This window comes from Mirounga leonina, unplaced genomic scaffold (genome assembly GCF_011800145.1).
Source record: "Mirounga leonina isolate KUSES-001 unplaced genomic scaffold, KU_Mleo_1.0 Mir_152, whole genome shotgun sequence".
Classification (NCBI taxonomy): Eukaryota; Metazoa; Chordata; class Mammalia; order Carnivora; family Phocidae; genus Mirounga; species Mirounga leonina.
Window position 1 is genome coordinate 21,431,797 of NW_023270380.1, and position 129,277 is coordinate 21,561,073.

At 54.6% G+C, this 129,277-nt stretch overlaps 1 protein-coding gene across 2 annotated transcripts; it reads right to left on the reverse strand.

Annotated features, from left to right (window-relative positions):
* Positions 1–16,435: 16,435 nt before the first annotated feature.
* Positions 16,436–105,791, reverse strand: ITPKB (inositol-trisphosphate 3-kinase B). 2 transcript variants are annotated; one of them, XM_035008707.1, is made up of 8 exons: positions 105,499–105,791; positions 102,055–104,170; positions 29,967–30,066; positions 28,527–28,740; positions 24,721–24,925; positions 23,382–23,483; positions 21,804–21,875; positions 19,375–19,590 (listed from the first exon to the last, which is right to left on the reverse strand). In XM_035008707.1, exons 2-8 carry the CDS (start codon positions 103,960–103,962, stop codon positions 19,375–19,377), a joined length of 2,817 nt encoding a protein of 938 aa, XP_034864598.1. In that variant the 5' UTR covers positions 103,963–104,170; positions 105,499–105,791. The 2 variants fall into 2 exon arrangements, with proteins under 2 accessions (XP_034864597.1, XP_034864598.1); XM_035008706.1 differs by lacking the exon at positions 105,499–105,791 and having other exon boundaries at positions 16,436–19,590; positions 102,055–103,962.
* Positions 105,792–129,277: the final 23,486 nt, after the last annotated feature.

The window sequence follows — 129,277 nt, forward strand, 5'->3', positions numbered from 1 at the left end:
GGATGCACATGTCCCCAGCCCGGTGTGGAAAGGCCTGCCGTGCCTTCCTGGGGATGGACCCCTGAAAGTCTCTCCTGGGCCCGCGCTCCCTTACTGTAGCCTACCCTTCACCCACCCCCCTCCTCGCCGCTGAAATCTCTGGGCCTGGGTGTGTTTTGACCTTTGTTTCCCTAGAAGGCAGCCAGCGACTCCATCCCTGGGCGAAACGGCTAGAATTGACAGGTGTTCATACACAGAATCTTCAGTGCAGGTGTGAGCGAGCACAGGCCAGCAGCCTTTCACATTATACTGAACGCCACTCCTGGTCAGTAGTCCTCCTAAAATCCTTGGGGCCGGACGGGTCTCCAAATTCGGAAAATGTGGATTTGAGACAGAATAAGACCCATGTACCGTGCATTTCCTAACACGCCCGCAATCTGGAGCACCTCCCAACCATTGAGTGCATGACTGTTTTTGCAGAGAATCCTGTGAAAAGTCAGACTAATTGGGATCAATAAAAACCATAAATAGCCTCACCTTGCTTGGTTCAGGTCAGATCTTGGCCTAAATAAGTTATGGAAGAAAACTTAGCATTCAAGGGCTTTTGGGGATTGAGAATTGCAAAAGAAAAAAAATTGTGTGGGGTGGCAGACTTTTATCTGAAAAATCCCTCTTGCCAGTGAGGCCCTGGGGATCCCGCTATTGTTACACAGGGATTCCTCCTGTTGCCAACATCTGGAGGCTGTCCTTGTCGTCCACGTCATGTGGACGTGGGGTCGCGGAGGGAAGCCATCCTGCCCCAGGTCCCTTCCTCACCTCCTATCCCTCATCTAAGCCGGTGACGCTTCAGGGCACCTGCTCGGTGCGTGATTGTTCGGGAGTTGGATCCTGGTGGGGGAGGAACTCACAGGAGGTGTTGGGGCCACTGTGGGTCAGGGATTGCTCTGAAATGAAGAGAAAGGCGATCCAAAGTCATGGTGGACATCTACCGTCTGTTTTCATTTGCTTCCTAACATGGGAATTGCTAAACTGTGGGACTGGCCCAAAGCTGTTTGCAACCCCACTGGGCTCCCCGAGGGAGCTCTTCCTGTCTGTCAGAGACTCAGAATGTGGCCTCTTCCCCATGGCTGGATGGGTGTGCTTGGGGAGCCTGCAGCTGGACAGGCCCCCTTGCTCCCCGAGCCCAGTCACCTCACCCGCTGGGCTTTCTGATTATTGTCCTGCCAGGGAAGTGGGCCTTGGGCTCCCTGTGGATTGGGCAGCTCTCGGCACCCATGGAGAAACAATCCCCTGCCCCACTCCCCGATCCTGCCCCCCTTCCCTCCTGATCCCAGCCTGGTGTCTGCTGCTTCTCTCGTGTTTGGAATCCTGTGCGTTTTTAAGGTGTGGGACCAGCTTTGGTTTTATCCAGAAAGCCAGAAGCTTTTGGTGTGTGAAGACGGCATCCTATGGGCCGAGAAGACAGCAGCAGGTGGCTCCTGGCTGCGCCCCGGGAGGCTGCATCAGAGAAGGGAGCCACCCCTATAGCCAGGCCAGAGCAGCTCGGGCTGAGGGCTGGGCCGGGCCCTTCACCCCACACGCCCAGAGGGATGCCCGGCCTCGGGCACAGCCCCCATCAGTGGGAGCCGAGGATCTTGCTTTCCTGGCTCGGGCTGGGGTGGCTGCTGAGGGGGAGAGAAGAGACAGCAATTTGTGCAGCATGTTTGGTGGTGATCCAGACACAGGTGGGGGTTTCTTGAGTGAACCCCGGCACAGGATGGCTCATACAGGGGTTTGTGGGCTCAGAAGGACAGTTCCACCTCGGCCCCTGAGGCTCCCCTCGGCCCCAGCTGCTTCCAAACTTGAGAGGACGTCAGCCTCTGGAGGAAGCCCTTCCCGCGTAGCTGATGTGTGCGAGGAATGGGGGCACCCCGGTCCTCTGAACCCCCAGTCTGTGAGGATGGCCGTGCGGAGGAGCAGCTCGAGACAGCGACTTTCTCCATGAGACTATGGCCCAAGCGTCACCGGCTTAGATGAGGGATAGGAGGTGAGGAAGGGACCTGGGGCAGGATGGCTTCCCTCCGCGACCCCACGTCCACATGACGTGGACGACAAGGACAGCCTCCAGATGTTCGGTCCTTGCTTGCTAGGCTCGGTGTGGTGCATCTGACCCGCGGTGACCCTTACCAACAATCCTGGCAGGGGGGCCGTGAGTTTGCGGACCTTCCAGGTGTCAGGACTGAGGCGCCGGCAGAGCAAGGCCCCGAACACCGTGGCGTAGCTGACACGGCCTGCAGCGAAGTCTTGCAGCCGAGGGGAAGGGGTCTTGGGGGTTAGAGGGTTCTCTGGACCTCCTTGCCTGTGCAGAAGTAGCAGGTGACGGGAAGGGGTCTTGGGGGGCTGGCTCCACCACATGCCGTCCTGGGCGGCCCTCCAACCTGCAGCCCGGAGCGGGCAGGGGACCTGCTCCAGGCCCCCGACCCCCCACTTCCCAGAGGCTTGGCTGGGGCTTGGGCCTCATGCAGACGTCACGAGGCCCAAGCCACAGTGAGGAGCACATGAACTCTAGAAGGTCGAGGAAGCCACACGGTCAGAATTTCCCCCGGAAAGACCTAGACCTAAGAAAGAAAAGCCAAACACTGAGCCCCCAGGCCCAAGAGAATGCCTTCCGAAGGCCTGACTCTGGAGGAGGACGCGAGGGGTCCACTGAGGTGGTCCTCCTGCGCCAGCCCAGCTCTTTAAAATCCCCCCAAAAGATCTACAATTTTTTGGGGGGTGAACCCCATCCTCACGCAGATGGGGTGAGTTTGCAAGGGTCACTTGGGTGTGGGCCTGGCCCCAGCCGCTGGGCCTAGGGCCTGAGCCAGCGTGGGGCCCCATCCTGCTCCCGGGGCCCGGAGGCATTCACGACCCTGGATGTTTTTCTCTGGTTGGTGATGCTGACCACTTCGGCATTGTGGAAATGGCTTGGGGATGTATAATCTAAATGTTAGTCCCCAGTCTGTGGTCACAGGCCCTTGTTGACCCCTCTTGCTGGTTTGTTTGGAGGGCTTTCAACAGAGGGATTGGAGGCTTAGAGCACCCCCAGCTGCACTGACCCTTCCTGGAGACCGTGACCTCGCAGGGGGTGGGGGAGCCGTGTGAGCTGCTCCTCACGAACCTGCTCGAGGCTGAAGGGAGCCAGGGTGCCACCTTCTCAGTGGCCCCCCTGTGCTGCCATTAGGCAGTTTTCCCAAGCGGGGCTCCGTGTTCCACAGTTGTGCATCCAGCAAGCACTCAGCGGGCACCGATGCACCTGAGGGGGGCTCCCAGAGAGCAGCACCCTGGCCGCCGCGGCACAGCACCTGCCCTTCCTGCCCGCACAGGTGGAACAGCAAGGCGAGCAGAGGCAGGAGGGGCGCTTCTCCCCGCGGAGGAGGCCGCTGCGTGTGGCCAGGAGGCCACGAGGCCAGGCAGCCATGAGGCCAGGCTGTGGGAAGGGGGACTGGGGGCCTCCCGAGCAGGTGGGCGCTGGTCGGGGTCCGCGTTTTTCACCTTTTGGGCTCTGAGAGCTTCAGAATGTCTGTGGGATCACGGAGGCATGAAAGCCGGGCCAGACTCGCGAATCTGCTCTAATCCCTGTGCTGATGCGTGGGGAAACCCGTGCCGCAAACACTGGGGCGAGTTCAAGCCTCAGTGCTGTTTGTCTCTCCTCCCGTCTTGTGCTTCAGTTGGACCATCCGTAGGCGGGGCAGGAGGGACTGGGAAGCTGATGCCGGTCCCATTTCTGTCAGAGCAGAGGCCTTGGAGGACAGGCCCAGGGCGCTGCAGCCGCGCTCCTGTGTGGGCCTCATGGACTTGGCACGCAGGGACTCTTTCTAGTGACAGACATGGGCGCTCTCTCCCCTCCTGATCCAGTCACATGGGAGGCTGATGACAGGGCTGTCCTTGTAGGTGTCCTGAGTTTCCTGTACAAGTTGTCTCTTTAGGTTTAGTCCCCAGTCCTTCTCCCTGCCTGCCTGGATTTGCCAACATGCCAGCCATCCCCAGACCAGGTCACTGGCACCCTAGGCCGGCAGAAGCACAGACACATGCACACTCTCTCACACACGCATGTGCACACACGCCCCCCCCCCCCCCCCCGCCACATGCTCACAGCCCCTCCAGCTGCTGGGTGAGGGCAGGTCTCAGGATTGAGACCTTAACATCTGCAGAGAGGCCCTCACACTGCCTGGGAGCCATCCCTCCAGCGTGCGCCCTGGCAGGCGGCACTTGTCCTTGTCACCCCACCCAGGGCCCAGACACACACAGTTCCCTTGATCCGAAGGGCCCCTGGGCCAGGAGCACTTCCTACCGGGGTCCATGGCTCCACACCCCCGGCCACCAAACCTGGCTGGCCTTCTGTGGGAGGGATGACATGGGTCTCCCAGAGAGGAGGGGACCGTGAGCCCTTTCTGGGCTCTTCTGGGGCTACAGTCATCCCCACCATCCCCCCCGTCCCCCGGCCCCAGGATGAGAAGCAGTGAGGAGAGAAGGGGGCAGAGGTCACGCCCACCCTGCTTTCTGGGTGAGCACCTGGCCGGGTGTCCCAGCCAGGGAGGTGGCGTGGTCGCCGTAAGTGGCTGGGGCACCCCGTGGACACACTTGGTGGGCCCTTTGCACGGGCTAAAGTACACATGCCGTTGTAAATGGTGCCAAATCTTTGAAAACAACGTACATAAAAACAACACTGATTCTGTGCATATTAGCTGAATTTATATTTGGATGAGTGTTGTGCTGTGATTTGTAGTTTTTGATATGTGAGCGACTTTGTTTGGGTCTGTCTTCCTCCCCTTAAAGGAATCGCTGTCCATTTCTGTTGTTCTCTGCTGAGACCCTCTCCCCGACCTCTCAGGGCTTCCTCAATTTACTTCTGCCCAGATCCTCGGGGGCCACCCCCCCACCCCCAGCCACTTCCCCTGTGATCCTAGCCAGCCAAGGGGGTCTCCAGCCCAAGCCAGTGACTGGAGCCTTCTTTGGTTCCACGAGAGGAAGAAATTCTCCAGCTGGGGACCTAGGGAAGCTTCTAGACTTGCCGCCTGGGGCCCAGGCCGGCCTGCGGCTTGGCCTTCCCCGCACCTTCAGGACCGAGCCCCCAGCAATCTCGCCCGCCCCCGCTGCTGCCCGGGTCCCCAGGGCCCCTGGAGGCAGGGTCCCAACCTCCCCAGCGCCCCGCCAGCTTCGGAAGTCCCAGCTCAAGCACCGTTGCTGTCCGTGTAATGGGAAGCAGTGCGCATGACTGTCAAATCCTGTGTACATATCTCCATGTACATATTTATATATTCCGATTATAAATATGCAAAGCATGGCATCTCTTTGGCATTCCAAGTTTGTGTTTTTTTAAATCCTGAAAATACGGCTTTAGAAACTTTTTCTTCCTTTCCCTCTTTTCTATGTAATAAACATATTTCTATGTAATAAAAATAAAGGTCACTCATGTGACCTTTCTGGTGGCTTCTCAAACCCCTGTGTGCTCTCGTTTTTCCAACTGGCCGGATCCCGACTCGCACCCTCTTTCCGTGACCTCTGCTCATGCGGTGGTCTTAGCACGAAGGCTATCCTTCCCCAGGGCAGGCCCGGCCCTCCTTCAGACCCTCACCTCCCGCCCCCCTTGTCCTGGGGACCCCCGTGTTCGGCGATCGGATCCCTCTGCAAGTGGGAATCTGCCCACCAAGTCGGGCATTGGGCCCCCACCAGGTTTAGCAGGAACGCGGGGCAGGTGAGACTCATCTGCTCGCCCGTGGACCGGCTGATGAGGGGAACGTGTGGAAGTGTTAGGACGTGGTTAGGAGGACTTGTAACGAGGCGCTGGTTGAGCTGACGGGAGCTGGGAGGAAGTGCAGGGCTCGGTCCACAAGCTCTGCGGGCCCAGCTGGAATTTGCTAACGGGGTGAGGACCCAAAGAGCTTGTGGAATCCGTGGCCAAAGACAGTAGATAGACCAGATGGACACGTGGAAGTTCAGAGAGCTCCTGACAGGCAGAGGTAATGCAACCAGATGAAATCTGTGAGCTGAAGCTAACAGCTCGAGGAGACAGCTGCCCTGGGCCGTGGTAGCGCCCCACGCTCTCCCTCACGCCCGCAAGTCAGGGGCTCCAGGCCGCGTTCTAGAAGGCTCTATCTGCAGAGCGGCAGTCAGCGCTCGATGACCCAAGGCACACCCTGGGACCTTTCTTGATCCAAAGACTTATTGTGCTCAGATCATGCTCTCTGCCAGAGAAAGCTTTCCGCAGGCTGTGCGGCCTCAGAGGGGCCCCCTTCTGGGGGTAGGGGAGGAAGTCGGGCTGCATGAGGAAGTCGGGCTCCCTAGGATTCCCCCGCACCCCCAGACCCCAGACTGGCCATGGTCTTCAGAGGTGACTCTCCAGCCAGGTCGCTGAGGGACTTCACCCGCGGTGACATAAGCCAGGAATTACCGAGGAGAAGAGGGGGCCCCACAGAAAGAGGAGACAGTGCAAGCGTTGCTGGTGTGAATGGGGTCCGCGTTCGCGGCTCAGGGGCAGCAGGGTATCCCGAGCCCAGGGGAACTCGAGACAGGGCCTGTGATGGGCCTGCAGGCCTGAATGGCCCCTGGGGGAGGGCCTCCTCCTCCCACCCACTGGGTTCAGGCCCCCCAGAAGGGCTCTGGCTCTGTGGGGAGTTATGGGACGAGGAGGGTCCCATGCTCTTAGCAGGAGCCTGCAGCTGTCTTTCCAGTCAGAGCCGTGGGTATTTTCATGTCCACCCAAAATAGCTATGTTTAAAAAAACAAAACAAAAACTCTAGAAAGCAAAGAAACTTTTAAAACTGGGAATGTCATTGGTGGAGGAAATAAGCACTTCCAGAACACTTAGAAGCTGTCCACATCTCCTGAGGTTCCGGGCCAGGAGGGGAGCCCAAAAGTCAGGACTCGCCCTCGCCGTTGGCTTCTGGGGAAGCTCGAAACACGTCCAGGATCTTTTGAAGAAGCTGAGGTGGAGATGAATGGATTTTATCACCAAGAAACCAGTGTTGCTGCTTTGAGCATCAGGGGTCCCCAGAGTCTGCACCTGCTCTCACTCCCCCCATTCAAATCCTCCCTGGTTCCCCAGGCCTAGCTCAGGAACGGCATCCCCCAGGGTGAGACAGACTGATCTTGCTTGCTCTGCCCTCCACTCCTCTGTTCCAGGGGCCAGTTGTGCCCCTCATATAACCCATGCTGTGTTGGGGGGAGGCTGCCCGTCCCTGGACTTATCCCATCCCAGCCCGGCCAATAGCTTGTCCCTCTCACTGAACTAGCCTGCAAAAATCAAGGTCTTTCCTGAGGTCTTTGGGATCTCTCCTCTTCGCTCCTGAGGCTGTAGTTTATAAGCCTCAGGTTCCTGCCTCGTGGATACAGGAGGCCAGACAAGACACAGTGGCAGAAGAGAAGGTCTCGTCCTGCCTCCCCGAGGCCAGTCCTAGCCTTGCCTCTACCACCAGGAGCGGTCCGCAAACTGGTTCAAAGTGACCTTCTCTCGCTAATCACAAAAAGCCCTAAAGTGATATTTGCTCCAGGGAGTGTCCTCGGAGTCTCTGTCTTTACTGACATGGACTCGGTCTTTGCACAGGACAAACACACCCACACTGGCGTGCACCAGGCCTGGGCACACGCGCATGTGCTCTCCACAGGTGACCAGCGATGGATTTGGCACTTAGACATTGTAAGTTTTCATCCCCAGCCCAGCCTCCCACCTTCCCGCTTCACCTGTCCCCTCCTGTAATGGGGCACAGTATTTAAAGAAAAAATTTTAGGGGGGGCCCGGCTGGCTCAGTCAGTGGAGGGTGCGGCTCTTGGTCTTGGGGTCATGAGTTCGAGCCCCACGTTGGGCGTAGAGATGCCTTAAAAATAAACAAAACTTTAATAAAAAAATAAAGAAAAATTACATGCATGCACAACGATGCCAATTAAAACTTTTTTTTTCCATTTAAAAAGGTCCCGAGAAGGTTAACATACATGTATAAATCCTTTCTTTTCCCATCAACCCGACGGCAAGTGTGGATGCCCCAGGCAGGTGCGGGGCCAGCCAGGACACCTCGAGCATGCTGGGAGTCGTTACCTGGTTAGAACATGAGAAACTGGAGGTGGAAGTCCCAGAACTGAGACCAAGCATCTCCTCTTTGAGCCCCTGCAGAAACCGAACCCCGAGGTTGGCATCGAAAAATCCTTGGGGATTTTCCACCATCCTGGACCCTCGGGGGTGTCCTGCCGCCCAGCCCTGCTGGGTTACCCACCAAGCAAGGACGATGGCCCAAGTCTCTTCACAGAGGGAACCAGGGTTGTCAGCCACAAAACGCTCCCCCAGATGGTGCCAGGTCCTAGAATAGTTTTATTTCCGTCGTTCCACCTGGCCCCGCTCCAGGATCACTTCATTACACAGGGAAGATGGAGTTAGGAGTGGTCAATTGCTGATGAACACACTTGCCCCCTTCTACCGAAAATGGAAACTCTTTTCTGCAGAGAGTCCTCTCTGTACCTACTGTAGAAACAGGATTTGTTTCCATTGGCTTCCTGCCCGTCTGAAGTGTTGGTTACTTAGCCATGCAAATAAGCAGGAGCCAACAGGCCTATGGGCTCAAAGAATTTTAGCTCTCGGAGAAGCCAGCCAGACAGAAAGAGAGCAAACACTTGGAAGATGAACAGCCAAGCCTCAGGAAGGGCTGATGGAATATTGGAGGCTTGACAGGGTTTCCAAAGTGTCTTGAAATTTCAGTGAAAGCATTTCACGTACCAGCTCTGCCCTGGCTTCCTTGTGAGACCCAAGGGGCGTTGTTCAATGTGGCCCCACGGGGCTTCAGGTCGTTTGGGGGCAAGGTTGGCAGCCGTACCTGAGCTACACCTTGCAGAGATGGAGAGCGCGGTGTGCCAGGCTTCACTGTTGCCGTGGCCTCTGGGTCACCAGGCTGCAAAGGCTTCCCAGGGCCTGGAGCCGTGGAAATTGGGGTGGCCTGCACCGTGGAGGGGGCCTGCCCTGAGCGTGGAGTCGGAGTCCATCTCGGAGTCCATCTTAGAGTCCATCTCAGAGTCTCTCTCCAGCCGACAGGAGTCTGGTTTGACACTGGTGGAGAAGGGGACACCCTCCAGCTCAAGACTCGCCACCCCAGATTGCTTCCAGATTCACTTCCTGCCAATTATGCGGCCTCTCTATCCTCCTCAAGACCCAGGCAGCCCGCCTGGTTTTGCAGACTTCGATGCAGTGAACTTGACTACATTAGTAAATGTATCTTTTCAGCACAGTAGCCATCTATATTCATTAAAACATTTTGGAAGATAGAAAAAAGTAGTTGAAATAAAAGCATACTTGTTGACTGAAAATTACTTTCTAGGGGCACCTGGGGGGCTCAGTTGGTTAAGTATCTGCCTTCAGCTCAGGTCATGATCCCAGGGTCCTGGGATCGAGCCCCGCATCGGGCTCCCTGCTCTGCGGGAAGCCTGTTTCTCCCTCTCTCCAGCTTGTGCTCTCTCTCTCTCTCATAAATAAATAAAATCTTTAAAAAAATGAAAATTACTTTCTAAATAGACAGCGGCTCTTCTGAGGAACCACAAAATCTCAAGGGCATGGTGCCCAACCTTTCTACCTTTTCCGCCGTCTCCCAGGTAAAGGGTCACAAATTTCCGTGTAACACCCCCAAGACCGGGACTCACCACCTTATTCCTCTGCGGGTCGCGAAGAACTCTCAGAGACATGTTGGCTGGGCCATCCCCTACTTTTCTGCAACTTCTACCTGTCAGTCCCTGCGGATCTCTCCAGGACCCAGGATGGAGGATAACACAGGGGTGTGGGAAATGCCCTCCGTCCTCCGCAGGACAATGGCCCCCATCTGCCATCCACCTCCCCTTCCCTACTGCACAGAAAACACCTGTGGCCCTTTCCACCACCACTCAGGAGACCTGGCTGCCAGGCATGCTCTGTTCTGATTGAGGAATCCCAGCGCACACGTTTTGGTTGTCGAGGAGTGCGTGTGTGCGTGTGTGTGTGGAGGGGGTGCAGCGTGGGGCACACGCTGGGGATGAGGAAGGGGCCTGCGAGCTGGCTGAGCAGGAGCGTGGGAGGAAATGGGGAGAACACTGGAGTGGCCGGGATCCCACTCCTTGCTTGTACCCGCCCAGAGTCCTGAATCTGAAAGCGTGCCCGTGGAGAATGTTTGGAATACACAGAGAAGGATAATGAAGGAAAAAAGAAAGGGCTCGCTGGACGCTGAAGTCGGCTTCTGTCACCAGATGGGATACTGTGAGCACTGTCCCACTTGGACTCCCGGGGACTTGCTCTGGAACGCCAGGCCGCATATCTGCCGTCCCCAACACCCCCGTGGGGGTGTCCCCTCTAACCGGGCAGCAGGTGGGAACCAAGCCCCTCCTGCCACCACCCCCCCCCCCCGCCCACAGCTGCTCAGACCCGGTGTCCCCAGGGATCCTCCCACCCCCACACAGCCACAGCCACCTCAGAGGGGTGCCCACAAACCCCTTTCACACCTCTATAGCCCACGGCCTGACCTCACTGCTCCTCTGGCCGAGCCTCCTCACTTGGTCTCACCCTCCCCCAAGCCACCAGCCGCCAGCGGGACCCCCCCCAACATGCCACCTCCTCATGCCCTGGTGGGAGAGCCTTTGAAGATAGCTGCACGCCCCACCCTGGCGCCCTGGGGGTCCCTGCCCACCCTGCCAGCCCCACCCCCAGCGGGGCCCCACATGGAGCCACCTTGGGCCACCTTGGGCCACTGCAGACCCCGCGTCCTCCAGGTGCCTCAGCGGCATCTCATGTATTCCCTCCACCCCCCAGCCCTTCTGGATAATTCTGGATAAATTGACCTTGGGGGGCACTTCCTCTGCAAAGCCTCTCTGAAGTGGCCTTGTCCCTCTCCGGGGTTAGGCGCCCTGCCCTGCCCCCCCACCCAGGACCCCCAGCCCTCTCACCTGTCCGCCTCCACGCCATGCCTTACACCTGGGGTCTGGTCCCGCCGGCAGCGCGACCTTGCTCACATTTCCTAATTTACACCGCACAGGTAATGACACGCACAGCATGCACCCGCGCTGGTCGCGGCGCCAGTTAGGAGGTATGGTATGTGCACTGCTCAGCACCCACCCTAGCGCTTGGCTGTCGGGGCTCTGACGACATTGCGGCGGCCGCTGTGTCCCAGCAGGACAAAGACGCAGCAGGCTGGGGGGAGCCAGGAAGGCCAGGGACCTCTGTCTGCCCTGGGGCATTTCTGGGGGCCCGGACCAGCCCGCCCAGCGACCTGTCGGTGAAGGAGCTCCCGCACTTCCTCCTTTCCTCCTGGGGGGCTGTCCTGCGCATGACTGTCCAGAAGGGGGCACTGTCCCCCATGGCCGCACCAGCAGCCTCCGTGGGCAGCGATCCCGACTCACTCCTGCATGCACGTGTGCTCAGCAGGCGTGACTGAAGTCAGGCACTTGTTTTCCACTGAAGTAAAACAGGCCTGCTGCCGCCAGCAAATTGTCCCAGTGAGACACTGTTTGCCCATGATTTGCAGAAACTTTTTTTTTTTTTTTAAAGATTTTATTTATTTATTTGAGAGAGAGAATGAGATAGAGAGCATGAGCGGGGGGAGGGTCAGAGGGAGAAGCAAACTCCCCGCTGAGCAGGGAGCCCGATGCGGGACTCGATCCTGGGACTCCAGGATCATGACCTGAGCCGAAGGCAGTCGCTTAACCAACTGAGCCACCCAGGCGCCCTGCAGAAACTATTTCTAAAATAACCCAAATACGTGTCGCCACATTGAAAACCACAGAACTCAGCGACGCCCTCCCCCAACCCCAACCCACACCCCAAAACCGCTTCACTCATTCACAAGTTTGGAAGGTATGGGATGGAACGTGGAGCTGGAAACAGCGGTGTTAGCACACAGCAGGGGCAGGGGCTGCCTTGTGTGCCCCCCAATTTCACATGCCGAAGCCCGAGCCCCTGGCAGGACTGTGTCTGGAGCAGAGCTGGCAAGGTGAGGGTGTAGCAGTGTGCCCCACTCAGACGTGAGGGCCCTGCGTGAGCAGCCGCGGCAGAGCTCGCCCCGGCCCCGCGAGGTCAGTGCGCGGCCCGGAAGGGCCCCCCCCAGGCACCAACCTGCCAGACCCTGATCTTGGACGTCCAGCCTCCGGGACTGTGAGAAAATAAATTTCTGCTGGGGGAAGCGCTTCCTGTTCTCATATTTTTATTGTGAGTATTATATCAGGCTAGTTTTTTTCTTGTTGAAAAAAACCCGAAACTGTAAGCCCTCACACCCAGCTGAGGTGTGAAGTCTCTCTTCTCACTGAAGTTCCGGCCCCCGCCTCCCTGCTCAGGCCTGTGTGCTCGGTGCACTAAATGTCTGTCGCAGCAAAGGTAGACAGGACGCGCACACGTGCCTTGGTGTTTGCGAGAACAGGATGCATTTTCTATCTTTCTCTGGAAGGACGTGTGAGCCGGCCCGGGAACTGGCAGTCTGGGGGGGGGGCGTCGGGGGCAATAATGACTGTGGCTCTGCGTGCCAAGGGTCTCTAGCAGGAGGAAGGCTGCGGGGGCTATGCTTGCTTGCAGGGTCACCTGGAGCCTAGAACAGACAGCGCCTCCCAGAGAGCTCCTGAGCCAGGCCCCGCCCCCAGCCCAACTCCCGCGGGCTGGCAGGATTCCAGGTCCTGCCTGTTGGTGGTGGGGGCCAGAGCCAAAGCCTGGGCTCTGCAGCTCAGCTCTCACCCCCACCCCACCCCCCCCGCTCCCCAGAGAGGGCCATGCTTGGGATCAACATCTCCAGGGCCTCGTCAGGTTTCTAGTCCCCAAAACTGGAACTCATGGCTTGACCACAGGCCGTCCCCAAAATTCTGTAATGCAGCCACATGCCCGGACCAACCCTGCCACTTGGTCGGTGGGCTCAGTTGTGCAGGGTCGTGGAAAGAGCTTGAGTCTATTGCTTACCAGCTGTGTGATCTTAAATAAGTTACTCACCCTCTCTGTGCCTCTGCTTTCTCATGTGCAAAACGGGGTTAACAAAGCTCCTCTCTCAGAGATTTTATAAAGATTGGACTAACAGTCGTGACTCACTTAGCATGGTGCCAGGCAGGGAGTCATTCTTTCTATGGCTGCAGTCGGCATGAGGTGGGGATTGGAGGACTTTCCCATAAAGGGACAGGTAGTGAGTATTTAGGCCTTGCGGCCACGGGATGACTAGGGTACCTACTCAGCTCTGGCCTTGTGGTGCGAAAGCAGCTGTAGACAGTACATAAATAAATGGGCATGGTTGTTTCCAATAAAGACTTATTTACAAAAATAGGTGGGCTGTAGTTCTAAGATGATGCCTTTCAGAAGGCTGGATCCTTAAGGGAGGGAAAAAGGGGAACAAGCGGCCAGGCTGGCCTCCGATGACAGAGATGCCCTTTGCAGTGAGGGGGTTTGGGCGCATTCCCCTACCGGGAAGGGCTACAACAAACCAAGGATTCTTAAGCCAGACCCATCCACCACCTGGGGATCTATCCAGGGGCTTTGGTGGGGGAAAGGGGGGTGTCCAGGAATCCCTGAATTCCTATATAAATTTGTGCATATATTTTTCTGGGAAAAGGGTTCATCGCTTCCTTTAAATTATCGAAGGCATCTGTGATCCCCAAAAGGTGAGAAACCACCCTGTTGAGTCAAGCAACTCCCCAGACTTCAGTGAAGATGCTCAGTGACCTTGGGGCCCTAGCTGATGTGGGAAGAAGAGGCACCAGGGCTCGCCAGGCCTGCCACTGCTCAGAGGCAGGCTTGGGTCTCCTGGTCCCTCCCCCCACCACCAAAGCAGGCTTCCCACCAACTGCAGGTTCTCAAGCTCGTTCTGGGAGGCTTTCCTACGGGCCCCTGGTCTGAAGACAGCCCAAGCACTCCCCAGCCAACCCTCTGCAGACCCACAGGGAGCTTCCTTGTTTCCAGTTTCTCTCCCCTCCCCAGACTTGGCAGGTTGATGGGACCCCAGTGTCCTGCTCAATAGGGTAAGGGGGTGAGACCCTCAGAGAAATGCAAGGCACAGAATGGAGGACTGGCCAGCTGGTGGGGGTAGAATGGGCACTGCCCTCTGGTGTTTACTGGGAAAGTCTGGTCCACCTTGGTTCCCAGAGCACCCCAGACCGGAGCAGCCCAGCAACGGCCCATGCTGCCCCCATGGTCTGGGCCAGGCTGCTGCTGACCCACACGGGCACCCAAGAAGGCTGACAGTGCTGCCCACCAAAGTCGATGCCCTGAGGACAGGATGGCCAATGGGAGGCAGAGCTGGGGGCACTTGTACTTGCACTCCTAGCCCTGCTCCCCCAGGACCAACCCCGGACTGGCTTCTGGGCCTCTCCGAAGACGTCCCATGAGACGGGAGAGCAGCTCACACTTGCTGACCCTGCCCCTCGCCTTGTCCCAGCCTTGCTCCACATGCCCCCCCATGCCAGGCCCCCCGGGATCGCTCTCCCCAAAAAAGGCCAGCTTTTACCTGGTTTCTAGGGAACCCAGGCCAAGCCAGTTGGTGCCAAAAGCGACCTGGAAAAGCAATAGGGTGACTGACCACCTGAGATGCCACCACGGCCCTCTGCTGACGGAGTCCAGTTTTGGCCCAAGTCCCCATCACAGTGGGCCCAGTGGGTCCACAGAGCTGTCTGTGGTTGGTGCCCTGGTTCCCAGGAGCAGCACTAGGATGTGTTTACCTGCACCTGACGGGGCACTCACCTTCGATCCTCACCCGAAGAGTAGAGACTCACACTTCCCAGGGATTTCCAGCCGGGCCAGGCCTGGTGAGAACCACCACCACAGAGGGAGAGGCGCCCCTGCCCACCTTGCTGGAGTGCCTCTCCCTACCCCCGCCCTGACCGGGGCTGTGGCGGGACTGTGGGCAACGGACCCGGAGCTCTCTCTGGTTTGCATGCTGATTCCGTCTTCAGGGCAGGGCCAACGGGTAGCCCTGGCTATGGGAGTTTGTCCGAAGCAGGCAGAAAGACCCAAGACTCCATTAAGTGAGCCAGAGGACAACTCTTCCCCCCCCACAGGGGATACCCATGTGCCCTGGTGGTGCCCGGGCTCCCCTAAGCCCCTCCGCCACAGCCTGGGGTCTTTTCTCCAGGGCTGGATCTCTGGGGGATGTGTGGGGTCTGCTCCAGGTTGGCAGGAGGAGGGGTGCAGAAGCTGAGGAGGCCCGGATGCTCCCAGTTCCACTGATGACCCCGCTGGAGAAACCCCGGGCCGCGAAGTCCTGGCTCAGGAGGAGCCGTGGGCCTGGGACACAGGTGTGGGGGGGGGTTTCATGGGTTGGGAGTGGGGGATGATCACCAAGCCCTGGGGGGCCACAGAGGAGACAGTTGTGAGTAGAAGGGGGACTGGCGCTCACGCCTTCCAGCAACTGTTTGCTGGGTGCTCTGCTGGCAATGAGAAGGTCTAGTAAGACCTGGAGGAGGGACGGCCCCAGGGGGCGCAAGACCCAGGAGCCAGGGAGCCCACGCCAACTGTGAGTCGTTCTTCTGCCGAAGGAAGGGCATCCATGCACCCAACTGCCATTATCACTGACGGTGCTCGGTGGGGACCCGTCAGCAGACACTGGCTAAGCACCTGTCCTGGGCCTGGCCCTGCGAGATGCTGAAGAAACACCAGTTCACAGGGGCAAGCCCCCGCCTTCAGGGTGACATCCCACTGGTGTGGACAGAGTCTAAATCCCGTGGGTGGCTGCAACACCGAGAAGGTATGGGTGGGACCATCACTGTGGGAGACAGTGGCTGGGGCATCTCGCTTTTGCCTGGGGTCCTCACCCCACTCCAAGGGGCCAACAGTGGAGCCAAGACTGTACTTCCGTTCAGGTTCTCCAGGAAGCTACCTGGAGGGGAGGTTTATTTCCTACTGCTTCGTGAGAGCGCATGGCCCCCTCGATCAGAAGCGATGGACAAGGCCAGGGAGCGCAGAGTCCCGTGCGGAGAGCCTGGGACCCAGGGCCAAGACAGGACAGGCTCTCTGTCCACAGATGTTCCCTGGAGAGGAGGAAGACAGAATCGGGTCTGCAACCAGGCAAAGTCTGGATCTGAATCTCTGCTCCCCATTTATTGCCCAGGTCCTGTTGTTTGGCCTCAGTTTCCACCTCTGTAAAACGCAGACTTCAGAGCCCTGTTCGTGGAGGTGATCAGGAATCAAAGGGGGCCACAGAGGCAAGCAGCCAGCCCCTCACCTTGCACAGAGCTAAGCTCCATGTGCAATGGCCTCCCGGTGCCCCCCCCCAGCCCGCGGGATGGGGGACAAGCACTTCTTCATGGCCATTCTGCACCCTTAAACAACTATGTAAAGGTTTTGTGGACAAGGTTAAACAGACTGGATTTGAAGACTGTTTTAAATCCTTTGCAGATCGAAATGTTATCCAGTCTGAGCCTGGCGTCCCCAGAACGATCCTCCAGTTTCCAAAGAATGCCACCACCACCACCCACCCACCCTGAGGCGCTTCTCCAGGACTTGGGGTGGCAAGGACCGCACTGCAGCCGGCACTGTGGTCTTTCGGGCCTTTATTCAGAAGGTACAGAGCGGCGCGGTCTGGCAGGCACTGTGCGGGGGCGTGGTTTGTAACAGTTGTTTACTCCAAGGTGTCGCAGAGAAAGGGGTGCAGAAGGAAAGAGAACCCTCTGGGGAGTTGAAGAAGGCACTGGCTGGGGGGGGGGGCGTGAATCCCCCGCCTCTTCCCAGGCTGGTGGCCTGGGTTATATACACACGGGGGCAGGGTGTGGACTGGATGCAGGCAAACTCAAAGCTAGATACAGCGAACAGGGGAAAGAGTCCATCTGGGGGGGGGGGGGGTGTGTGCAGTGCTGTGTCCGGGCTCTTTCCCCCAAGTGGGAAAAGAAGTTCAGAAAGAAGGCACAGCTTTAAAGGACAAACAGAATCCAGCCTCCCAGTCTTAGTGTTTTGTGCAATTAAAAAAACTGGAAAAAATAAATATAACTTAAAAACTTCTTACACGACACTAAAGGCAAGAGAAACCTTCCTCAAATACGTGAAGCATGCTACTCACCGAGAACCCCCTGGGGGCCGGCAAGGACCAGGCAGGAAGGCTGTCCGTGCACCTGTGCGCACACGGCTTGGCTCACCCTCCCGGCCCCCGCGCGGCCAGGACCCAAGGCATCCCTGTGGGGACTGGGGCTGGGCAGGCAAGGGTTCTGAGAAATTCCACTCAGGATCCATCTACCCCTCTAGAAGGAGGCGGCAGGGAATGGGGGAGAACAGTTAGCGAGTAAATACAGAACCCCAACCCCTAAGGAAGAGAATAACCCTACGAAGATACCGCTTCATACCACTGTCACAGACAGAACGGGACCCAAAGAAACCCATTGCCAATGAGGCAGCACGGACTTCCTCTGACAAACATATCACTTGCACTTCAGCCCATCGTTTGCAAACCATCGGTGCCTGTTTAAAGTGCTTGGAAATTTTGTTCTCTTAAGTAGATCAAGCTGGTCACCTGCACTTTTTGTTTGGAGCAATCATTTGCTTTAGCAAACTTTCTTGGTAGATAGAGAGATGACGATTTCTGGCCAGCCCACAGTGCTGGAATCTTGAATCTCAATGTCAGAATTTAAGTCCCTCCCCCAGGCCCCTTCCGAGCCACAAGTCACTCCAGCTCCGGAAGGAGACCCAGAGCTGCCTTTGGTGCTCCTGCCTTCAGAGGTCACATGCTGTCACGAGGCCTCTCTCGCTCAGCTGGGCGGGGGCGTGACCTTTAGCAAACCCCCCACAGGAGCTCACCACTGTTTTTGAACAAGAGCCAGGAAGTTTAAAAGTGATTTCCTTTTAAAAAAAATCTGTACTTAAACATCCTCATGTGTCCCACCCTCTGCCCCCACCGTTACCCCGCCCGAAAGGGGAAATGCTGGTGTCGTGTGGGGAGGTCGGAGGTCCCCCAGAGGCTCTGGGGCAGCAGCCCAGGAAACCTCTGGACTGGTCCCTCCAGGCGCACACACCTGGGTGCACACGTCTCCACCGTGTCCCTGAAACAGCTCCCAGCAGAGAAACTGGCCCCAGCACCTGCTGCCTGGTCAGAGCTCAATTCCGCACCCCCCCCCCACCGCCCGTACCTGCACGGACAAAGGAGGGCACCTGGGGGACACAGCTCCGCATGGCCAGAGAGCTGAGTGCTTTGTTCTTAAAGTCTGGCCAATTTTACATTCTTCTCCATAACAGAGACGTAATTTGCTTGAAAATTAAAACACAGCTTAATGGCTTCCCCAGCCATCTTTAGGCAACCTGGAGACTCCAGGGAGAGATGCCTGGAGCACCCCCTCCCCATTCCTGGCACCCACCACCTACCCTGGGAACTGCCCACACATTTGGGAAATGTGGGTCTAAGCCCTTCAGGCACTAAGAGTTACTTTAGGGGGGAGATGAGGCCAGTAAGCCAGAAACCTGCTTAGCACTGCCCTGAAGCCCACCCCAAACCTTCTGGGGACCTGACCTCATGAAAGAAGCCCAGGGGGGTGGGGGTGGTGGGGGGTGAAGGGATGTATGGGATCTGTCCTCTGTAGGTTCCGTCTTCTTTCTCCGGGGCTGGCTATGCCCCGGCCCACCCCACCCGGTGCTCCCAACCTCGGCACTGCAAGGCGGGTGGCTGGAGGCACAAATGGCTCTGGGGGGTTGGAGGGACATCCCTGGAAGCTCAGGTGTGCAGAGTGTCCTCTGAATTCAGAGGGTGAGCATCAGGGAAGAGCACAGCTCCTGCCTGCCCCCTCCTGCAAAGGCCTAGGTCAGAGAGCACAGCCAGTCAACTCTAGCATCTCCGAACTCCCAGGTCTGGCCCAAAGCTGGAGGGTTTCAATACCAGATGGGTGGGAGCCCTGTGTTAACAGGCCACCACCGTCTGGGGGCGCCCCTGGACTGCTAAAGGCCAACATGCAGTTCCCAGTGGCTTGGTACCCCAACTACCAGAAGCCTGCAGCCAGGCACCTGCTGAAGCCAGGGTTCTTACAACCCCCCCCACTGCAGCCCCCCAGCCTGTGTGCTGAGCTGGGCAGCTCACTGACCGCACCGGCCACCAGGGGGCAGCAGGCCCCCACAGGAAGCCCGAGCGGAGGCTGGAGCTGGCTGCTGGGTTAGGAGCCCACCAGGTGGCACCTGAGCCTGCTTCCAGACCTAAACCCAACAGAGCTGCCCTATAGGCCGCTGAGCCCTGGTCTGGGCATTCCTCTTCTGCTCGGAGATCCTACGGATAGACAGAAGTGGAGACCCCAGCTTCAAGCCCTTCATGAGGAAAGTCACCAGAAAATCTCCCCTCTGCTCTTTGAAATCTCCATCTCGTTTCTACAAAGTGTCTTGTAGTGCAGTTCAGGAGGGTCAGTTCTGGGGCTCGCACTTCTCTAGACACGAAGAGAAAAGGAAGGAGAAAAAAGGAAGCACAGGGGGAGGAAGGGAGGGTGTGGCGAGGCAGGCACAGGGGGGCCTCAGGCGAGCGGGGCGCCCTGGCACATTTCTGTCAGGATGTCGATGAGGTTGTTCAGGCCCGAGAGGTAGCCGTCCTCCCGGTTCCCCTCCTGCCAAGGCACGTTGTGCTGCAGGGTCTGGCCCTCGGGCAGGGGCGTGGTTTTTCCGAAGTCGATCATCCACACCTTGGCCTGCTCCTTCTGGTCATGGATGAAAAGGAGTGAGCTGCCGATGACCTGGGGGAAGAGGGGGGTGAGTGGGGGACTGGGGAAGGCAGCACCGGAGCCCCCACAGCCCACCCCACCACAGCCGGAGTGTACCCAGGGCATGCCCGCCCGGGATGGGGGGCGTGAAGCCCAGAGCTCAAAGCTCCATCCTGTATGGCAAAGCCCACCCAGGGTGGCTGACCAGGGGGCAGAGGATGCCGGCCACCAGGACAGCCACTGCCTTCCGTGTGGGCAGCGGCACGGAGGACATCTAGGATGGCAGACCCCCACCCCCCAGCTCTGGCCTGCACACTTTCCACTATTTCAGACTACCACTAAACCCTGGGCCTCACCGTGCCCCTCCTTCACCCTGATGGACCTGCCCAAATGCACACACAGGCCCCCCACCCAAGAGGGTGGCAGGGAGGGCCAGACCACCCCCATTCCAGCAGCACAACCCAGGCAAAGCCTGCGCAGACAGGCCCGGCAGGGCCTCTGGGGCTGGTCCCTGCTTACGCCCCTGCTCCAAGGACCACGGGCGCCAAGGAGCCCTCCCCCACTCCGGGCCAGCTCAGAGCAATTGCACGGAGTAAGGTGCTCTCCCAAATATGAACACATCCCCCAAGCCCTCCCCTAGAGGTCACTGTGTGGGACTGGAGAAAATAAGGGGGTACGGGGAGAGGGTGTGAGGTCCTTATAGCTCCCAGGGCCCCAGGCAGGACAGGGAAGAGCTCCTGGAAATGCTGAACCCAGAGAGGAGCTTCCTCTTCCCAGATGGAAAATGGCAGAAGCCCCAGCTCTTTCTAGACTGAAGCTTTCAAATGAGACTCCAGAAGGAGTAAAGCAAAAACAATCTTCCAGAAATAACAGCAAAGGTGCAGAAGAAGAAAAGGCATATGTTCGAGACAAAGCCTGGGCTGCTGACCGGGGGCGGTGCGGTCCATGGGGCAGGTCCTGGGGCTCTGAGGCCCACGGACGGCCTGTGCCCTCTGGAGCATGCAGGCAGGCTGGGGGGGGGGGGGGTGGGGAAGGGAGGCTCCAGCAGGCTGCACAAAGACCTTTTATTGAGCTGGGAATCCAGACGCCCTGGGTGGGGCGGAGGGCTTGCACACCCTAGGCCTCAGTGTGGAGGAGGAGAGGAAAGGGCATCCTGGGAATGGCTAGGCCAGGGGCAGCGCTCAGGGCAGAGCCCGCCCCGTCTGCCCTCTGGGCACCACAGTCCCCCCTCACGGGCAGTCCTATCCAGGCAGCTGTCAGAGCCACCCCGTGGGACAGGTGCATCCTTGACCAAGGGACCAGTTAGGGATAAAATCCCAGGGCAAGCCAGGCTGTGTGCCCAGAGGCGGGGCCAGCCGTGTCACCTGCTCAAAGATGCCGTGAGGCCTAGCAGGGCCTGGCCCACCCCCCTCTGGGGAAGCTCCCTCTGCCTGGGGTCCTGGGACCACCCGTTTCTTGTTCCTCCTGCTGCCCTCACTGCCCCCTCTGTGTGCCGGGCTCAGGCTCAGGCTCCCTCCGTACAAGAGCCCGAGAGGGGCTGCTTTCTGGAAGGAGCTGCAAGCCTGCAGGGAGCACAGGATCCCTGCTTCACGTGCACCTGGCCACGGCAGTACCGTTTCTGGTAGTAGTATGCAGGGGTGTGCGCACGTATACACATGTGCACGCATGCTCCAGGGGCTGGGGGCCCTGGACTCTCTGACATCAGGATCCTACCGACCCCCCAGGGAAACTGCTGACAATTCCCAAACCTCTCTCGGGTGTCTGGGTTGCCTGCCCGCTGCCCCTGCAGACAAACAGGTGCAAAAGCAGGAACAGGTGGAACGTTCTAGCCCTGCTCCAAGAGTGGTGCCTAAGACGGGCCAGCCCCTTCAGAAGGTCTTGGGTGGTGATGGGTAGCTCTGCCCTAATACCCAGAAGCATGTGGGACAGAAGCTTCAGCTGCTGGGAGGGGGAGGGAGGAGTGGGATGAGGATGACCACAGCGCTCAGGCAGGACAGCCTGCGTGGTCATTCCAGGGAGCCTGGTGCAGACGCGTGCCGACGAGGCTCCTGCTGGCAGCGAGGGGCCTGATCCCGGGCGGGCTGCCTCTGGCTGCATGGTCCAAAAAGTGCCCCTCAGGCTTCCAAAACAAGCAGGTCTGGAAGTGTGGGAGGCGCGCTCACCACTCAGGTGCGCAGGCCTGAAGATCATGGCTGACCCCACAGAGCAAGGCTCTCTGCCCCAGAGAAGGAAAGCCTGGTATCTACCTCATGGCATTTGAAGAAGGGAGAAACTTCTAGGGTGGCACGAATGTCTTTCAGCCGGTCCCGGTAGGCGATCTGGGAACAGAAAATAGCCAGAGTTTTTTTTTTGTTTTTTTTTTTTTTAAGATTTTATTTATTTATTTGAGAAAGAATGAGAGAGAGAGAGCGAGAGCATGTACACATGAGAAGGGGGAGGGTCAGAAGGAGAAGCAGACTTCCTGCTGAGCAGGGAGCCCGATGCGGGACTTGATCCTGACACTCCAGGATCATGACCTTAGCCAAAGGCAGTCGCTTAAAAATGGCCAGAGTTTTAAACACTTGGGGGTGGGGTGGCTTTTAAGCCCCGCGTGGCCCACTAACATCGCTGGGTATCAGAGCGCAAGAGACTTTACACCCTGAGGTTTTATTTCAACCTCCAGAACCAGGCGAGGCGGGCAGCTGGGCTCCTGGGGCCACGCTTCATCCACACCCCCCACCCCCACACAGCCATGCAGCCCCTCCGAGCTCTCACACGAGGGTGAACTTTATTCCGGAACACCAGCAGTGTGCCTCCGAAACAGCCTGGTTGCCATGGTGTCTTCCAGAATACAAACCTCCATGCCCCTGACCTTCCAAAGGACAGAGGAAGTGGGGAAGCCACAAAGATCTCGGCCAGCGGCCTCTCCACAGAGCCCTCGGACAGGGATAGAGCTGCGCGGGCTCCCGGGGTGCCTGCTGTCCCCAGGGACCATGGGGAAGCCCGGTGCACGCAGGCTGCCACGGTCCCTCAATGCCCTTCTGCAGAACGTCGTGGCCCGGGGCTTGGCACCACGTGCTCTGGGGTGGGCACCATGAAGGAGCACGTGACCCAGAAAACAGAGGGCTCGGGCCGTGGAAGAGCTTGGGGGTGCACCCCATGCCCGAAGCCTCCTTGCCAAGGGCTCAGGGAAGCCTACCCAGCCTGCAAAGGAGGGAGGGAGATCCAGCCAGCGAGGAGTCTGCTCAGAGAAAAGGCTGTACGTGTCCACCCCTGCTCAGAAGGAGCCTATCCCCAGGGGCTCCCAGGGCCCATGTCCCCAGTGTGTCTGGGTCTGTCGCAGGGTGCCTTTCCCTAGGGGTACGGATACTCAGCACACCCTACCTCTGCCTGGAGGATCGAGGTCCTGACCGCAGAGGTCAGAGCCATCTGTCCAGCCTGTCTACTAGTGCAGTGGCCTGCGCATGAGATCCAGTTTGTGCTTTCCTAGCTGTGTCCTGGACCTCAGTTCCTCACCTGTCAAGTGCGGACAAGAACGTCTCCCTGCCCCAGTGGGCTCCCTGGGGATTTGCAGCGAGGCTATAGTGACAGCAATCCTCTCATGGGAGGGAACCGTCTCGGCACCGTGAGGGGACGGCAAGGCAGAGAGTGAGCCCACCAAGTGCCCCCATCTACCCTCGGATGGGGCTGGTGACCAAGTCACCTTCCTCTGCACCTGCCCAGTGGAAGTTTGGGGCCAGCGTGGGCACCGCGGCCCAGCTCGGTCTAGGGCTGGGCAAGCCTGGGGGCGCAATGGTGGTCCCTGTGCAGCTGGCCCCTTCTGGTGGGGGTTGGGGGTGACTCACCAGGATGTTGTGGTTCCCCTTAGTGAACTCTCTGAAGGCCTCGGTGACCTGCTCCCTCGTTTTGGTCTTCTTGAAGTCTCGGTTCACGGAACCGTCTTCTTTCTGAGAAGGAGAACACCCGTCCAGGAGGGGTCAGCAGAGGGCCTGGGGACCGGCGGGGCGCTCACCGACCCAGCAGCCCAAGGAAGCCAGGCAGCTCGGGGGGGACCGTGGAAGCGTCATGGTCCCCATGTGCAGGACAAGGAGGCAGGTGCGTGCACCATCCCAGGGAGGCTAGTCAGGTGGCAGCGCAGAAGGTCAGGGGAGGCCTGGGGGTGTGGAGCCCAGGAACGGAAGAGCGGGGCTGTGGGCAGCAGGGGCCGAAGGCTTCCCCCGGGGCCTGGCCTCGGAACCCGAGTGCCCAGGGGACACTGCTGCTGTCCAGACAGAAGAGAGGGGCCCCCTACCCCAAGGTCAGCTAGGTTCCCTTTGTAACGTAACATCTTTTATCATAGGTTCCCTGGAGACCAAGATATAATATTGCCTGCCCATCTCTTCCCTGGCCCACCTGGTGCAAGAGATTGCTCCAACTTCTTAATCTGGCACTATGTCTGTTCCAGGCTGTTCCAGGGAAGCACATGGAGCTTAGCTCCCCCAGGAGGAGCTCTGTTCTTGGGGACAAAGGGTGAGTGAAGATGGCTCCATCAGGAGCCACCAAACTTGGGTCTGTGCGCCATCAGGCCGGAGGCTAGTTAACGCAATGTGCTTGCCTCTGAAAGGTTAAGCAGGATGCTGGGGTGGAGGGACAGCCAGGTGGACAGCCCATCTCGGGGTGGGGGACCCTTTCCTGGAGCAGGGAAGGGGAGAAGCAGGTGAAGTGTTGGGGGAGGACGCTGGCCAGACAGTGAACAGAGGCGAGAACATGCAGCTGGAGAAGGAGAGGTAAGGAAATGGGGGATTGTTTCAAACAGATAAGGAGAGGAAAAGGAGCATTACAGGGAAGGGGACGAGCATGAAATTTACAGCCAGTCTGAGGGCTGGATACACAAAAATAAAAAAAAATGCTGGTTTCAGAGGACAGGGGAAGGTGAATGGCCTTCTCAGCCCAGAGCTCGAAAAGCAGCGGTGCCCAGGGGACTCTCTGCAGGGGTGCCCTGCCTTCAGCCCACTGGCAAGCTGGGGGCTCCCAGCCGTCCAACCCCGATGCAAGGGCTGGGCGGTGGGGCCCAGAGTGGGTTGAGGATAGAAACCCAACAACACTGCAAAGACCAGGGTCTGCGCGTCCATGACCCCATGGGTGAATGTCAGAGCCTCCATCCCTTCCTCAGCTGGGAGCTGGCAGCCCGTGGACCTGGCCCACCTTGATGCCCTCGATCCTGAACCCGAGGGTGGCGGTGGAGCTGATGGTCTCCCTCCACTGCATGTACCGAGGCTTGGTCACAGCCCGCTGGGCCTTCTCCTCCTCAGTCGGGGCGTCAGGGTCTACCTCAATCATCTTCTGGTACATGTCCTTGCGGAGGCTGGGTTTCTTCCGGGCCTTGGTAAGCTCCTCCTCCAGGTAGGTCCTGTGTGGGAACAGGGGTGATGAGGACCACTGGCTGCACCACAGCTCCAGCCTTGCCCGAGGGCTGTACTCAGCTTAGCCAAGGCATGCTCACCCGGGATGGGCACACACTCCGCTCAGGCTGCAGAGAACAGGGCCACCTTGCGGATGGGGTACCCCACACCAGCATCACTGAGGAGGCCTGGCAGAGCCCAGGAGTCTCCCTTCCAGGAAGAGGCTCTCTCAGGAGAGGACATCTTGAGTACAAAGGCCAGGACCAGAAAGTGGCCTCTGAAGAGGCCACAGTGGGGGAAGGGGAAACCCATGACTGGAAGAGGGAGCCTGGGTGTCCCATGGCCACTGTTGTATTGCCCATGGGCCGGCTCAGCCTGCCTTGCCCAGCCCGTGCCTCCTCACAGCGGAGCCTCCAGCCCGAAGGGCCTGAGAAAGCGCGGCCAACGCTTGCTCACTGCCTGCCCTCCACATGAGCCAGCTGGGCCTGCTGGCTGACCTGGCAGGGGTCCCCCGGAAACTGGCGGGGTAACAGGAGCAGGGACAGACCGGCTGACTCCCTTGCCCCCATCGTCAGACTGAGGTGGGGAACCCACCCCTGCTGCACACACAGGCGAACGCAAACGCCCCCCTGCTCCCCAATCAAACCCCCGCTCCCCTGCCCCCGGCTCCATGGCTGCCTGCAAGCCTTCCTGAAACAGCAATCACAGCGCTGAGCTGCAACGGAGGAAAGTTCTCGGCGTGGGCCCCTCGTGGGTGGGGGCTGCCCACACGGTGGGCAGCTGTGACGGCGGCCGGCCCCCCCCCCCCCCCCGCCCGGGGGTCGTCCCGGGGCCTCCCTTGCCACTGCGCATCACACCAGCTCCAAGCTGCTGCGCTGGGACCCAGAACTGACTGCACGTCAACTCCTGAGCTCTTCCAAGGACAAGTTTTCAGAAACCATTGTATCAAACGTAAGAAAAGACCAAATCCTTGGGTGTGAACACCGGCCTGGTCACTCAGAGCCTTCCGTTGTACTCGTGCGCAACCCCCTGCACGCACGCGCACACAGCTCTCCCTCGCACGCACGCGCACACCCCCCACGCACGCGCGCACGCGCACGCCCCCACACCGCTGGGCCTGCAGAGCCTGGTCGGCGATGGGGGAGGGGCGGTGACACGTCGAGGCGCGTCCAGCGGGCCTGTGCGTGCGTTCTGCGTGGCAGGGGCGGCCTGGCCATCCCCAGTGCTCCGGAGGGTGCTGTGGGGGCCTGCGGGGTGGGTGGGTGGCTCGACTTCTGCAAAGAGCTTTTACTAGCTCTTTAAACAGGAAACGGGCCTCAGCTTCCAGTCCCTTCTGACCGGGGCTTTCTCTAAAGCTGGCCCGCGATCCCTCCGGGGGGAGTAGCCCACCCTCTGGCAGAGGAAACGGTCAGCAGCCGGACAGTGGGGCCCGAGCTCCCTGACGCCGGCCCTGGAGGAACACGACACCTCCAAGTACCACAGGGGCACATCTAAGAAAACTCCCCAGGGCCACGTGAGCCTGTGTCCAAGCAGCACCCCGGTCCCACGAGGCCCCTGGCTTAGGACACTACCGGTGCCCGTGCCACCTGGGCCAACGCTAGATTTGCTGATCAGCCTGCCCTCTTCTTCCCTGAGACAAGTCTCCACCCCTCATGCCCTGGACTCGGGCCTCCCCCTTCTGGCAAGCACAGGCCACACTCCAGGCATGGCCACCGACTGCTGGTCTTAGGGGAGGTTGTGAGATCAAGCATTCTGGATGGACGGAGCTGGGGAGGCAGTGCAGTCCCCGCAGGGGCACAGGACCCTAAGGAGCCCCCTTGGGGCCTGGTCTGCAGGGCCTGGTCCAGACAAGGCTGGCTGGCCTGTCAGCCCAGCACGGCCCTGCTGGGTCCCTCCCCTGTGGCATCTGTGACCCCTACTTGGACTGGGCCGTGACCTCTGCCTTGGGGTGGCAGGAATGCAGAGGAGCCCATCCCTGGCATGGTGAAGCAGAGAGAACCTGGGGCGAGACCCCTTCTGGGGAGACCCACCCCTCCCCTCCACGCGGACTCCGGGCCCGGCCCACACCTGGGCTAAAACTGTTCTAGCCTCGAGGGTCACTCTGGGTCTCTCCCGAGAGCACCAGGGGGACAGAGCTGCAGGACCCAGCCTCAAGTGGAGGGGGCGCCTGCCCCCAGCAGCTTCCCGGGGAACAGACAGGCACACGGGGCAGCCTTTCAGGACCCACTAGCCACACGTTCTTCCCTCAGGCTGTACTTTTTTTGGCCACGGTCAGAGTGAACACTCATCAGAATATTTATGTGTCTTCCCTTGAGAGGGCCCATCCTGGTATACCCTGGGAGGGCCTTCCAGGGACAGAAATAACACTCTGGGGAAGAGCAGTGGCAAAGTGGTGGCTGGAAGGACATTCTGTTTCCTCTCGGTGGGCCGGAGTGGTGAGGGCCTTGGACAGAGGGAGGGAGGGGGTCAGGGACACACAATAGCCGAGTGGGACCGTATCTCCCCATCCCTTGGTCCCTTCCTGGGGACAACACAGAGGGGATGCAGCCCGCGGGCCTGACTTAATGACAATCCCAGGAGGGGTGAGGGAAGGGAAACCGGCCTTCTCCCCCAGCCTCCATCTCTGTCACACACAGACACACAGACACACCCTTCTCTCTCATTCTCCTCTCTTAAGAAAGAAATCTGCTTACACCACCCAAAGCAAACACAGGCCCCAGCTCGGAGCTGCTTCCCAGGGCCCGGTCTTCCCGGCGAGCCGCGGGTCGGACGGAGGAGCCCGGCGTCTGCCTGTCCAGGCTGGGCCCCTGCAGCCGGTGGCTCCCCAAGGTGAGCGTGGCTCCCGGACACCACGTGGCCACAGCCCTGCCTGCAGGAGAGAAGGAGCTGCTCGGGGACCCCTGGGACCTAATGGTCCAAGTTTGAGAGGGATGAGAACACCACGCAGCCAAGACAGGGCCCAGGGTGGTACAGGCGGCGGGGTTTCGGCTCCTCTCGGCTCGGCGCACCACCCTGTCTCCTCCTCGCCGCTCTTCCTTCTCCTTCCCTCCCCAGTCCTCTCCTGGCTTATCTCCCTGGGCAGACACCAGGGGTTGGACCCGATTCCAAGCACAGGCCCACGCAGCCCCTTGTGGCCTCTATGCCTTACTCAGGGCCCCGGAGCACCCCATGTCCGCCAAGGGAGCAGCTCCTGGGCTCTCCCTCCCCTCAAAGGGCAGACCCAAGTCTCTGTTGGCAAACCAGCACGTTCCACTAATGGGCTCTCCCTTCCCATGGGTGGGGGCACAGGGGGCACTGAGAAGGGCCTCTACCCCTGCCTCCCTGTGTGGCCACCCCCTTGCTACTCCAAGCAATCCCCCCCTGTCCAGAAAGGCAGTTCTCTGTGCCCTCCCCAGGGAGGCTCAGCACGGACCCAGGCCCTGTTTCCGGCCCCACAGGTATTGGCTCCAGAGAGGGGAGGAGGCTGTCAGGGGCAAAGCAGGGTCCCGTCCCCTCTGCACGTCATGTAACAGGACCGGGGTGGGAGGGGGTCCCAGTGGTCCCCCTGGACCCCCAAGCCTCCCCCATACACACTGGACTTCGGGGCGGCCTCTGTGGGGCCTGGCTCACCTAACGCCCATCTTGCAGTCCATCACGCAGGGAGAGTCAAAGGCGGCCAGCAGGTCGTCCATCTGGTTGTAGCGCTCCCCGTCCTTCACCACGTCCCCGTGGTAGGCGGGTACAAAGGGCTTCAGCACGTCGGCCATCAGCCGGTCCAGGCAGCGCTGCTCAGACTCACAGTGCTTCTTCAGGATCCTGCCGTTGGCTGCTGCCTTGAAGCTCCCTGCAGGGCAAGGCGGAGGCGGCCTTTGGTCCCTCTCTGGGGCCCGCCCTGCGCTGACCCCCCCCCCTCCACAGCCCCCTCGGGAAGTCTCCCGGGGGGTGCCCCCCAGGTCCCCGCTTGTGGACCAAGCACTTTAGGGGGAGTGGATGCAGGTCCCGGTGTCCAGGCACGCTCACAGGCTGGTTCCCCGGCTTCCCCGACCACAGGCTCCTTGTCTGAAGGGAGAAGGCCTCCAGTGCTCATGGCTGGAGGGCCTGTGCTGTCCTACTGGTATTACCGTTACCACCCCCAGCCCATCGTCCGTCCTGCTTCTCAGGTGTTGAAGGTGCCTCCAGTCTCCGGACAGGAGTCCTGGTAGGGCCGGCTTCAGTTTCAGGACAGGGACACTGGCTGAGAAGCGGGGGTCTGAGGCATAGCTCACCCGAGCACTGCTCCAGTCACACCTCCAGGAAAATATCTATTTAGGAAGGTGTCCGTCCAAGCACCTCGGGCTGGGCCCAGGTTTCGGAAATATAGAGGAAATGTCAGACCCCGTGCTGGTCTGCGGTCATGAAGGTCAAGTCTGGGGCAGCCACCGAGACCTCCGCAGAGGACGATGCTCACCAAAGGGCCCCCACATGTGGACTGGCCGGCTCTCGGGCTCTGGCGTGACACGTCCCTCCACCCCTGTGGCTGGTGGGCACCCTGGCCACCTGCACCTAGGACCTTCCTTGGCTTGTGGGGTGACCTGCCTGCCTCTTCCCCCCCCCACCTACAGGGTCCTTTGGGACAGAGACCACGTTTCCAAGAATGTGGTGACCCCCAAAACCATGGTGATGCGGGGATAGAGTGGGCGCTCAGTGAAGCGCTGGGCGTGGCCCCTTTGTCCCAGCTGACCCATGGTGGGCTAGAGGCAGGACTGATGACGGCACAAGTTTTATTGGGCTCAGCGGAAGAGAGGCAGAGGGGGAGAGAAAGATCGAATGTGACAGAGACGGGGGGGGGCGGCGTGTGTGTGTTTGAGGAAGGGGTGGCACGGACCCTAGAGGGGGCAGCTGTGCTCAGGGCAATGCTGAGGCCACATAGGCATGTCTGGCTGAGACTGCAGACCCCGGGGTCTCAGAGAAGCTGTTCCAGATGCTCCCATCCCCAGGAGCATCCAGGGCCAGGCCCGCCCCGCCCGCGTGCTGGGTGCCTCCCGAGAGAGCCGGTGGTCTGGCGGGAAGGTTGGGGGTGGGGTTCAGTACCTGCATGTCCTGCCAGCTGGATCCAGGGGTACTTCTTCTTGAAGGACATGACAAAGGGAGACCAGTGAACCATGTTTTTTATTTTCCTCCATGATTTGCTCTAGAAACAAGAAACAAAAAACTCTCCATTAGAAAGAGAACGAGTACTTTCCCGTTAGGATAAATTCAAAGCAAGGTAACTCTGTGCCGGTGGCCCCAGGATGAGAAGCGCCACGCCCATGGGGCAGGGGCCCTTGGCGGCTCCGAGGTCCTCACCCTCTGTCATCTACATGGCGGACGTACTGTCAGAGGGAGCTCGGCAAAACCCTGTTGCTGAGCAGAGCGCCCAGATGCAAGGGGACCTTCAGGGCGAGGGTGTGACAGGTGCAGCGTGGAAGCGGGAGGGCACGTGTCTCCAGTCCAGTGCGGACCCCACCCCATGCCACCGCCCCACCAGGGAACGACTAAACCCACCCTGCATCCCTGCTACATGCCCCTCTGGGGCCTCAGTTTCCTCCTCTGCCCAGTGAGGGAGGGACAGCTGGTCCACCAGGCTCCTAGCACGGCGGGACCCTCAAGCGTTCTGGGAAATGACCCCGGTGTCCCAACAGCACTGGCCCCTCAGAGGCAGATAAGAGAGGGCCGGTGTCCCCTCACGCTGTACCTGTGGGTGTGGTGGCAGAGGTATTTCTTGCCTGCAAGGGGCTTGAAGAGAGACTTTGCAGGGAGTTCCTGGGGAGAGCACCCTCCACCCCACAGCTGGGGTGCACTCGGGGTGAGCGGGCCTGCAGTTCCCTCCTCTTCAATGTACTTCTCCTTAGGGAGTTTCTCAAGTAAGACCTGTGAGTGCATGCACACGTGTGTGAGTGTGCATATGTGTGCGTGTGTGCATGTGCAGGTGCGCAGGAGGGGCTCCTTGCGCAGAAAGAACTGACATTGACTTAGCACCTTACTTTGGTTCCGCAAGAAGCATGCAGGGCCGTCACTGTCCCGTCCATGGGTAGAACGTGACCCTCAGAAGTCAGCGATGAATGAAGCTGGCACGCAAACCTCCATCCCATATGACTACCTTACAAAAATCCTCTTCTCCCCCAGCAGTACATGTTTCTCCAGAAACACACATCCCCACGTTAACTTTAGGACAGAATCAGAGACGGAGCGGGGAAGACCACGTGCCCCCAACACAGGCGTCCCTGGAGGTGGGTGGGAGCCCGCCCTGAGCAGCGAGCGGGTCCCTGGCCAGCAAAACCACAGCGCGAACCCACAGGGCTCCGGGGCTCCGCGCTGGGGGAAGGAGAAGCTAGCCCCTCTGCACAGGGGCAGGGGGCGGGGAGGAGGGGTCCCACCTCCACTGGGGGGGGCCTGTAGACGCAGCAGCTCCTTGTTCCCTGCCCACAGCTGTGTTCCCCAAGGACACAGGCCGCATCCTTGCAGAGGCTGCTGGCGCCCAAGGTGGATTCAAGGTTAAATCAGTCGCCCCAGGTTTTCGTTCTCTTCGCTGAGACTCAGCTGCTTCTGTCATCAGGCTTTCAAGTGAAAATCTGTTTAAGGAGAGGAATTCCTCCCTACTGAACCTGGCAGTCTTTCTCACTGTGCCAGAAACGCTCACCCCGCCACCAAGACCTAGTCTGTTCTTACGCCAGGCCATGTGACAAAAGGGCCGGGCCTCTACTAGCAAGGTTGTTTTTCTAGATCATTCTGACGGAGATCACCAAAGAAGCCTAAGGAAGGCCGAGGCGTGACTTATCTCAGCACCCAGAAGGCCACACAAACAGCGCAGGGCATGGGGGGGGGGGGCAACAGCGGAAAAACCTCATTATAGGAGAGGAGCCGGCAGTGGTCTGACGGCCCCACGGGGAAGACGTCAAGGTCGGTACGGAGGCAGAGCGCACAGCCGGCCACCACCCAGCACAGCTCACAGGGGATGAAGGTGCCACAGGTGCAGCGTGGAAGCAGGATGGCACGTGTCCCCAGTCCAGCCTGGACCCCACCCCGTGCCACCGGCCCACCAGGGAACGACTAAACCCACCCTGCACCCCCGCTTCATGCTCCTCTGGGGCCTCAGTTTCCTCCTCTGCTCAGTGAGGGAGGGACAGCTGGTCCACCAGGCTCTTGAACAGTTGGACCCTCAGGGCCAGCATCACCCGGCTGCACAATGTATCTGTAGATGCAGTGGTGACACATGACCCAGGGAGGACAGGTCCTACGGCCAGGGAGGGATGTGCCAAGATGGGTGTGTGCTGGGAAGGAAGGTCTTCGTGGAGGCTGTGCCGGACAGAGGCAGGGTGCCGACAAACTTGGGGGAGAAGACTATTGCAGGCCTCTGGGACGGAGCCTCGGCCTGGGTCCTGAACTGCTGGGTCCAGCAGGGGCTGAGGGTGAGCAGGCGAGGCCAGCTCTGGAGGCTGGGCCGGGAAGCTTGGAGCAGGGCAGTGTGACGATGAGGGGAGGCAGGTGGACCTGGCTCCGTCCCCTCCTTGCTGACCACCCTTGGATGAGCTCATGACCTTCCTCGTGGACCCCCCTTACCTGTAAGATGGGACCAGCACACGGGTTCCCCTGATAGCAGGAGCAAAAGCCACTCCACGAGGATGGGGTGTGTGTGGGAGTGTTGGAGCTGAAAGGAGAGGGGTGCTCGGGGTGGGTCGCCGACAGTTCAAGCTGAGCTTTTCTGCTCAGCTTCCCTTCCCAACACGAGGAAGCATGCCTTTCACATGAAAAAGGCCAAGGCCACGAGAGTCCTCCCACAGCAAGGCTGCCTCGGGCGGTCGAGGATGGTGGAACATTCTTGTCTGTGGGTTTGCATGCCTGGGGGCACCGAAGTGGTGCCGAATGTGGCCACCAACACTAACAGGAGAAAGCATATCCAGATCATGGTCGGGCCCAGGAAAGGAGGGTGCAGGGCCACCGCTCACCAGCCCACAGCAGCGGAGGCACGTGGGAATGTGGGGGGGATGGCAGAGAATCAGCCCCCCCACCCCAGGGAGGTTTCTTCAAGGCGGGTCCCCTGGGCAGTCAGGACGGGAGGCTGGCAGCCGCTCTGCTCAGGGGGAGTCTTCAGAGCGCTCCTTTAGCAGAAGAGTCCAGAGCCTTCGGCAGACGCACCGTGGCTGGCCACCCAAACCCCAGGTATGTCCCATGTGGGCGCTGGGCCCTGCCACTTGCAGCCTAGCTACCAGATAACGCCAGGCTCTGCACCAGTCAGATCTGACCTTGGCTGGAGTGCGGCACTTGGGATGTTGTTGGGAGCACTTCAAGGGAAAGGAAAGAACCATGGAACGGCCTGCCTGCCAAGCAGGTGCGGAGCCACAGGGCAGACTTTCACCTCCACTCTGTGCTGCGTGGGAGAGCCTCCTGCAGTGAGGTTTTCCAGGTAGCGGTGCAGGTTTACAGAGTGTGATGAGACCCCATGACACAAATCCCTCGCTGACAAGCCCCCGGGGTTCAATCAGCACTATCTGGGTTTTGCTCTGTTTCCCACGTGCAGGGGACCTGCTGCACGCCTGACCTCGCCCCGTGAGCGGTGGGGTTTCACTCTATACTCCGGCTGCATGGGGTGATTCAGAAGGAAAGGTCCCAAAACCAGCAGGACGGGGGAGGTGAGCGGCCTGGAGATGCCTGATGCTTGGAAATTGTTCCAGGAGGTTCCATCCCCTGGCACCTGACTGCACAGGAGTGGAAACAGTCAGCACATGGAGAGATGTGTAGGGGGAGAAAAAAGACCTGAAAACAGACCCCTACCCTCTTCGTGCCTGAGCCTGGCCCAGCCCAGACGAGCCTTCCCCACCACAGCCCACCTGCCCGTCCCAGCAGCTCAGACTTTGCCCGCCCTACATCACCGGCCTGCAGGAACCGAGATGTCTGGCCTCACAGCAGATGCGAACCTGCTAGAGGCCGGCGCCTACATGGGCGCCTCCGAGCGGACAGGCTGCCGTGGCCCCAGAAGGGCCCAGGGCGGAAATGGTCCCCTGGCCAGTGGGGCCACAGGGCCCAGGCCGAGCACAAGAGAGGCAGCCTGGCTAGCATCTGATGCTGTGTGTTTTTCTAAACTGGATTCCAAGCCTCCCTGTGAGGCTCGTGGCTTCCGGGAAAACGCCATCCTCTCGTTGCTCCCCCCCCCATGTCCCACTCATGCTGCAGGGGACACTGCCTCCAACAGATGAGAGGGCCGACTGGGATCGCCTCAGAGTCTGGCCTTCGTCTTCCATAAAACAGACAAGAAGGATGCAGCGGGGAGAGGAGAACGAGGACGAGGAGTAGGGACCCAGAGCTGGGCTGGGGGAGGAGGAGCCAACCCACCCCCACAGGACCAGCGACATGACATATGGGATTCCTTGTCCAAAACTCCGTAAGACTGTCCACACGGGGATGGCAGAGGCTGAAGCAAGCGTGGGGTCCCTGCGAGGCGAGGGCGCTCTGTGGCCACAGAGCATTCCCACCAGGGAAGCCGGCCCCGCCTCCTGCGGGGGATAAGTGCCCAGCCGGTCAGTGGGAGCAGGTGACCTTCTGGGTCCCAACCTGCTCGCCCTCTGCCGATGACCATGGGCCGCTCTTCAGCACTGGGGGGGCAGGGAGGGCTCCAGCACGGGTGGCCTGAGACTCTCCTTGGGGGGCTCCCAGCAGCACCCCCGGAAAGGTCCGGCAGGAGGGGTGAGGACGGTTACCCATCAGCACTCCTCTCCTTGCACACACAGCATCATGCCTGTTCTTTGGGTCTGGCCTCGCTCCGTCCCCCCTGGGGGCCTCCTTCTCGTGCACTGAGAGGAGAGTGGTCCCCACAGGGGTGTCTGAGCCCAGTGCCCAGCCTTCCCCACAGGAGCTGCCCAGGGTCGGGGCCCTCTGGGGCCTGCCCCTCGTAGCCAACAAAACTGGGGTGGGGTGGGGAGAAAAGGGAGTGATGTTGAAGTGACATCAGGCAGCTGCCCCCACCCCCACATGGAATTATGAACAGCAGTTCACTAAACACGTACTCTCCCAGGCCGGTGAGATCCTGCAGGCGACCCGGGCCCCACACACCTCTCCCCACCCACCCTCAGACGCCTGCAAGGGTGTCTGGTCTCTGCCCTCAGGAATTCCCCCCAAGAATGGCTGCAGAGAACTCAGCTAACCCCACAAAGCTCGGAGCCCCCGTGCCCTGGAAGCCCTCCCTCTGGGTGATTCCGCAGGGCCCTGGGCATGCCTGCACACCAGTTCTTATCTGAACAAGTGTGAGCCTCCTGAGAGCCAGGCCCCCAGCCCCACCACGGGGGTCCCCGAGAGGCCACCCTGGTCAGCCCGGCCTGCAGCTGAGCCAGGCCCCACACGGTTCAGGAGGAGGGAGACCAAATCCAACTGGGTCTGCCCCTTGGGACGTGGTCAGAGCCCCCCGGGGCCAGCTGAGGTTTCCAGGCCTCGGCAGTGAGCAGGCCTTTGACCTTGTGCCCTCTGCCCCCCTCAGTGTTCTCATCTGTACAGTGGGCTCGAGAACGTGACACGCGCCCTGCCCACCCCACAGGGCTGTGGGGAGAACCGAGGAGGGAAGAATACAGATGGGCAGGTGCTCTGTTCATGGTCACAGGACAGGAGAACCTCAGGTGTTCATTTGCTTTTACTTCTGTATATATATTTTTTTCTTTTGGTAATAGAAATAGTTTTCACCTCCAAGGCACAGCAGACGGGCAAGAATCCAGCTGGGCGCTTCCAGAGGGTCAAGTCATCACCAGGGGGCAAGAAGATGAGTAACTGTGTAATTCATTGCTCGTGATGCTTCCCTTTGGGTGCTCTCAGCCGCTGGGAGCCCGCGGGGCAGCTCCAGACGTCCCCGCGCTCCGGGCCTCAGGGATAGCCAGAGCCAGCCAGGCCCAGGCGCTGACACCAGGTTCTGGGTCAGAGGATCAGTAAAGTTGCCCAGAGGAGAACAGTCTCCCAAATCACCCCATTTCACATATGTGGAAGTCTGCCAGGCGCCCCCGAAGAGCAGCACTTGGGGGTAAAGAGTGAGATTGCTGAGCACATTTCATTTTATAATAAAAAGCAGTTTTATAGACTTTTCTTAACCTTTTCCCACCAAACTGGTTCCCCCAATTTTCTTCTCTTTCCTCCAGTGCTTCCCTTTTTATCGAAACAGTTTGACAGTTGGCTGACTTTTCTTTTTAGATAATTACACAGAATCTCCATTTGTTTTTTGTTTGAGTATAAGAGATGAGGAGAAATCTCTAAGATGTCCGAAAAGGGGAATCTTCTTTGGACCCCGTTACTCTCCAAAACAACACTGCCGGGAGGCCGGGCTTTGCGGCACACGTGCGTGTGCAGGTGTGTTAAGTGAGTGGCTATAACCCGGCGTGTGGGGGAAAGTGGCGGAGAAACTTCATGTTACATGGCAAAGATAGTGCCAGGCATATTACTAAGCTTTCAGGCCGTCCTCCCTCACCACACTGACACAACCCTGTCTGTTCTGCACATGAGGACACGTATTCAGAGAGGTTAAGTAACTTGCCCAAGGTCACACAGTTTCCTGGTTCCCGCCATTTAATTCTGAGGATTTTGTTCTGTTTCAGCCAACAGGCTAACCAGGCCCCGTCTTCTCTGCCTGTTCTGGGGCTATCGGCTGCTCCCCTCCCCCAGTTAAAACATAGCCTCAGATCAACAGCAAGGGCTTTGTCCCAAGAGCGACCTCTCAGATGGGGGAGACCTGCTCTGCCTAGTTCCCGGCACCGCCTCCCTGACGCACACTTAGGGAAGGCACGCTTCACAAGCCCTGAGATGGGGGGCAAGACACCCCCTGCCCAGGGAAGGCCCACTCTGCCTCAGTGCCTTTGCTCTGCTCTTGCAAAAGTCTGAGCGAAAGTCACCGAGGTGTCCATGTTTGGAAGAATGCTTTTTTTATTCCTTCTTCTTCGGGTCTCTCTGAAAAAGCAGTTAGGGTTTCCCGGGTGATCCTTCCCTCCTGCGCTGGGGCAAAATCTGCACTTCTCCCAGGCTGGGCCAAAATCTGCGCTTCTCCCAGGCTGGGCCGGCCAACTTTGTTCATTGTATTCGTCCTGGCCCAGCTTCCCGAGCTGGCAGCTGGGCATGCCCAGGCAGGTAGGCACCCCTGGCTCGAGAGCTCCCTCCTGCAGCCCTGCTTAGAAACCTGGCGGGGTGACCCAAGCGAGAGCTGCCCCGCCCCCAGCGCTGAGCTGTGTGCTTGGGGCGTTGGGGGAGGGGGAGGGAAGAGGGCCTTTCAAAACCAAGACCCCAAGGATCGGAAAAATTAAGCCCAAGGACTTGGCAGGGCAGGTAGCTCTGGCTAAAAATAAGAGTCTGGGCTTTAAGACCAACCATCTTTCCCCTCTTTAACAAACAAGAAAATTCCCCCATAAACCAAACGCAAAAACACTTTTGCAAAAAGACCCAAGGAATGTTCTTTTTTATTCCCGCCTCCTCACGTGATGTTCCCCTGGCCCCATGGCTGGGCGGGGGTGGGGGGGTGGGGGGGGCGGCGGCAGCAGGCGGGTCAGAACACCTTCAGCGGAGGTTATGGCCGGGCACAGGTTTTCTACCTGTCCTTCAGAGAAGCCACCAATGCAGGGTGGGGTGGCTGAAGTAACCCCCGGTCTGGATCGGCAGCTGGCCTGGGGCCGGAGAGCAAGGATGGGCAGTCCTCTCTTGCCCCCGAGGCCACCACCTCGGCCACTGCAGGCGTGAGAGGTGGGACCCAGCCCGGGGTTCTCGGGGTGAGGGCTGCCGAGCGCCAGCTCTGGGGTGGAGGACCTGGTCAGGACCTATATCTCCTGCTCCACAGTGGGCACTCCCGATGCAAGCTCAGCCCCGTTGACCCTGTGTGAGGGGGGCCACCCCGGCCAGCCAATGCCTTCCAGCGCATTCTGGCCAAAGCCAGAACCCTGAAGGGCTGCCCAGCTCTGCTCCCCCGGTGAGCTGCCTCCTTCCTGCAGCAATGAGAGGCCCACTTTCTAGACCCGGATTGGCACACTGGGGTCCTCATTCAGAGAGACTCCCCCTCGGCCAACATCCAGATCTCAGCTGGGGGGGCTGCCCTGACCCAGCTGGCGAGTGCCCCCCACCACCCCCAGGAGGGAGCCAGTCCCAGAGGCCTTTCCGCCCCCACGCCCACACTCTGGCTCTTGGGGCCTCTCCCATCCTCACCCATCCGGCAGCCGGCCCCCTCCTTGTCCCACACCCGCCCCACACCTGCCCCATCCCAGGTCTCTGCCGACGCAGCTGCACATGCTCTGCCTTCCGTCCTCCCCTCTGCTGATCTGCGTCCTACCTATCCCCGCAGCCGATCCCGCAGGAAGCTGTGAGCTGGCCCTACTTCTCCACGGAGCTGCTTAGACCATTCCAGCCCCACGTTCTGGAAGCCCAGGAGAGGGTACAAGTGCCTCCTGACTCTGCGTAGCGTGCTGTGTCTGCCAGCAGAGGGTGAGCTCCTGGGGGGCTGGGCCTAGCGCTGCTGTGTGCCCCCCAGCTGCACACACGGTGGATTACAGCACCCCCGGCTGGCTGACTGACGGAGGGGGGGGCTTGTGGGGGAAGCCTCACAGGCCCAGCACACAGCAAGGGCTCGGGCCCTGCCACATCGCACTTCCTACAAGACAAAATACACCTAAGCCGGCACACGCTTCCTTAGATTCACCTGCTGGGACCTGGATTTTTCCAGAAACATCTCCAGGGAGGAGGGGCATCCTTGCGGGAACTTCCCGCTCCGTCTGCCTGGGGTTCCCTACACCCGCCATGGCTCCTGGGCAGCTGGGAGCCTGGCTGGCCCTGGACCCCAGGGGTCTTCGCACACTCACAAGTGAGGGTTTGGAGGACCACCCCCCCCAGCTCAGATCAGTCAACCAGCAAAGAAAGCTCTTCTCATAGTGCATATTCCAGACCCACCCTCCTCCCCAATTCCTAGCTTCACACGAGCTGGCATCCAAGGGACCTGCAATCTTGCCAACCCAGCCTTTGTTTGGCTAGCCAGGGACGGAGGTATCCTTCACTCAAAATGGAAATGTTCCTAACACTCCCTACCAGGCGGGGCCCACAAATGCTCCATCTCAGGTCTGGAAGGTCACTAACTTGGCTCCTCCTTCCTCCTCCCTCCTGGGCTTCATCCTCTCAAGAACTAAAAATAATGGAGGACTAGAGGAAACACAGAGGGGTGGGGGAAACGGGGGAGGGAGGGGGAAGGACACACAGAGGGAGACAGAGAGGGAGGGAGGGAGGTGCTCTGCACGCACAGAGGCCTAGTGTACCTCTCACACCAGGAGCCAGGGGGCCTCTAGGCTGCAGGACCAACAATAGGAGGAAACCGGGAGAGGCCGGGCTGGCGGAAGGGCCCTGGGCTGGGGGAGGGCAGCCTCCAGCAGCTGACCTCCCGGTGGACAAAGCGCACAGGACAGAAGAGCTCAGCTTTTCCTCTGGGAAAGGGCACCCGGGGCTCTGCCCAGCTGAGGGGGGGGGACCCCTGAGACACGCACCAGGGCCCTTCCCCCGCTTCGCCTCACCCACCCTTCCCCAGAGACCTTATTTTCACTTTGGTAAAATGCAAAGAAACAAAGCCCCGTTACAGAGGGTGGAAATTTACTGAAGGTCCTCACTGGTCAGCCAGACGCTTGGCAAGGAAGGGCGGGGCTACACAGCACCCCCCCCACCTGGTGCCCCCCTTGCCCCACGCACCTGCTCCTGCTTCCTCCCTGGCCTGGGGGTGCTGCAGGCCCTCAACCCCTCCTCCTCAGCCCCCTGAGACTAAGGGAAGGCCATGCAGGCAGTGCGGTGGGGCCGAAAGCACGCGCACTGAGCTGGTAACATAATAAGCAGCTAACAGTATTGAGTACGAGAGCCAGACGCAGAGCTCGGTAAGCATCACGTGTGTAGGACACCAGCGCCTCAACCCACCACACAGGGACTCCCGTTCTCCTCGGTTACAGGTGGGGACACAGAGGCACGGAAGGTTAGACCGTCTGTCCCAGGTTCGACAGCTGGTAAGTGGCAAAGGCAGGATCTGAACCCAAGCAGTTTGGCTCCAGGGTCAAGCCCTTCATCAGTCTGCCAGGCTGCCCCATTATCACTGGTGGCATGTGACCTTCCAGCTAGATCAAGCCAGGTTGAAATGCTGGTATTCCTGGCTGGCGGGATCAGACGAGTCAGCAGCCTCTCTGAGCTCCAGCCTCCAGCCCATCTGCAGAATGGGAATACGTATTACCTGTCCTGCAGGCTTGTTTTCAGGATGGAAGTCTCCGCACGCAGCGCCGGCTAGCAGACACAAGCATCCAGTCACGTGAGGACGGCACACCTCCCATGGGTGTCTGGCCTCTGAGCCCCAGAGCGGGGGCGCCTCTTTGGGGGATGAAGCAATGGCAGGGGCTCTGTGTTGGCTCAGCAGATGTGAGCCGCACGGCCGAGTCACCTCCTCCTCTATAGAGCCCCAGTGCGGGCCTTCGGATCCCTCCTCACCAGAGGGACGTGCAGAGGATGAAGGCCGCAGCTGGCAGAAAGTGGGTGCCCACCAAGGTCCCATTCCTCGCCTGGAAATGAACCCTGGAGGAGCTTGGAGCTTGCCTTCCACAGTCTTTCTGGAAGTCCAGAAGGCCAAGGAGATGCTTTTATGAAGCCTGGTGCTGAAGACAGCAGGTGAGAGGCGGCCTGGCCTTTGAGCCACCAGCCTGTGCCCCCAGCAGATGCTCCCCTCCCCCCCAGCCCTCCCCTAGGGACCTAGGGTCTGAAAGAAGTCACTCTGCTCCTTCCCAAAGGCTCCACCGAGCAACAGGGCCCGGCTGCGCAACTTTGTCCCACACGGGAGCATGACATTTAGATTGCCAGGAAAATGTAGGGAGGTTTTCTGCAAAATGTTGAGGAATCTACAGTGTCATTGTCTGCCCTGCAGTTCTCAGAAACACAGCCCTGCTACCGACACAGAGTCCTCCTGGGTTAGCACTCTCACACTCCTGGTTATTTCTCTGACGATACCTTAAGATTGAAACTCTTTGGGTTGTAAATCAGAAAGCCTAAGGACACCACTGGGCAGAACAGAAGCCTTCCTCAACCTCTAGCTTGCTAAAAGTTGACCTCTCTGGGGACGCCTGGGTGGCTCAGTCGGGGAAGCATCTGCCTTCGACTCAGGTCATGATCCTGGAGTCCTGGGATCGAGTCCCACATCAGGCTCCCTGCTCAGCGGGGAGCCTGATTCTCCCTCTCCCACCCCCCCTGCTTGTGCTCTCTCACTCTCTCTCAAATAAATACATAAAATCTTTAAAAGTTGACCTCTTTGGGCCAAGAATGTTCACGGACACAATATTGCCTTCTAAGTAGCTTCTGAGAATGCAGAAAGTGCTCATAAGAGATTTGCTAAGGGGCTTAGTCCAGGCTAACTCCGAAGCCAGAATTTGGGGAACTCCCACGTAAGGATTTCTGAGACGGAAAGTTTTCAGGAAGAGCGTGAATGCCACATGAGAACTTACATGCAGTAGTATCAAATATTTGAGCTTTATTTAGGAAGTCTAATCAAGATGTGTTGGTGCAGTTCATATTTCTGAAAGATCCCACTGATTTGCCTGTGGCTAAGCGGCGGCGAGCAAATAGGAACGCAGGCTTGCAGACACGGGCAGCAGCTCATTTCCAAAGAAGCGCCCGCAGCCGTGCCTGGCGGAGGCTAGCGCGGGGCGGCTCGCGGCCCTGGATCCCACCCCGGGTCACCCAGCCTCCCTCTCCGTCCTGAGCCCGTCAGGACAGAGCCGTTCTCAGCAAAGCGGCCATGCACCTGTTCACGCATAGGCCACCGCTGGCACAGGAAACGGGCTGCCAAAAAGACACAGCAGCGAACCCCCAAGTATGAGCCAGACTCGTCGGCTCTCAGAACACGCTGTCCCCCAGATCATCTCGACGTCTGTGTCGGTACGTGTGATTTTCATAAACAGACTGACTCATCGCCCTTCCCCACGCGTCTCTGTCAACTGGGCCCCAAGTGCTTACTCAGCACTTTCCCCTGCAGCCCGAGCCTGTGGGGAGGCAGGCAGTCCACGGGCCTCCCAGTGCCAGAGAAGTCTGCCTTCTCCCTCGGCGTCACAGAGTAGCGGGCCAACAACCCGACGTTCCTCGCAGCCTGAGCCACACCGCAGTCCCCCGTCGGTGGCCTGCACGGCCTACAGAAAGCTTCTGGTTCTCTCAGACTCCTCTTGCCTCCTACTGACTCACGGGCAAGAAAACACGATTTCGGAGACCTGAGTGGGTTATCTGAAACATGTATTCTGGAAGGCCAGAGGCTGAGGACTGGGCTCCATGGAAGTCCCTCCCGCCAAGGACTTTGACCCTGAATCCGGGGAGCTAGAGAGGCGCTTGGAGGATGGGGCTGCTCTGGCCACAGGCAAGAGGTGGGAGCTGAGCAAGCGCAGAGAGCAGCCCCTTTGTGACCCGCACCTGCCACCCGCCGGGCGCCACATGCATCCTGGAGGAAGTCAGAGCAAGTGGCCGCCACAAGGGATGAGGTGGGCAAGCTGTCCTCCTGGGCGATCGCGAGCCGCCAGGAAGGACTCTGTCCCATGCAGAGGGACTGTGGAGTCTCACTGTGGCTACAGCCCTCTGGCAGGCTCAGCCCCTCCGAGGCCACTGGGGATGGCCCACATTTAGGACCTGTGACATCGCTTCTAGGGAACAGAACCAGCTGGCTGACTTATTCCCCTTAATTTTCAAGGCTATTAATAAGGCACATCTGTCTCTGAGTGAAGTCACTAAGGAAAAATCCAACCGAAGAAAATACTTTCAAGCGGTCGTCATTTCAATTTTGGGAAAAGGAAGCAAGGCAATAAACCACCACAGAACCCTAGAATTCAGGGTGACCCAGGAGGAGAATGGAAAGTATGTGCCCTGGGAATGTGGGAGTGTGGGCGGCTGGGCTATGTACGTAGGTCTTGGCCAGTGGGACATGAGTGGACCAGCACCTTTGCAAGCTCTTTCCTCCTCGCCTCCGCAGGCCAGGTCCTCTCCTTCCCCCGCAGGTTCCCCCTCAACCCTCTGTCAGACCCAGAGTAGAGCCACTTAGCAATAAGTGACCAGATGATGTGGGCCAGTCCAGCTAGTAGTCAGCTGACTTATTTTCTGTGGCTACAATTTTTTTTTTTTCTAAATTAGTCGCTGACACGTACAAATGAGGACATTTCACACAAAAGCCCAGATCTCCAACTGTCTTTGCGATCCGTGGCCCACCCTCCTGGGAGGCGTCCATCTACGGGCTGGAGCTGAGAGGACACCTTGAGATGGGTCCCCAGGCCCTGTTCCCACATTAGCACCTGCCCAGAGCCTGACAGCATGTGAGTCGACTCCCTGGATTTAAAGACAAAGAGGAAGGAGAGGAGCTGGTCAAGTGAGTGTGGACCGACTTGTCACCTATTTTGCTGAGCTTCTGTCCATCTGCACATGGAGAGGAAAATGCACAGCCCTGCCCACGCCTCAGACCGTAGGGAGGATGACGCTGGAAAACAAGGGGATGCTCTGAACACTGACTGTACCATATTCAAGTAGGACACTGGCCATTCGGGGCTAAGGGAGAAAAGAAAATGCCCGCGGGAAGCTGGCCTCTCTGGTTAGAGGAGTAGCTGGGGAGAGGCGAGCAGGCAGCGGAAGCCCACAACATGGCTCGGTGGTCACCGAAGGGAGCTGAAATAGAAGCTGGGACTTCTGAGCCACCCAAGCATGCTGCCATGGCTGGGACCCCATTGTCGGCTCGCCAGAGAACTGGAACAACACTGAGTCACGGCTGAACAGCGCGGGCCCTCACCGGCCTCTGCCCCCATCATTAGAGCAGAATTTAGAATGGGGCACCTGCCACTTGGGGCTGCCAGCTGTGGCCCGGCCTGGGACAGGAGACACGACGGCATCGAGGTGGGCCAGGAGGAAGCCCAGCATTACATCTTGGCCATAAAACTCAACACTCAACGCCGGGGGCAAACCGGAGGGTCCCGTGCCTCCGAGTAGTCACAGCCCGGCGGCCAACTACATGGTGGCTGTTGACCCACGCTCCCAGGAAGCCCCTCTGCACTTCAGCCTCGACAGCTCTCTAGAATGTGAATCTCAGCATGCCAACTCCAGGCCCCCCCCACCTTTGCTGGCGGGGCGCCTAGGGGACTCAGTCGATGAAGCGTCTGCCTCCGGCTCAGGTCGTGATCCCGGGGTCCTGGGACTGAGCCCCGCGTCGGGCTCCCTGCTCAGCGGCAGAGTCTGCTTCTCAACCTCTGCCTGCCTCTCTCACTCTCGGTTTCTCATGAATAAGTAAATAAAAAACTAAAAAACAAACAAACAACAAAAACCTTTGCTGGCTTCAGGATAAAGACCAGACTCCTTCAGATGATCCCCAAGCGCTCTCACCTGCTCCCCCCAGGCAGCCCCCATGCTGAAGAAAAACTAGCCTGTTTGTCGAGACACGTCATGCTGCTTGATGCTTCTGAGCCTTCTGTGCTATTTGCTCGGGCAGAGACACCTCACCTAACCTACCCAGAGAACTCGTCTTCATCCTTCAAAACCCCACTCAGGCATCACCTCCTCCTTGCACTCTCCTCAGACCTCATGTCCCTTAGCTCAGTGCAGGAGCAAAGGGACCATGTCTCCCCTCATGGCACCTGTGCCCCAGGCCTCGAATGTCCATGTGCTGCCCGGTTCAGAGCATATTCACGTGACTGGGTTGTACCTCAGTGTCCCCTCCACTGGAGTGAACCTGCCTTCAGAGCAGCAAACGGCTCGTCCACCCTGAATCCCTCAGCCCCAGTGTGCTGCTTTCAGGAATGCCTGGTACCTAAACGGCTGGGAGTCCCCCAAGACTCAGCCTGGTTGGGAAAGCCAAAGAGGAGCCTCGCCGGAACCCCCAGCCCCAACCCTGGAGTTTGGCTTACGGCTGGGGGAGTGGGGAGGGTGTTCCAGAGCCAGGGAAGGAAGCCTCACACGAGCCCGGAGGTCAAGAACTCGAGGCAGCAGCCTCCAAGGGCCAGCACCTCAGGAAAAGAGGCAAATGGGGAGAGCCCGGAGCCAGGACCCAGGTAGGGAACCCTGGGCTGCCTCCCTCAGGACACCCACACCTTTTGATACCGAGGCCGGCCCTGGCTGCACATGACACTGGCCAGGGCGGCTTTCTCCTGCAGACTTATTAGGGTACGGCTGCCGGGCGGGGGGGACGCTTGGGCACACGAAGAAGACAGAGCCCCCAAAGGCACCTGGGGGGGGTACTCTGCACATCAGAGCAAGAAGCAGCTGCAGTTCACACCCCTGTCCACCCAGACCACAGCTCAGCAGACAAGCCTCATGTCTCCCCACACCTAGGTTCACGGTGGCCCCACAAACAGGCCACCTCCAGTGCTGCTGTGCCCTCTCCCTGCCCCAGGCCCCCAACCCCCTGCCCTTTTCTGATGGAAGCAGCCCCCTGGGCTCTCTCCTGAAACCCCAAATCTGGTAGCTCTGCTGCCTCTTTCCCCCTCCTCTTGCACTTTGCTGGCTAGGATGATTTGTACCCATTCAAATCCCACAATGTGTACGGTACGGGGTTCAATGCTGTGTCCTGGGGAGCCACAGTCCATTAAAGAGGATAAGCATGGAGCTGAATAACTATAAAAGAGGGTCAGAACCATCAGTGACCTTATAGAGGCCCAGATACCAGGCCACGGGGAGTTAGTTTCTTTGGGAGACAGGAACAAAATTAAGTCAAGCAATTAAGAGGGCAAATAATAATGAAATGGATCAGCTTTCTGTTATCACCAGGAGCCAGCAATTGTGGATGAACACATGCCCACCTGCCTTTGCTCCCGACCTCCGAGCCTCCTGTCTGATTCTATACACCTGCTGCACGAACGGTTTCATTTTATTAATATATGTAAGTTTCAAATTCCCGGCTGTGTTAGCTATCCTTTTTTTTTTTTTTTTTTTAAGATTTTATTTATTTGAGAGCGAGAATGAGAGAGAGAGAGAGAGCATGAGAGGGGGAGGGTCAGAGGGAGAAGCAGACTCCCCGCTGGGAGCAGGGAGCGCGATGCGGGACTTGATCCTGGGACTCCAGGATCATGACTTGAGCCGAAGGCAGTCGCTTAACCAACTGAGCCACCCAGGTGCCCTGTGTTAGCTATCCTTAATACACACTGCACCCCACCACCCAGAAGGTCCTTCAGAAGCTCTCAGGTGTAAAGTCAGACCCCCAGACAAGACGCACACGGAAACTCCGTGCTTTGGGGCACATTCACAGGATTCAGAATCTGAGGCGGGGCCCCACTCAGCACGGTTTGCATCCCTGAGTCCTGTCCTGAACTTCCAGAGCAGGTGAGAAATAAACGGTGGGAATGCAGAAAACAGACTGGGGCTCCCTCCTTCCACCCTGTTGTTCGAGGAGACCCCTTGCAGTTTTAGTGATGTTTTAAATTTCTCAGCAGCAGAGACGTTTAATCAATCCCAGAGAAAAAGAGTTAAGGACAGTATGACAGTTTCCGGATTTACTGAGAAAGGGGAAATTTGTGACTTTCTGCCAGGTTCATCTTTATGTTTAAGATTTTTTCTATTTGTATTTCTCCTGCTTCAGTGGAAAGAAACTATTCAAAATTAAAATTAGTAAGAATTGGTCTGCAGCCAGCTATAAAGGAAGGCAGTCTGACAAACCTGGCTCTCCACCGACCATGAACTGGCAGAGGAGATCAGGTCTTAGGAAGTCTGACAAATGTATACGAGACTCAAAAAGAAATTATAACGTTGTTATTTATTACAACCACAGACCCATATAGAAGTGTGATTTCTCCCTTTCCCCTAAACATGCATTAATGTATTTAACAAGTATTAGACCAGGTGATGTAGAAGTGTAGAATCACCATATCATACGCCTGAAAATAATATAACACTGTACGTTAACTACACTGGAATTATAATAAAATTCAATTAAAAAAAAACAAGTACTAAATCCATTACTACCCTGCCCCCACACACAGTTTTTTGGTTTTTGTTTTTTTTACCAACGTGATCATATACACAAAATTCAACAGTAGACAATTTCACTGTCTGCAACTCTCTTCTGGCCATTTTCATTGTTTTATTTCTTGATTATTGCTGAAAATGATTCTGTCATCCAGGAGAGAAGAGTGTTAGAAAAATCCACGCCAAGTGCCAGATATGCTGCATAATACCACTGGTTCAGTGTCCTGACGACGTGTCAGGTGGAGAACAGAAGGTGAGGTTTTCAGAAAGGAAAACCCAGCCAATTTCTCCCAAGCAGACTGCTGGTCTAAAGTCCTGGGGCCACAGTCTCTAGCTAAATGGGCAGACACGAAGGAGGACAGTACCAGAGCTTTCTCGGACTATCTAAAATGTAAAACTTCTAAGGATCAAAGGCAAAGAAATCCCCCAAACCAAAGTAAAAGTCAAATAAACTGGAGAAAGTATTTTACAAAATTTATTACTGTAGAAGGGTCGATACATCTTGTACATGAAGAACTCAAACACAAGGGTGAAAAAAAACCCCTCAGATGCCAAGAGATAAACTTGGCAACACATACATAGTGAAAACAACAATGTGCTCTTTCCCTATGAAATTAGCAAGAAACCAGAAAAATAGCAACACAAGCGCTTGGGGGAGGAGGACACGCTTGGAGGAGGAGGACACACAGGAACGCACCAATATGCGGGGCTGGAAGCGCCCTAAATGCACAGGACCCTCAGGAGGAAGCAGCCCAGGGGTATGTGTCAAAGGCTGTCAAAATGTCTGAAGCTTCCATTAGCTATTCTACTCTGGAAATCTACTTAAGGAACTATGGAAAAAGTTACAAGCACCAAGATGTTAACGATGCCATTGTTTATTTCACAATAGCATTGAAAATAGCCTGACGCCTAACAATAGAGGAATGATCAAGTAAATCAGGGGCACATCCTTGGGACTGATCATTAAGTCCTAAGCGTTAGAAAGACACATGGAAAAGTTTGTATAATATTCTGTGAGGGGAGGGGTGGGTAGAAGGGGAGGAAGGAGGAGAGGCTATAAAACACATACATAGTTAATTTTTTTTAAGATTTTATTTTTAAAAGTCATCTCGACACCCAACAAGGGGCTTGAACTCACAGCCCTGAGACCAAGAGTCGCACGCTCCACCGACTGAGCCGGCCAGGCACCCCTACACGTACATGCTTTAAAAGGCTCGGTGGAAACACACCAATTTATAAAAACAGCTACATTAGTATGCATTTCTGCATACTACGTTTATACTGACTTTGACAAAACTATTTGGCCTCTTGCTCTGATTTTTTTAGCTATTTTTTAAATCGCACTATACTGCACATATAGTGGGTAAGCACTTTCAAATCCTTTTTGAATTAAGATGGAATACACATTCACCGATTAATTAGTAATTGACAGAATCGTTATGTTATGATGTTAGGGTTGCGATGATATGGACTCTACACCTATGATGTCAGGGTTGCGATGATATGCACCCTACACCGTCTTTATTTCCAAAACGTCTATAATATGGCTAGTTTGCTTTATATGATTTACGAAATACACAGATCACCAAAAAACCAGGTAACGTGGACAAATTGCTGCCCCCTCCAAATGCCCCTTTGTGCAGGTTCCATGAGGTCAGGGCTGGACACTGTTCCCGGAATGGAAGCCCACAGAATTCTAGGACCCCAGGAACCTGAGCGGAGGGCCACTAGATAACAAACAGCTAGAATCATCCGGTGACGGCCCTCCCGCTGTTCAGATAGCACCTGCAGGATCCGGAGGGGTGAACGGAACGTGCAGAACCCTCCCACTGAGAAGGGCAGGGCCGGTGGGATTCATCCTTGTCCCCTCGCTGCAAACACGGGGCCCAAGGAAGAGCTCAGTAAATGCCTCCACTAAGGGATCGCTGCCCTCCCTCACTGCCGGACAGACACACAGTGAAGTCCCTGACGGTCCTCCGTGGAGGGAGGCAGACGCAGACAAACATGGTCCATCTGCCCAACATGTGGGCAGCAAGCGTTCCGACAAGCCTCAGCTCTTCCCCATTAGGGGATTTTTCCGAACCCTCTGCATGGATGCAAGTCTCTGCGAAGCCTCTGGAGCCTCTAGACACAGCCATAGGGCGACATGTAAGGCACTCGTGTACGTGAGACGTGGCATATATTTCGAATCTCTTGTCCTTTCAGCTCCATTATCTCTATCTGCACAAAGTAGGAAGCAAGACAAGCCTGTGTGCAATTTTGATTTCCAACTCGGCCAGAGTTGCAGGGAGCTGCGGCTTCGTCTGCCCAGAGGGCTCTGCCAGGTGGGCTCAGAGACCTGCTCTCCTATTGTTCTGTTTAATGATGCGTACAGGTGAGGCACAGACACAAAGAGAGGCTTTACTTCCCTTTCTGGATCAGTCACGATGTCAGGTGGAGGACAGAAGGTGAGGCTTCAGGAAAGGAAAACCCAGCCAATCTCCCGAACCGACTGCTGGGCTAATGTCCTGGGGCCACAGTCTCTAGGTAAATGGGCAGAAGAGAGGGAGCAGAGAGTCGGAGCTGGGATCCCCACGTGTGCCTCCAGCTCCAATGCCCCACCCCCAGCTCAGCGGCCATCCCAAAGCCAGGGGTTCTAAGTTCCAGGCCAGAAGAAGTTTGTCATGCTAGAATTCCATGCTTTCGAAGGCTCTGAGCGACACTGGGGGGTTCAAAAGTTCTTGTGACCCAAACCAGCCCTTACAAATAAGGTTTTAAAGTGGTCAGGTATTTTTTAAAATATCTAAAATCAACAGCCTCTCTTATGACTTTTTTACTGCACCCCCCTTGCTTTCAGTTTCTTTAGAATCCCTGTTTGCTTCCTTCTCCTCATTACCTGACCACCAAGTCCCCGCTCTGCTCCCCTTGCCACCTCCAGAAAATCCACCGCGGTGTCTCCTGTAGGTCACACCTGGGGACCCACCGCATCTGCAACTCAGCTGTTCACCCACATGCCTCTGGCCCACCCCGTGGCCCCCCCACCCTGAATGACTCGGTAGTCCGACTAAATTGACTCCAACCCAGATGCCCCCCAAAATAAAGCAGCAGGATAACAAAGCACCTCGGTGAAAACTGCATCTGCCCCTGTTTCCAGAGGCACTGCAGGGTACCCTGAAAACTCTAAACTGGAGGGAAAGGAGCCTGGTCCTTCAGAATCGTGTGCGTGTGTGTGCACGCACGCTTAAAGACAAGAGAAAAAAAAGAAACCCAGTGAGATGCTCAGAAGGGAATGCTCTGCTGTAACTGGTGTTTACCATGTTCCACTGGGTGCTGAGGAGGAAGTGGTTACTATAACCCCGGGGGGGGGGAAATACTTGCTTGAAACAGGAAAATGGAACTCTTACAATTTTCCACTAGCAGCGTGCAAGAGGCCACCACACTTGGAAACCCTTGCACAAACACTGCCCAGAGCCGAGTGCCCAAGACTCGGCGCTATTGCCCCAAAACCCTCAAGCACAGAGCAGGACCTTGACACAGCTCCGCTCTTTCCCAGAGACATCTTGGCTCTTGGAAAAATGCTCAGCGTTGTTTCCCTTACCCTGAGCCAATGGAGAGGCTGGGAGGGAGCCCCTGGGAGCTCAGGGTAGGAGGAAGGAAGGGTCAGAAGACCCAGGCTATAGTCCCAGCCCGGCCATTTACAAGCTGTGGAAATTACTCAACCTTCCTGCTTCTGGGTTTCTACTTCCTCTCTATGAGCCGGTGATATTATTAACTGCTCTGCTCACATCCTCCGTTGTTGTGAGGCTCATACGGAGGAATAAGGCATAAAGTCGGGGGTTCGCTGGAAACCCTAAGGCGCATGCAAATGCAGGTTGCTACTACCGAACGTTCAAGCCTTCAGAAAGCTTTCTGGAGGGCTGACCTCTGGCTCTCGGCTCAGCCCTCAGCTGCATCTCGGCTGGACTACTACCCCAACTCAGCCTGCTGGGCCTTCTTCATAATTCTGCCCACAGTTCTGCAGAATGGCAAATATCCGACAGAGTGTGCTCAGTGGAGTGTAAGCACGACCAGCTAGCAGCAGGGAGAATCAGTGACACGGGCCCCCCGCTCCCACATGTGCTCCAATCCAAACACCAAGCCTTCCCCCTCAATGACTAATTTGCCTGCTCGGAGGGTCAGGCCAGCTCTAGTTCTGACTCATAGTTTCCATTTATTAAAATGAACATCTGGCTGCCACCGCGATGCCTTTTGTACACAGGCTTCTAGCTCTCGTTCACCTGCGAGGCAACCTAATGTCCAAGGCAACGGGGACTGCATAATCACGGCCACCTGGCGCTCCATCCCTGGCCCCTGGCCCCACGTGACCTTTGAGTAGGCCGTGAGCCCTTCCCAGACCTTGGCTTCTTCATCTGTAAAACGGGAATGACAAGACGGGCCCTGCCTGGCTGCCAAGGTGATTGTCACAACCACAGGCGAGGTCCAAGGGCCGGGTATCTCGCAAAAGTGCCTTGAGAATCACCCCGGAACCTGGAGGTGTTTTATATTTTAATCCATTCCCGGATGGAGGTCCGACCTTGATCTAAGAAGACTTTAAGCTAGCCGCCCAGAGGCATTTTTAAACAATGTCTGAAGTTTATCCAAGCGAGTCACAAAAACAAGACCTTAAAGTGCTAAGTAGGCTTTTAGACTTTTTTTTTAAATAGGGAAACTTTAATTCTTCCACTTTTCTTCTTTCACTCATTTCTGCTTTAGAGCCTCGAAAAGGACGGATCTAAGCGTATTGTGTTGCCTTTTAGGTAGAGCTAAATGTGGTCTCGCAAGTCCTCTCTGTCCCCACTTCTTTGCCCGGAGCACCTCAGCAGCTCCTTGGCCAAACCTGCAAACCCCGGCCCCCCGGGGCCTGTTTGGAAGCCCAGAGCTCTGTTTTCCTAAGGTCTTGAGGCCAAAGGCATCCCCATCATCCTTCCAGGAGGGTGTTACCCTCGGGGAGGGAGAGCAGGAGTTTCCAGGACACACAAAAGCTTATTCTGCTCACAAAGGATATTTACCAAGTCAGTCCCACAAACGTTTGCCAGGATTCCTGGCACAAGAGAGAACTGGGACGGCCTTCTGATTCACTGCCTGGCAGATCTACCCCTGTCTATTATTAGCACCCCAGGCAAGATGCCACTGGGCTGGGGAGAGACCTTTGTGTCAAGGTAGAGAAGGCAGGAAGAGGTGTGTGTGCAGGAGAGAAGCAGGAGGAGCTGTCTGAGGTTTCCTCCAGAGAGGGAAAAAGGCGGGGGAGAGAGAGAGGGGTGGGGCTTCAAGTAGTCACTCCTTCCTTCTCTAACCTCATTTGAACTTCAGACAAGCTCCGCCCCAGGATCAGAAACCCTGGAACTCAGCCCCACGCTGGCCGTGCCTCAAGGAGGCCCAGGCGTGCTCCCACTGTCCCTTCTGGGCCCTGATGGTCACACAGCCTCGCACCTGCCCACCCGGCTGGGCTGTAGGCCATGCCCGACTCTGCGGGATGGAGGAGCCCAGAGAAACACAGCAGAACGCTGGAGAAGCCCCTCCATCCATGGCAAAATCCAACTTACCGCAGCCCTAAATGCACATATGTGCCCCCACATTACTACCGCCCTTTACAGAGCACCTGCTACATACGCCGCCCTCTCTCCTTCACAAAAGGGGGTTATCGTCCTGGAGTTACAGACGCGAAAACCATCTTGGGGCGGCTCAACTGCCCAGGCTGATGGTGATTAAGAGGAGAGGATGATTTGCGTCACCTGCGTACATCTCCTCAAGCACTATCTAGACCAGGCATGTACAGGCATTACTTGAACACTTTGAAAAAACATCAAATGAAAAAATTAAAAAAAAAAAAAGATGTGCTGGCAGTCAGGGGGTGGGTGTCTGTTTTTAAACAAATTGGTCCACTTCTACTCCTGTCCAAAGATTATTTAGCTAACATTCTTCATATGAAAAATCTTGCAAAAGAACCAATACCCAATCACCGTTATTAAGCATGACAAATGACCGCTGGAAAACAAAACTGAACAACATAAAATGAAAACCTGCCGCTGCGCAGACGTAGGACTGCGCATAGACACCAACCGAGTGTTGCAAGACCTCAGACTCCCGCCCAAGAGGGCAGAAAGTACGAGCCGTGGGCGGACGCCACAGGGGAGGGGCCGAGCCTCCGTGGGAAGCCAGCTAGCCGGGTCTCCTGGTTGACCTCAGGCGGGCTTGTCGGTGTCCCATCCATTTCCCCATCTGTAAAATGAGATTGGGACACTGTGAGATCGCATCAGATGCTCTCTAGGTGTTCCTTTTGTTAAAATGAGTATCTGTCCCAGTCAGAGAGAAAAAGGATGAATTGTCTATTCCAAAAGGAGCCAGGCTGGGCTAATAAGGCTTTGGTCAGGTTTTCACGTGGTCTCGACAACCATGCTCACAGTGGACTTACTCCAAGCTGCTCTCCAGAAGGAGGTTTCCTGTGTGACCAGTGAGGTCTCCCAGGAAGTGACAACAGAGGAGTCAGTCTTCCCAGCAAGAGCCAGACGGCAGGCTCAGAGTGGATGCTGGAGAGACGGACATCCCAGGGGGCAGGTCCCAGGGGAGGTGCTACTGACAGACCCAGAGGGACGCCAGCAGAAGGCTCAGGGGCTAGCCGAGGCCCCGGGCCAACTTCTTCGGGGATCCCTCCATGTGTCCCAAAGAACTGGGTGCCTCTCCAAGACAGAGCCCTCTGACTCTCCATGCATTGACTTGCTGGTGTCTCCTTCCAACGGGGGCGGGGGGGGGGGGGGCGAGGGGGGGGGGGGGGCAGGGGGAGGGGGGGCAGCGTCTATTTAAAATTTTACAAGATGTGGCTTTGTTTCCATTTGTAAAAAGAGATTAGATTGTACCAAAATTCCAAAGAAAACTGTCCCTTTGTAATGTTACCTCTCCCCTTCTCTGCCTTGCTTATTATTAAGTCTCCAACCGAAAGGGCTGTCCTATTCAGTGCTCCTGGAGTTTGGGGAAGAGCCTGACTTTGGGGAAAAGCCTGGGTTCTTCTGGGTCCCAGGTCTGCAGCTACTTCCGCACCCCTAGCAAGTCATGCCACTTCTGAGCATCAGTCCACAAAATGGAAGGATTAACCACATAAGCTCACAAATAATGGCTGGCCCTGAAATTCCATGGTTTGGGATAGTCTCAAAAAAAGCTGAATTGTGGGAACTGACCCACGTTCAGATTTGGCTTCCCTTTTGAAGTGGTTTTTAGGGAGAAAGTGGATCAGAGGATGGAGACTTTCTTCCTTATCAGAATGACACAAAAGAGTATACTAAAAATTGCATTTTGACAACATGAAAATTTTTTTCAGTGCTTAGAAAAAATGTCTAACAGGGGGACTATAGGTTGATTTTCACTTCTTTACGGTTTTCTGGATTTATCCAATTATCTACAGTGGACCTACAAGGTGTGTTGAACAATCTCACAAATTATTGTGTAAAATTATATTTTGCTGGGGAGAGGCTGAAGAAGAGAAGCTGACTTCTGAAATCCTTGTCTTCACCGGTATCAAGCGTTCGCGCTCCCACCGGAGGAGGGTTCATCGAAGCGATGCCGGAGGCGGAGAAGAGGACATTCGGGAACCCCCAGACCCTGGTGCTTCCCACTGAGCTAGACACCTGGGCCCCGCGTCTGCGCCTGGGACCTGCTGACGGGCACCAACCACCTCCCGGCCTACGCAGGTCGCTGGAGGCGCGGGGACCCGCCCCTGGGGCCGCATTCCCAAGAGTGACGGCGGAGAGCCCTGCCCTCCGCCTTTCACGGGAGCGGGGCGGGGCGAGGCGAAGCACGAGGGGCGTGGCAGAGCGCAGGAAGGTGGGAAGAAGCGGGAGAGCGGGGGGCGTGGCGGAGCGTGGCGGAAGGCGGGGCCCACTTCAGCGCGACCCCGGAGAGAGCGCCCAGCTTCTAGAAATTTAAGTGGCATTTCTTGAGATTTGAGAGGCAGCATCGGAGTTCTAAATCCCTTTTGGCAGAGGTGCAGCCGAGCCCCGGCAGGAGGAACAAAAACTCTCCCCGTAAGAGACAGATGATTTTAGGGTCCTTGTCCAGGAACACAGGTGAACGCGTTACTGCAGACTGGACTTTACCATGAGCCACTGTGCTAAGTTACCCACGATTCTTTGGCGTTAAAAGGAAGGAAAATCTCATACCTTGGGGCGGGAGGAAAAAGGGGGCCCAGGCCCCTGAGCAAGGGCATTGGCAAAGAAGTCGGCATCCGTGCTAGGAATTTCTCCGGGAACAGGCTCAGCTTGGTTGAGATGCAGTCAAGCCCAAGAGGCAGGTGGAGGTAACTACTGTCGAAGAGGCATTTTTAATGCCTTCTCTCACCTGAGGATTCACGCTGCCCCCTTACCTTGAAACTCACTGGGCACCACAGCTAGCCTGTCTGTGGGAGAAACTGGGAGAAACGAGAGGGAAAACGTTGCACCTCATGCTGGGTGTATGTGAATGCAAGACCTCACCCCACCCGCAAAACACACACACACACACACACACACCCCTGCCAGTAGGCTAAGTGGGCACGTTCCTCCATAGCCCCAAGAAAAAGTCCCCAAATAGAAAGTGGTCAGACTAGGACTAAAGTTCTTGTACCAGCCACCAGAATTTGCCCAGGATGGCAGGATGATTCATGCCCTGGCAGCTTTGCAGCTGAGCACCTTGGTCAGAAAATTGACCGTCTGCCTCCTCTCCCCGTGTCAGACCCAGGGGTCTAGTGAGAAGGTCTCAGCCCCATGGGCTGTTGCCGGTTCCCCAGGAGAAGCCAGATGGCTTTCTTCCCAGCCTGAGGATCAGGCTCAGGCCTAGACTGGTGCTTCTGCTGTTCAGGGGCATTCCTTCATCCACCATGGGGTTGGCTAGCGAGTTTGCCCTTGCAGAGCATCTTGAAAATGGGGCAGGGAAGGAAGGGGAAAAAATTCACATTGTGTCGGATGCACACAGTGTGCCTGGCACCGTGCCAGAGCTTGTATCTGTGCTCAGTGCTCACAGCCACGTTGGCAAGAGCGCAGAGTTGAAGTGTAGAAACTGATAAATCTGCAGCGAAGATCCAACCAAGGTCTCTGCCAGATGTCAGGCAGCCTCCTCGCAACTGCCTGCACCACGGGGAAGAACTCCTCCATCAGGGTGAAAGATTTGATTTAAAAAAATTATGCAGTCTTTTCTTTTAAAACCCAATTTGCATATCTTTGCATCCTGCAGATTTGGATCCGTGCTTTGTCCTTTCCCACCTGCAACACTTAAATGCCGTAACCCAGGCACTGAAAAAGGGAGTGAGAGCAGGGCTATTAGCGGACCATCTTTTGGCAGGGCTGCAGAACACAGCTCTCCATGATACCTCACTCCCCCCTTCAAAACAACTGTCTCTTCTCTAGCCTCTGTCTCCCAGGCCCAGGCTGGGAGTTCAGATGCCGCGTGGAAGCTCACGGGAAGACCACCATTAAATAAGAAGTCATTGCAGAGCTATCTGGAAACAGTTTGTAGCCAGATAGGCAGGCCCCCCAGAAGGCTGGCTGAGGGATCCCAGGCAGGGATCCACCTTCACTATTCAAAGGAGCAACAGGAGAACCACCAGCTAGTGGCTGGCGGGTGCGCACAGCGGTCCGTAACCTTGGCTACACATGAGCATCACCTGTGGGCTTTATGACCCCGTTCCCTGGGTCCCGCTCTCAGAGATTCGGACTTAACTGGTGGGGACTGCAGCCCGGTATAGGACTGGTGAAGGCCCCAACGTTTCCAACCTTCCCAAGTTCCCACATGTTTCCTAGGGGAGAACCACTGGGCTGGTGTTTGGTCACAGTGGCCCAAAAGAACTAGGAAAAAGTGAGTAACATTCAGCAAGCCACGTGGGGTTCTTGAGAACAGAGAAAGCCCAGGGGGACTTCTGTTAATCGGCAGTGACAGGCAAGGTGGCAAGGGAGAGCAAAGGTTTTGGAGCCAAGGAAGCAGAAGTTTGAATCCCGGCTCCAGCACTTTGCCCAGTGTGTGACTGAGGCGAAGCCACTGAAAGCTTCGGAGCCTTACTTTCCTCATCTGTAAAATGGGGGTAATAAGACATCCCTCACGGGATGTATTAAGAACTAGCCATCCCAGGACCCTGCCCGGCACATACTATGTCCTCAATGGATGATGCCCAGGACTGTGAACAACTGAATGTACTGGGGTTTAGCCTGGTTTGTTCTTGAAGAGAAGGGAAGCTGTGGGCTGACCATGCCCTTCGGAGGGGACCCTGAGAGGGAGTGTCACACTTCCTGGCGGGGGGGGGGGGCTGTGCAGCAAACAACGAGAAGCCAAACGTGGTGTGGGTGACGGGCAGGGCAGGCCCTCAGCCTGCACAGCGCTCCAGATGTCGTTCCCCACCCCCAGTCCCCTCTCCACATCCAAGTTCAGCCTCTGGAGGAGGTGCACACTTAGAGGGAGAGTCTAAGTGCATCTGGCCGCAGCTCTGCCTCCCAAGGTGGGTGGCAATTAGACAGAATTGTGTCACCCCAAGCAGCTCTGCCCAAGACAGGTCTGTCCACCCCGGGACCCATGCCCACTCTCTCCCTCCCACTTTGCCCTGAGATGCTCTGGGGGCAGCCAGGCCCCAGAGGGGCAGCCACCACACGGTGGCCCGTCACCTGTTCCCGATGAGCACGGGCAAACCTGGTGGCAAAGCTAGAGCTTGGGAATCTGTGACAGGTATCCCAAGGCAGACAGGACGAGGGAATCCCAACTCCGGAACAAGAGCTCCCCATTCGCCCTCCGAGCAGCCCAGCACAAAAGACCCTGCTGCCAACGCGTGGCTATCTCTCCTTTTCCTTTCTCTCTGTTCTCCCTTCACAGCAGTAGACTTGGTGGAGCTGCCTTACATACATTGTTCTCATGATGCTCAGAACAGCCCAGTGAGGCAGGTGACGGCAGGGTGGGGGTGGGGGGCGAGATGTCCCAACTCACCAATAAGAACACAGAGGCTCAGCAGATCTCCTGACTTGCTCAGGGTCACAGAATCCCTCAGAAGCAAAACCAGGACTTGAATCCCTGTCTGCATGCCAAGAACCCATTGCTCTTCACCATGCCACAGCCCCTTGCCCTCTGCCCATTTCCCCCTTGCTCGCTGTGGGAGCATACTGGGAACTGGGGGGATTGAGGGAGAGGTGGCTGGCTGGATTCTCAGTTCTAAAACTGTGCACTTGGGTCACACATCATTCCCTCTTTACTATGCCTCTCGCTTATCCTCATTGGAGAAATGGCAGAGCCACCTGCCCAAGGCCAGGGTGAAGGAGGACTACAATCCAACCACCAAGCACCTTACAAAGTCTATGCCCCAGAGGGCAGCTTTAATCTTAGCAACGTTCTTGCTGGAGGGCTTATACGTCACTGGTCCAAAGTGGAAAATGTTTAATTCCAGCCAAAGAAGGCGCGGGTATCCTGCTGATACCCTGGGGCATGCCCCATACTGACAAACCATCTGGCTTTCTGGGTCTCCAGGAAATTTCCAACACAAATAATAAACGAACCAGGAGAAAGGTAGCCAGCCCTCACCCTTGGCACAAAGTACTGATGCCGGGGTTCTTAGGAACAGAACCAAGGAGAAGGAGGAAGCAGCAGCATTCAGTGTTTCCCAGGAAGGGAACGAGGAAGAAGGACAGCATCCCCCCCGCAAAGAAATGGCGAGAGAAAGTCCTGCTCATCTGTTGCCAGGCGCTCTGCAGCTGGCCTGCCTGGCACGACGCTCCCAGGAGGGGGTGAGCCCCAGCCAGGGAGCGGAGCAGCCGGCCTGGAGACCCCCATGTCCTCTCTCCAAAGTCTGCATGGATGGCCTGCATTTGGAGTCACAAAGCAGCCCACCAGCCAGTGAGCAGGGGAGGGGAGGACAAAGGGGAGCTATTTTTTGTTTATTTTTTTAACGTGAGAAGGGTGACCACCGATTCAATCCATACAAACCCGAAACCATTCCTGTCCCAGAACCAGGATCTCTACGAGCCCACCTCGGGCAGAAAGTCCTGTCCACCACAGAGGAAGCTGGAAGCTCTCCTCCCCAGGGAGACAAGCGAATGCGTGAGGATGTCAGGCCTTATGCTCTTAAAAGGACATTGCCATAGGGCATTTCTTGTGTTCTTCGTGGAGCATCCAGAAGGCGGGCATGGACCCAGAGATAAGAAGACCCAGGCACAGTGACAGGATCAGAGTCCAGAGGCATTGGGGCCCTGTGCTGCCCATCAGGGCACCCCGCATCTGGCGCTCCAACCCCCCACTCGCGGAGGTGGGTGCTGATACGCTGCTGGAAGATGGGACTCAGCATCAGTCCTTAAAGGGGAACAGCGTCTTGAGAGAGGCGCCCCCAAGTCCCTGTCCTCAGTGATTACCTCTCTATGCCTGGATTTGTCAATGCCACTTTCAAAACCGGAAGTGTCTCCTTGTCAACCACAGGACGTTTTCGTTTCCCAAGAGTGCAGCCCTCCAAAGCCCAGCTCGTACTGTGCTCCACATTTAGGAGGCTCAGTTCCTCACCCCCTCCCCGCCGATCCCCTATGTCTCATCCCACTCACCATTTCCCAGTCCCGCCACATTGTCTCGGCTTTGGGCTGTGGGGTCTTTCCACTTGGAATCTTGTTTCCCTGCCTGTCCAGCCACAGGAGTCCAAGTCCACACCGCACACCTGGCTCAACTGTCCCAGCTTCTGGGATAGCTGCTGGGGAGACTCCTGGCTCGCCCAGGGCAGAAATCACCCCTCCCTGGCTGAGCCATGCCGCCCTGCCCCTGCCGCTCCTGGGCCCCACAATCTGATTGCACAGCTCCCCAACCAGCTATACCATGCACGGCAGGTCCTTGGGGCTCACTCGGCTGGAATGTCCAGCATGTGCAAAGTGTTTAGCTCAGTGTCTGTAAAATGAAACAACGAAAAGTCCAAACACACAGTAGAAGCTAAAAAAAAAAAAATCCCCTTCTGGTCATGAGGCTCCAGATTTGGGGGAGTGAAGGGCTTGCTTCTGAGTGCAAGGAGCATGGGGGGCTGGCAGGCAGCACGGGGGACAAGGTTCCCCCCGGGAGCAGATGAACATGGGGTGATGGGGGGCTGAGGACGGTGTGGGCAGCAGGTGAAGAGTGGGAAGAGGATGAAGACGCACCAGCTCCCGATGAGCGAGGCTGCTGCTTCGGGGTGAGGGAACAGCCCAGCTGGCATGCTCCAGGAGGCCCACGAGCACAGCTCACCAGAGAACTTCTTGAGAACCCAAGGGAAAGCCAGGCCAGCAGGCGTCCCGACCGGTTTTGTCTGCTGGGACAGGGAGGCAGTGGAGGCAGGCAGCCAGCTCCCAGAAGCATCTGCCCGGGGGTCAACAGCAGGGCTCTGCCGGCTGAAGAAGGTCTCCAATTCTCCAGCCTCCTAGACGGCCTAATTTCATCTCTGGGCACCACTGGTATTGACTGGAAAGGGGGTCATGGTTAGTTATCAAGGGAAGGAGAAAATCCCTTCAGGTTCACAGAGACACGGTTACTGGACTCGGGTCCCCTAGAGCATCTCCTAGCTGGGGATCCACTTCGGGCTCTGGGGAACTGGGGACAGATTCTAAAGGCTCAGCCCATCCAAGCCTCCGTCAGCTTGGTGGGGAAACACAAAGCTCCCGCACGGCCCTCCTTACTCTCCGAGAAGCCCGAACCTCCTCCAGCCTGCGGTGTGACGTGCCCTCCGCCCCAGCACAGACCTATGCCGGCATTAAGCCTCATTACACCCATGGGCCAGGGAACTCTCCAAACCTCCCCAGCACTAAAAGGCTATCTCCAGGGCGTGCGCCTCCTCTCTAAGCAGCATTCCCTTTTGAAATGTGGTAGGTAGCTCCGCACAGTGTGGAGGAGGCCATCCCAAAGGGCCTGGGTATGTGTCCAGCCTGCCCGAGGCTTGTGCGGGGTGTGCCGGCGGCGGGTGTACATGCTGACGCCTGTCTGCCGTGTGCCAGGACAAGGGCCCCCTGGAGCGGCCAGCCGCAGGTGGGGGTGCTGGAGTGCGAACCTGCGGGAGCAGGAAGGCTTGGGTGCAAAAAGGAACGACCCAAAAAAAGAATCTCTCCATAGCATCATTTACACTTGGGCTGAAATAAGCTCAGTGTGGAGCAAGGCGCACTCTGGTCAAGAAGAGAAGGCAGAAACTAGGGCAGAGTGCTGCCACATATTTGGGCCATGGGCTACAGAACCATGAGCTATCTGCGAAGAAAGCTCGTTTGGAGCCATGAGCATACGGCTCCCGTCCTTGGATGAAAACAAGACATCTCACCCCCTGCCCACATGGGGCTGCCCAAAGTGGGCGGAAAAGAGGGGGCAGGAGGGCCCGGGGTCTCCTCGGCCTCAAGCCCGTCACTCCCAACTGCCCGGTTTCTGTTCTCCAGCTTGGGCCCCAGCCTGGGGAGCAGACTGCCTGGAACGCCTGGAACAGCTTTCTGCATGGAAGCCACTGGCACACGAGTGAGCTCAGAGTTTCCTGAAGCTGCAGCCCCAGCGGATCCATGCACCCAGGGGCCTGGCCTGGCACAGAGACGCTGTGGGGCCTGGACAGCACGATAGTTGCTCTTCAGCTTCAAGGGCCCCTTGAGTGTGGCCCTCTGCTCAAGGCAACGCAGGCTGAGGTCAAAAGACACGGTCCCGGGGCGCCTGGGTGGCTCAGTCGTTAAGCGTCTTCCTTCAGCTCAGGTCATGATTCCAGGGTCCAGGGATCGAGCCCCGCATCGGGCTCCCTGCTCCGCGGGAAGCCTGCTTCTCCCTCTCCCATTCCCCCTGCTTGTATTCCCTCTCTCGCTGTGTCTCTCTCTGTCAAATTAATAAATAAAACCTTAAAAAAAAAAAAAAAAGACACGGTCCCCGCACCAACCCGGGGCACTCACCAACTCCCACAGGCATCTGGGGAGGGGGGAGAGCCAATCCCATAAACCAGGCATCTGCCAGGACCAGCAGGGTAGTTTCTGCAACAACCTTTCCCCCTCATGTAACAAGAAACACCAGAAAGCCCCAAACCCCCTAAGCTTTCCTTAGGATAACAGACCTAAAGTGGAGGCCAATACCAAGTCTGGCCCAAGTCCAAGGCCAGGAAGGAAAACCATGGGCTCAGTGCTTCAGAGAGTCTTAACCCTTCTGACAGCGCCAAGCAGTGAATCGGAGCCCCCTGGAATGGCAGATCGGGCCAGTGATGTCACTATAACAAAGATCCCTGCAGCCCTTGGGGGGGGGTCCCAGGCAAGAATGGCCCCCTATCAGTGACAGGTGCAGTGCTGTACAGAGCTACTCCCGGAGACCCCAGGCTCTGCCAGCCCAGTCCCATCTGCTTGGGGTCCCCTGTAAGACAAAGAGAAGAGTCCCCCCGCACCCGCTTTTGCTATATTTGACATTAGATGGTAATAAGCCACAAGGTGAAGAGAGGAAAGGGGGCTCTGTCCTGAGCAACCCAGTGCTAATGAAGCCCCCCACGTGGGCAGGCTGCCACGGGGCCACGTGGGCCACAGAGCTGGTGCCATGTTCCCTGTGCTGCAGCAGCTGGTCCAGCCCAGGCTGGAGCTTTTATGCCGGAACATCTCCTGTGCCTTAGCACCTGATGTTCAGAAACCCACCCACGAGCCTCGCCCCTGTCCTTCTCTCTGCCTGAGCCACAGACTACCCATGGAGGCTGATGATCCATGGGTCCAAGCACAGACACATGCCCTTGGGTGGGCTGGGGATGGGGTCGGGAGGGAATGGTTTGAACGTGCTTCACTCCTGCAAGCAACCATGCAATCCCCCCCTCCCCAAGTCCTCCCTAGTTCACGGATGTGCTCGTGACCCCAAGTTTGCGCTCCCACCTCCTCCGACTCAATGAAAACAGCCCTCTCCAAGCAGAGAGGTTTAGCTCTATGAAGATTCCTAAAGCCATCGGGATAGGTTTTCTTGCCAAAACATCTGGCTACTGGCCTGTTTTGAAAGTTCCAACCAATAATCTTTTAAAAAACACAGCCAAGGAGGCAACGACCAAAAAAGTAATGGAGCCAATATGAGGTTTCTGTTTTCCAAACAAGCCAGAGTCTACCCATCTGAATAAATAATAGTTTCCTCAAAGCGGTCCCCTTTGTGGAGTCCTGCCCTCAGTCCATGGAGCTGTGTTTGCTCAAAACATTTTTGCAAAGTCCTGTAGAATAGCCTCTGGTTGACACAGAGCGTTGAGCATAATGTTCCTAAGCATTCAACTGGCAGCCCTACTGTGTGCCTGGTTCCGTTTAGGCCCTGGGGGTCCTGGAGGTCAATGGAACGCGGTCTTTCCCCGCAATGGGCTCGGGATAGAGAAGGGAGGAGGAACACTGGATTTTTTGAACACACACCAACCAGGCTGACAGCTTTCGCTGTGCTGCCTTTAATACGCACACACACGAGTCCTCTTCAACGCAGAGGCTGAGATGGAGAGAGGCTTACTTAGCCAGAGTCACCCAACCTGGAAATGACAGAGCTGGAGCTGGCCCCAGGCTGCCAGCCCCGGGCCGCCCTCCCGCCACTGATCGGCTCAGGGAAGCTCCGTCCGCGTTGGGACCCAGGGCAGGAGCTTGCCACGTGTCTGTCCAACTCCGAGTCTGGCCTCTAAGCACCTCCTGTTTACCCTTTTGTCAAGAGCCTTTCGCAAGCCAGGTGGTAGGAAGAGCTTCTCCAGATATGAAACAGGCCTCTTCTGCCCTGTTTACATCAACTTCGACAGACAGGCACTCAAACGTATCCGCACATACCTCACTTAGTCATACAGGGGACCGTCCGCCATACTGGCTTCTTACAAGAGTTGAAAGGTAGGAACAGCCCAAGTGTCCACGAATGAAGGAAGGGGTGAACAGAGGTGGCGCATCTACATCACGTTATATTACTCAGCCTCGAAGAGGAAGGAAGCGTGACACCTGCTGTACCATGGATGGACCTTGAGGACTTTGTGCTAAAAGGCATAAAAATAGATGCTGTATGATCCCCCCTGTAGGAGGCACGTCGAGTCAGTCACAGAGACAGGAAGTAGAATGGTGGTTCTCGGTAGGGGAGGAGCAGGGGAGCCCTTCCACGGGGCCAGGGTTTCAGTGGGGTAAGACGACAGACTTCTAGAGGTGGATGGTGGTCAGTGTTACACATGATATGAACGTACTCAGTGCCACGGAAATGCAGTTGAAAATGGTTAAAATGGTCAATTTTAGGTTACGTATATTTTATAATTTTTAAAAACTAGCTTATTCTCTTTGGGGGTAAGGATGCATGTTTTCACCCAAAGTAACCGTAGACACTTCTGTGAGATTGATTTATTCTACTCTCTTCCCAACCTCAGGCCATAAGGCCTCTGATGACAGTGGCAGGGCCAGGCTGTGGCTTAGCAGGTCCGGGGAGGGCTTGACATGTGCGGCATGCTAAAACCAGGCCCAGGAAGCGCCCCCCCCCCCCCCGCCCCGCCGAATGTTCACGAATGCCTCAGCCTGGGCCTGAATTGAAGGCAGGAAGGAGAGGGCTTAGAATAACAGACTCCCACCACCACCACCTACAAAGCAGTACCTTGCCTAGTGCCTTTGGCCCAATGCAGAGCAGAGCCAATAATTTTAATGGAGGAAAACGAACAGACACCTGCTTGTCTGAAGACCAGTGTCTTCTGGAAAACTGTTCTCGAGAATGACCCAACATGATAATGCCTTAATGCCAAGCGCCCCATATACGCTGCCACCCTCTCTCCCCATCACGTCGTTGTACTGGATGAGGTCAAGTTTCAAGGACCCCAAACCAAAAACCAAGCATGGAGGAGTGTGGGGAGCTGCACAGGCTTTCAGGGGCCCTCATCCTGAAGGCCAGCGTCGGTGGAAGTGCTCCCAGGGTCCACCCGGTGTCCGCAGTGCATTGTTCTGGGCTCCCGGGTACCTGCCAGAGCCCAGATGGGTGACCAAACCAAGGGCCAGTGAGGAACAGTAACAGCCCTGGGGAGACAGGGATAAAAGGCCTGTGAGGGGATTAGCATTTATCAAGGGCCTACTGTGTGCAAGGTGCTATATCTTTATTCCCCACTGAGCCTTCACAACCCTGTGATTGTCAGGTTTTTAAGAAGAAATTCAGAATCCCCCCAGGAGTCACCTGATCCCAAAGTTTACACTGTTTCTATGACACTGGACTGCCTCTCAGAATGAGCTACTTTGGTTTTTGTTTGTTTTGTTGTTTTGTTTTGTTAGTTTGGGGTTTTTTTGCAGGGGAGGGGGGAGATCCTGCTTGCCTGGCTTCCAAAGTTCTCCAAGTTTTCCGCAGGCCCCGGCCCAGACCAAATTTCCATCTGGGTAAAAAGAACATCATCCCAGGGCTATGTCCCAAGTCACATGAAATGGCGGGAAGAGATCTCATAAACACAAGTCCCAAAACCTCTTTAAATAAATAAGAAAGTGGAAATCACTTTTAAACGGGTAAGCTTTGACAGAAAGCACTCTGGCTCCCCAGCCTGGAATCCTTAACATAAACCAGTGCGGATCCTTCCCCACCCTGCGCTGAGCTCGGCCTCTGAAGCCTAGCCTAGGTCGTCGACCCTGTCCTCGACTTTGTCCTCGTCCAGAAAGCGGGGCTCCAGGCAGCACCTGAGCTGACGGTCTCTGAGCAAAGCCTCATCAGACCACCACCTGGCTTACTGTCAGGAAAGGGAGGCGGAGATGCTGGTTGTTCAAGAGATCAATGCCCAAAGTATAAAAGTAAACCTTTAGGTTTGAGGAACATGCTAACTTTAACAGGAAGGAAGGAAGGAAGGAGGGAGGGAGGGAGAGAAACAGTCTCCACACAACAACCCTGTTTTGTGTATTTTTACCAACATGGACACGGTCTTTCATTCCTTCTTTTCCCCTTTTACCAACAAGCACCAACGATCAGCAGACAATAAAATCTCAATAGCTGCCTCCTGAGTCCAGGGCTGTGGCCTTGTCCTGGGCTGGGGAGGGGGGGGGAGGGCGGGGGTAGCAGCGCAGCCTAAATCCTTGATGAGCTGCTGTCACAGTGCCTGGCTGGTGAGGGAACAAAGTACCTTCTGGTCCTGGTTTGGGCGCTGCTTCTGTGCGGGACCTCGGAGCCCGTCACAGCGTACCCCACAGCAGACTCTTCTGGGGACCCTCTGGGGGCAGACAGCCCCCCGAGCCCTGCTTGCTCAGATGGGGACTGAATGGGTGCTGGGCACGGAGGTGGGAGACGCTGAGCTGGGACCACCTCGGGCTCATGGGGCCCCTCCACCAACCCTCCTGCCCCAATGCTTCTCCCTGGCTGGCCTCACCTGAGCGCCCGTTGTCTAGCAACGCTGAGCATACGGGGGACGGAGAGATGACGACACATGCTGAGAGGCACAGGGGCAGAATTCAATTTCTAGACTTGAGAACCACTTCCTATGTGGGTCTAGAGACCACTGCGTGCTCTCACCTGGCCTTTAACTGGGACCCATGTAAGCAGTCATATTGACAGCATGTGCCCGTCATGCCCCCCCCCCCCACTGTGCACTCGCACACACACACACACACCTGTGCACACACACTGGTAACAGAAGTCTCACAAACCAGGACTTAGCACGGCTTTGTGCTACTCTCCTGCATTAAAACTGACTGGCGGGCACCTGGGTGGCTCAGTCGGTTAAGCGACTGCAGTCCCAGGATCTAGTTCCACATCGGGCTCCCTGCTCAGTGGGGAGTCTGCTTCTCCCTCTGACCCTCCCCCCTCTCATGTGCTCTCTCTCTCAAATAAATAAATAAAATCTTAAAAAAAAAAAACAAAAATGACTGGCTGTGACCACCGAATCCAGACCCGCATTTCAGGGTCACGATCTGTGGTTTTAACACTGCTGGGAAGATTCCTGCCGCCGGTCCTACCTTTCTGAGATAACCCCGTAGGCTGACATCATGGGTCAGACCGAACTTACCAGGGGTTGGTTTCTAGCTCATTCCCCTGTTCTGGATAACTCACATCTCCCTGTAGAGCCCCACACTGGTGCTTTGAAGAGAATTCACATGAGCCAGGGGCCCAGCCCCGGTGGGTTCCCACGGCACACATGGCTTGCTTTCTTTGTCTTCAAGGGCAGCCCTGAAAGACCTCAACTGTGTGTTCACAGAACCATTGTTAGCAGCCTTTAGGACAGCACGGGGGATGGGAGAAGGAAGGGTCAGGAGACTAAAGACAGGTAAATATTTGTCTCCTGTTTTTTGCCAAATTGGACTCTGGAAGCTTCTGCCTGGCTGGATTATAGAACAAGTGATTTGTGAACATTTACAGGGAAGAGCAGAGGTCACTAACAGTCTAAATGGGTTCTGTAAGGAAAAGTCTCAACAAACCAACCTCATTTCTTTTCCTGGGGCAAGCTATAAAATCAGAAAGAATGCCACGGAGAATGTGTTTAGATCTCCTTGAGGTGCATGAAAAAACAGACAGACATAAATCTGCATCTGAGTGGGGCTGAACAATTTTTTTTTTTTTAAGATTTTGTTTATTTGAGAGAGGGAATGAGATAGAGAGAGCATGAGAGGGGGGAGTGTCAGAGGGAGAAGCAGACTCCCTGCTGAGCAGGGAGCCCGATGCGGGACTCGATCCCAGGACTCCAGGATCATGACCTGAGCCGAAGGCAGTCGCTTAACCAACTGAGCCACCCAGGCGCCCAAGAGCTGAATAATTTTGAAGGTATCTGAGCTACACTCTGGAGGCTACTTACTGATCACGGCCCGTTCGTTAGGAACCTTGTGGAATGCTTCTCTGAGGACTCCAGAAGGTTCCTTCCTGAGTCTAATCCTGCTCAAGCTCTCTATCGACTACTCCTCTGATGTGTGAATGAACAGCCACAGTCCTGATCGGGGTGCAACGCCTTTGATCATAAGTGATAAGGGCATGAATTGGACACACACAACCCTTCACAGTTCTACCAAGGACGTGCGCATACCTCACCTCATTCGAGCCTCCCAAGGCAGGGTGCCACGTCTCATTATGCTCATTTTGCAGGTGAAGAAACTCGGGATTTTTCAGCCTCTGCCAGGCTGACATTTTGCATGGAGAAAATCTTTGTTCCTCCATGCACCGTAAAAGGTTAGCATAGCCTCATCCCTCACCTCACCCCCCAAAATGCCAGTAGCACTTCCCTTACAGCTGTGATGGAGAAAAAGGTCTCCAGCCATTGTTGAATGTCGGGGGTGGGGAATGCAAAACTGCCCTGGTTGAAACCCACTGGCTTGGTCAAGGTCCAGAGTTAAAAACGTGCTGGGCCAATTTCTGAATTCAAGTCTCAATTCTTTCTACACTCTCAAAAAAGCTGGGAGGGATAGTGAACATGACGAGTCGTAGAAACCAAGAATCCAAACTATCTTGATTGAAGTGCTAGGCCAACATCAGTAATAAGAGAGCCCGAAGGTGCTGGCATGGCAGCAGTTAGGGATGACAGACTGCAGGGGAAGGAAGGGGGGGTCAGCCTCGAGCTTATGGGTAGCAGTCCTGGCATCTCTCCCCCCAGCCCCTCCTCATCTACGGCAGCCGAGCCCCAGACACCTGCAGACCCCCCCACTTCCCCTGGAGAACCTGCCTCTGCCCCAGCCTCGCCCTGCCCTTCTGAGGAGCCTGCCGTGCAGTAAACTGGCAGATAGATGACAGGAAGGAAGAGGGGACAGGGAGGGAGGGGCCTGGGGAGAAGCCTGGGCAGGGCCCAGACCCGGGGTGAGATCTGCAGTCACCTCGGGGAGGGTAAGGACGAAGCAAGGAAGAGGGGAGTGTGGGGGAAATACAGGGGGGACCCAGACCAGGAAGAGGAGGACAGAAGGAGGTAGAGCAAGGGGAAGGCTGGCCTCTCTTTGGCCTCCTCCCCAGCCTGATACTCATCCCCACCCATACTGTTGCCCTTCCCACTGCTCGTCCTGCTCCTCGCCCAGAGCATCCACTGAGCCCAATACCCACCCACGAATGTCCCCACCTGGGACTCTTTGGAATCCAATACACTTGGTTAAAATCCTGGCTCTACCCATTAGTGTGATTTGGGGCCAATTATTTAATCTCTCAGAGCCCTAGTCTCCGTATCTAGGAGAGGAGTACAATAATATCACCCTCCTGGTTCTGCTCACGGGATTAAACGAGAATTAGATCTGCTCAGGGCAAGTGTGCGCCGGTAGCTAGCATCAGTTATGATGGGCGATCCTGGCAGGCCAACCGGGACCATGTGTCACTGCCCCAAACGCCAGCCCCAACATGGGACAAGGTGAAGGCTCAGAGAAGGCAGGCCTGGGCCCAGACCGTCTCTTCTCTTTCCTGAGGACACCACTTTCTTGTTGGGAGCATTCGCTGCTACCATTTCTCAGGGTCCCTTTGGTGACAAAGTGACCATTAAAGAGGACGACTCCCTCCAGAGAATTTAGTGCCGACAACAGCAATGAGAAAAATCAACAACACAAAAGGTTAACATCTGGTGAGGGCTCTGAAGAGTTTCTAAGTATCTGTCACACTCACCGCAGAGGCGATGTGGCCTGGGCCTCCCCGGGAGGCCTGAGTACCGCAGGCAGCCCCCCACCAGCTTCAGGGGGGCTGGATACTCCCTGTGCCCACTTCCAGGAAAACATGCCGGGCACGGATCACACTCAGTGGTGCCAGTCTCCTACAGGAAGGACGGGGACAATGTCCCTAATTAAAGAGAGGACATATCCTGATGTTCATTCATCCAGGCCTCCTGGGAACAGACCATACACTAAAGAAACTGGTTCACTCGAATTCGGAGGTATTATTGTCTGAGAGCAACCAAATATGGCTCATCGAACCAGAAAACACGGGCAAACGCAACTGAAAGCTGGTAGGTCCAGGAATAAATCCACTGAATTCAGGCTGCGTGCCTGTCACAACTTGCTTAACCTTTTGGAATCTGTTTCCTGGTCTGACAGATGACGGAGATCGACGCACGACGTGATGCAGTTAGTATCTGGTGAACTGTCAACAAATGTGAAGTATCTTTCCCCTTCCCTCCCCCCACCCCCCAATAAGGAAATCTGAAAATATCCCAAATACACAGAAAACAGGAGAAAGAGAATGTCCCCCTTTCAGGCAAGTGAGTGCTGTGAAGGAGAGCTGGGCATGAGCAGCAAGGGGAATGGTTTCCGGTCTCCTCCTCTCGCCAACCCCCTGGCTGAAGTCAGGCAGGCGGGAGCCCTCTGCACCCGATTCCCCAACTCAGCAAGCCAAGGCTGCCATGAACACACCCGGGACCAGCCATGCCCTGTGCCAGGGTGCTCAGCAAAGGCCAGTGGGTGTCTCCTGGGCAACCTCACACAGCTCTGGGGGGTCAGGACAGAGGGGTGACGGGCTCCCCAGCCTTCTCTCCCCACGCTGAGTGCTCAAGGGGGAGAGTAACCGCCAAAACCAAGTTCCAAAGGGAAGGCAGAATTTGCCAATGTGGCCAGCCCCTGCTACACGTTACCTCCCCAAAGTGCCTTCCCCGCCCCCATGAAAGCTGAGCATCTCTCCAGAGAGGGCTCCAGGGGAGGGTTCTCTGACTCTGTCAGAGCGAGCAAGAACAGCCAGCAGAACGGATACGCCTTCACCCCTGGCTGGTAAGGGGTCTCAGAGAGGCACGAACACCCTCTCAGCCAGCAGACCCGGAGCCAGGGGCTTGTACACGACGCTTAGCAGGCAGCGCGAGTGTGACTCTAGCCCGGGCATGCCAGCTCTGTGGGCTGAAAGCAACTTTTTTGTCTGCCCGACCGGCTCAAATCGTATTTTCTGTCCCCTACGTGTCACGGGTGTCACTGTCGAGGAGCCAGAGGGATCACCCGCCTTGCACGGTTCCTCCAGGGCAGAAGCTCTGCTGCTGTTTGCACAGCACCCAGCACGGTACCTGGCATACGGCAGATATCTGGGACATCTCCATTGATGCAAAAGCTGAGAAAGGTCACAGGCTCCTTAAGGCCCCTAAAGCAGTTACAGCTCCTTTCTGGAGCGACCACAGCTGGCCTGAGGGCACAGGGCACAGAGGATGAGAGTCTCTCCTAAATGCGCATGGATGCCCTCAAGAGGAGGCCCGCCCTGGCAGGACCACCAGGTGGGAAGGTGCGTACCTTTTCATTTCCTTCTGCCTCTCCTGGACTCAGGGCGGAGCCCAGCTACACCTCACCTGGAAAAAACGAGGCCCAGGGAACAGGCATTGCTCACTCACAGGTGAATAAACCAATTCACCAGCAGCTGGAGAAGAACGAACAGCAAAACTCTTCCTCCGGGAGGCCCAGCCTAACACGAAGGAGCCACCGACTGAGATCAGAGCAGGAAGAGGTAAAGCATCGTTGGCAGGAGTATCTGGAAAGCAGCATCCCCAATGAGGCAAGCTTTCACCACTCAGCTCCGGACCTGGCTTCTGCTCCGTCCTGCTGACTCAGTCCTCACTCGTTTGCTGATGGTCCACAGAGGGAGCCCCGGGCGGCACCAGCTCTGCTCCTCGGCTCACGACTCAGGCTGCTGCCCTGTCCAGCCTGTTGCCCTTACTTGCTTCAAATTAAGAAGTCTGAGTTTGGCAGCTCAGGGAAGAGCTGGGAAGCCAGCATCCATCTGGAGTCATGTGGAAGCTGCAGCTGCTGCTGGGCAGGGCCCAGGGAAGGGCTGATGGGCAAGAAGCACTGCCTCACCATCTCCTTGGGCTCCAGGACCTCTGCACGGCCCTCCTCTCCCTCCCACCATCCCCCATAAGGAACAGCCTTGGCTTTCTTTTTTTTTTTTTAATATTTTATTTAAGGGAGTGAGACAGACAGAAAATGAGCAGGGGGAGGAGCAGAGGGAGAGGGAGAAGCAGGCTCCTCGCCGAGCTGGGAGCCTGACGCGGGACTCAATCCCAGGGCCCCGAGATCAGGACCTGAGCCGAAGGCAGAGGCTTCACCTACTGAGCCACCCAGGCACCCCCAGCCTTGGCTTTCTAACGTGCTGATAGTAAGGACCCATCAGACCAGGAGGGCGGGGAGCTGTCGGCCAAAAGGCAAGTACTCAGTGGGCCATCTGTTGAGCAGTGTCCTGGTCAGAGCTGCACTGTGACAGAGTGACAGAGGACGAGGGCACGGCAGGACACCAGGAGCAGGACCTGAGGGTCTCGGCACCACCAGGCCCCTCACAGGCTGCTGACGATGCCCATTCCCGAATCTAACAGTCTGCCCTGGAAGGCAGGGTAGGGTGCAGCACTTAAGGGCGCACACTCTGGCACCAGGCGGCCTGTGTTCACATTCTAGAATTTTCCCTCACACTTGAGAAGCTACTCAACCGCTGTGTGCCTCTGTCTGCTCACCTGCAGAAGAGCTACGTGAACAAGGCTTCCCTCATAGGGCCATTGTGAGAACTGAAGAAGCCAGAATGTTTAAAGCACTTAGCATGATGCCTGGCACATAACATGCACTCAACAGTTAGCCTTTCTCATCTGTCAGCTCTCCAAGAGCAGTCCTTGCTGGGATACTCCCTAGAGCACCCAGTACAACACAGCCTCATTAATTTAAAAACAAAACAATTAGTACCACTCCCCACTTTTCACAGAAGAGAAGTATTTTGCCTAAAATGCTATTAGTAATTGGCCAGGTCAGGATTGAAACTCGGCCTCAGACTATAGAGCCTGCTTCTCCTTCCCATAGGCTATCCTGCCTGAATGCTGAACACAACCTCCCCTTCACAAAACGAGAGGGAGCCCAGACAGAAGTCAAGCAAGAGAGGAACAGAATACAAAAAGGAGAAGCTGAGAGGCATCAGAAGAAATTCACTATCTCATACAGGTCTGTCTCTCTCTGGATACTAGGTTTACTGCAGCTTTCCCTTTGCCTCTGGGTTTTTAGATTACACAGGGCACACAGCATGGATGCACACAGCACCTTCAAGAAGACACAGTGACAGGCGGTGGAAACCAGGTCTGTGGACGTGCATGGGGACAAGACTTCTCAAGAGCTGACTCTTCCCGTGAACACACCTCTGAGAACCTCACACGTTCTTGGCACTCGGATCCGAAGCCACCCGAGAAGGATCTGTGAGCGCAAGCAAGGCTCCCTGCTAGATCAGCCCCAACTCCCACTTCTGGAGGAAGTACCATTTCTGCACAACAGAAAGGACCAACCCAAAGGAGGATTCCTACAAGGCTCTGCAGGCTCTAGCGTCTTGCTCGCAGCTCTACTTCAAAAAGTTGACTTTCCCCATTTTCTCCGAGGACCTCAGGTCTTACGCTCCACGGATGTGGGGAGACCTGCTCGGTATACTGTCCGCGTGGCAGGGATTAGGAGGGATAGGGAGCCTTGCCAAAGCCCACTGCTAGCTGGGCCTGAAATGAACACACGGCAGGAGCCCTCACTAACCCTCCTGGTTGGGATGACAGGCTCAATGTCACCACACACCGAACCCTACCTGACCTCACAGCATCAGCACCGAAACACTCCCTAATTCTGCTCAACAGTCAGTGCCAAATAGCCATTTCTGCTCACCAACTGCTCCTTTATCAGAGATCTTCCTCCCCCTCCTCCTCTAACACTCCCTGCACACCCAGGGAGGGTCAGCAAAGGCCGGAAATGCTTCCCTGAGACCAGAGACAATACCTGGGAGCAAAAAGAGACAAGAACACTGTATCAGGTATTTGTTAAGCAGGGAAACTACTTCCTGACAGAAAAACCCAGGCGATGCCTCCCCTACTTCACCATGGTGAGGCACCCCCAGACCACCTTCTGCTGGTGCCCTTGCTCTTCTCAGGGCCTCACTGAATCCATCTGCCAAACAGGCGGGACACCTGGCGCAGTGCCTAGGGGTGAGACGGCCGGCTACACTCGCTGAGACCGCAGCCCAAGGTCCATCAGCGGGCTCCTGGACACCCAAGTGCTGCACTGTGCACTGGGCACTGGACAGGCGTTGGTGAAGACCCCTGAGCCGGACCCTGCCCTCTGAGAGACTGGACGAGGGGTCCTGGGGAGGTTGGGTCACCGCAGCCAACCGGGAGCGCATTTCAGGGGCGGCATTTTTCTGTGACTGTCCCTTACCCCGGCCCCCGGTCTCAAGGGACCAGGAGTGGAATGACCTTACTCCTTTCCAATCACACACTTTCCCCTCTGGTGGATCACGTCCGCGGACCCCGTGGAGGAAATACCTGAACTGGTGTGTCCCTGCGGGAGGCGGTTTATTTTCACGACAGAAAAATACCGCAGCCAAACATGCCTGTGTTTCAGCAACCTCAACACTGAGGTGTGACAGGGGGCCGAGGGCTGAGCGTACCGGTCTGAGCCGCAGAGAGTGGCCACGAGGACGAGGGGGGACGTCTGGGCAAGCAGGGGGGCAGGTGCACGCAGGACCCCCCGGCCCGGCCTGCGCCACGCGCCGTGCCCCCGCCCCAGAGCGGCGGCCCTCCCGCCCTCCGAGGGGCGGTGAGTCGGGGGGGAGGGACCCGGAGTCCGGGGGTCGGCGGCCTGCCAGCACTCCCAGGGGCTTCTCCCGGGCGCGGACTCCGCCCCTCCCCCTGTCCCGCCGGCCACGCGCGCAAGCCTGGGCCGCCGGGGCGCTGCCTCCCGGCATGCTCGGCGGCGGGGGCGCGCCACGTGACGGGCGGGCGGCGGCGCGCGGTCACGTGACGACCCCGGCCACCGCCCCCTCCGGGGTCTGGAAGGCCGCGTCGCAGCCTCGCTTTCCGCGCTTGTGAGGTGGGCCGAATCGTCTACGGAAGGCGTACAGCGTTTGTAGTTGGCGGCCGCTGGCGTGCCACACGGATTTCTGCCCCCGTTTCCACCGCCCGTTGGTGTAGCAGCCCCCGCGTTTCAAGCCACGTGGGCCGAATTACCCAACGATCCCGTCCGTGTCTTCCCGCGTGCCTCTGAGCCCGGGAGCAGCAAGTGTGGGTCCCCCTGCGAGCCCCGTGAGGCCTGAGACACACACACAAAACCCCGATCCTTGTCTCTCGGGATCACACTGCCCTGCAAAGGCTTCGGGCTGCAGACCCGGGGGGGGGGGGGCCGGGGCCCCCCCCCCCCCCCCCCCCCCCCCCCCCCCCCCCGCCAAGATCTTCGGAGAACCCGAGCTTACGCTGAAGTCAACATTCTTTGCCGTGTAAAAAAAAAGGAGCCGCGAAATGAATGAGAAGAATAAACATTAACAGCACAAGCACCTCAGAAAAATCTGTTCAGCGCGCCCCAAGATACCAATGACAAATTATTAACTCCGCATACGTTAACTCTTTTAAAGATTATTGTATGTTGTAGGCTAGCCACACCCCAACAGCCGGCAAAACTGGTCCAAGTGGTGAGAATTTCCTTACATGAGTGAAGCCGGAGGAAAAAAACAGTTTTTTTCCCCCCTGGGTCATTATGAAAATTTCAAAGAAATTAGTCTTCCTGGGAGGTTTTCTGGGGAATGCAACATCATGTCACTCTGGAGAAACAAACAGAAAGACTGCAACACATGTCCTGGAGGTGAACAGGACCCGGGAACGAGTTTACCCTGGCTTGAAAAAAAGCAGTGCATCCTTCTGGCAACCTTAACCGCCAACCTTTTTTTCAGAGATCATTAGCTACTTAAACGTTCCGTGATGGACGGTCAGCAGCGCAGTGCCCCAGCCGGAGTGAGGGCCCAGGCCTCCGCAGGCCACAGTGGACAGCCTGTGACTTCACACAGTTTCACCTTCATTTGAAACCTGGAGCTGGAATATACTTTCTTAAAGTTGTAGGCTCCTTTTGCTCTGTGAAAGAAACACCTCAGCAAACTTAGAATTGGAAAGGAGAGAGCTACTAGCAAGGTTGTTCGCAGTGCTTTTAAGAGAATCACGGCATGGCTGCTGCTTGGTCCAAAGTGTTTCATGTTCAGAGACATGGAACAGCACCAGTCACTACGGTAAAAGCAGATCCACAGGCTCCCTGAACACAGGTCACTCTCCGCACAGCAGAATCATCCCCAAATTTCACAGAAGATTTAGGATCAAGTCCTAAGTCTGGAAGCTGCGGGCATCTCCCCTCCAGCGACCGAGAAACTACACTGGGAGGTTTCTCTTGACCCTGAGAACATCTTTGAGCCGCTCCTTGCAACTCCCTCTCAAACAGGTCATTTCAGGAATTTGAAAAGTCCCTGGAATTGAAGCAAAGCCTCTTAACCAAGCCCAGAGGTGCTGGGAAAGCACTCCGATCAACCAGAAAAGATTTTCTGCCCTCTCTCCCAACTCCCGAGCACACATTTACTCACAAAACATCACCCTACTGGCCTGTTCTCTCTTGTTCCAAGCGGTTGAGGGCTAAGGCTGATGGTGGCTGGGAGTTGCCAGGGGCATCTGGGTAGATGTCCCCCCTCCCCGTTCCTGTGCTTCGAAGGTCAAAAGGCCTTCACAAGCCGCCCCTGCCCCACAGACCTGAAAGATTTCAATAGTTTCAGTCAGAGGCGGGGCAAAAGGTGAAGGGATAGAACGCACTATCACAAAGTTAAACTCAGACCTGAAAAATAACAAATAGCTAACAGATAACTGATAGTGAAACGCTTTGGGGGCTGGACAGGTGTTTCCTCCAAGTAAATACCAGCAGCTCCCTTTCCCCACCTTCCATCCCTAGGTTCCTTGACTGGAAACTTTCTAGAGCTTGCTGAAATGGAGCCCGGAGATCAACAAATCTTTGGGTTCTAAGCCTACAGACTATAGCTGGAGCTGAGATGGGCTTTCAGCCACAGATGTTCTACAAGAGCCCGGAGAATGGTTTGTGAAGTATGCATTTCTCTGGTGGAGAGGGTACACCACTCTCAACCACTTTCCAAAATGATACAAGACCCAAAGGGGGTTAAAAACCACTGATTTGGTCTAGCTCTTGGGTTTCACAGAGGAGCCCCAGAAAGCTCAGTTGAGTGCTCCAGGTGACCGAGCAAATTATATGTCATCTTCTACAGCTGGTTGGGGCCCGTGGGAGGAGGAGGACACCACATGAGCTAACAGGCCTTTTCCCTTACTAATTACAAGGATTCCAAGAAGTTTCCAGCCGCCACTCTGTCTGGCTCTCTGGGCCTGGGTGTGTTGGTCGCTACTCTGCTGCCAAGCTGTGCAGATGGGCAGGAGACTGGGGGTGGCTGGATATGGCCGGGAGCCAGCTAGCTAACAGCGAGGCACCTGCTCTGAGCCCAGGGCTTCCTGGGAATTAAAAAAGGGGTTTTTCAGGAAACCCCTCTGAGGGCGAGGCACAGTCCAGTCCTCTAAGAACCCATCCCAAAGGTTGGTTGCATAAGAAACAGTAGTAATAGGGGCGCCTGGGTGGCTCAGTCGTTGGGCGTCTGCCTTCGGCTCGGGTCGTGGTCCCAGGGTCCTGGGATCAAGCCCCACATCGGGCTCCCTGCTCCGTGGGAAGCCTGCTTCTCCCTCTCCCACTCCCTCTGCTTGTGTTCCCCTCTCTCGCTATGTCTCTCTCTGTCAAATAAATAAAATTAAAAAAAAAAAAAAACAGTAGTAATAATCATCTCCCTCAAAGACCAGCTTGTCCCTACTTTCAGGCCAGCATCATTAAGACCAATTTCACAAGGGGCAACAAAAATCTATTAGAGTAAGTCAGAATGAAAACACTGCCGCCAATAAAGTAGGATTTTAAGAGCAAACCACAGAACAGAAAAATATTTGTAACAGCAACCGAGAGCTCACTATATAGAAACGCTAGCAGCTCAGGCCATCACTACTAGAGGGCAGTCACTCAGTGGGAAGCAGCAAGAGCTTACAGAGGAATAATTAAAGGGCATCGTCACAAGGAAGCATGGCGAGTCCCATTTGAAAGCTGAAGAATTACACATTCTACCTTGAAGGGACAATCAGACAGCAGCAGATACACAGAAAAGCCAGTGGTGGTGGAGGAACCGGCAGAGTCTTTGTGGATGGCTCCATCATTGGTCCAGTCTTTCCAGAGAGAATGGGGACACGATGAGGTGGCTGCTCATTCTTCTTGGGCGCCGAGGACAACATCACCGAGGGGAACATTTCCCAAGGAAGTAACCACGGGAAGAAGAGAAAGGTAACCTTTACGAAAATGCTCGTGGCTACAGACAGCAACAGCTATACCTGAGCAGGTGCACGAGGATGGAACCGCTGCAGAGGTTCAAGCCCCGGCTCGGGAATCAGAAGACACCACATTTTTGGATACTTGTTTGCTTCCTCTGAAAAGGGGTGGCTATGAGATTTAGGAAAAGTAATCCATATAAAACACTGAGCTATGCCTGGCACATAAATACTCGGTAAAAGTTTGGTGCTGGGGCGCCTGGGTGGCTCCGTCGGTTAAGCATCAGACTCTTAATTTCGACTCAGGTCATGATCTCAGGGTCATGGGATCAAGCGCCTCATTGGGCTCTGAGTTGAACGTGAAGCCTGCTTAAGATCCTCTCTCTCTCCCTCTCTGTCTGCACCCTCCCACATGCTTGCTCTCTCTCAAAAAAATAAATAAAATATTTAAGAATAAATAAATAAAAGTTCAGTGCTATCATTATTATATAATATTATACTCACTGAAAATCACAAGCAGATGACCTGTGTCAACTCACGAAAAAGAAAACATGAGTTGACATAAAAATGATAAATCAAAAAGATAAAGCAAGTACAATCAGATTACAATCATGTACAACAAAGTTATGCAGCTGATCAAAGACCCAAGTACACCTGGAAGGAGTTAAATCGTTCACTTGGTCATGGTTATCATTAGCTTCTTAGTAATATTTGAGTTTATGTTAAAAATCAAAAAGAACAGAGAAAAAAAAATCAACGCAACCTCCAACCCTTTCTAGGATGAGGATGGGGATGGAGGGAGGGATGTGATTTTGTTTGGGCGCCTCTATCTCCCCAGAGGGAACTCAGCAAAATGTGTGTCCCGAGCTATGGCAGCGGGAATCGCTAATGGTCTTGAGTCAACTCTCCCGCCGGAGGCTGACTTTGGCACAAGCGTGTGACACATTCCAGTCAGAGAGACACAGGGATGTCTGCCGGGGCAGGGGGGAGGGGGGATCTTCTGAGAAATACACTGAGACATAGGAAGAGCCATCCTTGGGGCCCTGGGATGTTTGGGAACAGTGCACAGTGGTCCCTGACATCCAGTGGCCCCCCAAGAAGGTCTTAGATGAAGCAGAAGACCTGATGTTTCCCTGACCCTACCTGTCTAAATATGAAGCCCCCCAAGACTGTCCACGAGCCACAGAATGTGGCAGTGGGGGCTGGGGGGCCTCGCCCTCGCCTGTCTCCCAGCTATAGACTCACCGTATCTGAAGTCACGTTGGGCTCAGTCTTTCTCCATGGTCCCCCAGGCCAAGGACAAGGTCTGTGTCATCTCCCTTGTATGGCACTATCCACCTGCTCACAAACAATCCCTTAATGGAGCTTGCCCGTGAGCCCAGCCTCATTTCCCAGAACCTTGCTTTATGGTCCCGTCTGCACCTCCTGCAGCATCCTGCCCAGCATCAGCACCAGCCCAGAGCTGGTCCATGGCAAGTACCTGCGAAGAAGCAGCTCACGGACTACGGAAGATTCATGACCGACTGGCCCCCAAAATGCAGCCAAGTCCCGTCGAAAGACAGATTTCCCGCCCCTGCCCCTCTCTGCCCGCTGGCTGGTGGCCTCCTAAAAAAGATGCTGTGCCAAGAGGTATGGCCTTGGGCTGGGGCTCTCAGAAGAACCGAAAGGACACTCCTGTGGTGATCCCTTGTAGTCACTTGCCTTTGTTCTGCCCAGAGACGCAGGGAAAACTAACCAGATGCTGCAGGTGAGAACGAGCTCCGAGTCGCGTGAAAATGCATCACCTCTGGTTCAAAAAGTAGGAAAACCAGCAGGAGAAGGGGCCACAAGGGGCAATCAAATAGAGATCTTTCTTCGGCAGTCTCGCGCTCACCCTAATAGCATTGCTTCTTTGCTATTTGAGGTCTCTGGGCGAATGCAGACCCTCAGGGGACCCAGGGGTCTCACCCCATGACCCTGGCCAGGGGCAGGGCGACTCCCCTTTCCCGCTGGGAACCTGGATCGGGAAGGACTTGAGGCTCAGTTTGTGGCTCCGCCAGCCTGGGACACCAGCCACAGGGACTCCGGGAGCCTCACCCAGGCCCCTGGTGAGATGTCAGCAGCTGCTGGGGGGTGGGTGGGCTGCAGGTGGGGCCCGAGCCCAGGGATCTCCTGCTCCCTTGTGATACTGGACTTTGTTTACAAAACACACATGCAAAGACAGATTTATTAAGAATTTTAAGGGGCGCCTGGGTGGCTCAGTGGGTTAAACGTCTGCCTTCGGCTCAGGTCACAATCCCGGGGTCCTGGGATCGAGTCCTGCGTCGGGCTCCCTGCTCAGCGGGGAGTCTGCTTCTCCCTCTTCTCCCTCTGCCTCTGCCCCTTCCCCACCCTGCTTGTGCTCTATCAAATAAATAAAACATCTTTAAAAAATAGAATTTCAATACGGTAACCGCACAGCATTAAACCCCAAGCGTTCAACCCTGGGTGCTAGGGGCCTGTCCTGCGCTGGTCACACACTCATGGAGGAGCCCTGACGTGACCATGCTCATTAAGACAGAAGGAGGAAAGAAAGGAAACCAGCCCAAAACATTCTCCAGTGAACTGGTGGTGCCCAGTGCTCATAACAGGACGAAAAATGTAACTTCATCGCTAAAAAATCAGGCCAACACCCCGCCCAAGGTGACAAGACACTGAGCAGTCTGACATCGCCTGCCTGCCCCAACCACCCCCTCAAGTCCCTTAACTCTACCTGCAATCCTCTCAAGATTCTGCCGAAGTAAAGAATTCCTTGCAGTGGCTGCTAACCAGAAACCCCCTGCCCGGCCCGAGATGGGGGCACAGTGCCGAAGGGTTATGACCCGCAGGTGCTGGGCAGTCCCAGTAAAAAGCTCTGCCACCCAAAATGCCAATAATGCCCCATTTGGAAAAATTGCATGAGAAACCGCGGAGTTTCACGGAGACCTACCCATCGGGACCTCCTCTTGCTCGTCAGGGAGGCCACAGGTGCCAACAGAAATCCCTCAGGACTACTGTCCATCGTCTCTTCCAGAGCTCAGCTGAACCTACCTGGGCGTCTGCCACACCCCCCTTTCCACCCCTAACCCAGAGGCGAGAAGGGGAGGGATGGGGTTTCACGGCAGTCTGGGGCCACGCTGCTGCCCCAGATCAGTTCCCGGGGCCTTCCTCGTGTGAGGGTGGTGTTTTTCTAGAAAACCTTAGTCCTCCTCCCTCTTCCCAAGCAAGCCCTGCAACAGGCTTTCCTGGGGGGGTGGGGAGGATGTTCAGTCTCTCACAGAAAGTGCCCTCCGGCCTGGCCCCAAGGGCCTGGGAGAAGGGCTTCAAGAAATTTCTGCAGTGATGTACAGTAAGCCACCAGGGTGGAAACGTAGCAAGAGTGAGATAGTCGTCGTGGTTTTATATTTCGTACCTGTGTCTTCCGGAGACCTCAAAGCCCGGGGTAAGAGTGGGGTGAACCACCTTCCTGCCACCCTGAGGGGTGGGCAAGGCTTGGGAGGCAGCCCTTCTCAGAGCCCGAGCCTCTTGCTGGGAACTGGGGGGCCTGGGGAGGTCCACAGTAGTCGGATCCCTGCCCTCCTGGCCCCTGTGGGCGCAGTCCCAGCCCCAGGGCAAGAGAAGGGCAGGTGGGTGCTCGAGGCGGCCCCATACCAAGTGGGCGGCGGGGAAAGAAGGTGAAGAAAGCCGAGCCACGGCCCCCCGCTGGAGCCTCCTTTCCGGAGACAAATTCCCAGAGCGGGCACCTTTGCAAGCACTTCCTGCTCAGCTGAATGCAGCATGCCCACTTCGCAGCTGAGAAAGCAGAGATCCACGTGGAGGGGACAGTGGTCGCGGGGGAGGGAGCACTGGCCTGTGCGGAGGGGCGGCTGGCCTCTCCCTGGCTGCCCTGGCCCTGCGCTCAGCCACCATCTGTGCCCTTCAGGCCCACCCGTCTGTTCAGGCTCCTTTACTGGTCCTGCTCAGCCTGTGGAAGCTTCTAGAAGCACACCATGGCTTTGCTGCCCTCAGCGTGAGAGAACAGTACAGGCTGGAGGTGTGGAAAATGCTAGGGAGCCACTGCATCCTGGGTGCCCTGGGGCCCCCAAAAGAGGAGAGAGGGAACACACAGTGCTCAGCAAACCACAGGCAGGTCCTCTGCACACCCTTCCACGGCAGCCCTCCCCTGGGGGGGCACATGCGTGTGCACCTACACGCACCCCATACACGCACACACACGCACACATGCTCCAGCAAGCCCCCGCTGCAGGGAGACTCTGGACCCAGCTGGTTGCTCCAGGCGCTTCCCGTCTCTGGAATGCCCTTAACCTCCCAGTTCCCAGACGGTGGCTTACTAATTTTGTCTCCCTTTGAATCAAGGCCTGTGCCCCCCCCCACCCCCACCCCCACTTCTGTCCACTTCACTTGCCCCGGCTCCCTACACACCATGGTGAAAACCAGTTCAGAAATTGAGTGGAAACCAGTTTTGGAGAGAGCGCGTCACTGGGCAGAGAGGTGGCCCACAGCTGCTATTTTTAGTTCTATTTTTCTAAGACCTCTGTGCCCCCTGTCGAGGGGTGACAAGGCCTGTGTCCTTCCCACAGGTTTCCGGTTTTATCCCATTTTAGATCCACCACAGCCAGGCTCTGTCTCTATCTCCCCACTCCAGGGCCTGGGACCGAGTCGCGGTCTGAATGAGTTTCCAACGAGAAACACTCTTCCTGGTTTTATAAGGAATTTGTTCAGGCCTTCTGAAAGCATCCCGAAGGGGCTCAGTCATGTCTGCTCACAGCCAGTGCGCGTTCCACTATCTCAAAACAGCCCCGTAAATCTATGGCTCACAAAGGACGCCATCTTGCTGGACACTTAGCTTGGGTTGAAAGCCGTTCTGTTTCCTACAGTAACAGTCAGGGGAAGTGTCTGGGGTCCGGATAACCACCAGTGTCCTCATCCACTACTCCCACTTTATGGACACAGCCCACTGCATCCAGGCCCTGTTTACTTGAACACTTTCTCCCATGCCCAACATCGTAACTCTAACAATGAGGGCTTGCAACCTGGTCCTATCCCATGGAGACCTCTTAGACTTATTCAGAGAATTAAACTTGTTTGGAATCCTGATGGTCTACTTTTCTCTTTTCGCTCAGCAGTTTCTCACTGAGCCTGGCAATAGGCCATTCTTTGAAGCCAAGGTGGTAGGCCCTCAGAGCCAGGGCAAGTGACCCATGCTCGCACGGCTCAGGTACGGGCCTTGGACATCAGTGCTGTCCCCCAGATATTTCCAGTTCTTCTCCTGGACACATGGTAGGACTCGATGCCCCTGTCCCCTTCAGGTTAGGTGAAGACACAACACTTGCTTGACCAATGAAATATGAGCAGAAGAGGGCTGCCTGGGTGGCTCAGTGGGTTAAGCGTCTGCCTTTGGCTCAGGTCATGATCTCGGGGTCCTGGGACCGAGTCCTGCATCGGGCTCCCTGCTCGGCAGGGAGTCTGCTTCTCCTTCTCCCTCTGCCTTCCCCCACCCCAGCTCGTGCTCTCTCTCTCTCTCTCAGATAAATGACTAAAATCTTAAAAAGGAAGGAAGGAAGAAGGAAAGAAAGAGGAAAATATGAGCAGAAGAGAAACGTGACACTTCTCTGAGCTGAAGCTCTCTGAGCCAGTATGTGAATCCCCATCTTCTCGTTCTCTCTGCTGTGGTGACCAGCGACACTCCAGAGAGTGGCTGCACCGTCAGCCAGGGTCGCACAGTGAAGACCCAGCTGCCCCAGACCAGGTATGCAGTACGAGCAAGAAATAAACCCCTGCCGTTTGAAAATACGGATTGCGGACCTGTTTGTTACTGTGACGAGCCGCACCCGTCCCGACCGATGCAGACCTGTGACTGAAGAGCTTCTCTAGCTGCTGGGAACCAGCTTGCTGCTTGAAAGGAGGGAACGAGAAAACAGCAAGAGGGAGGGAAGTGAGGGCCCACAGCAAACTATCTGCCTTGTCTCTCCCACTTTCGCGCCTGTGTGGGGGTCCTTCCGCTCCAGAGATAGTTCCCCTTTTCTGCCTCAGTGAACTCCATCAAAATTCCATGCAAACAGCACTATCTCTGCAATTCCTCTTCCGGACAGCCCTGGATAATAGAGCAGCAGCTGTCCTCTGTTTCCAGAGGGACCCTGGGCGGGGGCCCTGGATGGAGCCATCCCTCCAAACATGGACGCGGTTCTGCATCACCTGCCCCCGGAAGGCAGCATGGAATGCTCGTTACCAGGACAAGTTCTAGAACCCCGGCTTTCGACCTGGGGCATTTTGTCTCTTGGGGCACATCTGTCAATGTGTGCAGACATTTCTGGTTGCCACAACCGGGGGGAGATGCTGCTGCTCAGGGATGCTGTTAAACATCCTACTGTGCACAGAATAGCTCCCCCAGAGCAAAAAAATATCTGGCCCAAAATGTCAATAGGGCCGAATTTGAGAAACCATTTGCTACAGTTAGGAGGCCTGGGTTCATGTCCTGATTCTTCTATTGCTCCTGATTTTAGGCATATCACTTAACCCCTCATTCAATGCCTACCCGTAATCAATGCATGAGAGACGTGAGCTGTTGCCATCTGCCTCCTCCCTTGAGCTAAGATTCCCAGAAGGCAGGGACTGCGCTTCACTCACACAGATCCCTCCCTGCCGGCACAACCTGGATACAGCCAGCACCCAATACATGTGTGTGGGCCATTCAAGACCAGAGCCGGCCCTTTCCTGGAAGCTACCCGGTGGCAAGTAGTGGATAAAACCTCCCTCCCGGTCCCCCAAAGACAACGCCTGCACATTTAGCAAAACCTCTGCTGGCTTGAGCGTCAAGTATTTTATTTCTTCTAGTTCACTGCAAAGGACGAAGGCAATTTACAGTAACTCTCAGTTAACCAGAATATTTAAGAAATGAGACCGACGCACACCATCCCAGAAGAATGCAGGTTCACGGGAAATAAATTTTATAACTGTGATGTTATCTGAAGAAGTGACTTGAATCAAAATGAACGACTCCCCAAGAGCCATAACACATTTTATTTATTCGACCTCAAACCAAGCACAGATATCAAATTTTAATTCGACCCAGGAATGTAACAAGGGTGTTATTTTTCTCCATCTTCTTCCCTTAAGACTATCGAACAAGTTCAACCAGAATGAAACCTAGGCTTTCAGAAAGTACCTAACCAGAAAAAGACTCTGAACCAAACCATCATGTGACTCAGCTACATCTTTGATCTTGGGCCCCATCAGATGACTGCTACAATGTGCTGGGATTTCTAGTAGGCCACAGGGACTGGGTGGAAAGCCTGTGATCATCTACCTACATGAGACCATGTCCACCACCCGGCTCAGGGCCTCCTGTAAAAATCCTCCGCTCGCTCGTTCTCCAAAAATCCTCTAAGCCCACGTAGAAAACAATTCCTTCTTTGTGACGGATTGTTTGTACCAATTCACCGAATGAGAGTTTGCAAACATTATACTTCATTAGACCAAGGAAGAAACAGCCCCGCCTTCTCGTTTTCTATGAGTCACCAAAGCCAAGATGAAGGATGTGCATTTCACAAACTGTGAAGCCCCAGGTCCTCCACAAGGCGGAAAAGCAAAGGTAAATCCGTTCTTTTTTTTTTTTTTTTTTTTTAAGATTTCATTTATTTATTTGACAGAGAGATAGAAGAGCACAAGCAGAGAGAGAGGGAGAAGCAGGTTCTGCACTGAGCAGGGAGCCTGATGCGGGACTTGATCCCAGGACCCTGAGATCATGACCTGAGCCGAAGACAGACACTTAACCATCTGAGCCACCCAGGCGCCCCGGTAAATCCGTTCTTAAGCAGATGACATCCCCCCCTGCTTCCCCTCGGAGCCGGAACCCTCTAGCAGGCCCTCAAGCTGGCAGCCACCCCATTAACACTCAAGGCCACTTCCTGCGGCCCCTCCCGAGACGGGAGGCAAAGGGCAGAAAATCAGCAACACTGCCCATCAGCCTGCTATGAGGGGGTGCGATTCAGTCCTGCTTCTAAGGAGGAAAAGTACTTCGGTCAACCACTTCGGTTGGAGTGGTGTAAAAGGATACACACGCTTTTTCTCTTCGGTTTCATGAACACAAAAAGGGAAGCATTTCTGGGACCTTCAGCACAACCCTGTTGCAAAACTAAACCCCAAGCGCAGGCCAAGCTGAAGAGACCCAAGGGGAAGCCCGGAGGGGAGGCTGCACGTCAGCCACAGTCCTCAGGGAGGCCGGGAGGGAGGCCCGGCAGGCGCCAAGGAGACACTCCACGCTGGTGCCTGGCTGTCTCTTTACTTCCAGGCCCGACGAGCAAGAGCCGGCTCGCCCTGAACACAGCCCCAGTGAGTCAGCCTTGGGGGGATCCTGCGGCCACAGGTGCGGGAAGGTGATGGTGTGCGTGGGGGCCACTCAGAGGGGAGGCTGCTGTGGGTCAGCGCTCTATCCTGGAGTCAGAGGAAGTGGGGGCAGGAGGGGACCTCGGGTGACCACACACCTTCCTCGGGGCACAGAGAGGCACAGCTCCCTCAACAGGGTAGGAGGGGGGCCACGAAGGCACGAGGCTTTTGACACCCTGCCCGCGTTGTGCAGCACCTCTGGGGAATTTGTTTTAAAGCCAAATCATTTCACCAAAGAGGATGCAGCAGTGGCAAATCTGCACATGAGAAGATGTTCAACACCATTAGCCACTGGGGAGAAACCCATGAAAACCACAAGGAGATAGCCCCACGCAACTCTGGAGTGGCTAAAATAAAAAACCGTAGCCACCCCGCATGCTGGCATGGATGTGGGAAACCCGATTGCTCACACACTGCCACTGGGAATGCACAGTGGAGCGGTCACTCTGGGAAACAGTCTGGAAGATTCTTAAAAAAACTAAGCAAGTATGTGACTACCGTATGACCCAGCAAGTGCACTCCTGGGCATTTATCACAGAGAAGGGAATGCTTACGGCCACACAAAACCCTGGACGCACCTGTTCGTGGCAGCTCTGTTTGTAATGGCCAAATGGTGCCCCAGCATAGACGTCCCTTCCTAAAAGGGACAGCATCGTCAGAGTCTCAGACGAGCATGGAGTGAGGCTGAGCAATCCCATTTCCAGCTAAGGGCTCCCGGAGGGCATGGTGCTCACCCCGCTGGGGACGGACTTGGCCTGTGGTGTCCGCTCACCACCCCTCGGCACCTTCTCTGCGCTCACAGAGCCACCTCCCTGTGATGACACTGTGCTGCCCCTGTGTAAGGTGGAGCCACGGCCTCTCGAGGTTCACAGCCTCAGACTCTGCTCTGCCCACTGAAGCCACGCACAGCAGGTCTCTTCTCGCAGGTAAGGAATCCGGGGACAGCCATCTACTGCAAGTTTGGGCCTCCTGTCCTGTCCACCAGCCCCGTTGGAATAAACCTTCTCTTCTCCCCTTGATCGTCCTGTGTCTCCCGATTTAACTGTAGTCCGAAGGGAGGTAGCACCACGTGACGCATTCAATTCCAGTTTAGGTGCCACACCTGCAACAGGTGTTTACCCGTGTCACTTAGAAGGATGCGGAATGCCTGGGTGCCTCCCCTGCTCCACTGTCAGGGGCTCACTGCCCAGCTCCGTGGGCAGCAGTGAGAAGCCGCTAACTTCTCTGCCTCCCTCCCCACCAGGCCTGGGAGCTTCGAGGCAGCTCCAAAGCTCCCTTTTGCTCCTGTTCCATCAACTTGAGTCTGTGTTTTTTGTACAAAGGCCCATTCATTGAAAAGGAAAAGAATCTTCTCTTGGTTTCACCTCTGAGAATAGAAAATTGATCTTGAACCAGACTGAAGCATGACTCCGGGGCAACGATGCAAATCCAACTCTCTCACCCCCCAGATGGAATATGTCCAAGGCACAAGCAACCGAATGCCCTCGACCCTCCTGTAAGGCTTCCGCCCAGACCACTCCATCTCACTCCGCATTCAACGCAACCAGTCCCCCATCCCTCTCCGGCCCAGGGCCCAGAACTGAACCGAGCCCTCCTTGTGCACAGTGCACCACCCTCCTGTGTCCTCCCGGTGATAGACCGTGGGGAGCAGGGGGGAAGGGTTGTGCTGCGGACTGCAGCCTTGTCCACCTGGTATCACCTCAATATGCTTACCGTGGGATAAGGAAAATATAGACCTTGCAGAAATTCAGTGAAGTAATTTATAGGCCATGCCTGGCACATAGCAGATGAGCCAGGAATCGGAGCTGGCCTTATTTTATTATTATTGTGCCCCCCAAGACAGCTCAGCACTTTTAACCACACAGTTAATTTATATTGAATTTTTTAATAGTGTCATAACTCCCAGTAAATTTCACAGGAAGTACTGACAAGCCAGGTCGCCTCCATCCTGTCCTTCATGTAGGGAAGGACACCCAGCATGGAGCCCGACATGGGGCTCGAACTCACGACCCTGAGATCAAGGCCTGAACTGAGATTGAGTCGGACCCTCCACAGACCGAGCCACCCAGGCGCCCCCATGTAGCTGACTCTTTGAAACCTCCCTTCAGGACTCACATTCTCTTCTATGACACCTGGTCATGGGGTCACAGTGAACTGTTTCCTGAGGTCATTGAGATCCTCTTTCCAAAGTCAGTGTCACTTGTCCCCAGAGGCCAGGCTGGGACGCTCAGGGCACTTCCCTCTAGGCTGACCCACACGGACCCCAGGGTCCCAGACAGTGCAGCCCCTGGGTGAGCCTCTCCTGCCTCCCCCGCCCCTCCCCGCCCCAGGGATGTGGTATCCGAGGCTAGCGGCAGCAGAGGGGAAATCGAGGCCTGCAGTGGGGTGGGAGGCGGCTCTCCTGAGGAAGCAGCACCGTTTTTAATGTATAGTGTGATAGCGCAAGGCCAACAGGGTCCCAGATGCTGCTCCATATGGCTTCAGCCTGTGATGGAAATTAATTGTGGCGCTGTGTACATTTCTAGGTCGGGGCAATAAGGAAGCTACTGTCCAGCACGCTGCCACTCACACAGCCTCTGAGGTCAAGGCTGCCACATACCAACAAGCTCTTTTAGTGGTTTCATTCCTCCCAGACGCCAGCCTCTGGATCCTGCAAAGGGCAGGAGTCTGGGGCTCGGGGAAGATGTAAGCAGAGGCCAGGCCGGAGACACACAGGTCCGAAAGGGGGCACGGCCCCCAAACGCCGCGTGAAGGAGCAGACCTTTCAGTGCCTGGACACTGCCCAGAGGCCTCACGGCCGTCTTGGGACACATGGAGGCTCATGGGACCAGCGGCAGGCAGGAAAGACGGGGACCCCAAGGGTCACTGCAGCAAGCCGCCCGCCCCACACTACAGCTGTGGTGGAAAGAAGGATTTCCACATCCTGTGTTCAGCATGTCATGAAGCAGAAGCCCGTGCCTGGCAGGTGGGGGTGCCCGAGACTGTGTCCATGCCTGGCCGAGGAGTGGCCCGTGCTGCTCTGGTGGGACCTGTCCCCACATAGCGCCAGCTCCCGCCAGAGCCTGCACAGGGTCCCCCGGGCCTTGCCGGGGCTCCGATGTGAGCTGGTATGCTCAGGGTCCGTCCACCTGACCCTCCACACCGCCGTCTACCACCCCGGCCCTGAGGAACAGTCCAGCAGGCTCCACACAGCTCAGTGAGGACAATGGCAAAGAGCAGCGTGACTCAGGAGGTGTGCTGAGCAGGCTCTCCTCCGCTCCCCATCCGAGGAAGTGGGGTGGCGCAGAGAGGCCTGCGGAGACCCCCCAGCCTGGTCCTCAAGGCCTCAGCGGGGTCTGCAGCGAAAGAAAGAGCCTGCCGCAGTAAGCATGCACACCCCCTACCAGCAGAGAGGGCACAGGGAAGGCCAATCACTCTTGTTCAGAGACCTCACAGGCCCCAAGAGCCACGGCCATACAAAGCAGCGGCGTTCCTTATATATATATACATGTATATATGCCGTCTCTGACTTAGGAGCTGTGGAGGGCAAGCGGGGGGGAGGGGGGGGGACGGTGGGGAGAAGGAATGGAGCCTTCCACATTCCAAAAGCTGGGCGCTCTCAGCCTGGATGACCTCGGCCAGTTTCCACCTCCAAAACAGAATAAAAGGAGACTGGTCCCTGGGGGGTAACCTGACACCCCCTTGCCAGCAGCTGAATACAGTGGACTGTTTCTTCAACTTCAAGTTCTGAGCCCCTGGTAACAAAGCCAGGCCTCTGGGAAAGTAAACCCTGACGCCAGTTTTGTCATCCTGCGTGAGCTGTACTTGGGATGAGGATGGGGTCAGCGAAGGCGACCCCTACCCACGCCTGCCCAAGGCCGGGTCTCACTTCACCTTCTTGACAAGCCAGGAGGGAGAGACGAGGATACTAAGGCGCAGAGAAGTGAAGGGCCCCCAGGGACAGACTCTGGAGCAGAAGGAGGGTGTGAATTCGGGTCTGCAGGCTCTCCCGCGCCCGTCCTACTTCTGTGCTCACCAGAGCAGCCCTCCCCACAACCTGAAGGCGGTACCATCAGTCCCGTCTTACAGACAGGCAGAAACAGAGTCACACAGGTCACACTCAAACCCAGCACTGTGCACCGAGGCCACACCACGGCTCGCCACGCCCCAGCCTGCCCCAGGGCCCTTGCTTAGGCTCAGGCTCAATAAATACTTACTGAACAGACGTCCGTGCCAAGCTTTCCTGACCACGTTCCTCTGGTCAGTTGTGGTGGGGGTGGGCTGTCTCCCGGGGCCCCATTTTAGCCTTCAAGAGCACATTTCCATGCACTGGAAACCTATCTGCGTGGAGTTCAGTACAGGGCATTAAGGCTTGGGGAGGGGGTCAGGGGGCGAGTTCCCTCTTCCTTTCCAACTTCCTAGATAGAGCCTTTGGATTCAGAACAGTCCCTTTGCTTGGCCGCTTCGAACAGAAGTAGCAGCCTCCTCAAGGTCTCATCCAGACTCCCTTTCCAGGGGCCAGTGCCCAAATTCAGTCCCCCTTCACGAGGCTGCACAGCACACACGGGGAGCCCCCCGTGTGTGTCACACGCCAACACCAACTCCGTTTATTAGCTCTTTAGCGAACGTGCTTGTGTTCACGGCCATACAATTTGTTCCTGAGTTTCACAACTCTCAAGTCTATCTGTGGGCATCAGCTTTGCCTCGAGGGCAGGTCCCCAGGGACGGGGAGAGCATCGACCAGGCCATTCTCTTCAGCACAGGTGTCTGCAGACAGAGCACGGGCGTGGCTGCCCGATGTGTGGGCGCTGCTGGGACAAACGTCCGCTTGTCAGCGTGGGAGGCCAGCTGTGTGCGGAGGTTTCCCGATCCAGGGCCCAGTTTCTATCCGGGTCTAGGAAATGCCCAGTTTCTATCTGCTGAATGTCGCGTCTGCTCGAAAAATTTAAGACTTTGCTGGATTCCTCCCTTTTGCTTTCCAGGACATGGAAGAGAAAACCACCACATGGTATTGGAAAAAAATCAATGCCCCCGTTAAGTACCCTCAAACTCTAGATGGAGCACGGTCGCCTCTCAGTTATGCAGGAGCTCACGGCCCTGTGCCGGGAACACTGACCCCTGCCTCACGGCCCCCTCCGCGCCCACTCTGGCTTCTCAAACTTACATCACATTTGCGCCCCACCTGCGCATGAGACAGCAAAGCGCAGGGCAGGACGCTTCGACGCTGGCTGAGAGGCTGGCACAGGCAATTTCTGGGTCGGCGACACCGACGTGGGACCATCTTGCACACATGCAGCACCTGCCCTTTTGGGAAAGCTTTCAAAGCTCATAATTAAAACTAGTTTAGGCAGGAAAGAATCACTCTCTCAAAATGATCTCACTTGAGACTCACAAAGACTCCATGAAGTAGGAAGGCTTCATCAATATACCCATTTCACAGATGAGGATCCCATAGCCCAAAGAGGCCAGATGTGGATCTGAGAGGCACTGGTCCTTCTAGCACCCTGCACCCCCGGAGTTCTCCTAGCAGAGTTTCCAGAGGAGGCCCCGCACCAGCCACCGGCCGAATGACTTGGAATGAGCAAGATGCTCGATGCTAATGAGTGCTTAATGCTGTGGCCACTGTGATGAGGTGGGGAAGGGTGGAAAAGGCTAAAATACCAACTGTAAGGCATTCAAAACGTCTTAGACTAAAGTACAACTAGAGGGGCGCCTGGGGGGCTCAGGCGATGAAGTGTCTGCCTTCGGCCAGGGTCCTGGGATCGAGTCCTAAGTCAGGCTCCCTGCTCAGCGAGGAGTCTGCTTCTCCCTCTGCCTCTGCCCCTCCCCCCTCTCATGTGTGCGCTCTCTCTCTCAAATAAATACATAAAAATCTTAAAATACAATACCAACTCTAAGGCATTCAAAATGTCTGCCACATTAGCCATTTCTGCATCCGTGAGGATTTTCCAATAGTTTCTCAAATCCCAACGGCATCTTCCCACCCCCCAGCTCCACCACTTAGCAGCCACATTTCCTCCCCTTGGCTCAGCAACCTGGGTGTGAGGATTGGCTGTCCCACCAAAACGTCCTAGCCATTTCTTAAGCTACCGGCTGCTGCGGTTGGATTTTCCACTTGACATTGTTAAGAGATCAAACTGTCTATGTCATTGTCATACACGGGCCTTTTCAGTTTCCTGCTGGCTGATTCAGGTTAGATAAGCATTTTAAGCATTACAGAAGTGATACTCCCAAGTTCCTCTCCCTACCCCAACCAGGGCAGTCTCCCCATGGTGAAGAGGTGCATTTTGTTAAATCTGCTCCTCGGGGAGCTAACTTGTAAAAACACAACACAACAGGCCACACCCATGCACAGCAGAAGACTAGACAAAGAGCCAGCTCCCGTGCAACTCTGGAGGAAGTCCTTCACGGGAGATCCTGCAGACTCACACACTTGACGACTCAGTCATCAATTGCCATAGAGAAGAAAAAACAAATTGAGCTGAGCCTGGAAAGAATGTCCGTGAACTTGGAAAAGCACTTGCTGGAAACTGCCCGGGGGGTGCAGTGACCTCCCCCTGGAACCGCCCAGGCCCCAGCAGCTGGTGGCCTACCAAGAGAGACTGAAGATTGTGCTGAGGGATGGCTGGCCCCCAAATCCCTCCATCCCTGCCCCTGCGGCCGGCTGGACCCTCCCTGCAGAGTAGGAAAGTGGTAAGTGCGATGGGATAGAAGATATTACAGCTTCTTCTTGGAAAACAGGACCATCAGTTTATTCGTTCTGAAGAAAGTGGTGGGGGGGGGCATGCAGAAGGCAGAGGACCCTTCAAAAGGGGTGAAGAAAGTAAACTGCTCTCGGAGCCCCCAGTGCCGAAGGCACAAGTCCCCTGTCCCTGCGTTCTGATGCACTGAGACCAACTTTACAAAGGCGGGCAAAGGGAGAACCCGTGGGAGGAGATCTGCTGGGCCACGGGTGGGGCCTCGCCCCTCGCCAGTAATACACCGTATCACCTCTAAATTGGGCCACCCCTGGGGCACCTGGGTGGCTCAGTTGGTTAAGCGACTGCCTTCAGCTCTGGTCATGATCCCAAGGTCCTGGGATCGAGCCCTGCATCGGGCTCCCTGCTTGGTGAGAAGCCTGCTTCTCTCTTTCCTACTCCCCCTGCTTGTGTTCCCTCTCTCGCTGTGCCTCCACCTCTCTCTGTCAAATAAATAAATAAAATCTTAATAAATAAATAAATAAATAAATAAATAAATAAATAAATAAATAAATAAATAAATTGGGCCACCCCTAATCTTAGTCACCAGGTCAACGGAAATAATCTCCAGGCCTCCGTTCGAGACGCTGATCGTTTCATCTTCCCTTTCCACCAGAACCTTATTACCACAAAAGTAAAATGCTAGATGAACAGGATAACAGTGAACTTCACGAGGGAGACTCTTCTTGGGTTGAAAATTCACCACCAGCAGCCCGGGCCGGGTGAGAAGTTTTCCGACCGATTCCGAGAGGTGGGGAGTCACAGCATTTTCCCCCCTTAAATTATACGTAAAAATGAACTGCAGAGGCTCGTTCTGCGTGCTCTCTGTCTGTAGCTGCTCCTTTCTGGTTCCTTGTAAAACTTAGCTGCTTGGGTGCAAAAGAGAAGTAAACATTTCAGGAAATAAAGAATGTGTAGTATTGACAAGAGGCCTGCAGAGGAACCTTCTACCGAATGGCCTTCCACACCAGGGGATATCAAGTCAATAAAATGCCCAAGTAAAGCTCAACAGAGGGGAAAGATCCGATTTCTAACAGCTAATTCTTAATGGAATTCTCGAGAAACACGCCCCACCAGTTAGTCAAAAGCCTGCGCAGTGACTTATCACAAGTCACTCCTAATCAGAGAAGGCCTGCCAGGTGCCGCCTTCCAGTGACAGCATCGGCAGGGTCTCCCCTGCAAACGCGCTGCGACTGAGCTAGTCGCCGGGTGTGCCCTGGAACCTCTGCCCTAATGGACTCCCATCCCTGAGACTGAACAAAGGGAAACCACTCTAGGAACCAGAGAGAGAAGGGGCGGCAGCCTCATTCCCAATGTCCCACCACTGCCTGGGATGGATTCACAGCTGGCCTGGGAATCCGGGCCTTTGAGAAATTCATTGCATTCCATTTTGCCTGGGGGGGACTCGCTTCCCAGGATTGTACTGGGATGCAAGTGGAACCTAAACAAAATCCGAGGACTGCTACAGAGATTTCTTGCAAGGGGGCCGGCAGATTTTCCAGGCAGACACTGCCTCACCAGAGCTCGGAATGTCTCCCGAGCTGCCTCGACTAACACCTGCTGAGCCCCTCCCGCCTGCCAGGTGTGGTGCTGGGCACTTTGACTCGATGCGCAGCGGCCCGTGAGGTCACACCTGTCTCTCTGCCTCCCTTGGGGCCTGCAGGCCGGGCGCAGACTGGAATGGTCGAGTACCCTCACCCCTACGCCAGCAAGTTCGCAGGAGGAAGCAGTGAGCTCGCCTTCATCATTCCTTTCCCCCTTTCTTTGTTCTCCACCTTCTAGATGGTTAGACATTTCCTTCATGGGTAGATAACGCAGCAGACATACTGTCGCTCATTCACTCAGCCATCCCTCCCTCCCCTTAACAAACTTTTTTTGAAAACATGTGCTGTGTTTAAAGCCAAGGAGGCTCTCCCAGGGGGAGTGAGGAGGCTATCCGCTAAGCAAGGTTTTTAAGTGAAAAGAATTGTAAACGTGGGTCTTGTCACTGTATTGAACTTTCTCTGGCTTTGTGTTCCTCATCTGTAAAATGTGGGTAATGGAGGAAATGAGCTTTAGAGCCTCTCCCAGACCCAGCTTTGTATTATGCTAACTATGTACACTATAGAGAAGTTCTTGTTATTTTTTTAACACCAAGAACAGAGGCTCAACTTCCTAATGGGATTCATATACATGTATGGGAGAACTGAGTTGTCTTTTTTTAAAATAGATTTTATTTATTTATTTGAGACCGAGAGAGAGCACAAGTGGGGAGGAGGATCAGAGGGAGAGGGGGAAGCAGGCTCTCCGCTAAGCAGGGAGCCCGATGTGGTACTTGATCCCAGGATCCCGGGATCATGACCTGAGCTGAAGGCAGATGCTTAACTGACGGAGCCACCCAGGTGCCCCCACCTGAATTGTCTTTAAAATAATAGTTCACTCCTGAAAAAGTGCATGACCAGGGGTCTGGGAGGACCGCAGTGGGACTCAAGGTTGGTGTCAGAACTACAGCAAGTCACGTGTGACTGGAGGGAGGGTCCTGGGACCAGGACGGCGGGTTCTTCCAGACCTCTGCAGTGGCCTCCACCGCCAGCTGCACTGGGCCCACTGGCCTGAGGGACAGCTACAATGCTGGGTGCTCCTGCTCCATGTGCTAAGACCGTCGATAGCACCAATGACCTCGACTCACCAGGTCAATAGTACCCTGTCCTAGGAGGGCGCTTGCAGTCTCAGGAGAACTGGACATCCAGATGTTCAAATAGCAGTTGGCGCTCTACATGGCTTTTCATAGTATGAAAGAGTTCACATTTGGGTTGGGTTTGATTTCCTCAACAGTGTGCTCCCCGATTCACGAAAAATACGTCTTTCCCCGGAGCCAAGTGTACCTGGTCAGGAAAAAAATCCTTGCAAGACACACTCTGTCCCAGGTTTGAGGGTTCAGCGTCACAAGCTGCAATGCCCAAGCCTTATCTTCTGTCAAAACCAGAGAACCGGGGCGCCTGGGTGGCTCGGTTGGTTAAGCGACTGCCTTCGGCTCAGGTCATGATCCTGGAGTCCCGGGATCGAGTCCCGCATCGGGCTCTCTGCTCAGCGGGGAGTCTGCTTCTCCCTCTGATCCTCCCCCTCTCATGCTCTCTGTCTCCCATTCTCTCTCTCAGATAAATAAATAAAAAATCTTAAAAAAAAAAACAACAAAAACAGAGAAACTTCCACTCCAAAGGTGTGACCTCAACACGGGCTAGGGGTTCCTGAGTTAATTCTAAATCAATCATCTGCTGATTACCGGAAGTCTACACAGTTTTTTCTATCAAGACCTAAAACTCTTTCCATTAAATACTCTACAATTCTGCCTTTAGCTAACTACGTTGAAAGCTGCCAAAATAAAATAGGCCTCGACAATCTTATCGATCCCCCTAGGAGTATAAATAAACTACACAGAACTAATCTAATCTGTGACTACAGGCGATGGGTACGTGCCAACAAAATCAGAAAAGTGACTTCAACGCTTAAAAACAAAAGTCCTAAAAATTATTTATCCAACACCTGAAATGCGTCTCTCTAAAAGCAGCACCTGGTTTGTTTAACACATTTTTCTTATAAAACCTGAAGGCCAGGTAAATCCTGAGCTGTGTTTCTGCAATGCCTCTGCATCGATCTCCCCTTTTCTCTATACCCCCCACTTTGATAAAGCAATCATCTGTGCAGGAGAGTCTGCAAATTGAAATACAACAAGGAATGGAATGCATCTTTTACTTTTCAGGTTAGTGTCCTGGCATCCGATCACAACCGCCTCTAATAACAGTCGATTTATGAGTATCTCGGGTATGACACCGAGAATTTATGACGCTTTTGCAATGCGATATGACAAAGAACCAGTCTTCCAGCAAAGAGAGGCAGATCGATTAATGGGTCTTAAGTAAAAGCACAAAATTAAATGTGCCCGGTTTGGGCCTCAGTGTCTGAGGGCCACATGTTCCGACACCCTGAGGCGGACTTCACAGAGGCTGGGTTTTACTTCAGAAGTCTAGAATTATACAGCCAGAGAGCTAGAACTAGACAGACCTCCCGGAGATCATCTTCATGAAATGCGCACATTTTAAAAGGAGGAAACTGCGTCACATAGGTCGTCCTTGGGTCTCTTTGCCTCTCTGAGTCTTGGTTTCCTTATCCCTAAACAGAGCAGAGTAACTAATGCCTGAACCTCACACAGACGACCCAGGGTCCTCCCAGATCGCAAATGTGCCGAGGCCTTGTCAGAAAGATCCTCCCCACAGACCCGAGAGAAAGGAAGTGTGCCCCATCTCAAGCAAGCAGCATGTACAGCCTGAACCCCAAACCCCACAAATCCGAGCCTTTGATATTCTTATCCAGAAAAGAATATTCTATTTAAAGGTTCTCACCATTACACTTATTTTTTGGTAAGTACCCCTCTAAGGCTTTTACATTTTAATTTGGTTTACCCAAAATAAGTGTTACACTTTTCAAAACCACATAAAACCATTTTAACTTTTTTTTAATATCCTTTTTAAGTAGGCCCCACACCCAACGTCTGGCTCGAATTCATGAGCCTGAGATCAAGAGTCACATGCTCCACCAACTGAGCCAGCCAGGCCCCCATGTAAAACCATTTTAAACTGTCTGAATTTTTTACTACATGTGTGAGTTACTTTTTCACACACCACACACACACACCAAAACACAGAACTAGTCAAATTTTTTTAAAAAGCAAAGGAAATAAAATTCCAAGGGCCCTTATAAAATATTAAGTACCAAGAAGGCAAGAATTTTTAGGATACTTCTTTACGGATCCCCCAGGTAACCAGGCCAGTGTTTTGCCTTATTTTCTGTACATATAATTGATAACACAATTTTGGAATAAATCAATAAAATCTACTTTCTAAAGTAAGATGCGTGCATATTTTAACATACCCTTTAAGCCTGGTGTTTCCATGGCCCACATACTTGTAACGGAATGATAGAAGGAAGACAAGACGTACTGATGGGATTTTTAGTTGTCTTAAAGAACAACAAGCAAGAGCACCATCCTTGCTCAAGTGCAGTTCGCTTCTGTTCAGACCACAGAGAACAGTAAGTGTGAAGGTGCCTGAATTTAAGCCCCAGACATAAGGCATGCAATACAATTGCTTCTGAGCCAATGTCTCGCATCTGAGCCTTTATAAACAGACAGGTGCGAAGCCTTGGAGTACTCGACTTCAAGGACAGGCCTGTGGGTCGGGCTCATCAGGAGCAGAAAGCCAGAGGCACGGTGCATGCATCTGAGGCTGTCTGCACAGCTCCTGCCCATGGAAACAAGGGGGGACACCAGCCTTCCGACCACATTCCCTTCCAGTAAAAGGGCCATGGCTAATTTGCATCATCTAAATGGCTAAGTGATTTTCAGAGTGCATTCCCGAACAACTTGCTTTTCACTTTATTTTTAACCACAGGGAGGGCTTCTAGATTCCGGTACACGGGCCGTGGGGCTTCCACCAGTGATGAGCAGCAGGGGGACCCAACAGCAGGAGAGCGAACAAAGCAGCCAGCTTCAGGCTTCCCTGGGCTGTCGCCTCCGCCCACACAGCATCACCCACAGTCACTCCTCCACAGAAGGAAAGAACAAGCTGCACAAGGCATAAAAGGCCTCCTCTCTGGGGAAAGGCAGGGCAGCAAAAAAAAAAATTCTCAGTGTGGGGCTGAGGGCCAGCGATTGGTTGCAAGACTGAGAGGCTGAACATGCAATTTCAAACCTGTGGGTGTGAGTGGGTGTGCAAGCATGTGTGACGGTGAGTGTGTATGAGTGTGAGCACCTGAGTGCATTGTGAGTGCGAACACATAAGGGTGAATGAATTTGAGTGTGATCGTGTATGAGCATGAATATGAGGGTGTATGAGCGTGTGTGAGCATGTGTGTGTGCCTGAGCATGTAAGGCTTGTGAGCACATACGTGTGAGCATGAACATGTGAGGCCAAGGGCGAACGTGAGCATGTTGAGTGCCAACATGTGTGAGTGTGAGTGTGTATGTGGGTGTGAGCACATGTGAATGTGAACAGGTGAGGGTGTATGAGTGTGAGCATGAATGGGTGAGGGTGTGTGAACACGTGAGCGTGAATGGGTGAGTGAACGTGTGTGTGAGCACGTGTGAAGGTGTGTGAGTGTGAGCACATGTGAGCGTGAACAGGAGCGGGCGTGTGTGTGAGAGCACGTGTGAAGGTGTGTGTGAGTGTGAGCACATGTGAGTGTGAATGGCTGTGGGCGTGTGAGCACGTGTGAGGGTGAGTGTGAGCACATGTGAGCGTGAACGGCTGTGGGTATGTGTGTGAGCACGTGTGAGCATGAATGGGTGCGGGTGTGTGTGAGCGCGTGTGAGGGTGTGAGTGTGAGCACGTGTGAGCGTGAAGAGAAGTGGGCGTGTGAGCACTGTGAGGGTGTGTGAGTGTGAGCACGTGTGAGCGTGAACAGGAGTGGGCGTGTGAGCACTGTGAGGGTGTGTATGAGTGTGAGCACACGTGAGCGTGAACGGCTGTGGGCGTGTGTGTGAGCACGTGTGAGGGTGTGAAGATGAGCACATGTGAGCGTGAACAGGAGCAGGCGTGTGTGTGAGCACCTGTGAGGGTATGTGAGTGTGAGCACATGTGAGCGTGAATGGCTGTGGGCGTGTGTGTGAGCACGTGAGGGTGTGTGAGAGAGTGAGCACACGTGAGCGTGAACGGCTGTGGACGTATGCACCCGCAGCAAAGTGCAGCCCCACAGACAGAAGCAGCAGGCTTATCTACAAAGCACTGAGGAGCGCAGCCAAAAGGCCGGGTCAATCAAGATGTCTGGCCTTCCGTAGACAAAATATCAATATCAGGTAATCAAGGGATTTTTGACCCAATGAGCAGATGTTTGGTGTCACAGATAGGGCTCCACCATAACAATCTGTACAAGAAAAAGAAAATTTAGCTTATCATGCAAGCACTCAACCAACAGCTGAAAAGTCCCTAGGATCCCATAATTTCCAGTTGGTTACCCACCCTTCCCCCCACACAGGCCCCCCTAGGCCTCACGTGACACAGAGCCAAGCTGGCAGGGGATTTTTCCCTGGCTCTCCTCTGTGGGTGTCTGAAAACCTGTGTAGAGGTGGGAGGGAGGGTGGACAACAGGCAGGCCTCATTTCTTGTTTATTCTCATTTATTTTTAAACATGGGGCTTGAACTCAGGACGCTGAGATCAGGACCTGAGCTGAGATCCAAGAGCCGGAGGCTTCACGGACTAAGCCCCCCAGGCGCCGGACAGGCCTCATTTCTACCTGTGGACCTGTTAGCTCACAGCACACCACTCAACCATCTGGCCTCTCAGTTGGCATCCCTCTGGCAAATGAAAAAAAAAAATTAGCACCTTTCCTTATTGATCTCCCCTTCAGCTGACTTCCAGACAACAGCCCTTCTCAAAGGGACACAGAAGCTGTTTTGAGAGACAGCCAACAGGAGCTGCTAATCCGCCACTAGACAGGCCGAATGGAAAACTGGAGAACAAGTTAAAGCGACCTGGCTGTGCCAGTGACGGGTCAGGGTTTTGAAAGCAAACGGGAAGAGTGGAACGGAGGACCACCCTCTCCACCAGGCCTATAATTGTGGGCGCGAAGTCAGAGAAACGTGAGCGCCTACATTGAGAAGGATGTCCATCCCTTCCCAGGTGCATTGTTCCTCCCCACCAAGCCGGTGTGCCTGTGCCCACAGCCCTGTCCTGCCACGAAACGCCAGGCTAATTGGGGCCAAATTTTGCATACACACTTGCCTCCCCATCATCAGAGAAAGCAGAGTCTCATGAAAAGGAATGCCTGGTCTTCAAAAATTCAGACTGTGATTACTTAAGTGGAAGTCCAAGAGGGAAGGGGTTTGAGGTCCAAAATACCTTCAAGAAGGATGCAAAGTAGAAATACAAAGTTCTTAGCAGCTGTGGTTGGAGTTATTGCCATAGGATGAATAGTATTTGATACTCAAGATGCAGTCAGAAGGCTCCCTACTACAATAAAACCCAGACCTTCCCCCAGCATAGCACCAGAACCCCTCCCCTTGCACGCTGAACTAGGAAATTCCCCTATACTCCGGAAAACTAAGAGAAAGTCCAGACCTTTTCAGAAGTGTTAGCTTCAACTCTTAACATCTTCCGTTAAGACACTCTGATCCTCCTAAGAGTGAAAACAGCCTGGGACTGAGATTAACTATGTAACAGAAATAAATACCCATGGCTAGAAAAAGATGTTAGTAGGGTGAATCAAAACAATGGCGCTTGAGGGGCCCCTGGGGGGCTCAGGAGGTGAAGCTCAGGTCCTGATCGCGGGGTCCTGGGATTGAGCCCCACATGGTGCTCCCTGATCAACAGGGAGTCTGTTTCTCCCTCTCCCTCTGCTCCTCCCCCCTGCTTGCGCTCACTCTCTCAAATAAATAAATAATCTTAAAACAAATGTACTGAAAACATACCTGAAATGTACCTACACCAGCCAGCAAGCATATGCATTAGGAACTCTCTATCCTAGAGATATCACCCAGTGCCTAGCTCAGGCAATATAATCGAATATAACATTCTGCTATTTTAAAAAATTGTCTGTGTAGCTCAAAGCATGGTTTTTATTTTAATTCCTACATCAAACTGTATCTAAGTTACACGGATCCCACAAATACTGCGCTGTCCTGACAACCACCTGAGGCCAGGTGGTTCTTCACCCACAACACTGGCCCAAGCACAGCCCCAGGTTTCGGAGCCCCGACATAGAATCACAGGGCTCATTTTCCCAGCCTATGAGTAGAAGCCGAGATAATTTCATGACCTTGTCAGTCTTTCTTGCCCGAAGGTATCACAGAATTAAGTGTTTCGCCTGCTCAGACAAAACCTATACTCAGCAGCTCTGTTCATTATCTTCTGGGATTCATCAGGGAGTTTCTGGTAACACTCAGGAATATTGTCTCCCTGAGAAGGGAGCCGTGACCTGCCAGAAAGGTACCTTAAATATCGTTTTTTAAGATGTTCATGGGAGTGGCAAGCGAAGTGACTGGATTTACTGTCCCCACTACAATGTGCCCAGCCACCTCCCCAGCACACACACCTGGAGACGATATTAAGTTGTGACCGCCCCAGGGCCCTGATCGGAGTCTTCATGACTCAGTACAAAGTAAGAACAACAGGGGCGTGCAAAGGAGTCGAAGGAAAACGTCAGAACGTGACTTACCACTCTGGGCTTCTGCTGGTCCAGGGTATGCAGGAAGGCGGAGTTGGGGTCCAGGCAGCGCTCAGGGTCACTGGAGATGTCCTCCTCTGAGTCTTCGTAGGAGGAGGAGAAGCCCGTGGAGGAGGCAGATGAAGATGACAGTTTCCTCAAGGGCAGGCTACCCTGGGGGCTTCCCTGTACCTCCTCCAAGGTCCCGTCCTCCTGGGCACCCATGTCTGTGATGATGACGGCGGGTATATTGCTGGGGCTGCAGGCCTCTCTCGGGGAAGGCTTGTCCTTCCCGCCTGGGGAGAGCAGCTCTGGGCTGGGGTGGGTAGCTCTGTCCTGCTGGGGGCTTCCCCAAGCACCCTCCGACTGCACCCCTGTGCCACACGTCCAAGCCAGCTGGGCTGCCTCCATGGGGCCCAGCCAAGCCCCGGAGCTCCCAGGCTGCACCCCCAGCTTGTCCCCAGGAAGGCACGGAGGTTCTTTCAGATCTTTCACGGCTTCCCAGGAGGGCAAAGCCTCCAGCATTCGGCCAGAGGAAATTCCTGCGTCCACCTCCTGGGTCTCTGGCTGTGCAGAGCCGTTGCCCCCAAGCAAGCCCCACGCCGTTGGAGACCCTTCATCCACTCCCCTGGAGCGCTGTGGAGGCTCCCTGATCACCGGGGCCCCACCCTGGGTCACCTCGGGGCCTACAGAGCCCAGGTCCGGGGGTGGCCTGACCCGGCTCGGGGCCTCAGAAAGCTCCGAGCTTTGCGAGTTCACAGTCCTGTCCTCTGGCCTTCCGGCTTCAGGCGCCCCAGGGCCCTGCGCGCCACCTGGCGGATCTCCTTTCCCCACCTTCCCAGGGGGCTCTCCGCTGCGGGGCCCGCCCCTCTCTGGGGCTGGGCTTGTCTGGCTGCCCAGAGACTGCCCCTGACTCTGCACCAGGGATTCCCCGGGGTGCACACCCCCGAGCTCGCGGGCCCTCTCAGGCCGCTCAATGAGGCCAGCGTCGTGTGGATGGTGTGGCCCACTGGATGTGGCTCTCGCTGTCCCCTCTGTGGCCATCCCTAAGTTCACACCGACCAGCCCCGACGGGGGAGCTTGGCAGCTGCGCGTCCCCGAAGGCGGAGAGACTCTCTTGTCAATTTCCATAGCTCTAGGTGAGCCACAGTGGGGTCTGGCCGGGGTCCCCTTGTCCATTCTTGCAGAAACCGCTGCACCCTGAGCCCCTGGTCCTGACGGGGCGTCAGGGTGGGGGAAATGTGCCACCCCCTCATCGCCCTCGGAGAGGCACAGGCCCGGCGCTCTTCCTCTCCCGGCCGAGAAGCCGGTCTCTGCAGTCTCTGGACATTGCTCCCCCCACGACTTTGTCCTCCGTTCCTCGCTCTGAGCCAGGGCCCTCCCTGGGGGCTGACTGCTGCTGCGGAGGGGGCAGGCGGAAGGCGAGCGAGCCCTGCCCAGACGCGGGCTGCGGGGCGCTTGGACCGCGGAGCTCTGCGCCTGGATGTGCGCCTCGAACATGCCCACTTTCTGGTTCACCTGCACATTCTGCAACTCGCGCTGCAGGATTCGCAGCTTCCTCTGGGCCTCCTCCGGCCCCGGAGGGGAGAGGGAACCGGCGGTCACTACCTGCTGCCCGTCCCCTCGCGGGCGGCCCGGCCAACTCGGGCTGCCCACGCTGCTGCAGCTGCCGCCGCTCAACCTGCGCCGGCCGCTCCGCCAGCCCCCGGGGCTCCCGGGCTCCTCGGGCGACAACGACTCGGCGGGTGGAAAGAGGAAAGAGGCGCCTCTCCCGGGGCTGAAAACGCTGCCGGGGCTCAGCACGGCCCTGCCCGGCGGCGGGGGCGTCTCGCTGCTGCTGGGCCGGGGGCCTCCGCTCTTCACCTGCTCGGCGCTATTCATGATCACCAGGCTGTTGAGTGCATAGCAATACACAGCCATAGTACTGGGTCCGCCGCGCTGCCCGCCGCCGCGGCTCCCGAGCGGGCTCCGCCGCCGGCGCCTCCTCCTCGCGCGGATCCCGGCTCAGCCCCGGAGGCCCGGCGGCCGCGCCTGAGCGCGCCGAGGCGGTGGCATGGCCTGGGCTGCGGGTGGGGGGGCAACACCGAGGGCTCAGCCCCCGCCCAAAGCTCCATAAACGACAGCGCCGCTGTGGAGACACAAGGAGGAAAGTCAGGACCCCGGAGGGTGGGGGAGGGGGGCGATGGGGAGGGGACCCCGGACGGGGGGGCGGGGGCGGCCGTCCCGCGGAAGCCCCGTCTGTCGGAGGTCCGGTGCCATTGGACGTCTCCGCCACCGGGAGGGCGCGGCTCGGCGCGGACAGAGCCCGGCTGCGGGTGTGAGCTTCCCGAGTGCGCTCCCACCCCTCACCCCAGGGTATGATGTGCGCTTGGAGGTCCCTGCAAAGTCCAATTCTAAGATTCCTCCCCAGAGCCACGCGGGCTGGCAGGGGCCCCCGTAGGGCTACTTGGTTCTTAAGTGTGCTGCGTGCGGGCGCGGCTGGTTCGGATCGCTCCGAGGGTGCGGACACCCCATCCACCGTCTGCGGGTCTCCTCGGGCCGAGCAAACCCTGCTTTAAGCCGGAGGGAGGGAAGCCCGCCCCTGGGCCGCGGCTTCTGCCGCCACCACCCTCTCTGGCCTCAGGGACCCACTCGGAGGGAACCTGAGCGAGACCTGCCTACCCAGCCGCTACCTGCGCCGGGCAGCGGGAGGACGCCTGCGCGCCGGCCGTTTACCTCGCCGACCCCGGGCTCGGGGCTGGGACCCTCGGACTACGGAAGCCCGGGCGCGCGGCGGGGCCGCAGCCGAGGCATTTTTCAGCACTGGCCTTGTCGCCTGTCCCCAAACAAGTGTGTTTTGTGAGTGTGTGCGCGCCTGCGCGCGCCCGGGGCCGAGGCGCTGCACGTCCCCTGTACCGGAACCAATATTCGCCGCTCCCTGTCGTCGCCCCCCGCGGAGGCGTGTGTGTGTGTGTGTGTGTGTACGCGCGCGCACGGGGAGTCAGCCCTCCGCACGCCCTGTACCCGAGGACGCGGCTGCCTTTGCGGCACCGGGACCCGCGCCCACTCGGAGGCACCCCGGGGCCCGCGCGCCTGCAGCCCGGCTCCGCACCCCGCCCGGGCCCGCGTTCCGAACGCCGGGAGGCGCGGCCGAGGGCCGGGCTCGTCCGCATCCTGGGCAGCCTCACCCGGCGCCAGCCCAGCAGCCCGGCCGCCCGAGCCGTGGGCGCCCGGAGCGCGCGGGGAAGGCGGCGGGGGCCGGCGGCCCAGAAGGCGAGCCGGAGGGACACCCCGAACCCGTCCTTCTTCCCCTCCCCGCGCCCCGGCTCCCGCCGCCCTCCCGGCTCACACCCCGTCCGCGTCCCCGCCGCCCACCTCTGCGCCTCTCCAGAACCCGGAACGCCCAGGTTGGCTCTGGGGCAGGGGAGGGGAGAGAGGGCTCGGAGGCGAGAGCCGTGAAAAAGCCGCCAAACTTACCTGCTATTTCTCAGCTGCCCGGGCCCGTGCAGACTGTACGGCCCAGGGACGCAGACCTCGTAGGAACAAGATGGCTTGAAAAGTGAAAAAGCTCAGGATCGACCTCCCGAGCGAGTTATGGAAGACAAAAAAAAGGGAGCGCGAACGCTGGGGGAGAGCTCCCGGGCTGGGGCCGGCGATCGCGCGGAGGCTCCGCCGGACCGGCCCCGCACGCCCTTCTGGGCCGTGCAGACACTACTCCTGTCAGCGTCTGCTCCGGCTACTTCAGTGTTTGTTCGATGTGCGATTAAAAAAAAAAAAAAAAAAAAAGGGGGGGGGGGGGGGGGGGGGTAGGAGGGAGGCGGGAGGAGGGAGAAAGGCGGGGGCTTGGGGGAGGAAAGCAGGAAGGAAGTTGTGAGCCTGTCTGGGGTTGAACTCAGCGGAACAAGTTTTTCTTTTCTTCTTTTTTTTCTATTGCTTGGCAAGACCGAGGGAGGGAAACACTTAAAAAACAAAAAGTTTCCATTGTTAGCTAACAACAACAACAAAAAAAGCCTTTTAGCTTCTGCGGGTTAAAGATATACGATCCATTTTCCACCCCTCCACCGAGCCTTGCTGATGTCTTGCTTATTTTTGAAAAATGTTTTTAATAAAGTTTTGAGTGTGCATTTAAGCAAAGCAAATTGTGGGGACCTTTTTAGCATTTAAGACTAGCTCAAATCCTATATCAACGGTGTGGTGTGTGTTCTCGTACACAAATATGCAAATTCAAAGGAGGTATTTTGTGGGTGCCTCCTTGCAAAGTTGCAGATTTTAAATGCATCGCATAGTATTTTGGAAGATTGTTGGGCTGTGAGCTGTTGATGGTTTTGCAGAGCAATTGCTAGTTGTATAAACATGTCCGGACCTTGCACGCTTATCTGTTACTAAATGGGCACAGCAAATGTGACATTGGCATAGTTTTGCACTTAATGCTCAGTTATTTTAAGAAAAAGGATCCTCAAACTAAGAAAGCCTGAGACCCTTTGCTCAGTCTCTTGTAGCTGGATCATTTTCGAAAGCCTTTTCCCCCCACCATCAGCAAATAAAAGGGGGGTGTAGGTGCATCAGTCAATACTTGGGGCAGGGGAGCCTACCCCATTTGAGCTCTGGTGCCACCAGTGTGTTTTTCATAATTCCGTAAATCCTAAACTTCAGCGTTTAGTAAAAAGAGTGAAAACACAGCTGCCAGGCTCAGGAGATTTAAAAATCTAGAGCCTGAATCAGTCCTTATATTTCTATTAGCTAAAATTTAGATGGAAATTTTGACTTTGTAGCAGATGCATCTCTTGCTTGTTTATGGAACAATACTGTTCCAGTGAGCAAAACAGCCTGCTGCTCTATCAGGGAAAGACTGGTGTCAAATCTGAAACCAAGAGCTCTTTTAGCTAAGAATTTCTGGGAATCAGACTTTGAGTCCTTTCAAATTTTTTTCCAAATATGCCATGAAAGGATTGAGCCTAGTTACTCTCCCACCCACAATGGGGCTAAATAAAAGGAGCCTAGACTTTATTCAGGTGTTGACTCAGGATCTGGGCAGTTGCTAAAGCAGAGATGCCAGGCCTACCCTTGACCCTAGTTCGGTTCCCTAGTGGCAAGAAAGAGGAGCTGCCAGTTCCCAGGAGACCCATTCTGTCAGGTGTCATGGTGGAAGTGACTGGAGAACCTAGTAATGCATACAATGAGCATGGAAATTTGGCTTCCCAGTCCCTGGGAAATCTCACTGTCACCTCACGGCTAGACTTTCCCAGAACTGAGAAATTCGGGATTCCGGGACGTGCAATTAGCCTAAAGAATTTTTGCTCAGAAGGGAGCCAGCAGCTGGTCAGGGGTGGCCTGCAGAAGGAATTCCTGCTTTGGGCCGGAGGTAGAGGCAGATGACAATTGTTCCAGTCTAAAATTCTAACTGCACTACCAAGAGCATGATGCCTTGGGGAAAAGATGGAGCAAAACCCATATCTGGAAGTCAGTATGGTTGGCTTGCCTCCTAAAGCAGAATCTGGTTGTCTTCCATGATTTTAAATGAACATAGGGGAGAAAAAAAATTACATAGCACTTCTTAGTAGTCAGGCACTGTTCACACTGTAATCTTCAGAACAACCCTATGAGCTAGATGCTATGATTATCCCCATTTTACAGAAGAAGAAAGTAAGGCACACCTGTGCAGTATGGATCTAGCATCCGTGCTTGTGACAATTTCTCCATATTGTACACTAGATATCTACAACCGTAGGAAATGGTAGGGAAAGTTTGACCAGCTATTTGGGGTTTCCATCTTCCCACTTTTGAAATGGAATTTTAAAAATCATAGCTATGAAACTAAGAACCAGAAAGGGAATTTCCTCAATTCGACAAAGGGTATATGAAAAAACCTACAGTTAACATCATACTTAGTGGTGGAGGGCTGAACACTGGCCCCATAGGATGAGGAGCAGGTAAGGGTGTCTGCTCTTGCCACTCCTATTCAATGTGGTACTGGGAGTCCTCGTCAGGGCAGTTAGATGAGAAACAGAAATAAAAGGCTTCCAGATTGGAAAGAAAGAAGCAAAGCTCTTTACAGTTGATACGATTGTCTATGCAGAAAATCCAATGGAGCCCACAACAAAGCTCTAAGTGAGGTTAGCATGTGTATTAATTTGCTAGGGCTGTGGTAACAAAGTATCAGGACCCCAGTGGCATAAACAAAGAAACCTATTTGCTCACAGTTCTGGAGGCAAGAAGTCTGAGCTCAGGGTGGTGGCAGGCCTGGCTTCTTCTGAGGCCTCCCTCCTTGTCCATCTTCTCCCCATGTCCCCACACGGTCTGCCCTGTGTGTGTCCATGTCCCACTCTCCCCTTCTGATGAGGACATCAGTCATATTGGATTAGGGCCCACCCAATTTTAGCTAAATTACCTCTTTAAAGACCCTATTTCCAAATATAGTGACATTCTGAGGTACTAGGAATTAGAAGGTCAACATGTAAATTTTGAGGGCACGTAATTCAGCCCATAACAGCCAGGATGCGGGATACAAGATCAATACATCAAAATCAATTGGGTGTCTATAGATCAGCCATGAACAATCAGAAACCCAAATTTAAAAGAATAATATTTATAACAGCATCAGGAACTATGAAATACATAAGAATCACCATGACAGAAAGGGTATAAGACAGTAGAATGAAATCTACAGAACACTACTGATGAAATTCTAACAGAAAGATACCCCTCCTGCATGCACCAGAAGACTCCGGATTGTTACTGTGTCAGTTCTCCCCAAATTAATCTACAGGTTCAGTGCAATCCTGATCAATATCATCTGGTTTTTTTGTTTTGTTTTGTTTTAGAAACTGACAAGCTGATTGTAAACTTCAGAGGGAAATACAAAGGATCCAGATTCACCAGAACAGCTTTGAAAAAGACCAAAGTGGAAGGACTCTCTGATTTCAGGACTTATTATAAAGCTGTAATCACCAAAACAGCACAGTATTGGCATTAAGTTAGAAAAATTTATAAATGTGACAGAACACACAGTCCAGAAACAGACAGGTATGTATAGAGAAGATTGATTTTTGATACAGGTGCACAAAAGTGGAGAAAGGAATCTTTTTTTTAAATTATGATTTCATTATTTTCTTTTTTGTAAAACTTTATTTTATTATGTTATATTAATCACCATACATTACATCATTAGTTTTTGTTGTAGTGTTCCATGATTCATTGTTTGCGTACAACACCCAGTGCTCCATTCAATACATGCCCTCTTTAATACCCATCACCAGGCTAACCCATCTCCCCACCCCCCTCCCCTCCTACATTTTTCCCTTCCTACTATTTTCTTTTCTTTTTTTTTTTTTTAACATATAATGTATTATTTGTTTCAGAGGTACAGGTCTGTGATGAATCTTTTGACAAATAATGATGTAACAACTGGATATGGATATCCATATGAAATTCAATCCATATCTTGTACCATGTACAGAAATTAACTCAAAATAACTCATAGGTCTAAGTGTAAAACCTAAAACCATAAAAGTTTTATAAGGAAACATAAGAGAAAATCTTTGGGAACTTCAGTTGAACAAATATTTCCTAGATACAACACCAGAGTATGATCCTCAAAAAAAAAAAAAAAAAAGTTGACAGATTGGACTACATTAAGATTAGATGCTCTTCTGAAACAAATGAAAAGATAAGCTACAGACTGGGAGACAATATATGCAAAGTGTATATTTGAAGATTTATTTATTTATTTGAGAGAGAGAACAAGCAGGGAAAGGGGCAGAAGGAGAGAGAATCCCCAAGCAGACTCCCCGCTGAGGGGCTCCAGCCCAGGACCCTGAGATCATGACCTGAGCTGAAAATCAAGAATTGGCTGCTCAACCGACTGAGCCACCCAGATGCCCTGCAAAGTGAATATTTGATTAAAGGCGTAGTATCTAGAACATATAAAGAACTCTTAAAACTCAATAATCAGAGAATGTAAAAAATGGGCAGAAATTTGGGCTGACATATCATCCAAGGATGTATGGAAGTGGCAAATATGCATTGAAAAGATACTCAACATCAGTAGTCAACAGGGAAATGTGATTTAAACCACAACTAAACACCCTTACGCGCCTGTAGAAGAAGTGAGTTTTCATATGCTGCTAGTGGGAATATCAATGACATCACCACTTTGGAATACAGTTGGACAGTTTCTTAAAATGCTAGACATACCAGGGCACCTGGGTGGCCCAGTCGGTTGAGCATCCGACTCTTGATTTTCAGCTCAGGTCATGATCTCCGGGTTGTGGGATTGAGTCCTGCATCGGACTCCGTGTTCATCAAGGAGTCAGCTTGAGATTCTCTCTCTCTCCCTCTGCCCCTCGCCCCACTTGCATGCACACGCATGTACTCTTTCTCTCTGAACAAATAAAATCTTTTAAAAAAAAAGCTAAACATACACCATTCCACTCCTTGGTATTTACTCTAAAGAAATGAAATCATATGTCCAGGGGCGCCTGGCTGGCTCTGTCAGTAGAGTGTGCAACTCTCCATGTTGGGGTTATAAGTCTGAGCCCCACACTAGGTGTAGCAATTACTTAAAAATAAAATCTTAAAAAAAAAAAGAAAGAAAGCATATGCCCATATAAAGGTTTGTACACAAGCAGCTTTATTTGGATGGGCCAAAAAATGAGGAACAGCCCAAATGTCCATCAACATGTGAATGGATGAAAAGATTGTGGTACACCTATGCAGGGAATCCTACTCGTCAACAAAAAGAAATAAACCATTGACAGACACACAGCATGGATGAGTCTCAACATGATCATGTGAGTGAAAGAAGCTAGACAAAACAGAGCACCCACTGTACAATTCTATCTGTAGAAAATTCTAGAACACACCATCAAATCTATAGTAACAGAAAGCAGATTGTTGACTGTCCGAAAATGGAGGGCCATGGGAGGGGCGGGAGATGGGGAAGACAGAGGGGACACAAAGAAATTTTGGAGGTGATGGTTACGTTCACCACCTTGGTTGTGGGGATGATTTCACAAGTGAAAACTAGCAAATCATAGAGTGTTAAATATATGCACTTGATTGCATATGAATTAAAACTCGATCAGGCTGGTTCTTAAAAAAACATAGCTGTGAGGGGCGCCTGGGTGGCTCAGTCATTAAGCATCTGCCTTCGGCTCAGGTCATGATCCCAGGGTCCTGGGATCGAGCCCCACATTGGGCTCCCTGCTCGGCGGGAAGCCTGTTTCTCCCTTTCCCACTCCCCATGCTTGTGTTCCCTCTCTCGCTGTGTCTCTGTCAAAAAAATAAAATCTTAAAAAAAGCAAAAACAAAACAAACATAGCTGTGGATAGGTAGCCTTCCATGAGGATGTTGTGGGCCCCGTTCTAGTGTCAAGCACAGTGCCAGACACAGAATATCTCCTGTGGGTAAAATATTAAATCCTTCATTCGGTGATACTCTCATAAAATTTCATGGACTAACTCTGCGTTCCACTCCCCATCATCTGTAACTTGGTAAAATTATCTGATGCTTCAACCTCCCCTCCTTTGTTTGTTCCCTTCAAGGAAAGGGCCTCAGTCTATTTATCTCTCCAGCCTTAGGTTTTAGCCCCACACAGTCGATCTATACATGTTTATTAAATAAAAACAAGAGATGAATCAGTCAATCAAATCACTGTGCAAAAAAATAAAACAAAACAAAACAAAACAAATAAGCAAACAAAATTGAGCAATCAGCACCAGCAGGAAAGCGGTCCCCTCCCATTTCCCAGCTAGTGGGAAGGCCTTCCCACCGTGGAGCTTGGCTGGTGGGAACAGGCTGGGAGGGGTCTTCCCTTTACCTGTACTCCTTGCTTGAAATCTTACTTCCAAAGTTCCCAAAAGGCCATTAGCCCAAGGCACAGTTGAGGCCGAGTTGTGTCCCTAAGGGAGGTAGGTTACTGCACCTTCTCCCACCCAGCACAGGCTGAATGTGGCCGAGGCCACACACAAGGAAGGGTCTTCATACCTCCTTTCACCTCTGCCCTGGCCCTCTGGAAACTTCCTCACTTTTCCCTTGATCTGGGTAATGCAGCCAATTATGCAACCATTCCTTCATGTACTGGCCTCTTGAGCATGAACTGTGGGCCCTAGGGATGGGGTGATAAAGCCCCTCCCTGCCCCCTAGTCCAGGGGGAGGCCCATGAGCCCATCAGGAACAGGCTGTGCCCTCCTGGGGGCTGCTGCCAAGGAGGGGTGGAGAAGGCAGCTCGGTTAGATCTGAGGTTCTTACAGGCTCCTCCATATACCATAGCTGTGTGTCCTGAGGCAAGTAACCGAAACTCTCTGAGCCTCAGTTTGGAGCTCTGTAAAATGGCAAGGATTATAACACCCAATCCACAATGTTCTTAGGATGATCTATTAGCAATGCACGGTTAAGCACTCCAGAAGATATGCTTTCTTAAAAAGTAGCTCTCAATCCCCTAGCACCTCGTACCAAAAAAGATCCAAGACTTAGTGGATCTAAGAATCTGCCCCAAGCATGCAGAGACTCGATAAAACTTTGCTTCTACAATGAGCTTCTTCCACAACCAGAGACCTTCCTTCCTGTGCCCAAACTGCTCTGATCCCCATCACCAGGTGGGGGACTCTGGGATCTGGGGGCCCTCTGAGCATTTTCTCTCTGCTCTACTTTCAGAAACTCTGAAGTCTTATGACATCCAGATGGCTTATGCCACACATAAAACCACACAAGAGACGCCTGTTCGTGGCCCACAGGCCCTTCCAAGTGAGTCTGCCTGCCCCGCTCCCTTGTTAGAAATGCCAGTATCAAAGGGCCACTACGGGCTCCTCACTGATTAGACTCAGGTGCACAAGGGTCCCACCGACAGCTAGCCACAGGCTGGCTGATGGCTAGGCATGAAAACAGGGGGCCTCTTGTGGGACTTTGGAGTCCTTGCTCCAAGAGCCCAGCAGAAGGATCCAGAGGTCAACCTCACAAAGTGAGAGCTGAGAGGGAGGGACCAAGAATGAGCAAAGGGGCTCTGGGTGAGCACGAGGGTGTGCGGAACAGTCGTGTCCCCACAAGGGAACCGGCAGCATCTGGAGCAGCTGTGGGCCAAGAGAGGCAGAGTGCGACCTGACTTGCAGGGGGGCCTCCCAGACCCCATTCCTGGGAAGCTGGCAGGCTCTGGGTCTACCCCAGATTATGTGAGCAACCCCACCTTCCCTCAGCCACTTAGTGCCTTGCCTTACACATCAGTATTTATTCATGAGTAATTCCTTAGTCTTTAAAAAAATACTATGTTTAAAAAGACAATCATCTTTTTTTAAGACTATTTATTTGACAGAGTGAGAGCAAGCACAAACAGGCGGAGCGGCAGGCAGAGGGAGAAGGAGAAGCAGGCTCCCCGCCGAGCAGGGAGCCCGACGTGGGGCTCGATCCCAGGACCCCGGGATCACGACCCGAGCTGAAGGCAGACGCTTCACCGACTGAGCCCCCTGGCGCCCCAGCCTTATTTATTTTAAACGAATACGGAGTCGTGCTGCCCCCTGACACTACCAACCCATGATGGAATCCGGAAGGGCAAAAGGCAAAGGGCAAATGTTATGATTCTAGGTTGATATGAAGAGGAAAGATTTTATTTTATTTTAATTAATGTATTTTTTTTTAGAGAGACAGAGCCCGTGAGTGAGTGGAGGTGGGGGAAGGGCAGAGGAAGAGAGAGAAGCTCAAGCCGACTCCACACTGAGTGCAGAGCCCGACTCTGGGCTCAATCTCATGACCCTGAGATCACAGCCTGATATCAAGAGTCGACGTTTAACCGACTGAGCCACCCAGGCTCCAGGAAGAAAGACTTTAGTGTAACACTTGCAGTCCTAGCTAGTGTCATTCTGAGCACACGCCATAGTATTGGGGCTTCCCCCATTATAATAGCATATTCTTCGTTCATTCCTTCTTGAAATGTTTACTAAACACCCCCTCCTCACTACACAATCTGTTGGAACCTGCTGCCTTTTGTCTCCCCTTTGAGGGAGGAAATAATAAAGCCTTACTCCAATTTGCATCTGCAGTGCCCGATGTAAAGAAGGCTAATAAATATTTCTTGGATGATTGATGTCTGTAACTCAGGCAAGGGGAATAAATGAACAATTTTCTAAGGCTCCTAAATCTGGGTGTTGGGAGATGGGCTGGGAGGGGGGAACCACGCTGATTGGAAACACTCCTGCAGTGAAGCACAAGATACGTACAGGTGTCCTCCACCCCATGTGGACCCTGAAACAGTGCTCTCCTTTCACACTGACTTCTCAGCCACTCAAATAACAGATTTCTGCGCTGTTGGACTGGCTCTGACCCAAGGCTGGAGACTCCAAAAGCCATGGATCAGCCATTATCTGAGCCGGTGGGGTTTTTAAATATATATTTTTTTCACTGTCTGGAATCAACCATGAACTGATAAGAGATAGATTGAAAAGATGTACTCCTGCTTTTCATATCTAAATGTGAACTTGGCCAACTCCAACCCTCATGTTGAAATGTGGTGTCAACAGTTCATTTAAATTGAAACTGAGTCATTTGCTGTTGGTTTCAGATATTGGCTGCACGGTTTTCGCTGCATGCACCTCTTCTCCAGGGATCCCTGCCCACATCGGCCTGTGACTTAAGGCTGCTCTCACTGTAAGTTTAAACGGGGAAGGAGTCAGGAATACTATCTATACCCTTCCCCTGCCTCCTTCTCTGGATAACCGGGTTTGTGTGACATCTGTGCCCCCTCCCCACCTGGGACAAATAAGTGGTGAGAAAAAATTTTTTTTTAAAGATTTTATTTTTAAGTCATCACTACACCCAACGTGGGGCTCGAACTCATGACCCCGAGATCAGGAGTCACACGCTCTACCGACTGAGCCAGCCAGGCGGCCCCTTCCATGAAATTGAGAAGCCATGGGGCACCTGGGTGGCTCAGTCGTTAAGCGTCTGCCTTCGGCTCAGGTCATGGTCTCAGGGTCCTGGGATCGAGCCCCGCATCGGGCTCCCTGCTCGGCGGGAAGCCCGCTTCTCCCACTCCCACTCCCCCTGCTTGTGTTCCCTCTTGCTGTCTTTCTCTCTGTCAAATAAATAAAAATCTTAAAAAAAAAAAAAAAGAAAAGAAATTGAGAAGCTGTTTTCTCTGTGGTTTGGATACCAAGGCTTGTGTCTGAGTGGTCACAGTCGACAAGCCCAGGAGAGCCGGAGAGGGCCTTTGAGTCAAGCCTGTCCCATCATTTAATATTTTAGGGACAGGAAGGAACTACAGTTTACATGCTGGGTCTTTAAGAACAAAGTCTCAGGAAAGGTCACTCTGTAATGTTCTGACACAGAGTAGGTGGCTCTCTCCAACAGAAAGAGGAAGTCTCTCGGGTCCCCGGCCTGTCCCTCACAGTGAGGGGACAATAGCAGCAACACGAGATTCTGTCTCGGGCAACTGCAGACCTCCCTGCATTCACGCTTCACGTGTCTACAGAGCTTGCCCTGTGCACCTGCTACAGTAATCGGCTTTGCTGCCCTCTGACCCACGAGAACCTCACTTCAGCCTTGGGTGTTGTTAGTAATGCCCTGCGTTTACTCCTCAAGCCATGTTTTCCAGGCAGAAAGAGGGGGAACAAAAGGACATGAAGAAGGAGAACATGTATTAAGTTCTGCAGAGAGAACTCAGACTAGAAAGGGGGCTGAGCTTAAAAATGATTCTAATTCAGTGTGATGCATGGCGTAACGGCCTGTAAGGCACCAGGGGAGCTCAGTGGTGGGCTGACCTTGGGGCTCGGGCTCTGGGAGGAGGTGGGAGGGCTTCAGGAGAGGGGGCTGTAAAGGATGAGTAGGAACTCACCCAGCAAAGAAGAGAGACAGTCTTCGGGCGGGAGCGCCTGCAGGTGCAGGGGCTCTGACCCAAGGAGGGGCAGCTGGGAGGGTGGCCGGTGGGAGTGGCTGGAGCCCAGGGTGGGAGGGGGTCAGCAGCAGTGCCCAGAAGAGCCTGGCATAGCAGTTTGACAGGGACGTTCCTTGATTGCTAGGCTAAATAGTTTGGATTTTTATTTAAAATGATAGGGAGCCACCAACAAGTCTAAAGAGGAGAGTGACACAAATAAATCAGCATTTCAGAATGATCTCTCTGAGGCAATATGGGGGACATATTGGAGGGGCGGAGTCAGAGACCTGTTCTTCGGGGCAGCCATGCTGGGCAGGCACCTCGAAGGCCCCAGGGACAACACGCCTGCCTCTCAGCTGCTGGCAGCCGATTGTTTATCGCCGTAACCACCAGAAACTCGGGGGCTTCAAACAATACAGATTTGTGATGTATCCTTAGCCTGGCCACTTGCCTCAGCAAAGCGTGGGAGCTGAGAACGCATTGGAGACCGTCTGCTAACACAGTCCCAGGAGTGACGGCCCACCTGCTCTGCTCCTCCGGCTGAGAAGCAAGTCCCAGGTCCCATCCACACTCAAGGGGAGGCGATCACACAGGGGCGTGAACACCTGCAGGGTCTGTCTCTACGGAAGGAGACAGATCTTATTTACACCATCTCAGAATAACCTGGGAAAAACCAGGTAGTGGTCTTCTTCTCAGGGGGCTGTGAGATCGGAGTTTATCTGTATCAATCCAGCGGTTATGGGGATGCTTCCCCGTGTGTGGGGGGGTCACATATGAGGTTATCGCTGTGTTCCTATGATAGGCTGAATAGCTGGACTTTTCCTGTTCATCTTTTTTTTTTTTTTTTTAATTTTTATTTGACAGAGACATAGCGAGAGAGGGAACACAAGCAGGGGGAGTGGGAGAGGGAGAAGCAGGCTTCCCGCGGAGCAGGGAGCCCGATGCGGGGCTCGATCCCAGGACCCCGGGATCATGACCTGAGCTGAAGGCAGACGCTTAACGACCGAGCCACCCAGGCGCCCCTCCTGTTCATCTTTTTATTCTGTTACTGTAAGGTCCTTTGGTTTCAAAGTCTGTGATAGACACAGGCTTGAACCCCCGCTCTACCATTTACAGCTGGGTGAATTTGGAAGCGAGGTAGCCCCTCGGAGCATCATCAGCATCCTAACTGCAAAGTAGGCGTACAGCTGCTCACCCCGCAGGCTCTCGAGGGCAGATATAAAAGAATATAGCCCAGGCCTTGCCCATCGGAGCTCCGCCAGTAACGAAACCCGAGTTGTAGCCGAGGTGGGCGGTGCAGACCAAGGTGTACTTCAAGGCCTTGTTCAGGGTCATGCACAAAGCGAGCCCTGCTGGGCTGGGACACAGCCTGGACTCCAGGCTTCTCCTTAGCAGGCTGGGACCAAGGCGGCTGCCACAGTGGTAAAGGTAGATGGTTAGCGGCTAAGGTTTTTGTGAGGCTGCTGCCTCCCCAGTGGCCCCCTTTCCCAGCTGTCCCCGCGCGTCCCCACCCGCTTTGGGGGCTGGGGCTCGTGGCTGTGGAGGATCACAGGGCACAGCCTTGCACGGACAGGGCTCTTCACGGCCAGCCACAGAGACTGAGTTTTGCTTCCATAAGCAGAAGGTCAGGATAAAACAGTATAGGATTTTGGCGATCTCATCAAATCGTGAATAATGCCAGTACATTAGGTTTGGGCAGTGGGGCAGGAGACAGGGAAGCTCCTGGCCCACGTTGTGCTGAGAACTAGTTCAGCGCCACACAAGACACGAAAGACACAGCCCGTCCCCGGAGCTGGATGCGGCCACCAAGGCTACCTGCCCTGTCACCACCGAGGCTCTACGTGGCCCTGCCTGTCAGAGTCTTGTGCATGTGCCTGATTATCTTCTTGTGTGTCCATGATACCTCAATAAAGTGGGTTTTTTTAAGTTTTTGTTTAGTTATTTGAGAGAGAGCGCACAAGCAGGGGGAGTGGGAGATGGAGAAGCGGCTCCCTGCTCAGCAGGGATGTGAGGCTGATGTGAGGCTCAATCCTAGGACCCTGGGATCATGACCTGAGCTGAAGGCAGACGCTTCACCCACTGAGACACCCAGGCGCCCCTTTCTTCCCATTTTCAACGGCAGCTGGCAAGAGATGCATTTTACTGAAGTAATAACTGAGTGAACACGTTTCCTCAGAAATAAAATGGAGATGACAATGTATCCTTCAGGACTCGTCATGATGGGTAGGTGAGATCACGTGTTGAAGTTAGTCTATCCCAGAGTATTATAAGTGTATAAATAAGAATTATTAGCTATAGAAAAATTAGTATTAATTTAATAAGTAGCCATTCCTGTGATTATAATTATAATCACATATAGTGATTAGTGATTAATTATAATCACTAATTAGTGATTAGTGATTATAATTGTAATTTTTGTGACAATCAACCTGACTCTGAAGGCTCAGCTGGCTGACTGAAGAAGGATAAGTATTCATAAACAGGGGCGCCTGGGTGGCTCAGTCGTTACGCGTCTGCCTTCGGCTCAGGTCACGATCCCAGGATCCTGGGATCGAGCCCCACTTTGGGCTCCCTGCTCAGGAGGGAGTCTGCTTCTCCCTCTCCCTCTGTGCGCTCTGGCTCTCTCTCAAATAAATAAAATCTAAAAAAAAAAAAAAAGAATTCGTAAATCAGGAACGCCTACCTGCCTCACGGGGTAATGCTTCCTGGTTCAGATCTGCTCGGGGCAATTCAGTAACAAAACCCCCTTGGAGTCCAAGGCAACTCCGCTTGGCCCCAAATCCCCCGTGTCCCACTGCTGTGACACCGCCCGGCAGGCACAGGTTGTTTGGCCCCTGGTGTTGCCGGCAGAGATTGGACTCAGACTCAGGATGAAGTCATCAACCCAACCCTGAAACAAGTCCCAAGCTGTAGGACCAAGGGGTTGGGGTGGGGCTGGGGGGTAGGCTGGGAGATCCTGGGAAGTGTCACCAGCCCTGGGTCTGGGTCCCAAGCAAGGAGAGAGCTGACTCAACTGGGGTCACCACGTGTGCTGACGTCACTGTTTCCAGAGCCTAAGGTGTAAGCCTTCCCGGGATCTTCCCTCATCGGACACTCAGCATTTCCTGCCTGGTGCTTTTCTACCCCCACCTCCCTTCACTTCGCCAATTAGGGTATTAAAATGCCTAGTTCCTGCTGAATTTTCAGAACCTCAGATGACTCATACCGTGCCCTTGAGTGAGTGCACAAAGAATCAAACCATTCCTGTTGCTAAAGGCGGCAGTTTCACATTTTTGAGATGATCTAAATCTGCATTTTCTTCCTGTACTTTGCAAACACTTGGGTGAAGGGTGGCAGAATAGGGAAGAAGGTGGGCCTGGAGGAAGTCAAACGGGGCACAAATGGGACACACATCTGCATAGTCATTTTTTCTATTTCTGGAAACATTTTCTGGGAGCTGGAGCTTCATGGAATCTGATTTCTTTGCCTCTGGTCCCTCCCTCACTTTAAATGCGGGTAAGTGGTTCATACCTCTGCCCCACTCTCTTATTTAACCCTGGTGCCTCCACCTTCACCCTAGCTGATGACACCCCAGATTCTGTCCAGCCCTGTTCTTTCCTGAACTTCAGCCCCATGGCCAAAGCAGTCCAGTGATATTAGACCCAGCAAGTTCAAGGTGAACCCAGCATCTTCTGCTCCTTCCCTTAATTAAGAACCTAACGACACCAGGGGCACCTGGGTGGCGCAGTCCTTAAGCGTCTGCCTTCAGCTCAGGTCATGATCCCAGGGTCCCGGGATCGAGTCCCGCATCGGGCTCCCTGCTCCGAGGGAGGCCTGCTTCTCCCTCTCCCACTCTCCCTGCTTGTGTTCCCTCTCTCTTTGTGTCTCTCTCTGTCAAATAAATAAAATCTTAAAAAAAAAAAAAGAACCTAATGACACCACTCATTCATCCAAGCTAGAAATCCTAGGGTCTTCAGTTTACCTTAAGGAGTGAATTGTGCTTCTTATTCACCACCCCTCCCCCACCTGGGATACACACTCAGTTCTACTCCGGCCTCCAGTGTATGTCAAATTCACCCCTCCCTCCCCATCTCTGCTGCCAACGGTCAGGCTCACCTCATCTTTGCATGAAGCCACAGTGACAGTCTCCTAATTGATTTTTTGCTTCTCCATCCATCCGTCCACTTCTCCTATCAATATTTACTGAGCACCTACTATATGCCAAGCACTGTTTGAGGACCTGGGGACACGGATGAACCAAACAAGAGTCCTGCCCCTGTGGAATTTACATTCTTATGATGTAGCCAGATAACGTGCAACAGATAAAGGACTTCTGTATAAGATGGCAGATTGGAACTTTCTTGTAGACTTTGTTCTGCCGATACCTCAAAAATAGCCAAAATAAAGAGTGAGCAAAAAAAAAAAAAGTCATCAATGGCAATCAAATTAGGAATGAGGGATAGCTAGTACAATAAACTTCACAAACAGTTAACCAAGACAAGAAACAAGATGCTGGATGGAGTAGAGAAGCCCGGGGTGGGGGGCGGGGGAGAGAGCTTGGCTCCTAGCTTGGTCCTTCCTCCCCTGGAAGCTGCATCGGAGAATGTTCAAGGTCCTGAGGATTCTGACTAGCACCCCCAAGAGACTGTAGGTATGGAGACTGTAGGTATCCATATGCATTTCCTCCGTGGACTGAGATAGAAACGGTTGTTGGGGAGAAAGTGGTAAAATGTGGGGAGTGAACAGTGGGGCTAATTCTGACCACAGTGAAGGCTCCAAGGCAACCAGCCAAACCCCGCAACAATGAAAGCCTTCGGTGTTACTGCCCAGCCGGAGGGGTAAAGCCTGACACATCTCCAAAATTGCACAGAGGGAGCAGACCCCAGGTTTCTATGGCCAACACTCAGCCCGCGGAGCTTCCTGCCCCCCCCCCCCGAGGCCCCCTGACCCCCACAACGACACACAGAGAGAAAAACAAACTGATCTCAGCTGCAAGAAGGAAGAGTCAAGAAGTCACCTGCCCTCCATCAGAACAAATTAAACCTGCGGATGCACCTCCCGAGTGCGAGCAGATGGGAAGGAAAAGCATCACAGCTATGAAAGCAGGCTATGGAGGGAAAGGGGGGGACGCAGCAGGCAAAAGACAGGCCCCCCATGAGAAGACATCATAACTCAAGCATCAGAAAAAAATTCCGGGGGCGCCTGGGTGGCTCAGTCATTAAGCATCTGCCTTCAGCTCAGGTCATGATCCCAAGATCCTGGGATAGAGCCCCACATCAGGCTCCCTGCTCAGGGGGGAAGTCTGCTTTTCCCTCTGCCCCTCCCCCTCCTTGTGTTTTCTCTCTCTCTCTGTCAAATAAATAAATAAAATCTTAAAAACAAATTCTTCAAGCATCTTCACAGAAAAACCAAACCACCCCAGGGTCACAACAACTGAGGGGACTCCGTGTCCGCGCAAGCAACATTCCCGGCCGGGGAGATGGGTCAGAGCTGGGGGAAGGCCGTCCACTGTCACTAGCTTGTTTTACCTCTAACTATCTGGCATTAGCTTGCAAACCTGAATGTGCACCTCAGCTACAATCTTGCCGATTTCATGCTTGGATATAGTACATATTCTACAAAAATGATTGCAGTTATGCTGGAAGTCAGGCACAAGAATGTTTGTAACAGCACTGCTCGTGATAGGAAAAAACCAGAAACAACCTATCAGCTGAACAGATAAGGACATTGCAGTTTATTCCTAAATTCATACATTGAATACCCTCCCTATCACAGCGATAACAAATGAGCCACAGCCACACACATCAATGTCGCCGAATCTCAGAAACATGCTGCATTTAGCATGTTAAAAAACAAACAAAATTAGGCGGTGTGTCCCTGGAGGAAAATTTCATGCCAAATCTCTAAAGGAACCAGGGCCACCATCCCCTGTGAGGACTGGGGTGGGCAGTTACCACTGGGAGGAGCGAGAGGGGAGTTTCACCAGTAGAAGCAATGTGCCATGGACCGGCTGGGTGAGGAGTTCGTGTGTTATATCGTGATGACTTATGATCTATACAGTATGCATATTCCTGTAGGTGTCAATATTTCAGGACAATAAAGGAAACAACATTCCTTTCAAAAGGAAACACTTTTGAAGATTTTTTTAACCACTAGGGAAAGAACTAAGGAAGGAAACAGAGCACCATAAAGTAAGCAGGACCGAGGAATGATGGCTGGACCAGGTGCCGCTTCCTGTAGGAAGACAAAGGGCAGGAAGACAAAAGGCAGGCATTTACAAAGGGCTCAGGGAATGCAGCACCCTTAGTCCTTCCTGAAAAACCAAACCAAACCAAACAAAAAACTCCTGCTTGTTATAAAATCAAACCTGTAGGGGAATGAAGTGAAGAACTCAAAAATGGAGAGACCGTTGTAAAAAGACTTGGAGAGAATATTGAACCCATTTAAATGTAGAATTGTTGCTAAAAGGAAAAGAAAGAGATGGAATTATGGCTGCCCAACAAAACATCCATGTTATAAACCTGGACGGTGGGTAAAAACAATAATAGCAATTTTCTGCTGGAAACCAGGCAGGGGCTTTCCTATCTGGCCATGTCGAAGGGACAGGTCCTAGAAATAGTGGCCTGCTTAAACAACTATAAAAGTGCCCAAGCAGAGGAGACACCTGTTTCCAGGAAATGGACCACCAGAAACACATGGCTGAGGTGCTGGAGAGCAGGGATGCACACAGGTGACTCCACGTCCCCCCGGGGTTCCTTCTCCTGAGGACACCCTCTGAGCCCCTGCAAGGAGATGCAGAGACAGGTAGTCTCTCTGAGCTGGGGGGAGGGGCGAAGTTCAGAGGTCAGGACTGCTGAGGGCCTTGGAACTCGAGGGGCAGGGATGAGGAGAGGAGGGCACCGAGCTGCCCAGGGGTTGGGGTGCCCAGCCCCTGGCCAAGCATGGTCTTGGACAGAGGGTGGACTTTAGGGGGGAAGGTCTGGCAGAGAGCGGCTGCCATGGGCTGAAAGCTGCCTGGAGACCCCCGAGGTGGAGCTGGGCTCCGAGCCACTGGCTCTACCACCAGCCAGAATGGCTGAGCACCTGCCTGCCCAGCTGGACCCCAGAAAGAAAGCAAGCTGAAGCAAAGGTGACCTGGCCATGGAAGCTGCTGACGGTCTAACCGTCTGAACTAGCCAAAGCCAAAACCTCCATCGGGGCGAGGAGACACAATGCTTTCATCATCAAATAGGGAATGAGCAGCGTGGATGGATCCTAAGACCAGCTGTTCACCCGGTGCCAACACAAAACGAAAGGTCTTTTTCTGCCTCCGGAACGTGTGTTGTGAAACAGAAATGGAGCCTATTCTTTAAGGCAATGAATGCTTTCTCTGTTTAAATGACTTGTATTTGGTATTTCCCTTTTTTTTTTTTAAAGATTTTATTTATTTATTTGACAGAGAGAGACACAGTGAGAGAGGGAACACAAGCAGGGGGAGAAGGAGAGGGAGAAGCAGGCTTCCCGCTGAGCAGGGAGCCCGATGCGGGGCTCGATCCCAGGACCCTGAGATCATGACCTGAGCCGAAGGCAGACGCTTAACAACTGAGCCACCCAGGCACCCCTGGTATTTATTTTCTATGCCTCTTTCCTCCTTCCAATGTTTTCTATTACAAATATCTACATGGGGTAGAGAATTTTTTCGGTATTGAAATATGTAACTACAAGCACTGTGTATTTCCTCTTAACAACAATAAATTGTACATTTATTATGTCTTTTTAAAACAGGCAGCCTCTGAAACATGGATTATAACCCTACCACAGAAACACAACTCATTGTTATTAGGTCACTCAGTAACATTTAAAAATGAATAAATAAAGTCTTGTAAAAATGCAGAATATGATCTTGGGGAACTCCCAAGAATTCCTGGGAATGATGATTTGTGCCTGAATCCCAAGGATTAATGTTACTTCTTTATCTGATGAAATCCAGCATGTTCTTCAAATTTTAGGTCACACATTCCCTCTTCTTTAAAATTTTCTGTGTTTAAAGTAAGCCAAAAATGTTCTGTATTAGCCAAAGCTGATTATTGCAAATTTCTGCGATCATTACGATATTGCGATTATTGCAAAGGAGTGCTTTACTGGCTGGTGTAACCGGGAGTGTTTGTAGCTTCAGGCCCAGCTGGATCCAGGGGTTTAGAATGCCATATCTCTCTGTTTCCTTTGTCTCTGTCTCTCTCCCTCCCTCCTAGCTTTTCCTCTGACAGGGCTTCAGTTTCTCTCCACTTACAGTTAAAGATAGTCACTGGGAGCTCCACGCAGGCATTTTCCTTAAAACTCATGATCCTAGACCAGGAGAGAATGAATGCTTTTCTGGGAGGTTTGATGAAAGTCCTCAGTCACTTTCTGATTGTCCCCATGTGTGCCACCTGCTCACCCCTGACCCAATGATTATCATCGGGGATGTGGATATTCTGATTGGCTATACGTGGGTCACCTGCCCTCATCTGGGATCAGCCCTCCCTGCCTAACAGAAGGGATCCGATGCTGGGTACAGGGGAGCCATGGATGTCCACCAAACCTTCCATCCTTCTCTCCTGCCCCAGAAGGGATCAGCATCTCTCTGTCTACACCCCCATAACTGCTGTTTCTTCCTGTATTACATAGTGTGCTCTTGGGCACATGTCCGTCTCCCCTCCGTCTGCTCCCCAAGCGTCTGGCTTTCCTCCTTTGGGCATTCCAGCATCTAGTGCGTGCCTGGCACGCAGCACGTGCTCAACAGCTAAAGCTCATCGGCACTTTTTTGTTAGGCACTGTCCACAGTTCTGTATGAACTGCTTACTCTTCCCAGCCATACTATAAAGTAGGAATTATAAATCCCTATTTAAGTATTTATTGAATAAGTGAATAAAGATAAGGCATGGTTTAAAAAAGTTACAAACCGAGCCCCATTAGAGAACCCAAGGGCTGCCTGTCTCCGCCCAGCAGACTCGGTGCTGTGAAGGGACCTCTTGTCTAGTGGGCCTTCCCAGAAGGTAGTAAGTCTGACCACAGAACAAGGCTGGGCTGACTTCCGCCAGAGAGGCTGGGCCAGGGCCTGTGATGCGGGCCTGAGGCAGAGGGTACTGGCTGCCAGTCACCTCTGCTCCCCATAAAATCATAAAATATCTGGGGTCCCCCCAAGGCCAACCAACAAAAGAACAACTACCTTTTGAAATAAGTAATCCTGAGACTGGACCCAGTCCAAGACACACAGAAGGAATCCCTCTGGCAGATCCATGGTGGAGTTACAAAGCCAGAGGGACCTGAACAATCACCCGAGACTTTGCTTTTGTTTTCAAGATGAGGAAGCAGAGGTCCGTAGAGGTTAAAGCAATCATCCAAGGTCACACAGCTAGTTAGTAGGGAAACTAGAAGCTGGAAGCAGAGCCCAGGTCACTTTCTGTGTTCCCCAAGGCTCCACACACCCTGAAGCTTCAAGTCTGCATCCTTGGGCAGGCAGCCTCCATGCATCGTGCATAGTTCCTTGTAGACACACTCTGGAGGGGCCTTGGCTCAGGGACAGTCAGCTGGGAGCCCCAGGACACAGCTCCGTAGCCTAGAACCTTCTGTGCTCAAACTGGTGGAGCAGCGTGCCCAGGACCTGGACACATTCCCACTGGAGAGAGGTCCGTGGCATTTCCTCCAGAGTGGGACGGTGGAGAGCATTCAGCTAATGTTTGGATCAGTGGAGCAGAGGAACCTCTGGCCCTGCCACCTCCCCGAGCATCTTCTCCTGCCCCCATCATGGCCATCACATCAGGGCCGCCCTGCATATTCTGAACCCCTCCCTGTCTCTACCAGCCTGCTGGGGTGGCTTTTCCCAGTGCTGGGATGATGTTTAGCAGGTCATTGGGGGTTTCCAGTTTGATTCCATGCTGGTGCTCCGCTGGACCAGAATATCAGCATGTCTGCTGGGCTGGCCTCTGCTCATCTTGGATACAGATACCCAAACACCCTAAAGCCCTCAGTCTCCATAGTAACAGGCCCTCACCAGATGCGTGTGGGCCCAGGGTGAGAGCACAAACGGAGCCCCACATGCTGCGCATCTAAATGGTGAGAAGCGGTAAATCACACCAGTAAAGTCCTAAATAAGACATGTTCCACCCTCTTAGCCTGATAAATTCGTTTTTATAGCAACAACACTTAAAAATATGTGTAAAGTTATTTATTATTTTTATGTGACCACAAGTCAACAAGATATCAAAGTACCTAAATTTTATTATTGTAGGACACACCTGGTGTTTGGTGATGGGCTGGCAGTTTCTAGATGAGTAACAAAATACCCACATAAATCGCATATTATCATAGTATTTATCCTATATAAATTGGATTTTTAAAAGATTTTATTTATTTATTTTAGAGAGAGAGGGTGGGGCATGGCCAAGGAAGAGGGAGAGAGACAATCTCAAGCAGACTCCCCACTGAGCTTGGAGCCCAACCTGGGGCTTGATCTCACGACCCTGAGATCATGGCCTGAGCCGGAACCAAGAGTCAGACCCTTAACCGACTAAGCCACCCAGGCGCCCCTCCATATGAATTGTTTTTGTTGTCTTCATTTTAGCAACATTATTCATTATAATTGTAATTAGATGTTCACATAATTTGTTTTCCAAATAGTAATGATCTAAAGAGTAAATGATAAGAGCAATTATATTTGAAGTACACAAAATTTTAATATATTTTCACTAAACTATGACGAAAAAAATTAAAATGACATGTTTTTTTAAAAAATTATTTTTCTTTTAAAATATTTAAACTTAGGGATGCCTGGCTGCCTCAGTCAGTAGTGTGTGCAACTCTTACTTCCAGGGTTGTGAGTTGAAGCCCCACATTGGGCATGGAGCCTACTTAGAAAGCTAAGTAAATAAAATAAAAAAGAAATCTCTTTTTAAAAAATAGGGGCGCCTAGGTGGCTAAGTTGGTTGAGTGACTGCCTTCGGCTCGGGTCATGGTCCTGGAGTCCCAGGATCGAGTCCCACATCAGGCTCCCTACTCAGCGGGGAGTCTGCTTCTCCCTCCAACCCTCCCCCCCTCTCCTGTGCTCTCTCTCTCATTCTCTCTCTTTCAAATAAATAAATAAAATCTTAAAAAAAAACCTGAAAAAATAAAACACTGAACCTTGCCTATTAAAAGTAAACACCAGGGGCGCCTGGGTGGCTCAGTCAGTTAAGCATCTGCCTTCAGCTCAGGTCATGATCCCAGGGTCCTGGGATAGAGCCCCACGTTGGGCTCCCTGCTCAGCGGGGAGCCAGCTTCTCCCTCTCCTCCCCGCTTGTACTCTCTCCCTGTCTCTCCTTCTCTCTCTCTCTCTCTCGCAAATAAATAAATAAAAATTTTTAAAAATAAATAAAAAATAAAAGTAAATGCCAAACTGTAAATTATAATTCATGAATATAAACGTTTTGATCAAAATCATTTAAATAAAAACAAAATTGTTATCAACTCTTGAAAATTTAATTAAATCTTATTACCTTTTTATAAAAATAAAACTATTTGCATTTAGCTTCCCGTGCCTAGCTAGTTCATATACTATGAAGAGTCAGCGTCTCATTTCATACCAGTTCCATGGGGATCACACCTGTTTGATCCTCCTTGTTCATGATTCTGTGTTTAGGAATTCACCCACCTGCTAACATTTTTGTAAGCCCCGGATCAATACTTGCAGCGCTTCCCAGGGCATTTGCAGACACACCCCGTGTGGTGAAGACTTCGATCTCCTGACGCACGTATTCCAAGCTGAGGTTGAACTGTTACGGAACTTGGACTAGATCTCCCTACAGAAGAACCAAGCGGCACCCAGAGATCTTGGAGGATAGGAGGTTTATTTAACGCCGGTGGGCTCAGAGAAGAGTGGTCTCCAAAGGTCTGAGGCCTGAGCACAAACAAAGGGGGCAATTTATACACTCTACTTCCGCATACTGGGCACTCTCGGCGCATGCGCAAAGAGGGGAAGGGAGAGGAACCCGGATTGGCCCAACTAGGAAGCAGAGCAGGGAGAAGAACCCAGAAGAGCCCTGGGGCTTGGACTGGGACTCCCTCGCTGGCTCTGTCGGCCATGTTAGGACACAGATTTTTTCCTTAGAACAAGATGGTGCTCTGCCTCCTTGTTTCACCTCTCACGTAGGGAAAACAAGTGTCTTCCCTGCAGTCTATTTAGTACCATGTTTATCAAATTTCTGTGCTTTTCTGGAGTGGCTTTGCTGTTGGAAGTGGCCCCCAAGTGCAGAGCGGTGTGCCGTCCAGCGATCCCGAGCCCAGACGGCTGTGAGGGGCCTGCAGAGGAAAGAGGTTTGTTAGATAGGCTTCGTTCAGGCACAAGCTCAAGGTCAGTGAAACAACAGTATGTATTAAATAAGGCACCTGTATATAGAGACACACATAAAACAAGGTTATGTATTCATCGGTTGACAAAGAAATTGTGATCAGAGGCACACAGGAATCCGATCCGCTTTTCCCGTAGGAACAGTGTTCGGTGTTGCTCATTCAGTGTCTGTGGGGATTTTACAGGCCGTGATCACTGCAAGTCATGAGGACTGACTGTGTATACAGATTTAAGAGTTGTTTAATGCCTCAGAATGTTCCACAGCTGGCTTGCACAGCTGTGGCAAACACTGAGCCGCACTGGGGGGCCCACGGTGCATGGGGGCCACATGCTGCTTCTTGGCTTGTGAGCTCATCCCACCCACGCTGGGAAGAGGGCTGAGCCACTTAACTCATCTGTCTCTAACCCATGTTCTTCCACTGCTCAGATTTGTCTCTGCTCCAGAAACAGTGTCCGTCCCCAGCATTGACGGTGACACAGTCCACAGGCTCGCGGCATTCAGATGCAGGCACCTTGTGTTTTGAAAATACAGGGCAAGAGGAGTGGAGAGGCCTTTCTCTGGGGCCTAACCGTTGTCATTCAACACGAGGGAGGTCGAGGGTTACAGACCTGAGCACCAGAGCCCAGGGACAAAGCTTCTATGTGTGGTTGGACTCGCTGCACTGTGTGTGCACGTGTGTGTGTGGGGCAGAGAGAAGCATGGGCTGGGGACCGTCCTCCATGGTGGCCTGCAGCTCAGTGGCCTGGGAGCATCCAGACCAGAAACTGCCTCGACGTGGGTCTCCATCTGTCACCACAACCCAGTGCCATCAGCTCTGAGGCTCTGGCGGGACAGTGAGACACGTTCTCCGCGGGTTTTTCCAAAAGAGTGTGTTTGTGTTAAATCATCATTGCGGTCCCCTTTTTGTAAGAGGAAGTCTGTTTATTGTTTTGGAACAGGGACAGCAGATGGTTTTCTCTGGTCACCCAGCCAATGGATTTTTAAAACCTAGAGTGTTTCTTTTTCTTTCTTTCTTTTCTTTCTTTCTTTTTCTTTCTTTCTTTCTTTCTTTCTTTCTTTCTTTCTTTCTTTCTTT

What these genes read in the sequence shown, in the direction of transcription:
- ITPKB (XM_035008706.1), bottom strand. Translation starts at nt 103,962, where the DNA reads ATGGCTGTGTATTGCTATGCACTCAACAGCCTGGTGATCATGAATAGC. An exon ending in ACCAGCAGAAGCCCAGAGTG is followed by an intron (nt 30,067 to 102,054) that starts GTAAGTCACGTT and finishes TCTTGTTTCTAG; the next exon opens with AGCAAATCATGGAGGAAAAT. An exon ending in AGGGGAACCACAACATCCTG is followed by an intron (nt 21,876 to 23,381) that starts GTGAGTCACCCC and finishes TTCTGTTCCCAG; the next exon opens with ATCGCCTACCGGGACCGGCT.